This window comes from Brienomyrus brachyistius, chromosome 21 (assembly GCF_023856365.1).
Source record: "Brienomyrus brachyistius isolate T26 chromosome 21, BBRACH_0.4, whole genome shotgun sequence".
NCBI lineage: Eukaryota > Metazoa > Chordata > Actinopteri > Osteoglossiformes > Mormyridae > Brienomyrus > Brienomyrus brachyistius.
Window position 1 is genome coordinate 16,927,113 of NC_064553.1, and position 142,443 is coordinate 17,069,555.

Here is a 142,443-nt window from a genome sequence, read left to right on the forward strand (position 1 = left end):
AACAGTCCTAAGCCATCAAAGGCTGCCCTTGGCTAAGCACACAGAAATAAATAAAAGAATTCCCCGCACCTTTTGTAGTTGAGTCTATTTTATTTTCTAACTTCTTGAATCTTTAAACTTTTTCCATCTCCCTCCTCCCAAGAGACAGGCTACCAAGGGTTCTGATAGGATGAATTAAAGATCAGTCCCGCAGGTGGAATCGCATCACTTGAGGTCCAAGGTAAGGCACAGGCCTTCCTCACCCCAAAGGGCATGAGCTGCAGCTTCCTGCTGGTGTGGGGGCTCACCCCTGGCCACACCCCGAGCCCAGCCTCCATTCCTTGGGATTTAAGGGAGCTCTGGGGCAAGTCATGAGTCTACAAGCATGTGCCACTGGAAGTTAGCTGCTCAGACCAGCAGAATAACAAAAACAAGCTAAATAAGCTGGACTATGTCTGATCTGTGTTAGAAAAAAAATTAGCCCAGGTATGTGTGGAAAGATGCCCTCCAACATTTAGGGCTGCTGCTAACTTATTTGGAGGAGATCATTGATGCTATTGTTGGTGAGGCCGAAACACAGGTGTACGCTGAGAGGCTGGGATAAAATGTGCCACATTGGCACACACCGTACCATCATCCACAGGAAAATATCTAAATATGAGCTTAAAAGGTACAATACGCAGCACTGAAAGCAAACAAAATTGGTGGCATTAGAAAAGAGGATAGGGACATAAGCTGAAGGCAAAAATCTTACATTTGCAGGAAAATTAATTTGTGGAATTGTGGAACTGCTTTTCCTAACCCTGAGGAGAGGAACAACCTCCCAGGCTGATAGCTGGGAAGAGAAGCAGGGTCTTTAGGACATATTTTACTCCTCCTGGGTAGATGAAGTATGACCCAAGCAGCCATCATAAACAGCCAGGTCCAGCCAGCCAGCTGTCACTTCTGTTCAGTAAATTTTGCCCGAATGGGGCCACTGTACTTGGCGTGATATTTTAATATTTACGAAGCACATAGTGTAGCCCAGCCTTGTGCACTTATGCCTGCGATAGGTCCCCAGAGCCCACAGTGACCCTGACCGGCACAAGAGATTGATATATGGATGGATGAATGGATGGATGAACACAAACATGATCTCTGGCATCTGGAAAAAAACTCTGTCTCAGGTCTGGGGTTGGAGGCAAGACAAATAATACCGCTACCATTTCACAGTAAGTCCATGCTTCTGCTCCCAGCATCTGCATGCCAAGCAGCTGAATCATGACCCGTTTGTCAGTTGCCCGTTGAACCAGTTCCCGCCCCCAGGCCTTCTCTGCTGCTCCCTGCTGTCCCCTCACTGCACACCTGGCGCAAGCAGCCCTGGGGAGTTGTTTTTCCTGTCCTGTTTGAGATTGTCCACAAGTGCACCGATCGTTTACAGTAATTAGGCACCATCCGTCACTAAACAGCAGCGAGGAGAGGAAACTGAGGAGATGGGGGGCATCATCAGGGCAGAGCAGGATGCCCATTAGGGCTCCCTCTGCTGGCTGCACATAAAAGTAATTTCGCCAGATCACCTGAGACATTCTGCAATAGCAGCTGCTTGGAATGAAAGCAACAAAACTCGATCCACTGGGATTTGTGAATCTTTTCTGTAATTGTTTATTTATAATTTTATACCTCTGTGTTATATTTGAATTTCATCCCTGCGCAGTAACCCAAAGAGCCAGCAAAGAGAGAAACTTACAGAAAATGAGCCAATAGCACAAATGAGGTTAATCATTCTGGGCACACAAGGCAATCGGCCGCTGCAGTCACTGCAGGATATCTGAACTCCAGCCAATTTTTTCCTAGATAGTGTTCTGTTAGTACAGAAAGTGGCGATATATTTATGGAGTCTCATAGCTAAACACTTAATATTTTTTTAGCTACTAGTTACTGTAAAAATGACAAATATGAACATGGTTTACTTTTGCCTGTGTCCCATCAAAAAAGCCCTTTTTTATGAACTGACAGCTTGATATATATGTCCAGCCTCGACAGGCTGTAGATCCATCAGATGTTGACCCTTGCAATTGGGCTGCAGGCAATAAGCCAGGTAAATCACCTCATCATTAATTAGATCTGTTTCAAGTCATGTGGCATTTGCTGCAAATCCCAGCAGATAACAAAGCTGTGATGTTTAAAATACAAGCACACGATTAACGTCACCTGTCGTTTAACTGCGCCACCTTCCCACCAGAAGCAAAGGTGACAGCAATGCCTGCTCCGTTTTCCCAGCAAGTGAAAAACTCGATATGGAAAACGCATCTCAATCCTGGCTATCATGTTTAAAGCATTTAAACGGGTGGGGAGATTTATTTCAGACATGAGCCAAAGCAGTCTGGTCAGTCTTTGAACTCTGCCAGTGCATTTGGTTTTCAGGGACAGTTACATCCCAGTCTGCTTATGTAACACAATAACAGAGTTTATATATTCATTATGCCGTTTAATAAACTACGAAACAGACAATCTGTTTTTGAATAGCTTTCAAATGTATAAAATAACTGAAAAAGAGATCAGGTGTTTTGTTTTTCCTCTGATAGCCTGACTTCCAACTCAGACTCCTTTAGGCTGTGATTCCCAATTCATATCCACCAGGAAGGATGGCTTACCTTGTTAGGTCACTGGTGAGATTCCTAAAAAAACCCAGGCACCCAGGAACTCCAGGTATTCCACATCTGTTCTACCCCAACACCAGTGTGCCCAATTTAACTAACATGGAATGGATATTGTTTCATAGGAGAAGGTTGGGACTGGCCAATGTAATGTCCTCAGAATGCATCCATGAACCAATCAGAGGACAGGATTCCAGAATATTATGAAATGAAATAATGTCTGTCTCTGGCTTAACTGCTGTCTTCCCAAAGCACATTCCACACCACGTGCCGTTTTGATTTGCTCAGTGCAGGTCCGGCCCGCTGGCCTCGACTTTGCATTGCTTTGTTTTCATGGCCAGGCCCGTTAGACCCTGTGTGGTATTTTTCTCTTCACAATCTGGTCTTCTCATCTCGATCTGGGTTTCTGTTTTTGACTTTCACAGAATCCAACTGCTTCCATGAGACCTGGAGGGAGAAGATGGACCTCCCTAGGCATACTGGGAGAGGTACGGATTTACGATGCATACGTCATGGAAATCACATACCTCTCATCCTCAATAAACACGATCCTTTAAGAGGCTCTCTCCATGACTTGACAGAGTACGAACCCTTGCAGCTTTTTACATGACATCCCCTTTCTCATGTGACCTTTTCATTTGCCATAAGCATACATTTGTTTAATTTCTGTATTTTTCATTACAATAGTAAAATTGAATCAAAGTTTTCGCTTATAAAATTCTTTTTTTCAGTAGTACACATACAATCAATCCCAGAATGCATTTCACATAAAATTAGTGTACCCTGAGAGGACACAACAGGAATGGGATACCAGTCATTGGGGACCCACACTAAGGTAAATTTTGTCGGACATTTTGTGTATTTTGCTGGAGAAACCCAGAGTTCTGGAGAACACTCACAGGAAAAAGCAAACTCCACAGAGACCAAGCAAGGAAGTTTGACAGTGTCACTGGACCACAGTACTATTGAGCCAGACAGTCCCATACGCAGCTCCTCATGTTATTATGCTCGCAAGATAATCTGGCATGAATTATGGGCTGGAAAAGCAAAGCCTTTGATTCCTTAACTAATGAGGTTAACAGTAGTTGGTCCACCTGAAGTCTATGTACCATGCGGGAAAATCCTTACCTAAAATGTACAATACAAAACAAAGAAAGAAACTCTGGAAAATGCAATAATTTGAACAAACTTAACAAAACAACAAACTTTTCGCAGTATCTCAATGACCAAAAAAAACCTATGCAAGATTACAAAAAACTGCAACACTTTGATAAAGGATTCAGATGCAGCAAAGTAGCAGGACCCAGAAGGTCACCTCAAAACCAGCCACAACCAGTCAAGCAAGCTTGTCTGGAAGGAACAAGGAATATATCAGTAGGTGTAGACCAAATTTTTAAAAACATCAATTCAAATTTTGTACAAAGCTTTTTAAAAATGCTTTAAGTGAAAGGTAAAGTGTTTGAAAAATAGCCAGACGGTGGAAAATTGATGGTAAATCATCATCAAAACAAATCATGGGAGTGTTTCTCAACTGAGCCCAGGACAGTATGCAGAAGCCATTAGCGTTAGTAAGGTGGGGGTGGGAGGCTCTTTTCTTGCCTATGAATGGCTTTGTTTTCTTCTCCCCCCCAGTCCCGCCCTCCACTCCATACCAGTCTCTGAAATGTGGCCCCTGTTCGGCCAAGTGCTCCAGGGCCCCCATTAAACATGAGTCATGCACATTCAGTATAATGAGGGGGGTCCTATTATACGGCCGCTTCCTCATGGAGCACAGGACTGACGGCAGACGCACGGGTGGGGGGGGTCAGGCCAGCCTGACTTGCATTCCTAGGGCACATCAACTAACATGACCTCTGACTGAACAAGTTGATTTAAGTGACTGTTGACTTTGATGCATATGGTATCTATCCCATCAAGCCTCCAGCTTCTGCCAACCAAGCAACTGAAAAACTAGAGGAAGTTACTCAGAAAAACCCCCGAGTCAGAGAAAAACAAGGTGTGGTAGAATACAAAGATAAGATATGGTCAGTTGAGATATTGCCACCAGAGACTCTGCTCATTAATTATACCTGGGTTCCACTGTTGAGGAACTACGCATGAAAAACGAGAAGTGCCAGACCTTCGCTGGGTGGAGGAATCATCAGTATGCATCTGCTCGTTGACTGTAGAGGGTGAGAAAAAGTAGGTCCTGATAAATAACTTGATGTAAGTGCTATTCTGTTAATAGATCAAACACAAAAGACAGGAACTCAGTGTGAGACGATGTAGTGAGACAAGGAGACATGCATCATGAAAGCTTTTTGGCCGCTTGAATACCAGACACACTGCTGCGTTTTCAATCATCTGTAGGTGTTTCTCAGCACAAGCTGGTAAACTGTCAGTAAGGAGATATTGTATGCATGTTGTAAGCATGAGATCGGACGAGTGCCTGGACTAGGAGCTGAGACACGGATTCTGACAGATCAGAAGTTCTGATCCTCTGGATGTTCAATTATGTAGATAAGAGAGAAGTAAAAGTAGAGCCAAGGATAGACGTACCAACCCAAGAGTTTATATCCGGAAGAGAGACCCAAGCAGAGGGGACTGCGAGTCAGAGAAACCCCCTCCTCACAAATCAGGTAGGTTTTCTTGCATTGATTGACATCCCCTTCCTCCCAGAACCTGTAATCCACATACCCCACCCCTCCCTCAAACCCCTCCCCATAGGCAGATAGGTTTATCATGCTAAACGTCAATCACAGCCTCATTAAAATCACCCATTAATTGCACCTATCATTTCAAAATTAACAATACATTTGCTACTACTGTGCAGAGAAGCTATCACATAATATCATTACAAATAACTTGCATTACAGTAACATAAGCACCTGCAACATAGTCACACAAATATAGGTGCATAAGGAATTCAGGGACTCCATAGACAAGCACGGCACATAATTGAAACAATGTGTTTTGCTCACTTACCGTAAGTTTTTTTCCCCCTTAGTTTCAAACATGACCTGGAATGTTCCGGTCGTCACGGCAATCCCAGAACACTGCATCCCACTGGCCCCCGTGCCCCATTACACAGAAACAGTATTGCCCTTTCTCTAAACCCCCCACCCCCTTTGTGCAAGACTGTATAAATACAGAGTCCCGCAGCCTGGCCGCACTCAGAACCTCACAGGGAGCCTGCAGAGGCTGACCAGGACGGAGAAGGGAAAAGCAAACAGGAGTGTGAGGGAGACTAGAGCGGAGATCACAGAGGAGGCTGAAGCAGCAGAGTGATAAAGATCTGGACAAAAGCATCAAAGCCTGAGGTATCTCAGCATAAAACCAGGAACAAGACTCACCTGAAGCCAGACAGCAGAGATCGACACCGTGAAGGATGTGGATCCCACTGGTCGCCTGCCTGTGCTGCCTGCTCGCATCCAGCCGTGGACAGGAGAGAGCCTCCTTCCGGAGGGGCAATGACCAGAGGGGGCGCTGTCAGTACAGCTTCACCGTGGAGAGCCCCACGGAGGCCAGCTGCCCTGCCGCTGGGGGGCCTGAGTTGGAGGGGGTCAAATCACGGCTGGCCCTGCTGGAGACGCTGGTGGGCAGGCTGACGGGAGCCGGTGAGAGCGGTGGGGAGATCGCACCTCTGCGGAGGGAGAAGGAGCGACTGGAGAGGCAGGTGCAGGAGCTGCAGGGCCAGCTGGGTGGGCTGAGGCAGGAGCTTGAGAGCCTGCGGGCCAGACCGTGTCAGACGGCTTCATCTGCCAGGGCCTCCGCGCAGGACAGAAGCCAGAGACCCCTCAGTGGTGAGTACCGTACCAACCAAGGGCACTGTGACCAGCAGAGGGGGAAATTTCAGATCCAGAAAGTACAAATCCAGACCTCTGATGACTGGAAAGTACCCTGAGACAGGGACTTGGGAGCATTAACTACACATTACAAATTAGCCCATGCGTTTGTGGAATGGAAGCCTTCATTTATTACTGAAAAGAATGGAATATCTTTATTGTCACTGCACAACTGTCACTGCACAGGTACAATGAGATTTAGTTTGCAGCTTGATGCTATTACTAATACTAAATGAACTAAAAGTAAAGCACAAAGATAGAAATAGCAGCAAGTAGTAAATACAAAATAATGAAAGCAGCATCCAAACTGGTAGAGTACAATAAATAACTAAAAACCCAAAGAAAGTGATTCATTAAAAGGAACAACAGGTTTCTGAGCCTGAAGACAAAGATGGACGCTGAGCATAAATGTAGACTGTGCTAAGGCAGGTGCCATAAAGCAGGTTCCTGACCCAGAAACAATAGTTGAAGCAGGGTACCGTTTCGTAAACTGGCTACTCATCCCACACCATGCCTGCTCGGCCCTTCCTAAAGTCTCGGGAGGGGTGATTGTGTCCATCTGGACCTCTTTCACATTTTTTATGGCCTGGTAGAAGAATGGAATTCACTGGGAGGGGGGTCAACATGTGGAGTCCATTGAGGGTATCTTGAATAGGGTTGCCCTCCAGAGAAGGTCAGCTCATACTAAAAGTCATGCAGTGCCATTTAGTCACAGCTTTAACACCTTAAAGGGCTAATTTTTGCTGAAGCAGGTCAGGTACAGGTGTTCTATAGTCTATATTGGGCCTCTCCTCCACCCATCGTGTTCATGGAAACTATTGTTTATCATCGCTGATCTTTTTAGAACTCGTTAATACACTTTGACTGCAAATGGAAAACATCTGCTTACATTCGTACATGTGTGGCAGCAGCTGGTATAATAAAACATCTGAGATGCAGAGGCTTATGCTAGAGCAGTGGTTCTCAAACTTGGTCCTCGGGCCCCACTGCCCTGCTTGTTTTCCAGCTATCCCTGCCCTACACACTGCTGATTACCTGGATCAGGTGTGTTCAGTCAATCAGAAGCTGAAAGACAGCTGGGACCTGTGTGTAGGACAGGGATAGCAGGAAAACAAGCAGGGCAGTGTGTCCCGAGGACCGAGTTTAAGAACCACTGTGCTAGAGCGTGGGCTCTGCTGCTAGCATAGGTGTGAAGTCAATGCTTGTCTTTTTAGCTATTTCACTTAACGTTCAGATTATTGCTCCTGATCCATCTCAGGAATTTCTAAGTGGAGGAGCCTAAAACCCCTGCAGAGGCTGGCTGACTCAGGCATGCATTTGGATAAGTATTACTTTGGGAATGGTTTTGAGGGACGGCGCAGAGAACCCCACCCTCAGCTATGTGTGTGGCTTATTCCGGTTCTACAGGAAATCACACTGGGACTTGCAAGCCAGATACAATCTCTCTATGGAGATGTCATAGCCGAGATGATCCCCATGGAGTCGCAGTCTCTAGCTGGGTGTAGAGTGTTTCGAAGTACGAAAATGACAATTACTATTTTCACTCCAAGTCTGTAATCACAGGCTTGTTGTAATCATGTATCATGAATGAGAGCTCATGCGTTAGCCTTAGTGGACTGACATCGACGACATTTCTCTGCTCCTTGTACCTGACGCTTCTGTTCTCTGCAGGGTCCAGCATCTTCTCCCACCTGATGTCCAGGCCCGGAAATCCAAGTGAGACAGACGGAGTCAGTGGTAGGGTGTACAAACACATTGAGCATCTTCACACTGGTTCCAGAACCTCAACAGCCACCACATTCCATGATACATCTCAGTTTCAGTGCTGTACAACACTCCTGCTGCCCAATACTACCCGAGTCCTCCTTTCAATTGGTTGCAGATTCCATGATGCAGCAGGGAAGAGTTGCTTATCAAGAGCTTAAGGCAGAAGTGACAGAGGTGCCAGCATCTCGACTCAATCAGAAGCCTAATCAGGAGAGCACAGGTATGTTTGTCTGATGCTGCCCCCTAGTGGCAGAAACAACAAAAAACCCTAAAACGACAGCTGTTTCGCGCAATCAGATCCCTCATGATATTTCTCTCTCCAGGGTGCGGGGAACTGATGTCAATTAGGGAACCGGAGACTCACCGCAAGGCTGACACCATCAATGGGAAGTATGGGGTGTGGTTCCGGGACCCAGAGCCCGGCAGACATTACGGTCCTGAAATGGTATGGCGCATCGACACCGTTGGGGCTGATGTGCGGCAGCTGTTCGCCTACGAGAACATGGACCAGCTGGTTCGTGGCTTCCCCACCAAGGTGCTCCTGCTGCCGGAGCCCGTGGAAAGCACAGGAGCCACCATGTTCCGGGGTTCCCTCTACTACCAACGTCGCCGGAGCCGCACCCTGCTCCGCTATGACCTGGCCTCTGAGAGAGTGGCAGCCCGTCGTGAGCTGCCGCATGCAGGCTTCCACGGCCAGTACCCATATTCGTGGGGGGGCTACACAGACGTGGACCTGGCCGTGGACGAGAAAGGCCTTTGGGCCATCTACAGCACTAACAAAGCCAAGGGAGCCATCGTGGTGTCCCAGTTGGACCCCAACACCCTGGAGGTAAGGAAGACCTGGGAGACCACCATCCGCAAGAACACCGTGGCCAATAGCTTCATGGCGTGTGGACGCCTGTACACGTTGGCCAGCTACAGCTCGCCCAACACAACCATCAACTACACCTTTGACACGGCCACTGGGCAGCTAAAGGCCATTTCCGTGCCATTCCGCAACCTCTACCGCTACAACAGCATGGTGGACTACAACCATGCCAGTAAGAAGCTCTATGCCTGGGACAACTTTCACATGGTCTCCTATGATGTGCAGCTTGCGAAGCCAGACATCTGACAACACAAACGACCTAAGGACCTAAATCATCACAGCTCTCATAAGAAGGAGTCTTCAAAAGACAAGAGGGGATCAACTCCCATCCACCAAGCTTTGAGGCTCATACCTTCAATATCCACACCTGGGCCTATTTAAGCTTTAATAAGTGATGACTTACTAGGAGGCAAACGGATAAACCTACTAGGAAGCTGGTTTCAGAAGGCATCTTTTGGGACACCAGTGCCGTCCACACTCCACACTTTGAGACATCGTCTTCCCTGCCTGCCGTGCAGATCTTAGGTTAACAGGACCAAGTAAAGAAGCAGGTTTAACAGCGATGATTCCTGACACGAAAAGGCATCCATCACACACCCCTGCTCTTTAGGTTGGCTTTGAGTGGGATAGTAGAACTGACAGCTACTGGCTCACCAAAAATGAGATTTACATAGCTGCTTTACTGCTAGAGGTGCAGCAATACGTTTGTTTAAAAAAAATGTCAATGTTTGTATAAATATCTAATCTGACATTAAAGGGAATCTATTCCTATAATCCCTGTCTCGTTTAAACTTCATAATGAACCTCATTTTTCCAATTTCATAATACACATCATTATCACTGGTGGTCTCAGGGCTGCAGGGTTGGGGTTCAATCCCAGCCCCCAACTGTGTGTCCAACTTGTGCAATTCCCTCAGGCCCCGTGGGTTTCATCCAGCAGTCGAAAGGCTCCAGGGTTCCTGTGACCCTTTATTGGGCAAGTATTTAGAAGAGAGGCGAAGAATTCACCTGTCCATCCTCTCGAGATCAAGAAACAGCTGCATCACAAAGCAAAAATGAGACTGGAGTGCTCTGCCCCCCCCCGCAGAACCGGATGGTAACAACTCATCTGCCACAGGACTTTTTATAGCATATTATTTTATTAGTTTCTGTAACCAAACCAAGAATGTAAATAAGACCGTACATATTTCAATACAGCGATGTAACCCCTGTACAAGTGAGACAAAAAAAAAGAAAAAAAAGGAGGGGGGGGGTTGCCCCCAACCATCCAGAGCAACATCCTATCTCTACAAGGTGGCAAGCAGTACAGGCTGACCTTGTTCTGGCAGGGGTCAAAGGGACAGGGGGCTAAGAAACCGTTTTGGGGGGGGGGGGGGGCATCTAGGTGAGGCTACCGGTCATTTCACAACACAGGAGAAAAAAAAACACCCTTTTGCCTAAACATGAGAACAGCAGCTCTGGACAGGAACCTTGGCATCCCTCCACACAGGGTGCTTATTCAATTAAAATTAATCCCCTGCAAAACCGGCACCCCCTGCCCCCCCCCCCCCCTTTTACATAAAGATGATTTCACCTATAAAGGCTGCACCGTTTTCAACTGTCTACACCAGGACGACTACCTGGGCACAAGGGAGAGAGACTAATACACACACATATGTGGGGGGGTGGTGTGTATGTGTGACCCCTGCCCCCATCCCGGACCCCCACACAGGCGCACATCTGAGATCAGCCGGGAGTGGAGAGCCAGCACCCAGCAGACAGAGGGTGTTTATCATGGCATCGGGGCACAACCGAATTGTCAGCGTCAGGCTGGGATGGGGGTGACACTTGTCATGGGGGCGGCTTACAGTACAGGCCGCGACCGATAGCAGCTGCATTACAATTCCTCACGGGGGGGGGGGGGGCAGGGGGGATGTGGGCGAGAAACAGAAAAGCAGCTAGCCTCTTGATTCTGGCTCTGCGGTCAGGCTGGTTTCTGCAGGGGAGGGGCTGGCCTGCGCTCGCTAAAACACCTTTTCGTATTAGGTTTTGATTTTACTACAAAACAAAATAAAAAAAAAAACCTGCCATCCTAATTCATGTCTGATTCTATCTAAAATATGGGGGGAAAATTAATTAGATATGGATATTTAAAAAAAAAAAAAAAAAACAAACCCAGCGACTTGAGCAGCAAACAGAAACACTTCATCTTGCCGCCACTCGGCCAACATGCGGCTCTTTACGCTCCTGCCCCCCACGGGGTGAGAGGCACTCAGCTCCACACAAAAAATTGACCACGCAACTGACCCTCTGGGGCAGGGGGTGGGGTGAGGGTGGGGGGAGAGCATGAGAAGCAGGTATATGGGACTGCCCTGTCTGGACATGGCAGCCCTCACCTTACCCCCACGGCCCTGTGAGTGATGCCAGCGGGTGGATGAGTGAGGGGCTCGAGTCTCCACCCCCACCCATCAGGGAGAGCCCCCGGGACAGATGAGCTCTCTACTTGCCCTCCTCGGGCTTGATGGACTGGGGTTTGATGGGGCCGGTCCGCACAGGTTTGGCCCCAGACATAGGAGGCTTGTCGGTGTCGGGACGCTCTGCAGCACCACCCTGGTGGTTAGGGGCACAGGGGTCGCCGGGCTTGCCCACGGCCCCATCCCCCCGGCTGGGCTTGCCCATGGGCCCCTTTAACTGTTGCTGCTGCTGCTGCTGTTCTGAGAAGAACTTGTGGGTGGACTGGAGCACCTCAGCACGCTGCTTAGCCTGAAAGTCACACAAAGCAGTCCGTCAACACACACATGTAGACCAGATGAACGCCCCCCCCCCCACCCAGAGCAGAGAGCAGTTTCACTCCACACCTTCACCAGGTTCTACCGGGAATTCAGATGCTCTGGATAACCCACATTAAGCAATGTGGGGAGGGGCAGTACCCAGCTACTGTAAATGTCAGATGTCAAGGGTGAAATGTAATGACAGGAAGTGTCGTCACAGCTCACCTTCAAATCCTGCTCGGCCTTCAGAGCCGCCTGGGTTCCCCGGGGGCCCATGGGAGGCCCAGAGGGGCCACGGGAGGGATGTTGTGGTCTGGGGTGGGACATGAGGCCAGAGCCCACAGAGGGGGACATGGGCGGGCCCATGGGAGTCCTCTGCACCCCACTAGGGAACGAGCCACCGTGGGGGGGTCGGACTAGCGGAGACACCAGGCTGGGCTGGGACAGCATCTGAGGGGGGGTTAGATAATCCATGTTTGGCAGGCTCATCATTTGAATGATGTGTGGACGGTGCCAACATGTCCCCCAGTAAGGAAGTGGACTCACCTGGGGGTTGAACTGTCCCGGGAAGTGCTGGGGGATGCGGATGCTAGCTGTGGGTGACTGGAACTGTTTCTGGTACAGCATGCTGTTCATCTTACTGGACTGGCTGCTGGGACTGGTGGAGCTTGCCCTGCAGGTGGGAGAAGTGACCAATCACAGACACGGAGACAGATTATCAGGCCTACTCACTCACACCCAGAACCCACACATTTAAAATCAAAAAGAACAAGGCTCGAACCGGTGACTGTCCCAGACTCGACAGCTGGAAGCCTTGAGTTAGAAAATGAGAAAAAAAAATGGACCAATGTGGCGATGTCATACAATGTAGATGGTAATAAGCCCCTCCCTTGCTGACCCAAGGACACGTCAAACATCCAAATAGACTCGCAGTAAATAGATAAGAGGCCAAATGAATGCCACAGGCGCCTACCTGAAGGGGCTGGAGGTGGGGGTGGTGCTCCTGGCGCTGACAGGGGGCGTCCCCGGCTTCACCTCCATACCACCGCCGAACAGCTTCATATCCATCTCGCACACCTGCGTAGTTAGAGAATGATGTCACCGACAACCTCGAAGAGGCCTCTTCAGGAAGCAGGGGAACCCCACAGCGGTTTAGGAGTCTGAAAACCTTAAATCCTGAAGCACCCCCCCAACCCCTGGGAGGAGCCTCACTCGCCTTGCTGGAGGGTTGCATCATGCCGTGGGCGCTCTGGCTCACCAGGCCTCGGTAGGGCTGGCTCCCTGGGGGCTGGCGGCCAAGGCTGGGCACCGGGGCCTGGGGAGGGGTGGGTGGCAGCGACTGAGGCAGGGCCAGCAGAGGCTGGCCCCCTGACGAGCCGAAGTTGGGCACAGAGAGCTGGGAGGCAGGGAGAGGCACCGTCACCTGGGAGACAAGATGCCAGCCTGTCACTGGCCAGGAAGCTAGGTGGGCCTGTGCGCCCCAATCACCCATCGCTGAACTGCTCAATGGGATAACATCCTTGGGTGGAGTAATCCTGTTCAGACTGCCCCAAACTGGAAACCAGTCTGAGATGAAGTCCACACATTTAAAGGCAGTTCCTACACTGAGCGCTGGGGACAGTCCTGGCTCGCCTCGGCCGGCACATACCTGCTGGAGGGCGGAGCTGGGCTGTGTGGAGCTGTAGAAGCTGCTCTGGCTGGGCTGCTGACCCGAGTAGAGACTGGAGTGCTGGCTGAGGCCCTGACGTGCCTGCGAGTGAGGGGGAATAGCCACCGTCAGGAAGGGAAATCATCACTGGGATAGTTTTCACAGGTTGCCTCTACATATGGAGAAACTGCCCCAAGGACATACTGTTTGACTTCTACTCCGCTGAAATAGAGTAAGGGAAATCTCATCTGGGCTCCTTCAGTGAATCACTGTTCCAGTTTCACTAGAATTTCTGGGTTCACCGAAGGTGGGGCGACGCCGCAAAGCACCTGGATAAGATGCGTGTCGATGAGCTGCGAGCCGCCCAGCCCCGACGGCTGGTTCAGCTGCGGCTCGAACAGGATGGGGATGTGCTGCGTGCTGGAGGTCTGCTGGAAGGCCAGACTGGACTGCGGCTTGCCCAGCTCAGGAGGCTGCATGCCTGGGTAGCTGTGCAGGGCCGTGCCCGAGAGCATCATGGGAGAGGGCTGGGACAGGCTGTTCTGCATGAAAGCCTGCTGCGACCTGCCAGAGGCAGAGAACCGAGCTTTACCCTGAGCTGAATGCCAAAACAGCAGTTGAGTTAGTTCGTGGTGAGCGATCCGCAATAGACGCTGACCTGTAGGGCTGCAGTGAAGAGCTAAAGAGGTCCTGGGGCTGGGAGACGGGCGGCCCGGCGCTGAGACCCAGCTGGGGCTGGTGCTGGGGCTGGCCCTGCAGGGGCGCGTAGATGGGGATGGGGATCTGCTGCACGGCCGTGGGCTGCAACGGGAAACCACACGATGGAGATTGGGACTGGGGTTTGGGAGGGCTACGAGAGGCGTGGACAAAGAGGCGAGGAGGGGGGGCATACCTGCGAGAGTGTAGGCTGGAAGGCCTGTTGCTGGGCAAGGGAGGGCGGGGCCAGGCGGGGATGCGGCGTGTTGAACAGATGACTTGTGTCCATGTAGAAAGCTGGGATTTGGCCTGCAGACCCTGGTGAGGGAGGCAAAGGGTCTCAAAGGGCCAAGTCGCGAATGATGCCCGAGAGAGCAGCCTCCTTGTGTTGAAGGGGCTGATACAGATTCAAAACTCTACATAGCTGACCTTGCACTGCCTTTCCAAAAAATACAGATTCAAAGCTCCTTACAGATCTCGGGGAGGCACGAGGAGCCTTGCACAAGCCTGTAGGAGTGCAAGACGAGAGACCCACCTGCAGCAGACTGGGACACGAAGACCTGGGGCGTCTGCTGCTGCTGGGGGAGCAGGGGAGGCACACAGCCAAGCTGGGAGAAATGGCCACCGGAGACACCCACGCTCTGAACCTGCTGAGGCTTCACCTTGCAGATGTTGGGGGGGTCCGAGGTGGATGTGGGCTTGGTGCTCAGAGATGATGTAGTGTAGGTCCCCGAGCCTGACAGGGACAGGCTCGTCACCCGGGGGCCCGGGGGCTGAGGGTCACGTGACCGCGGCGGGAGGCAGGCCGGTCCCTCACCAGAGAGCGAGGTGCTTGGCGTGACTGAGGCCACGGGGATCTGAGGCATGGAGGCGCTGGAGAAGGAGCTGAAGGAGGCGCTGTTGCCACCCCCACCGCTGGTGATGGGGGAGGCCGAGGACGTCACAGGGGAGCTCTTCTCCCCGAGACTGGGGGAGTTCTCCCACGCCTTACGGGCTGACTCCATCTGCCAGAGAGGGGAGGGGCTTTAGACACGCCTTAGCCACAGCAAGGGCACGGCCACGAGGGTAAGATGGTGGCGGTACCTTGAGGGTGAGGTCCACAGTGGCTGGGGAGACAGTGGTGAGGCTGGAGCTCTGCTGCAGAGCCTCTCGGCGGGGCAGGGGCAGGGGGTGGGGCAGCGCCACCTACAGGGCAGAAGGAGAAGACACTCCAACACTGGGCCATGGTTCTCAGTTCCGAGGTACAGGCTAAAGAGGCACAGAACAGCATTATGCGATAAAGGACGAGGGGGCAGGCACTCACACTAGCTACCAGGGTCTCCTCAATTTTGCCACTTCCTGTGGGGACGCTGTCAGCCAGGGATGAAGATGGGGTGGTGTAATCCATGACAGACTCCTGGGGGAATCAAGGACAGGCTCACTTACCACCCTCCCTGAACTATAAAACCCGAGAGGCGAACATGAGACCCAAACAAACACACAATAATGTTAAGCTGATTTAAAACTTTTGGAATACTCATTCAAATGACTGAATGTGATGCCTGTTCTGTAACCTGAATCTCGGAGAGCATCTTAAGCTGACCGCCCTCAGGAAACAAACCCCCAGCCCTCCAGTGGTTACCTTGGAACCGCTTCCGTACTCTGACGCTGGCACGGCCATCATGCCCTCGATGTCGGCGCCCAGTTCAGGGACCTTGCCATCCTTGCTGGGGGAGCTGGGGTCGGCTCCACGGGGCCCCACAGGACCCGTCTTGTCCAAGGACTCTGCGTCAGTCTGCCTGCAGTCCTTGGCCTTGCGGTTCTTCAGCGATCGCTCCTTGCCGATGGGCCCTGGCTTGTACTCCTTTGTCTCTGGGGTGCTCAGCTCGGGCAGCTAAGGGGGGGAGGCAGTTGGACCACATCAGTCACTGTGGGGGACGGCATGCTGGAGGAGCAACAGGAGGGTGAGATGGTAGGCGGGTACCTTCTGGGCTTTGATAGGTCCAGCCCTAGGCGGCTTTGGTTGCTGCTCCTTGGGCTCAGGCAGCTTGTTCTCAGAGTTCTTCTCCAAGAGGACAGGGGTAACGTCGCTGTCCGTGCTGCCTGCCGAAGACGGTGCGCCGAACTGGATGGTGTCCATGCCAAGATCTGCAGCACCCTCCGTGCCCGGCTTTGCACCCTGTTCCCATGGCACCTGATCAGATCATGTCCTCAGGCCACAGCGGGTCACGTAGGCACAGGTGGAGAGCCACTCACCTCAGGCGGGATGCTGCCAGCGAAAGACGTGAGGGGCTTGTTCCAGGCACTGACTGAGGGGGGCTGGGGCGGGCTGATGGGTCCAACTACAGCACAGTAACAAAAGGTGGTCAGGCTTCACCATGCAGCCGTTATGACCCATGTGACTGTTTACCCCTTTCAGGACCCTTGCTCTGGGTGTCAGAGAACTACCTGATTAGCACTTATCTATACACAGGTTACATGATATTTAAAAGGGGAGATCTCAGACTCACGTTTCTTGATGTCGGAGAGCACAGCTGAGCTGCTCATCTTGTTCTCCCAGAGTTCCGTGCCCAGGGCGCTGTTAGCCTGCCCCGCCTGCAGTGTCTTGCTGGAGTTGTCAGGGGCCACGGGGAGGGCAGTGGTGCCCTCTGCTGGCTGAGGGGCAGGGACTACTGCAGAGGGGGTGCTGGGCTGAGGAGCAGGGGCGACCTGCTGTTGCTTCTTGGCAAACCTGGGGGGCAGTTTGGAGCCCCCACCTCGGCCTTTCTCACCGGAGCCCTTCTTACTCCAGTTCTGAGGGTTACATCACAAGGGACAGCAGGTCAAGGTGGGGCATCAGGACTGAGGGGATGGACTCTGAGGGGATGGACTCTGAGGGGATGGACTCTGAGGGGATGGACTCTGAGGGGATGGACTCTGAGGGGATGGACTCTGAGGGGATGGACTCTGAGGGGATGGACTCTGAGGGGATGGACTCTGAGGGGATGGACTCTGAGGGCAGGCGGCTCACCTGCACAGTCATCTCCTCTTTCTTCCTGCGCTCCTCGTCCTGCAGCCGCTTCTGTTGCTTGCGTGACACCACCTCAGTGAAGCCGTCGTCATTAGTGCTAGACTGCAAGTCCTCCAGGGTCGTGACCTCAGGGTGGTCATCGATGATCACCACGCCTGCAGAAACCAACTTCAAGGTTATGCCCGATGGAGGCCAGATGGAGCCTCCCCTGCTCTTCTCCATCACCACAGACACACTCACTGGCGTAGTTGTTCAGGTCGAACTGCGACAGTGCGTCGGGCTTCTCCTTCGGCTTCTTGGCAGACTGCTTGCCATCGTCCTTGCGGCGGCCTGCTGGGTCCTTAGACGCTCGCTGAGACGTGGCACCGTGCGCTGCATCCGGGTTCTGGGCAGCACTGCCGGTTGGATCAAGACCAGTCAGTTCCTGGGCCTGCTGCTCGAGCGGCCTGAGCACAGAGGCCCCAGGGGTCGAGGGGGTGGGGGCAGAGCAAGCGAGGCAAACGAAGGAGAGGTAGAACACAGGACAGGACAGGCACCGAGCTCCCAGGAGGTCAGGGTCAGAATTAACCAGAGCTACATGCAGAGTGCCACCTGCTGGCACAGATCTGCTGGGAACTTCATTAATGGAAAAACCTCCTTGGGATCACCACTTCAATCACAGCTGCAACCATTTTATACTACAGTAAGCCCTTCGTGAATTCACAGATCTGCGAAAATTTAATTGGATCCGAACTTCTGCGAAATCCTCAAACAGAAGTGTTTATGTTTAATTTTCGTAGTTATTTATGTTTTCATGCTTTTAAGTGTAAAATTGGTAAGAAAGATTCTACTGTGTTTTTGGGAGAAAGTTCAAGACACACAATTTAAATCAGTTTAAAAATCCCTTTAAAAACGTGGCTTTCTTATGGAAACGTGCCTTTTTTATGTACATACCGTACCATACCTTTACAAGATGCGAATCCCATTCACAAAGTTTATTCCCTTTGGAGCTGTCATGACCTGCTCATCTGATCCTCCTGTGTGCCACGCCCCCTCATCTACGTTGTGTGGAATCCCCGCATGATCAGCTGTTTCAAGTTGCTGTCATTAGTCCTGTGCATTTAAGTCTGCATTTAATTATCCCAAGTCCGGTCATTAACGTCGTTGTCCTGCTTGTCTTTACCTTTTGATTAAACCCTGTGTTCCCCGATTCCTTGCGTCCTGTCCCTGCTTCCCTGCCCCGGCAATACATAACATTTTCATATTTTCACCGTACTGCATAGCTAATTCATAATTATCATTATCCATCCATCCATTTTCCAAACCGCTTATCCTACTGGGTCGCGGGGGGTCCAGAGCCTATCCCAGAAGCAATGGGCACAAGGCAGGGAACAACCCAGGATGGGTGGCCAGCCCATCGTAGGGCACACTCTCACACCATTCACTCTCAAATGCACACCTATGGGCAATTTAGCAACTCCAATTAGCCTCAGCATGGTTTTGGACTGTGGGGGGAAACCGGAGTACCCCCACGCCGACATGGGGAGAACATGCAAACTCCACACACAGGTGACCCAGGCGGAGACTCGAACCCGGGTCCCAGAGGTGCGAGGCAACAGTGCTAACCACTGCACCACCATGCCGCCCCATCATCATCTTAAATCAATATTCATCATTGGCGAGTCAACATTCTACTGTTTTTTTAATTAAATATTAATGTTTGTATGAATTTTTGTTCTCTTTCGTGGGTAGGGCACAAATAGTATTTTAACTTATTTCTGTACGTCTTTACATAGTTTTTAATTGATTGAATTCCTGTACCCTATACGTACAGTACGTTCCCTTTACGCATTAAATTGTACCTTACGTATATATATACTTACAGTCCCGTTCCTTTCTCATTTTACCTTACTGTGAATGCAAAAGAAAACGGCAGCCAATGCCGTAGGGGTAACATTAGTATAATGTACTGTAAATGTGGTAGTGTGACTAATATACGTTACGCAATACTGTACTCTGAAAAAAAAAAACAAAATGTTTGGTGTAAAGGTAATGTATTAAGCTAACTTAAATTAAATTTAAGTGTTTCTGGAGCATATTTACGGTTTAAACTATAGAAATAAGTACATACTGCCATTTTTTGTGACTACCAAACATCCGCGAATCCTCCTTATTCGCGACGGGTTCTGGAACATAACATCGCGAGTGTCCGAGGTCTTACTGTATTCCAATAAAAAATCATTTTAACTGAAAAATACCTGTTATCACTATTTAGGAGTATGGGGTGAAACTAAAAATACAAATTTATGTACATCCATTTCAGTGGAAGTTTTGAAGCGCTACACAAGAGCAAATCAGACGCAGAAGGTGAAAACACACTGGCAGGGGAATCCTGCTGACATACAGGAAGCGGGAGGCTGTGGTGACTCAGACAGACAAAGCAGGCATGAATGAAACGAGACAGCAGTAAACAGTGGCATTCCTGTGCTGCCAGCTTCCCGGAACTCACCCTCGGCGTGCCACTTTGGCCCCGGCTCCTCCACGCCGCTCACCCTTGCCTCCCGGATAGCCGCGGCCCGCCTTTGATCCAGCATTCCCCCTCCGGTTCTGGCGGTCTCCTGGACGCTGGCTGGAGAAGCTCCTCTTAGCAGCAGCGGATACCTCGCGTTTGGGGGTCACGCCACCCTCCGCCGCAGCCTTCCCCTGGCCCGCAGAGCCCTGGACGGGTGCAGAGGAGGCTGAGGGGGTGGGGGGGGCTGCCCCCGAGTCCAGTGCTCCCTTCTTCTCGTCCCGCTCCCTGCGCTCGTTGAAGTCACTGCTCTCCGACGCCGTCTCCCACTCCTCATTGGCCTGGTCTGAGGAGTTCTGATTAGACAGGTCCGGGGACTTACTCACAGAAGCAAGGACAGAGGGCCCTGTGTCTGCTACTGGCCCCTCCGCAGCAAGAGCCGGCTCAGAGGAAGAGGCCTCCACTGCAGGCGAGGAGCCTCCTAAGGACTTGGGAGCGGATGGAGGAGCAGCAACAGGGACGGAAGTGGTGGGAGCCTCTTCCTCGGCCTTCACCGCTGCCTCACGCTCCTTCAGCCTCCGGAAGCGAGGTGGCTTGTCCTGCCTGGGGGGCCGGGCTGGCCGTGGCCTTCGGGGCCTCTCCCGAGCAGCTGCCCCTACTTCACCAAACTTCCTGCTTTCAAACTTGGGTGGCCTCCTGTCTGCAGGAGAGTTCTCCTTGCGGGAGGCTTCGGCCTCATCTGGGTGGAAAGTCTCCATTGGCTTGTTGGGCCACTGTGAGACCTCCCTGGGTCCCAGCCTTCTCAGGGGACCAGGTCTCGGGGCTCCTCGCTCCCTGGCCCCACCCCTGCGGCCATACATCCCACCACGACCGCGTCGCATGGGCTCACCCTTGGGGAGGAAGCCGGGTTTGGGTCGGCCGTCCTCCTCCCTGCAGGAGACCTTATCGGTTGCGCTGGTGGAGCCTACAGCGGAGGCTCCTCCCACCAGCCCAGACACTCCTTTAGAGCCACGCCGCGCCTCCCCAGGGTCCCTGCGGAGCCGGACGGGCTTGGCACTGGGCTCCCTGTCCGAGGGCCCCGTATCACTGGCCGAGTCACAGGCCTCGCTGTCTGAGTCCGTGTCGGAGCCTCGCCGGCGCCGCCGCTTTGGCAGAACCTCAAAGTCTGAGCTCTCGCTGCGAGTCTCGCTCTCCTCACGGCAGCGGAAGCCGACGCCCCCGGAGGTGGCCAGGGGCAGATCGGGCCGAGGGCGGGCCTCCCTGTAAGGGTATTCTCCTCGACTGCGTCCACGGCTGCCCCGGGCCCTGCCTCCATAACTGCCACGGTAACTTCGACCGCGAGAATAGTACTCACCGCGCCCGCGGCCCCTGTAGCTGGAGTCAGCAGGCCAGTCCCGCTCTCTGTCACGCTCTCTCTCCTTCTCTCGCTCTCTCTCCCGTTCCCTTTCTCTCTCCCTCTCTCTTTCCTCCCGCCGGTATGCCCGGGGAGGGAGGCTGGACTCTTTGCGTGGAGGCAACTTGGCTTCTGCCGGTTTGTCTCCCACCGGCACCCTGTCCAGCTTCTCTTCTCGAGGTCCCTGGGCTGGGGTCCCCACTGGAGGCTGGGGGACACGGGCTCTGCTTGCCCCCCCAGCCAGCGTCTCCTCCTGCTCAGTGGGTGCTGGCACATCCCTCTTGGCCTCACCAGGCTGCTTCTGGCTCTCTGGTGCGGCAGAGGCAGGGGCTTTGGCGACAGGGACCTCCTTCTTGGCACGCTCTCCCCGCTCGCTGCGCTCCTCCTTCTCCCTACGCTGCTCCCTCTCCTCTTTCATGTCTCGCAGGACGGGCTTTTTGATTGGCCCTGAGCGCCTCACGGGCCTTTCGCTTGCTGGACCCTCTCGCCGCCCTTGTCCAGACCGGGCACCCCAGCGCATCTCCGACGGCTTGGGTTTGCCGGACACTGGCAGGGGGAGCTTCTCCGGTTTGTGCTGAGCCTCCACAGGGGGTGTGGTGCGGCTGCTGCCCGAGGAGCCAGGGGCCCCATCTTTAGACGGCTTGTCCTCTGGCTGTTCCCCCGAATCTGAGAGCTCCAGTGTCTTCTGGGAAAGTGAGACGCCCTCCAAGCGAGGCTCCTCCAGCTTCAGGGAGTGACCAGAGCCCTGTGAGACGCTCCTCTTGAGGCTAGCCTGAGGCACATCTTCAGCCTCGTTGCCACACGGGATGCCGGACTCCTTCAGGTCGAAGGCGGACTCCACAGGGCTCCGGTCGGTGAGCAAGAGCCCTGCAACGTCCACTTGGGGAAAGCCGGACATGGCCTCCGATGGGAAGAAGTCGCTCTTGCTTCTGGCCTCCAGTTGACTGTGCTCCAGGCCGTAAGCAGCGGGCAGCCCTCTCTCCAGATCTACTCCCGAGTCCAGCCTGGAGGGGGAAGCAGTAAAGCGGAAACATCAGCAACATCTGGATATATCAGACATCAACAGCCTTTCATGTACAATATCACAGAGCTTATCGACACACACAAAATGCCCATCTCCGTCTCCTACAATCCGCAAGGCCAAAAGCAGAGAGGAAGGCCCTGATTCCAGCAGCTGATCAGATCTCATCGCTACCTGGATTCTTTGGTCCCATCCTGCTTTTTGGGGGGCGTGACAGAAGGCAGAGGCTCATAGGTGTCTGAGCCCCACACCACACGTGGCTCATTGGGCAGGCCATGCTCCCTCGCAGGGCGCTGGCTGTGCTCGAAGGAGTCCGACCCTGAAGTGGCGCTGTCCGCGGGCTCTCTGCGGACCACCTGTTTGGGGGGCATTCTCCCTGGGGTGGGTGGGGGGGGACAACAAGAACGTGCTGGGAACATCTCTTTAAGGTGCTCAAACACAACGTCACATGACGGACTTCTGACATCAGTTAACTGACATATGGATACTCCCCAGGGACTGATATGCGACCCGAGCTAATCAGAGTACATACGCAAGGTGGGGGAAGAACGCCGGACAACAATGCTCCACGCACCTGGCAGCATGGCCGTCATGTCCAAGGGAGGGCGACCTGACATGAGGCGGGGGTCCATGTAGGACTGCATCATGAGCCAACGCGGGTCGAAGCCCATGGAGGCTAAGTGCTGAGGGTGTGGCCCCAGGGGCTGATAAAGTGGCCGGTGATGCGGGGACGGGACCGGGGCCCCAGAGGGGGAGACGGCGCCTCCCTGCTGCTGTTGCTGTTGCTGCTGCTGCCACTGCTGCTGCTTCATCTGTTCCTGAGAGCAGTTTAATACACATATCAGTATGTTCGTCACAATGAAGGGAGAGAACTCCATAAGGGGTGTGCTGAGGGAGGTGCCATACCTGCTGTCGGAGGAAGCGAGGGGGCAACGATTTCTGAAACTGCTTGGAGTATCCAGAGGTGAGCGAGGGGCGTAGGGCAGCCCCTGATTCGCCTTCTGCCTCGGGAGCGAGTGCCGGGGTGTCCTCGTATAAGACAGGTGCTGCGGTCTCCTCACCTGGACAGGCAAAATACCACCCCATTGCTTAGCAAGATGTAGGAGGGCACCACATACTCGGGTCATGGTGTGGCGATGCTTTTTACCCCGCCTCTCCTCCAGGCTGCCCCCATCTCCTGTGGACACCGGCTCCGCTGCGCTGTCCTGCCTGTCGGGCTCTGCCCCTAGGTCGGGGCTGCAGACTGCCCCTTCCGGAGGGTCAGGCTGCTGGGGCGAAAACTGCGCCTCCTCCCCGCAGGTGGGGTCCTCCTCCAGTGGATGAATTGGGGCAGCTGGGGTCACCCCCACTGAGGGCACATCTGCTACCATCCCGCCACTATCCTCTCGCGACGAGCCAACAGGGGGCGAGGACTGACTTTCAGCAGGGCGGAGCTTCTCATTGAGTCGCTTCAGCTTCTCGGCGCAGGCGGCCAGCCGCTGCTCCTCCTCTCGACGCTCTTCCTCCTCGCGCCTCCGCCGCGCCCGCTCCACTGCCTCTGATACCTCTGACTGCTTCTTACGCCGCTGCCTCCATACCTCAGAGTCCTCTTCAGCCGCCACCTGCTGCTGTTTTCCCTGCCGGGGGGCGCCACCTGCCACGGCGCGGCCTGACTGAGCCTAGGAGGAGGTCAAACCCGGTTCAGCCCTGGGACCCCCCCTGCCCACTGTGAGGAGGCATAGCGAACCAGCATGGCCTTCCTACCTGGTACTCCTGCTGCTGCGCCATCTTGCCAGCCTGCTGTCTACCTCCAGGAGACACGGCTCGGGGATCTCCGCCATCGACCCATGATCCTTTGCCCACCGCTCGGTCCTCAGGGCACTCTGGGGCTTCGGTGCTGCGCTGACGAGCTCGCTCCACTTTACCCATCCAGTCCCTGCATGGAGTGGCGCCGGTCAGTTAACCACACAGCCACGTTGGCAGCTGCCGCAGCCATCAGCCTTCCACACACTCACCAGTCTGCCTTGTCCTTTCCTGTCTGATTCTCCTCGTCGTCACTGAAATTGAGCTTCTCCGTGTAGTCAACCTCCATCTGGGCACCTGGGGAAAAGAGGCGACTGTGAACAGGGCCCAGCGTCGCCAACATCCCGCCAGCAAGCCCTACACGTCTCCCCCACAGCCACTCGTACCAGCCCAGCCCTCGTCGGCCTCCGTGTCCAGGTTGTCAAGCTCCTTCAGCTCTGTGGCACTGATGATTGAGGGCCGGTCGGGGTCCTGAGGCCAGGCCTGGGAGGGCCGACCGGCAGCCCGCGGGCCTCTGGGGGCACAGGGGGAAGGAGGGCATCGCCATTATAGCAAACTCGCCACAGGGCAGCAGTGGCAACAAATGAGTGCCAAGCAGTTTAAAAGGCTAGTTTAATGAAATTTAACTAATCGCTTGACATGACATGAAACAAAAGGGGAACTCCGCCCTCTGAGAAGCACCCACTGCCATCAGAAACGTCAAGGAAACCCTGGGGCCTGTTTTGATTCACGAGAAACCTTAACTCGTGCAACGCACTGTAGCTAAATGTACTCACTTGGCTCCATCCTGCTGTGACATGGTGGGTCTGAGGCTGCTTGGAGGAAGGTTATATGACATCCTGGGGTAAGCGTGAAACATCTGCGAGGGGAGGGTCGAAATGAGTTCAAATGGGAACAAGTTGCCTGAAGACAGAGCACTATGCTCCAGTTGACAATACTCACATAAGGTGGCATCATGCCGCTGAAAGGGGGATGGAACTGGGAAGGAGCCCCCGCCTGGCCAGGCTGTCCCCCATTCAGCTTGGGCTGAGCGCAGGGGGGCAGCCTCTCCCGGGCCTCCTTCTTATCCTTGCGAGGCTCAGTGGTCCCTGCGGTGGGGGAAGGCGTGCTGCGACCGCCCTCCTCCTCGGACACCTTGCTATCCATCTCTGAGGGGCTTGGCGCCGTGTTCAGATTGCGGCCCCCACCCTCGCGCCAGCTGCCAACATCTGCAGAGACATGGTAGCACAGGCTGGTGAGCCATGGCTCAGCTGCAGTGCCGGCTCTGCCTCTGACCCATTGACCACTTACTCTGTGGCCTCAGGCTAGGGCCCGGTCCATAGGGCTCCTCCTCTGACTCCCCTGGTTTGTTAGACTCGCCGGCTGCCTGCAGGCTGGGAAACTCCTGCTGGAAATGGCTGTTGACTCGGGCTGGCCCTGAAAAAAACAACGGTACCGTCACATCTTTTGAACGACAGTAAAGATTGTTTCTATACAACTCAAAAGTACATAAAGTGGAATGGAAGCTTAGCAGCCACTGAAGTAGCCACTTAGCAACCCAACTGTTGCCAAAATATGCTGATAACCTGGCCAGGAGGGGGCACCAAATACAATAATGAGAGCGGAGAGGTCAAAGGTCACCTACCTTCTACTTGCCCAGGTTGTTTGTTGGCTGCCCAGGAACGGCTGGTGCTGACAGTTGCCTCTGAAGGCTGAGAAGTCCCTTGTTTGGGTTGAGGGGGTGGTGTTTCCTGTTGCCTGGTGCATGATACAGGGAATAGAGAACATTTCAAATTGACAAAACGCTCACAATGCACAAAATACTCGAAGGTGGGGGGGGGGGGGGGGTTAGTTGATAAAAATTAATCTCTAAAATAATTTTTGTCCCCTCCCCTCATAAAGCACCCCCAGAGCAGTTACACCGGTAACACTGTCGCGAGGCAGCCCATCTTTACCGCTCGTCACAGGGTTGGTCTTGCCGGGACGCCCAGCCGCTGCCGTCCCTGGGTACGATGTTCACGTTGGGGTCGTTGCCTTTGTTCTCGGCCTTCAGGCTGGGCAAGTTGGCTGGGGGGGGCATGCGCCGGCTGGCAGCAACTTTGCCCAGACTCTGGAGCCCATGTCTGGCAGCGACTGCGAAATCAGAGGCATGTTGGACAAACGTGGCACCTGGTCACACTGCATACAGACGGCATTTCCATAGCCAATCAATAGGCAGGAAAACAGTTAAAGGAGGAGATGGCTCATGTTGGTAAAGAGCCACCCAGACTTAAAAATGCAAATGAGCTTCCTGTTTGTGAGCCCAAGCTGGAGCTGGCCCCCTATTCAGCTTGCTCTCAACTGTATCAATTTTTAAACTCCTGCCTGACCCCACTTAAAAATTAAATTATTCAAAAGTTAGTGTGCTTTTACTTTCATCTAAAAAAAAACAACAGACTTCTGAATGCTTAAGAAATTAACCAAGTTGCATTTTCTAGATAAATTTACTCTAACACCCCAGATGATGACTTTGACTGGTGTGGCAGGAACCACCTACAACTACATGAAGAATCAGGGCAGACTGCATTTCCAACAGAGGCTCAGCACCTTTATAGTCTGCAGAACAACACTGCGAATTTTCTACAAGTCAGAGGTAGCCAGTGCCTCCTCCTATGCCAGGGGTGCCCAACTCCTGTCCTGGGGGGCCGGAGCCCTGTGTAGCTTAGTTGTTTCCCTGTTCCACCATGAATGATTCAGCTCAAGAGCTGTGTGGTAATTAGTACAAATAGTTTAATCAGGTGTTTTAAATGAGGGGAAACCCAAAAATGTGCAGGACTCTGGCCCTCCAGGACTGGAGTTGGGCCCCCCTGCCCTATGCTGTCATGTGCTGGGACAGCAGTGTGAAGGTAGCGGACACTAAGAGGCTGAACAAGCTTTCCAGATTTTGGTCTATCATGCATGATTCTGCTCACCCACCCCACATTTTGGTTGAAAAAAAGAGCACTTTCAGCCGGGTACAAAAAACAACAGAAAACATGAGGACATGATTCCTTCTGATGGCCATGAGACTGTACAACAGATAAACCAATTAGGACAGATGCCATAATATGTACAATGCCACTTATTTTTAATCAATAGGTATATATTTCAAATGCAATATTTACCATACTTATCACCATAATCACCCACCGATTTATTTATAATCTTTTAATTTTATACATTGGTTGTATGTGGTACTATGTACCGTCTCTAGTTAGATAGTTCTGTAATGTGCTGTCCTACGATTTCCTTCAGAGGAATAATGGCTCATTTCATTCTGGTTAAAATCTAAACCAATTCGATCTGATGACAGACAGGCCTCTGTATGTTCAGGTGAGCCTTAACAACAGACAGAAACCCTGTGCCATTATCATCCAAGTTCATTCATCAACCGTATCACTTATATAAGCTCCAAAAAGTATGTACCCATGTGACCCTCAGCAAATCGACAGTGGTTCCAGACACCCTATTCACAAGAAGCAATGGGTCCAATAGCCCATTTTCTCATTTCAACCAATGAGCACAGCGACAACTTCATAAGAACATGTCACCCTCAGATGGTCCATGAAATACAAGGGAAGAGAGTGTGACAGATTGTAACCTATGTAGATATTCAGCAATCATAGTACTGTACTGCAACATCATATAAGCTATCCGGTCTCCATGGACCCTGAATAGAAAATGTTAGCAGTCTGGCAATACATCATTGGCCAACCCATAAACAGTTTTCAGCTTGATCTCCACGGCTCACTTTTCACCCTTTTCGGAAACGAAACAGAACGAGGATGCCGAGCTTTGAGGTTCCATGCCAGAGTCGGCCCTGGCTGAAGAATAAGTGTTACATGATAATATTTACAGTCTGACTGGGGGGCAAATTGACATTTTGTTTCTCCTTACCTGCTGTTTTCTGGGTCTCCAAAGACTTGCCCTTGTAGGTGTTAAAAAGGCTAAGGGTTGCATACTTGGTCTTGCCATCCTTTGCCTTGGTGTTTTGCCCTGACTTCTCTGACATTTCGCTGGAAACTCATTGAGTCTGTTCCCTTGGCCGCAGCCCTCAGAACCAGCCTCCTGCCAGGAGATTGAAAGAAACAGAAGTCAGGCAAAGGCGTCATTTCACAAATAACTCAACAGTTCATCCACCCGAAGGAATCAGAAGAGAGTCTCCACACCACCTGGATTCACACAAGTTGTCACTTCTCTACATTCAAATCGACGTAAGCATCAGTTTAACTTTGCATAGTAATCCGCAGCTTTTGGTACTAATTAACAGTGTTAAGGGTACCAGAAGTAAGCTTGCCCTTCACTTTTGCATTCTAAAAATGTTTCAATAAACGTCAAGATACTTGAAAAGGAGACAACTACAGGTGGCTTAGGCAGTGGAGGTCTGTTTGGAAAAGCTGCAGGCCACCTGCAAAGCATCATTGTAATTGATAATGCAATGTCAAAAGGGGCACAGCCAGCATGTCAACGGACCGCAACTGCAGAGCTCTGTTTTAAAATGCGAGCTCTGCCGCACAGAACCAAGCATCCTGGTACTCATGCAATTCATCCACAGGGCACCCTCCCCCCATGTGAGCCAGGGCGTATCATCCCAAGCCTGAAGCTGGGTCGTGCTTGCCCATAATCCCATGACACACACAAAGCATAAAAGAGCAATTCATCAGTGAATCTTAGAAACACTCTCGCTGTGATCTGTAGGCTAACGTGTAGATGTCCCCCACTGCAGTTTGGAAATATGAGCACACCAGAAGCAGCCAACGGTATTGATTGAGCCGTTTGTCATGGGGGGGGGGGGCACTGCAGGTGATAAGGGGCAAAGCAAGACAACACCAGAGATGCTCCCAGATGAAATTGACCACCCAAGCAGCCAAGATCCCCAGGTGATGAGAGTGGAACAAAGGCCTGCTACCCATCTGATTGCTGGTCTATCCCCAGGGACCAGGCCTGCACTCTCCATCCTAGAAAGACCTTCATCATACTGACTGTGACCCATCAGCCATTCCAGTGTGGCAGTGCAATACCCAAGTCTGACCAACAAGAAGGCTGAGTGCCTTCAGACATTCTGACTGTGATCAGACCTGTTCTCTAGACACCCAGTCCAGTCATTTCGGTTCACTGAATTGGTCATCCTTCCAATTCTACCATGTCGACCTCTGCACCCTAAACTTATTTTGGCCCGTTAGACCTGTGCAATCCATCTTCGGACCCGAACAGTCCCATCTTTTATTCTGGAAACCATGCTAGAATTTTATGGTAAACTTAACACTGTCTGCATTATCTGCCACGATTTCACATCGAAAAAGGTTCTTGCAACCTAAACCGATAATCATATAAACTACGCAGTAGTTTCTGGCCTGCATTTGCCTTTATCGTTTTATAGCCCCGTGTTTGTACATTTTGCACTTACTTAGAATTGTAACTGGTCTGTAATGAAACTAAGCCGGAAATAAACATTTTTAGACCCTGTATTTTTCCATTAATTCAAAAAATCAAAATTCAAATTTTATTTTTGTCATATTATTATTATCTAACCTAGACATCATTGCGACTCATAAAAAAATCCCAGACCACACGAATTTACATCATCTTAAAGCCCCTTGGGTTAGTATTTTCGGAACGATCATTTAATACGTTCCGCAGCTCTCCGGGACTCAACACACAGGTTTTACTTTCGTTTACAAGCGACTGGGTCAGTATGACGAGTTCAATCGATTCCGTGTAGCGATTTCCCAACCTCCAGAACAACTCTACTCCTCCTCAACCCGCAGGAGTCCTCAAGACATCCCAAATATCCCAAAAATTAAAAACAGATTTAGAATAACCCTTTAGACTACGGAAAATGGATGGGGGTTGAATTAATTAAAACAAGCAGCCACTCGGCCGTATTTCCAGGGCCGGCTGATCACAAAAGACAAACGGCTGATAGACGGATAGAAACGTGCACTGAACCGTGACGTCCCGGACCACCCGAAACACAAGCTACCCCTAAAAAACAACTAGTTCAAAAAATAGATGTTGGCGGCATGTGAGGGGGTACGGCTAGCGTGGTACAAAGGCAGCCGATTAACTAAGAGACAGGAACCGGGATCATCACTGATGCACCAATGCTCCCGGGAGAAAGAGGGTAAAACGCGGCTAATTCCAGGTCTCACTTTAATAAATATAGGCTAGGTGGAACAGTAAACCAACGCCGACCAGGGGCAAGCAGCTAGTCGGATGATGCGACGGCGTCCCCGACGACCGCGGCCTCTTCCACCACACGGCCCGGCACGGCCCTCTATCCTCCGTGCCGTACACCTTGGAGGTGATGGTGATAACGGGCCGTGGCGTGTCCGTCGCTAGCGGTAACCAGCTAACCGGTTAGCGGCGTACCCCCCGACCCGCTAGCCCAAGCAACGGATGTTGCTTTTCTGGAACCGCCGGTCAGTCCGCAGCCGGTTCTCCCCTCATCCATTCTGCCCATGCGTCCACAGCCGAGACTCCTACCCGCCTCCGCCGGTCCGTCTCCTTTTCTCGCCGAGCAGGCGTCTGGCCCGTCCCTTTCCAGTCAGTGTAGCTCGCTCGCCTGGGCCCTGTCGGTCGGTCGGTCCGTCCGCTGTCCTCGCTTCCTTTACGGGGTCCCGTGTGAGTGTGGGACAGCGGGTACCTCTGTCGGTGCTCGATCCTCTTCCCGTTTTCTCTCGGTTCAATGCACCTCCTTTTTATTTTTCCGCTCCTTTGCCCCGTTCTTATTTATCCTTTTTATTATAATATGTATATATATATATATTTTTTTTTTTTCTCAAACACGCTCTCCCGAGAGACGGGAGCGGTTGGAGTCGAATGAGGCCCCGCTCGCGCCGCGGCCTGTCGCGCGATCAAAGATGGCAGCCGGCCAATCCGATACGGCCTGACGTCATCGCGTAAGGACGGCAGCTGCGGCGTCTGTTACCAGCGCCGACTGACCAATCTGCCTGAGCTCGGCGGCGATCGTGCGCTGATTTCGGGTCCCGGCTAGACAGACTAGACAATGAATCAGCTCTCATCGGAAACGGCGAAGCCTGAAACCAAGCTTGTTAACAAAGACAATAGATAACGGAGCACACTTATCCGTATACGGGACGTGATAGTGAACGGTTATAATTTCATTATTAATAAATAACAGCACATAACGTTTATGTTAAAGGAAAAATTGTACAATATTTTTGTGATAATATTTCGGCTCGTGTATTATTTTTAGAATTATTTTCAAGGAAGGGAACCAGTAAAATGGGGGGTGGCATGCGAAAACGAAAAATTCTTTCTACAAGTTCACAAAATAGAGAACACAACATTTTCTTAAAATACACAGTAATTACGGCTATGCCAAACATTTTGGTAATACTTAATATTAGAATTGTGTTACATATGCTGCTTGCGTTTGGGAAAACTGCCGAACTGCAAACTGGAAGGGGACGATCTGATATCCGCTACTGTTGGAAGGAACAGTAGGGCTATTAAAAAAGCATTTCGGTATTCTGGGCGTGCAGACCTCGCACTGTACGACTGTTGTACTGGTGGTCTTTCGTCTGTACTGTGAAGCACATTTTTTCCAAGTAATTTATGGATGACATCCCTGAAACTGTATGTGTCACGATGACGAGCGCTACCCACTGAGGGTGAAAATTTATTTCCGCTCAGAAAAAAACAGGACATCAAAATAACTGCGTTCGGATGTGCAGTATCCCCACCCCTGGAATAACACCACATTCCCTCTCAATGGGGAGCCTATGGCGTAAAGTCCTTCACTGGAACGTGAGATTGCTTATCAGATTTGACCGTTTTCCTTGTAAGTTTTTTTTAATGTACATTGTTTCCGAAATCTGTTGTACCGGTGTCAACTGATTGTAAAGCAACCAGAACGTGAACGCATAGAAAATGCTAAATTAAACAGAGCAGGGAAGGCACAGAAAAAAAATCAATAATCACAAGAATTGCATTTTTCGGGGGGAATGTAGCAAAGACACGTGAGCCCCCAACCCAGATAAATCCAAATTTTTAGGGTCCCTCTCACTCAGGGGCCCGTGGAATTGTCCTAACCTTCTCCCCCTTTATGATCATTGAAATGATAGTGAAATGTATGTTGTTTGCAGTTTTGGTGACAGTTTTCTGGATAGACAAATTTATCCCTGTCCCAGCTGGAATAGAATATTCTACTTTGAGAATATTTAGCGCTATCTAGCTTTCTTATAACACTGGAGTCTTCAGATTGTTCCCTGCCAAGCAAAATGACACAAAAATATAAGACTAACATTACATTTCCTTTGTCTCATTAGAGTGGTAGACAATTTGTGAACAGACATGGAGAGAACACAATTAAACGAATGTATGCAAAAATTCAAGACCAATCTTAGCAAAAGATGGGATTATTAAACTTAACTTAAATTTGGCAGATCAATCCTCCAGCACGATACCTACCTCTCACCACCAGCAAATTTTACCGACAGCATTCCCATCCCCACCCTGAAGTTGAAGTGTTACTGCTGGTATGCACTTTCATTAGAATAGTATTGATGTTCCATCGTTTATAATTCTTTCTCTTTTTGGCTTCAAAAATATTTCCAATGGCCCACTTAGGGGGGCCCTACTCATGTCAGTCTTTGGTCCCCAGGAGAAGTTAGTCTTCCTCTGCATATATAGCACATATAAGTCTGTAAGAATCATGCGTTTTTACCTCCAATCCTGAATCTAGCATACTGGGGTACTGTGTTATCCCCATTTTTACCTGGGTTCCTTCCACAGTCCTAACTGAAGCCAAGCTGGTTCATAATTTCCGAATAATATTTATTTTCCTTTTTTGCTTATTCTAGCTATGTCCGCTTGAGGGCACTGTAAAATAAGTAAATAACGGATAAATCCAGAATAGAGTAGTTTTATAATGCGGTATAATTCTGCATTTATTCGGTTTGTAGAAGCACCGACTTACTTTGGGCCTTACACTGCGATGAAGTAAGCCATCGACAGCAAGATCGACAACAGTATAGAAATAAATGGAATGTTTTTGGCGAAAGAGAAGTTTTCATATGGATCGAAAATACAAAACAATTCGTGGAATAGGTTATACAGGGGTTGTCGGAGCAGCTTCACGGATGTCATTATTATCAGCAAAGGAGCAGGGAACGATGAGACGGAAAACAGTGAACAGAAGGTTATCTGAAGGCAGTAGTTTTCAAACGCACGGCACAGACTGTGTAGCGCTTCGGACGATAGGGATAATACGAAACCCCAACCTTTTGAGATCCATGCATGTTTTCTCTCACGCTCGTAGTGTGGGAATCCGCACCAACCGTGACCGACTACAACCCCTCACGGGTAAATTAGACTCTAATTATGTAACGGGTGGTATTTAATTTCGCCTTAATTGATATCAGTCTGAGCGTAGCTGTTCCGAGTAGAAAGCTTCTTGGAAACATTTCGGGCTTAGATCCTGAAAAACACGGCTACAGTTTCACGGCATATGTCCTTACACGTCGATTTTTTTTTCTCCAGTCCATATTTAGAATAAGCATTGGGAATCCCCCAAAGTTACTTTGTTTTGATGGGCTCAGGATAGATCAGGAAAGTAAAAAAGAAAGCTGGCAAGTTGTGTTTTGAATGATGTATGCAAGAATAAATATAAAACATGCACAACTTTATATAGGCCTACAGAGCACTTTTATTTCGTATCACATATAACACATAAAAGACAGAAAAAGTTACTAGCAAAGCATTTTTTCACAGATTTCAAACACCTTGTAGTAAGGGCTCATTTCATTTTAATCCAAGAAATTTTCAAAAAACTTTTTGCGTCACCATTCTGATGAAATTTGGCATCTGAATTACACATGCCTTCCAGATCGCAGGAACGTTTTTTGTTTGTTTAAAAACAATCCTTTGCTTTTTCTACACTCTGGGTAGCAAAATAAAAAAAATTAAAAATCACATGTTATCTTCTGAGCTGTAACATTTTTACAATTACAGTTACATGGCTCAACTATAGCTCATTGGAAAGCTCAAAAATACATAGTTACCATAAACACTACCTTTTTTCTTATTCTGTTGACTAAAAATCATATATTTTTTTCTTTTATTCCTCTGTAGCAGAAGTGAAAATACAGCAAATATAATCTTCCAACTTTGGCTGAGTGCAAAGTGTAGTTTGTCTATTGTCCACAGATTGATCATCTCTAGTAAGCTGGGAAATCCTGACTTTCGAAGAGACAGATCTGCCTGGCCTGCATGGCTAAGATATGGAGCCTCTGGGTTTGAGGAACTGGGTGTGCCACCTGCAATCTGTTTTTTTCTGAGTCTTTTGTCTTTGTGATTTTCTCAGGAGAGCATAAAACATGTTATTCCATGTATGTGATCAGTAGGAGTAAAGTTCTGGTGTAACGTTGCCTGCAAACCTAACCAGTGATGTGCCTGGACTTCATCTTACAAGACAAAGGAGAAATTCAGTTTAAAGTCCTCCAACACACTTTATACACTTGAGGCTACACTTAGGTTCACCTTAGCTACATTTTAGGCTGTTTGTCTGAAAGAAGCATATTTAAAAAAAGAAAGATTAATGTGTAGTTTCATTGACTCTTGTAACTCCTACCCACTATCGAATAACAACACAATAGTTTTTCACTTCAAGGTAGGTACTTTCTTCCCAATTAAATTAATTAAATGAACAATTTTACTCCACCCCATCATGCCTTTTTGAGGCTCAAAAAAGCTGTTTTAACTCATTTTTTTCGATTGCTTGTCTCACGAAGGGGGCCAAGTATCAGGTCTGTGTTTGATATAAAGTTATATAATATGCTGAGGCTAATTGCAGTTGCTAAATTGCATAGGTGTGCATGTGTGAGTGGATGGTGTGTGAGTGTGCCCTGCGATGAGCTGGCCCCTCATCCTGGGTTGTTCCCTGCCTCGTGCCCATTGCTTCTGGGATAGGGTCCGGACCCCCCGTGACCTAGTAGGATAAGCGGTTTGGAAAATGGATGGATGGATTAAGTGTAATGTTTAGTAAAAAAATAAAAACTCACCTGTGCAGCACTGTCAATGTAATTTTGGTGTAATTATTTCTTTACTTAATGTTATAAACCCTTGGGTAAATATAGGTTTTACCATGAAGCTTGTTTTCTTTATGTAGTGAGAAAAGTGAGAATTTCCATATGCTATTATCAGCACCTAAGAAAAATAGTGCTGGTACAAGTTGGATGGACTGAAGAAGTCCTGAATCATTCATTGAATTGCCTAAATAAATGTATGTAAACCGTCTGTGCTGTTGCATCCATGGTTTCAGAATAGGTACACAGGGATGCACAGGGAATGAGATGCCAGTCAGCTTGTTTTTGAAAGGATCCACAGCGCCTCCTCTAGGTTATATTGGCATTAGCCCTTGCCAAAGGTGAAAAGCATACTGGTGACGTTGTGGTGGCTAGGAAATACATGGGAGAGGGCCACTGCCACGGGTCACAGGGGCAGCAGCGCATGCGGGGGGCTCTCACCACCGGGTGGCAGTCCGGAGGCACCCAGCGCAGCGCACATGGCCGGCCGTGTGACGCACCCACATGGGAAGGAGGAGTGTCCTGCATCATCGCCTTCATGAGTTTGACCAGAACCAAATCCAGGATGAAGGCTAAAGGAGGAGGATGCACGGACACAAAAGCACTCAAGCCCATGCGAGTAGAGGTATGATCTTATTAATTGCCAATCACTACAAAAAAATACACATTTCACACTAAAGAATGATATATCCAGAGTAAAATGTTTGCGAACCCCTTGGAATTTTCTATATTTATGTCTAATTACCATATAAAACATGATCTTATCTTCAAGTAGGTCACAATAAAGAAAAAACACAGAATCCTATAACTAAAGATACACAGAGTTGCAGAGAATTTTTGACCACATCGAATAAATCGTTCAAAATGCAAAACTGAAGGTTGGAAACAGTAAGTGAACCCTAAGCTAACGACTTTTTAAAAAGCTCATTGCAGTCAGAATTTAGCATACTTTTAGAATAAACATTAACATTTGTTCAAATCACATCAGAGTCAGTATGGTAATTAATTACTTCCCTCCCATGGCTTTAATTTTGGACTTGAGTTTCAGGCAAATAAATGCATTGCATGAAACGGCATAAGTTACTTTAAGGAAGCTTTAGTGGCTTAGTGACTGAGTGGGGGCGGGATGCGGTACGACTTGATTTTTCTGGGTCGGGGAAGATGTGGGCCATCAGATGACAAAAGCACAAAAATCTCAAAGCTGTAAGTAGGCTGTTTGGTACAAGGGACTCTAGCCTGGGGCTGCTAACAAAGTGTAGGCTTATCTGGTTTAGCTAGAAGGTGGGACCTCGAGGCACAATGGTAGCATGTCTAACTCCACATCAGAAGGCTGTGTGTTCAAATTATGTCGAGGTCAAAAGGGTGAATATGTGACCTCGCCTACACCCTGGGCTATGGTCTCATTTATAACCGTTGCGTAGGCAAAACAGGGGGCCTGAAAGAAGCGTACGCACCTTCCCACATAAACGTTGTGATCTATTGAAATAGAAGGTAAAATGTGCATATGGACCTGGCCTCCCAGGTGGAGATGGTGAATTGAAGCCAGATTGTAGGAAAAATGTGAGTAGCATCATTGCGCATACATACATTGTGGTTGTGAGTCATAACTTGTACGTTTAATTTCACCTCATAGCGCTCGTCACATATACATCTACTTTATCATAGAAAATTGGTTTTATTTGTGATAATAAGTCATAATTATTCCATAAGGACTTTTCAATAGTAATATATATATATAAGCAAACGCAAATCTTAAATTAAACTACACCGCACCGCAGTTGTTGAAATGTAAATATATTAGTGGTGGACATAACTAGATTATCACGATCATCCGGAGACACTGTGAAGCAATCAGTTTGATTTCTGGAAACAGAAATATTGAGGTCACACAGGTGTGTAATGCTGTGTAATGGATTGTTTTGAACTCATGCACTCTCAGCAATAACAGGATCTGCAATGTGTTGCCACTCGCTGATTTTTCTTCTGTCACCCCACTGCTGTGACCATCAGACAAAATGTTTTTTCTACTTTATATCTCACCCACAAGCACCTCGATTTCCGTTTCAAAAAAGCTGCTTTTCTTGCACCCGTTGCTGTAAGTCCCGGGGGGGCAGTCATATCTGCAACGGGACATTTTGTATGCAGGTTTGTTAGGTCAGCTGCTCAAACCCAGGTGCGAGGACTTTTACCGATGCAATGCGATATCAAAGAGCTATTATATCGCGCATGCGCAATAATCACCAGGGCTTCGGATGACGAGCGAAACATTTGGCTTTTCGGTACGGACGTTTATTTACACCCATAATTTCGTAAACAGATTAGCAGTGCAGTCAAAATATGGATGAGATGCGTTTTGTGATGCCCAAAAGTTAGTACTCTTTGTAAACTCGCCTTTCTTTATTAAATTCTTTAGCAGAGCACATCACATCGTACTGTTCTGGTATATTATGGGTTAGTATACTGGCGGTGAAGAAAGCAATAGCTCAGCAGCCACGACTTTTTCCATTTTCCCTTAGGCAGAGCGATTAAGATAAATGCTTAGAAGTGCCTCATCAGTTTTTGCAGTTTAAAGTCCGACACGTTTATTAAACACAAGGAAAAGCCGAATTTATGCTAATTGCAAACTTTTTTGTGCATTAACAAACCAGGCTATGCGCCAATCATCCCTACGAATTTTTAATCCAGTGTGTTAGAGAAATGTATTTAGACTAGCCTAAAAACCGGTGTCGGTTTAATCGAATGATTTAAATGTAAATTTAATGATTTACATATTAGTTTATTTTAAATATTTATTTAAAGTGCACAATGACATAGTTTACAAAACATTACGTTTTCAATAATGCAGACACACAGGCTCGAAAACAGTAAAGATGACCTCTTGTTCGGCCGCACTGTCACTCCTGTAGCCTACAGGCAACAGACCATTGATCACGACCAGATATCGCTACCAGCGTCATCAACGGCCGCGGTCTACCTCACGATAATCCGCGCAGACTCACGCCCCAGCAGCCTCGAAAGCCGTAGGTCTACCGCTAGCAGCTAGATCAGCGCGATATCGGCGAGAGGCGGGCCGAGTCATCTGCATCTACAGAAGGACCTCCTGAAAGTGCCGGAGCCCCGATGGTCTTACAAAACCTCAAACCGCCCAATGCTGGCATCATCGGCACCGGAACAACTTCGCCCCTCGTTGCTCTTTCTTTTCGATCAAGGCATGTTTATTGACTTTAACAGTCCGCGGCAAAGTAATAGGCTAAATGCGCAGAATACAGTAAACTCAGCTATGTCAAGTTCACCATCGCTTCTTCACATGTGTCAGACCACTATTTTTCTATCACTATGTTTCTTCATAGTTAGACCTAAAAAAACCCGTCATCCTCACTGCGGGTACACTGATGGGAAACTTCCAAAAAACTGCCTACTGCCTCAACGGAAACGGTCCATATTTATATGAGAATAACTGGTTTAACCTTAGGTTTGCTAAACATGCCGTGTTTTACCTGAAAAAGAATCCGTCCTGAAAAACAATAATATAATCAGATGGTATTGGTTTTCATTTACCAATTTGCATGAATTAATTTAAAGTTGGCTACTTTGTAATGGCTTGAAACGGCAGTGTTTCGTGCGATTGTTGGGAATACATTTCCGATATGAAGTATTTCACATTTAAACCACAGGTTAAACAGATTACTTAACCACAAGTCGTTGGACCAGCGAGGTCCCGCCCCTTGAGCATTATGCCTATATTGTCCTTTCTGTTCTGGGCTTTTTGAAACGGCTGGCCACGATGCCCGGAATACTGCTGGGGGACGTGTTCCCTGATTTTGAAGCTGAAACCACCATCGGCCACATAAAACTGCATGATTATTTGGGAGACTCGTAAGTAGGCTACACGCAATGACTTTCATTTTCCCCACCAAACTGGAATTTTCAGTAGCAGACTATAGTTGAATGTGATTGCCTCATGACATTTTTTCCAGCGTTTATTCCCTCATATGTGGAGACTGTATATAGATAAGTACAAATATCTTGCTGTCGATCCAAACTGGCTATATATATATATATATTTATATATATATAAATTTTCGCCGGGACAATGGTGGACACAGTACTCCACGACGCGCGAGCATTTTGGGGCATGAGCAAATTGTTAATGTAAATGTTAATTTACACTTCATTATGGGGATGGGGCAAAATGAATCTATTTTTTCACCGTATTTTTTAAAGAAATATCCACAACCATAATTGCAAATGTGGAAAAAAAGGAGGTATGTATGACCGCTAAAGTAACAGTACATGACTGAAGTAGGTCATTGAAACAGGAAGACCACTCGAAAACAGACATCTGTTGTATTTGTCAGCTTTTTTTTCAAAGCTGTCCAAATCAGTAAATAGCCTATAAGCATTCGCTCGTAGGTGGAACTTAAAAAAATTACTGTCACTAACAGAAAGATCAAATATGTAAAAATTGACTTCCACATGCCGTTAGATGTAACCATTTTTCTTAAGAACAAGCTGTAATGTCAGTTTTTATCTGCAAGCACAATTGAATGAACCCGCTTTTAAAATTATTTTGGTGTTACTAGAGACGCTTCAGATACACAGGGAAGGCGACTTATTATATTTGGAAAATGAATCAGAAATAAGACATTAAGAGGACTGTTGTAACCCAATACGAAACAGTTGTGGTAGAAAACGGAATTAAGAATGTTTGTATGAAAGGAAAACTTCCGCCTACGCTGATAGATTTACAATGTATACGTCGATTGTACTGATTAGTTTTTGTTCTGCGCCGCGGTGTTTTGCGATCATACAAACAGATTTTATAAGTAGTAAGTAGGCGCTGTTTCCGTCATCTCTTCTCCTCGCATGCTTTGTAGTAACAGCAAGATATTACTTCTCCATTAGCGCTCATGCAGACCTCGCTGTTCCACTGAGTGAGGTTTAAACACCTACTAGCTGGTGGCCAGTCGCTTGTTTTTTTTTCTTTTTTGATATTGCTACCTTAATATAATATAACCCGGAGTCCTAACTACAGAGCATCCTGATTCTCAAATCCTGAAGCCCAACCAATTCTAATGTCAACTTGAGTTTTCTCCGATTAACGCTGAGTATGAAAGAACCTATACAGGCCTATCCATGCATCTTCAGTCCTGTTCTCCAAGTGAGGGCAGCTGAACGAAAATACTTCAACGGGTTCATTGCTGCCTGCTGCTCATTTTACAGGACAAATAGTAACTTTGCTTTTCCCAGTGGAGCCTTTGAAATCTATGTGATTTCGGAGAAATGTAATGCTGGTCCAGTGGTAATCTGATTTAATCGGTTTTGTGTCCAGTGCACAGTGGCATGACTGGCTCCCTCCTCCCCAGGTGGGGCATCTTCTTCTCGCACCCCCGGGACTACACCCCAGTGTGTACCACCGAGCTCGGCCGCGCCTCCAAACTCAGCGGGGAATTCTCCAAGCGCAACGTGAAGATGATCGCGCTGTCCGTTGACAGCGTGGAGGACCACCACGGCTGGAGCAAAGTAGCCATCATTCATTTTTGCGCTGAAAAGAGTGGCCATCATAATATTAAATTTATAATCACGTTGGCTATTTATTGTAAGCGATATCATCGTGGTTACATTACTTGGTTTAGTGAAGGTCAAATAACTTCCTTTTCGAGATGCCTTCGACTATATATTCCATTTAACACCCAACCACAGGCGGATTAATATGTAAGCTACCGCATAGAATCTTTCTTGTAATTATTTCAGGAAATGAGGTGTCTCTGCGAGGTCTGTTATACTCTCTGTCTGAAACAGTAATTTGCATAAAAAAATACCAGTACAACTACAGTCAAACAACACATAGTGCCAGGCAAAAAATGGGTGTCAGTTGGGCCGAGTTAGAGTTGTAAACATAGTCCTGTGGCTGGAACAGTCACTGTAACAGAAATCGCATTTACACCATCCCTTTAAGCGCTTTGGAGAATGGTGTCTATCCGCAATACAATCACTCACGGTTATGGGAATGTGTGCGTTTACGAAACCACCGCATATCATTATACAAGAGATGGAGAAATTCCATCCCCCGAAACGTTATTATGTAAAGCTGAATACAGTAATGTTACAGCAAGCGTAGCATGGCTAATTTCCGTACCTGATTATCCTGGTTAGAGATTGGAAATCTACGTCAGCACAGGGCACCAGGCTATGGTACACCATGAAAAAGATGCTAAATCGGGATAACACGGATACCACACGTACAAGGTGGAGGTGGGACTCAAACCCACAAACTTTGAAGCGTGAGGCCACAATGCCACTCATCTTTGCAGTGTGATTTTAATTTAACTGTTTGTTAAGATTATTTTCCTTTATAATGATGTGCTCAGGACATCATGGCATACAACGATGAGGCTCCTGCCTGCAAGCTTCCATTTCCCATCATAGCAGACGCAAAACGGGACCTGGCAGTGAAGTTGGGTATGCTGGACCCTGATGAGAGGGACAAAGATGGGATACCACTCACTGCACGCTGTGTGAGTATCGCCCCCTACAGCCCGGAGGGTACAGGCACAACATACTGTCACCACTGACGTTTTATGTTATGGTTTTGTTCATTTATACAGTGACCAGGTTTTGATTGTTTGAGTACCTTTCAACTCTACTGCTGCATTTTAAACCCACATTCATGGAAGTTTGTCTCCCAACTGCTTCATATGTCCCAGGTGTTTGTGATTGGCCCCGACAAGAAACTTAAGCTATCCATCCTTTACCCTGCGACGACGGGACGCAACTTCGATGAACTCCTGCGTGTCATAGACTCCCTACAGCTGACAGCACAGAATAGAGTTGCCACCCCGGTGGGCTGGAAGGTGGGATCCGACCCCATACCCATCCCCTTGTTGAGCTGAACTATATATTCGTCTTTAATCTTGTAGCTTGATTCTATATAAAAAAATAACACTTTGTCCATTAATTATGAAAATCTCTGTTTACTGGCTGGTTAAACATCAATAAGGTGCTTTCACATCAAGGTTCTGGTACCTAGTCCAGGTTTACAACTCCCTGGGCTCTCGAACTGTAACTTTTGTAGCTCTTGGTTACTTTCGCGTGTCACTATCACACCACACAACAGGAACTGGGACCTTTACACTAAATAATGAAAAATATGAAAAAAGGTTGTAGGTTAAACTTCACACTTGATTTAATAAGAAACTACACCACCACCCCAAAACAACAGCAGATGAACAAGTTGTTTTGGCATTAATTTGTTAAATATTGTGGGGATTGACTGATAAACACAGGACAAAGTCTTCTATATTTTTTTTATATGACCCATGACATGTTTATGATTCTTGTTAAATCTGGCCAGCATATCGATCTTTCTTTTCCACAGAATTAAAAAAAAAAAACATACATAGTTATCCTGCTAAAAAGTGCTGGCAAGCTTCCCTGCCAGCACCAGTGATATCACACAAAAGTATATTAGTTATAACTCAAATTTTCTGATGCAGAAATATGGAGCCGCAAGCGAAAAATTTATGCATTAAATGTAGTGTATGCATTAAATGAAGTACAAAAATAATTCCATCTGCTCAATTTTTGCTCCTCTCTTTTTTCCTTGCACTTCTACTTGACTTCCAAGTTAACTCCAGTGCTTGTGGTCAACTAGTCTGCAAGTTATTGCTGTACCTCCCTAGTTTTTTGTGTTCAAACAAGAAGTACCTAGTCTGGAGTAGGGACTAAAAAAGGATTCCGCAACTGCCTCTAAGGAACTACAATCAGGCCAAGTTTCTGCAGTATGTTTCCCCCAGCGTGAACAGGCGGGTCTGTGACCAGGCGGGTCTGTGAACAGGCGGGTCTGTGACCAGGCGGGTCTGTGAACAGGCGGGTCTGTGACCAGCGCCTCCATGGCGGCAGGACCGGATGGCTGTCTGTCTATGCTGGACTACCTCCACCTCCCCATTTCCCCCACCCGTTGCAAGTCGTGTCATTTTTATGTTGTAAGGTGTAGTGACCATGTGCTTATGTTGCTGAGGTGTTTTTTTCGGTTCCTACAATGTCCTCCCCACTGGAGTACAGTCTAGGGGCTGTTTTTTTATTCTCCTCCTCTCTCCTCATGTTATTCTGTTTCTTTTCTTCTCTCTTCCCCTGTCTCCCGACCGGTCTACCCCCTACTGTGATGTTTGTGTATATGTATGGTCGGTTGATGGCCAGTTTTTCGCTGGTACTTGTGACTAATGACATGGTGTATTGCAATAGCAATAAAGGGTTTTCATCATCATCATCAGTATGAATGCAACAAAAGTTACTGGTTCCGAAGAAAGGTTCTGGTTCCTGAAAAAAGTTCCCTTTGTGTGTGAAAGCCCCCATATTTCCTAATCTGTCCTTGATAAATTCTTTTGTTCTGCTTTCATCTTTTAGCCTGGTGATCGGGTCATGGTTCCACCCAACATTCCTGAAGACGAGGCCGCAGCTCTGTATCCGGCTGGAGTTTTCACAAAAGATCTGCCTTCTGGGAAGAAGTACCTGCGTTACACCCCCCAACCATAAGGGGGTGATATAGAGCACAGCCCTATGGCCTCTAAGATCAAGACATGCTTGGCATGTCCTTGGAGCCAAGCTGTCCATCGTCATTATGTTCTTCAGTGAGAATCATATCCTATGCTGGAAGATGTGTAGGTCTCACAAGTTTGAAGCCAGCAGCAGAAACTCCTGTAAATTCCTGTGACAGTCACAGTTGTACTCCGAATGTTATGTGACATATATAGTGCCTTATTTTAAAGAAGTAAAAAAAAAGAAACTTATTAATGATAACTTTTAATTTTCCTCCATAATGATATTTTAGATGAGATCAGGTTATGATGGTTTGGATTTTCACATGTCCACAGAATGTCTGTAAAATTTTACTCTGGATTTTAAAAAATCCAGTGGAAGGAGCCTCACCGAAAGATGGGACAGCCACAGTGAAATCAGAATATTCACTGGCCTTATGCCAGGATGCAGTGCCCGACCAGATTGTCCCAGTTTCAGACCACCGATTACGCCATTAGCTAATTAGGCAGCTGGGACTGGACCATCCATAGTGGACAGACCCACTCCTCACCTTGTGTTTGTATGCAGTGCTGTGGGGGGCTAGGAGAATGGTGTGGTTTCCAGCTGATCAGAAGGATCTGATTCGGAGAGGGGGGGGGGGAGAAAACACACGGAGAGCAACGATGGAAGAACTTCTTGAGAAGTTTATGTTTTACACATAAGGATCTTAGCAGGTAAAATAAGTTCCATCTGCACTTCGTCATGTGGTCACTGCTGTCGGCTTCATTTAAAAACACGTATAGAAAGGATGAAAGGTACATGGTCGGTCAGTTATCAGGGAACCACCATCAAAACACAGTTTATGCCTATTTCATCAAGACATTTTCACTTTGACTTTGCATTAAGACATACAACTTGTATATTTCACACTGATTCCATAACAAAGTTTGAGATTTTAATTTTTAAGGCTCAGTGACTCAGCATTTTCACATGTTCCACAGTGTATGAATGCATACAGGGCTGATTTGCTGGAATCCCTTTTTTGAGATGCTTGTGGACGATGGCAATGAGGTCACCAGCGTTGGGAAGGCTTTAAGTACCAGTGCAGTTTTTGTCATGCACACGATGCGCTGTTGCGTGGGTGGGTCTGCCTTCTCCCAGAGGGGCCTCTGTGGGATCAGTTCCTCATCAGAGAGGCATACGCCCTCTGATGGTCTGCGAGCTGCAGGAACACCTTATATTTCCGTCTGTAGAAGCTGTACGGGGGACACTGCTTTTTAGATTTATTCCCACCCGCGGAAAGTTGTGAGAAATTCACGCTATCCCAATGCCCTATTAAATGAACATAACTGATGCCCCCTGGTGGACAAACATTTATATTTCTGAAAGGTACCCTTTAACAACTGGAATGTAGCACTTAAAGACTGACCAACAGAATCTTTAAAACATCACATAAATAAAGTATTCTAAATACGTGGATGATTAGTAACAAAATCTCTGTACTGGATGAGTAGTATGAATGGATGAAAGTTTAGATACCAGCCACCGTGTTTCTGTGAATCTGGCTCCCCCTGCTGGAAATACACTAGGTTGTAAATACATGAAGTAATGTAGCTGGCTGTGAAGAACCCCTCACCTCTTAAGTTCGGGGTTAGGCCAGATGACTTTCCCCACCTTGGCCATTTTCTCCATCGCGTCCTAAAAAAGACTTTGTTAATTGAATGAAAAATCTGTTATGGCCGTTTTCACAGGTGTACTGCGGACACTGTCCGAAGAATCAGGTCCGAATATTTCCCAGAATTGGCCTTTTTTCGATTTTCCGTGTCAGACGCGTTCACACCTACTAGAAATAATCCAGCTAGTTTTAGAGGGGTGGCATTTGGTTACAGCATGCATGGTGCAGGGCATGACGCAAAAAATACGCTGCGGAATTTATTGACAGCACATCGAAGGTGTTTGCTGTTCACCTACGCCTTAGTTCGCATTACAGCGCGGTCACGGAGTTTGTAATCTGATCATACACAACTGAGTCTCTTGTCATTTCTTGAATCTGGCGGACTATCTGCCCTTACTCACGGAAATTTTTGCCTATTTGTATTCTTCAATTGTGGCGCCAGTCGCATGACAAGAGCGTCATCAACACGGCCGCTTGCTCGCGGTAAACTCTCCGAAAAAAAATCCTGCTCCATTCATACGTTGGGGTCAGAAGCAAACTTTCCGGACTCCGTACTAGGAAGCTAGCAGTTCCTTAAAAGTGCGATACGACTGATACGGAGATTTGCGTTTTTTGCGTAATGTCTAGAAAAGATCAGGGTGGGAGCACATGTCTGAATGGTGCTTATGACAAACGGAAGATTATCAGCAGGCATAACTGAGCCAGTGGCAGTGACAGCACTCGATCTGTCCCCTTTAAGAACGCACACGGTGCGCCACCACTGCTCTGACTCACCTTTACTCATGGGGCGTGAGCAGACGCCATGAGAGGACCTCTCATCAGTTCGTGGGCAGGGACCAGCTGCTTCCCTCTTTCTGGCATTTTAATTATTTTAACAACATTTTCTTCTAATGCAATTTAAGTACATCACAAGCAGCCAAAATGTACTGATATTTTTCATACACTCATGTTAATGTCTGATACTTAACATACTAATTCACAGTGACGTGTAGGTTGTTGTGGGAAAAAATATCGTCCGCTACATTAATTAGCATAAAAGTCTGACCCCCGTTTCAAAATAGTTCAACACACTGGGACCCCCGCATTCGCAGTTTGCTATCGGCGGTTTACCATGGTACGAAAAAAACTTTTAAAAATCCAAAAACGGGGGAATAAGAAGCATGTTTTTCATTGCTCCGTCACCCCTTCATCCAATGTATTTTTGTTGCTATATTGTTTCTTACGCTAATACGTAAGAATTCTATTCATGTAATGTACTGCACTTTATCATCATTGTGTTTAATGTTGATAATGTGTTAACCTGCGTACATTTTCAATTGCACTTTATCACATGTATATATACGACAATCACGTTATATATCATTATATGGGGTCCGCAGATGGTTCACTATCACCCGCGGATACGGGAGGAATACTGTACTGTATTTATGTTCGCATTCGTTATACAACCACATGGCCACTAGATGGCAGCGTGCTACCAGAGCGCACTCAGAGTCCCGCTCCTCAGCTCACACAAGCGAAGGAAATCGCAATAAGGTCTTATGCAAACTTCAGACCGCAATGTAAAGGTGAACAGCGAATGTGAACAGCAATGTAAACGCGAAAGAAAACCTCTCAAGGAAATACAAAGTGGGTCTAAGGGTGACGGTGCGGTGACAAATGTCAGCTGGCACGGCTATTGATTTCACTCTGAGAGAGGGCGCTCATTGCGACTTTGATGTGGCCCGGCCTGCAAAGGTCTGTGCCGGGGACTTTCTACGCGATTCAACAGCAAGAAAAATGCCTCTGATCTTTATAAATGTGCATGTTACTACAGAACCTTCTGGAACGGAAATGCGTATTTCAGCGACTCTCAAGCCCAAGTCACCTCTGCCCCCCCCACCCCTCCCCCACCACGCTATGGTTCCACCACCTACTCACCTGAGCCTACTAGTCAATTAGTTATTAAGCCCCTACCTACCCAGCTCAGGATCATACATTCGGACTGGTCTCCATACAGTACTATCTAATCCTCTGTTTGGCATTCCGCACAAGCTGCACTGTATGTATCCGGACAGCAGCTGGTGTAATCACTGAAGTTGCTCCCTGAAGAAGCTCCTACCGTTGCCTGTCCTTACCTTACTGTACCCTATCCTATCCACACCTTATCCTTGCCTGTCCTTACCTTACTGTACCCTATCCTATCCACACCTTATCCTTGCCTGTCCTTACCTTACTGTACCCTATCCTATCCACACCTTATCCTTGCCTGTCCTTACCTTACTGTACCCTATCCTATCCACACCTTATCCTTGCCTGTCCTTACCTTACTGTACCCTATCCTATCCACACCTTATCCTTGCCTGTCCTTACCTTACTGTACCCTATCCTATCCACACCTTATCCTTGCCTGTCCTTACCTTACTGTACCCTATCCTATCCACACCTTATCCTTGCCTGTCCTTACCTTACTGTACCCTATCCTATCCACACCTTATCCTTGCCTGACCTTATCTTACTGTACCCTATCCTATCCACACCTTATCCTTGCCTGTCCTTACCTTACTGTACCCTATCCTATCCACACCTTATCCTTGCCTGTCCTTACCTTACTGTACCCTATCCTATCCACACCTTATCCTTGCCTGTCCTTACCTTACTGTACCCTATCCTATCCACACCTTATCCTTGCCTGACCTTATCTTACTGTACCCTATCCTATCCACACCTTATGGAAATTCTCTGCTGATTTTCCATCCTTCGTTCACCCATGAACCAGGTGTGAAGCCTGTGGCCAATCAGAATCAGTAATTATTACCCCAACTTCGAGGGCCAGATTTGAAGAGCCCCACCTTGAAGAGCCCCAGCCCTACCCTATCCTAATGCAAGATAAATAGAGTAGAAGCCCAGAGGTTTCGCTGGATTCTGCTCAGCACTGGCACTCTAGCAGGAGGGCAGAGTCGCTCAGCTGTGTACCTGGATGGAGGCGTAGTCGTGGGAGGCGTAGGCACCAAGGATGGCTGCCCCAACCAGCACGGCCTCCTTCTGGCAAGGCAACACGATGGGCAGACCTAGAGAGGGGCATGGGACAGGGTCAGGAGGGGCGGGGTCGGGGTTTAGGAGGCAGCCTCCTCCCCTGTGAGTGTGATCCTTTTCCAGCGTTCCCATGCACTCCTGATTTTTGTACATTTATAAACCACACACGCATGTTGTACACATCAGCTTGAATGTGACCATCGTCTTTTCTTAATTGTATATGTGTGAGAGCCACTGAGAACTGGACCGAACGCCGTATGTATGAACGTAAAAGACCTGATTCCGATTCTGATCTTCTCATCCCCACTTCTCCACCCCATGGAGACTCAGAAAATCAAACCCGCCTTCGCAGTGATGAAAGAAGAGAGACCGAAAGCGGGTGATGAAGGAGAAGTACCTTTCCTTACACTGAGAAACCCCCAAGGTCAAAGGTCATCCTCTCCACGTTAACTACCTCCCCTGGACATTTTTCTTATCCTGACCCAGGCTACAGTGTGTTTGATTTTCAGTCAAAATAAGCCTGAAATCGACATCGTTTACAATGATCCGTCTGCTCCAGACTTTGGGCCTGCACACTGTGGCCTCTTCAGCTTTCGCACGGCTTCCTCGCCGGTCGGATGTTGAGAAACATTTTGGGGTAATAGCGGACCAGGGAACCGCACAGTGAAGATGGGGAATCACGCCACGCTGACCTTCAGCCCAAACACACACACTCAGGTGCTCTCTTCAGAGACTCTGTGGCATTTCTTTTCTGGTCACAGTTTTTTTCTTAGTGGAAATGGTCTGTCTTTCTGCACCCCCACCCTCCCCACGCCTTAGAGCTCACCTGTGACGTCCGCATGGGTCTGTACAAAGAGGGTGTTTTTACTCAACCCACCACACAGGAAGAGGGTGCTGATGTCATATCCTGCCTCTTCCATGGTCTGTAGGATGTGTCTAGTACCCAGCTGGTATAAAAATCACTAGTTAATTACATTTACTCACATAAATCATATCATTCCAGATATGACCCAAAATATTAGGCATTATTTTGTACATGTGTAAGATACTTTTTTGAGCTACAGAAATGTATAATTGTTAAGCAGTGACTCAGATGAACAGCCTCATTTCTGAAACTTCAGAAAACCCCACCCACCTGCGTCCATGAGACACGAAGCAGTATGCAGACAGGTCACAAGTTATATGCTCTGACAGTTTTGTCTTCACCTGCCCTTTCATTAGATACATGAAACTGCAAACACCAGAGGGCCTTGTGACGGATCTACTCACAGCTATGGCCTGCAAAGTGGCCAGGTACAGCAGAGCCAGGTCATCCAGAGTGCGGGATAGGGTTAGCCCGACGACCTGTGCACAGAACACACTTCCTGAGGTGTAGTCAGGTTATGATTGGCTGCATATCTGCCTGCAACTTGGCACTGCCTACACATTATGCACATTATGCAATTGGCTGAGCCTACACATTATGCACCTGTGCTGATTGGCTACTGATTTTTCTGTAGGCCCTGTACTGATTAGTTGAGAATATACAATATTTCCCTGTGCTGATGGGCTACAAAAATGCCTGCAGTCCCTACACTGATTGGTGTAAAAAACACGCGTATGACCCCGCAGCCGGGCCTGTTCTTTTGGAAAGTCGTGCCCTTCTTCAAAAGATATCAGCAAGTAATTACAGTAGAATTACCTCCAAGATGACTGTACTATAATGGCAGCCTGTAATTACGATCTACTTATACCTGTCAGATCTGGAGACGAGAGTCTCACCAGAGGACTGCCTTAACAAGAGAATCCAACAATGTTGTGAGTCGTTCTATCAATTTGGGTGTGTGTGTGGGGGGGGGGGGGGGGGCTATGAAAGCATCATCTACTCTGCATTTCCTGTATTTGAGAAAGACCCCAAAGTACCCCTGGCCTTCCAGCTATGACCAGGAGTCTCAGAGTGAGTTTTTCTCCTTTCAGATCTAATCTGGAGTGATGTCAGCTTCAGGACTGTGGACCGGGGGGGCCGGGGGCTTTGCTAACTGTGACTCAGCACAGGCACGGCGCAGACGGCCGCAGGGTCCGCTGACTGCCTGAGGCTCACCGTGCGCTGACAGGCCTTGTGGACTGTCAGATAACGAGCGGGGCGCTCCATCAGAGCAGGGCCCAGGGCCAGGCGCCCAGTGACGATGGCAAGCTCAGAGACCGTCGCCCTCTGGAGTGAGCGGGAGCATGGAACCAAAGCAGCTACTGAAGCTACTGAAGACTCATTCCTGTCAACGTTCCCATTTCCCCTCATCGGATTAGTACTGACGAGAAAACAGACACAAGCGTTTGAGGGACGTGCCCAGTGTTTGGCGACCGATGTGACAGCCACTGGCTGGAAATACGAGGTTTTCTATCCAATGGGTTCTCCTGGGCTTTCACTGTATCTGGGCGGGATCACAGATCAAAGGGCCGGTCAAAGGCTTTGACTGGATTGCTGTCTGCCAATCAAGAGCCATGCTGGTGAATATTCATGAGCGAAATGAGACACCCTAGGGAAAGACAGGCATAAAAGCCTCTGAGTCCTTACAGCAGTCAGATTAAAATGCCCAGTTGGGACTCGAACAGCAATATGCTGATAAATGAATGGGGAGCACAGAGGCCGGGGGGGGGGGTGGGCGTGGCAGGCACTCCAGACACTTACCATCCCCCTGAGGGTGGGGTCTGCCAGAGGAGACCGGTTGCCATGGAAGTCAGGCCAGATGTGCAGGTTGGTGCTGAGCTGAGCCAGGCAACCCGAACCCCCTGCCATGGTCTCCAGATGCTTGTTGAGGTACGAGTAGACACCCTCGCCACTGGGCAGAGACAAAGGGGGCAGGTCAATGAGACATACACCGCCGGACAGCCGTCTAACTTATAAATCATAACAACATACTACATGTATAGATGAAAAGATACTGCATCATGTGGTGCTTTAAGCAGATACTAGTCACTTCAGCTGCTCCAATCATAAAATGTGGTAGCGACAAGACACAGACTGTAGGTGGCGTAGTGGTTAAAGACATTCATTTCAGTGCCATAAAGGGTTCTGCTGTGTTTCAGCCACACCAGGAAAATGTCAGGGCCTGCACACAGGGACACAGCTCATGTAGAAGCACTGGGGGGTCCTCTAAGGGGCGGCCCGGATTGAGGCCCGCTCCGAAAGCGAACAACTGGGCCGGGAGCTCAAAGGCAGTGGCATGGCGCCAATGAGCCCTGGACAGTCTCAAAGTTAGTGGGGGGGTGGTGGTGCCCCCTAGGGATGAAGGGGGAAAAATGTATTTAAACGTCAGATTATGTGAAGCGTGCGCTAAGTAAGAAACCCCTCAGCCCAAAACCAAAAGATGAATCACAGTAATGAGCCGGACAAAATGGGCACATGAATTCAGGTTCTGCATACGGGCAAGGTCCATACCACGGGTGGGGGTGAAATGGCTCGGCTATGACGAGAACCGGACGGGGGGAGGGGGCAGGACTTACAAAAGGATCTGAGCACCACCAGGCATCATTTAGGGGGGGGGGGATGGTGAGAGACCAAGAAGGGAGTCTGGTGTTGATTTGCTGGGGTGAGCGGGGGGGGGGGGGGGGTTTCCTTACCGCTGCCCCATGACCACGTGTAGAAGAACAGACCCACAGAAGAAAGGCACTTAGAAAAACAGAGTGGGTCCCCTGTGCTGGGGGGGGGGTCAGGATTGGGACAGGGCACCAGCTGCCAGCCTGACTCTGAGGGGGGTGGGGCACTTTCAACGAGATGTTTATTTTTCTGTCTGACGCCGGAGCTAAACGCAAAGCGGTCAGCAACGAGAATACGGCTCCTTAAGGTTCACTCCCAAAGTGTAAATACTAAGAGCGAAAACCAGCGAATGCCGACACTGCAGCATTCGCACACAGCTACGATAAGTATCTAACATTTAAATCACACCTAGTAATATTTCAGGGAAGCTCTTCTGACCCTGTTTGGGAAACGGGGTGGGGGGCACTGGGCCCTTAACAAGCGGAAACCTGAGCAGGCCGCTGACAAGGCTGCTGGGAACGACCAATGAGCAGGCAGCACCTGCGCCCTGGGCCAGCACCGCTTAAACGGCCTCGTTATCGCCGCGGCCCAGAGAGCGTCCCGCCCGCCGGGTGCTAATGAGCTCCCTAAGGTCCATGTCCCGCTTCACTCAGCCCTGTTAACCCCTAGCGCCGCCCCCCCCACGGCGTGTTTATTTGGCTAGCAGTGTCTGGGAGGGCGGGGGTGGGGCTGTGAGCTTGACCTGACCACCCCAACCCCCCCCCCCCCAGAGTAAGGTCTGGCCCGTCAGCCGCGTAAACATCACTAACAATTTCCCTCCGTCTTTCAAAACCCTGCTAAGAAATTATTTGTGTTTTGTCGTTTGCAAATGTTGGGCTTTTGCTCCGGCACATTCTGTAGTCGTTTCATCACGCTGTGACTGCGGAAACAAGCTCTTCGCATTTATTCTGTACATTGACGCGTGCTTCATAAACTGCACCGTGTGGGGGGGGAAAACAGAAAATGTCTGTTTTGGTAATAAACCACTTCCGGGGGGCAAATAAGAGGCCGTGTTTTTCGGCAGACCGTGATAGTGATGCCACCTGAGAGGAAACCGCAAATGGGTAAATAAAAGCTAAAAACACAAACGAACAACAAACCTTTCATCTGCCAGGGCCTGTAGCTGAGCAAAGGCTGTGTGCCCCTCCACCATGTGGTCAATCTGTAAAGGGAAGTCAGGCATGGTCACACTGGCATCACACACCTTAACATGAAGAAAACCTCTTATGGTGTAAAATGATGCAGTCTCTGTTATTCAACTTGGTGGAATTCCAGGGGGGGGTGATCATCTCCATGACAACAGAAATGTTTGTGGTACCAACCAGCTTCCCCGTGGCGCTCTGCCCCCCCTCGTTGAGCCAGAGGCCTGGCACCATGGCGGAAAAGTAGGGCCCCCACACTCCAGGGACGTAGAGCGGCTTCTGGCTGATCTGGATGCGGGGGGAGGACAGTGTTGGCAGTAAGCGCCATGGCGACCAGACGGTGTTTTCACATTCTCACCCAGATATTTCACGCCGTCAGAGAGACATTGGACGGTTTATTTGTGTGACACCCCCCAGCCCCATCAAGAGAATTTGGGGGGAGGGGGGTTGGTTTTCAGACATGGGTCAGGATATGACCTTTATGGGGGCTTTGACAGGTCAACACGTGGTAAGTAAGGGAGTTCTACATAAGAATAAATAAATTACATTCCCTAAAGTTTACACACGCCACAAGTAGCTGATTTTAAAAAAGAAAAACAGGTTTATAAGCAGGAAGACAGACAGTGACTCTTCATCATAAGTGCCCCAGGAGAGTGACTGGCAGAGCTCGGCGGCTGGATTGCGAGGCGTGTGTGAGAGGCAGGGGAACCCGTGTCCATGCAAAGGAATCGCGTACGGGGCCCCCCACCAGTCAAATGGTGTGTGTGTGGGGGGGGGGGCCTGAAAGGCGCCATACGTGCTGTAGGAGCCCGCTGAGGCTCGCTGTCTCCCATACCAGCCGAGGGCCAGACCTGTCTTATCGCCGTCTGTCTGCGTCCCAGCAAAGGTCAAAGGCTCAGAGGCTCTTACCAGCGTCAGTCTGACTGCTGCCCGACACAATCACCACACCACAGAGGGAGTTACAAAGGAAGGAGCAACGACAGCAGACACAGGCGAGATCCTGAGCCTGGCTCTCCCCAGGCTAATCTCGGGGCTCTCTGCAGCTCCCACAAGTCCCAGGGCTCACTTCTGACACGGTCGTGACCTCTGATGCACCAAATCAAAGGTGTCATAAAAGCAGCGATCCTGCCGTGTCTAAGGCACAAGGTCCCGTGGTGATCAGAGGGGTGGGCTCTGAGGAGGGGGTGTTCCCCAAGCAACCACACTCAGAATCTCCATCTGGCTCTTTCAATATGATCCAAAAATCCCCCAAATCTAATAAGGCAAGTCCCCCACTCCTCTAGGCACACGGAGGCGCTCCAGCCCGACTGTGAGAGGGATAATACCACCCCCCCGTCCTGAACTTGTGGGAGGTAATCCCAGGAGTTGGGCCGTCTGACACGTCAAACTGTGCATGGAGTGTCTCAAGCCCCACAGGGCGTCTCACACATACACACACCCAGCAGCCTGAAGAGGACTTGGCTCCCATCCAGCCCAGCTCACATTCCCACTGCAGCCGGCACGGTTTAGACGGCCCCGCAGCTGGGGTCCATCCAGGGCACACCGTGCGACAGGGTGTCAGATGACCTCAGCCCCAGAGGAATCCAACTTCAAAATAAGAGCCTAGGGGATTCCGCAGGGATTCCCCATGTCCCCCACCCCCAATCAGCAGCTGTGTCTTGCTGTCGAAGTCCATCCCCCAATGGTCAGTTCAAAGTCAAGGGCATGTTCCCACTGTTCCCACTACCTCCACAAGTGCACTGTGGAATAACATCATTCATTCTTAACCAGCTTGCATTTCAGCTGTGAAATCATATTAAGCCTTGTTGGTATTACAGTCACGTCGTACTGGGATCACCCCACCTGCTGGGTGACTGGGGACCTGACGCCAGAGGAGAGTTTATAGTCACTCCAAAAACAATAGGTCCCTTTTCACCCCCGTGCTGGGTCACCAAAGACGCGGCAGGGGCTGTTCCTGAATCAGATTCTGAAGCATTGGACTGTGACATGTGCTCTGCAAGAAGGGAATAACTCCAGGGACCCTCTGATGTCATGTGGCAGTAACACCGAGTACGGCGAACGGCCAGGGAATCAAAAACCACAGCTATCCCATAGTGAGCCATTTCCCCCTCACAGAGATCTTCTGCCCTAACCATAGACGCCAATTCCAGGCCTCTGATTCCCATTATGGAACTGGGCGGATCCAGACAACTCTGCAAAACTACACCTGGGGTCATGAGGGTGAGTGACTGACCGGGTCAAAGACGCGCCTGCGCTGAAGCGGCAGCATCTCAGAGAATAGCAGAGCGGTCTTTAACAGAGCAGAGTGCCCCCCCCGTGCCTTTCCAATGAGGCGGGCAGAATGGGAAACAGGATCATGGAGACTGTCTGCATGACAATTTACCGCAGAAGGAAAACGCTGAATCCCACCAAAAAAATCACACCTGAAATCAGGCAGCAATCTAAATGGAGTCTGGATCGCTGCTACATGGTGCTGCACCGGATTCCAGAGGTAATCAGCCCACACTTCCCCCACCCTGTAGCCCCTCCCTCACTAATACCCCCAAGTGGCATTTGCGTGCGGAGTCAGGGCCGCTCTCAGCGCTACGTCAGGCGGAGAAGCGGCAGTTAGAAAAAGCCAGTCTGCAGCGGTTTACACTTACGAAGGAATGGGAGCCGCATGACTTCGCAAACGGGTCTGACCGGTACCACGCGGGCCCAAAGCAGTGGGGGAGGGAAATTATGTAAACAACCAAGGGCAACAAGCTCTTTGCTCCTCCAGAGAGTGGAAAAACAAGTGAAAGCAGAGTTTAAGCCTGGTTATGGAGCAATTCTGCACAAGTGGTTGGCAGGGATGGAAGGACCGGAAGGTAAGTTCAAATCCCACAGTTGATATTACATCATTAGGGCTCCTCACTGGGAATCCCACAGCATACATGGTCAACATGTTTATTGGAAAACTAAAACGATATGAAAATGAAGAAAGGCAGCGGTGGCCAGGCTGCCCCACGCCCAGGGTGGCGATGTCCCAATGACCCGACGGCCCAAAGAGCCCCCCCCCGGTGGGAGTGGCTAGCCCAAAACCACAAAATAAGGCCGAATCCGTTTCTCAGCGGACATTTTGATCTCTTGGAATCTCCTTTCAAAAGCGTCTTTTCTGGCCGACGTCCATCGGTAGGTATATCTGAAGCAGATCAAAGGAAGTAGGCTTGGGGCGAGGGTGCCGACGAGTGACAGCCTGGACCATCTGGACCGGTGTTCCCAAGGCAACTCCGCCCCCTGCCAAGACCCTTGGCAGGCATCTCCGTGACGACGAAACAGTTACCCAAAGCTAACAAAACACCTGGACTCCCCCTTCAGCTCCAGGTGCCAGTGTTCCTGCGCAGCCCCCATGTCCACGCGCATTCAGTTCTACCTGACATCTTCTCTTTAGCCCTTTTAGCAAACTCACACCTGCTGAAAGGAGTCAGCAGACAAGAAAAACAGCAGTATCTGCTTACAGCGCTGAGAGCTCTCCACAGCAGCCAGAGAAGATTTTAAAAGATGTTTATAAAGGAAGGCTAATATCACATGTCCATTCATTACTCAATAGCACTTTGACAGCCTCTAAATGCCTTAAATATTTCAGAAGATAAACCACAAGCAGATTCCAGTGATTCGCATCATTTGAGTGTCATTTAGGGTGTCATGTGAGTCAGGTGTTGAGGGTTCACGTCCAGCTCTATGTGCAGAGTTTGATTATTTTACATTTATATTTATTTAGCAAATGTTTTATCCAAAGGAAAGAACAGAGAGCAGGGTCAGAAGAATCCCTAAAGCAGTTGAAGGTTAGACCCTTGCCCAGGGCCCAGTAGTGATATGATGGGATTCAAGCCCACAACCTTCTGGACACAAGCTCAGATTCCTAAGCGACTGAGCTACAGCTTGGAGAATTTTGCTTTTTTGCTGGTTTCCAACAAGTGCTCCCATTTTTCCGCTACAGTCCAAACACACGTGGTCCAGGAGAATCAGACATAGTAAATTATCATGCTCTGGGAGCTTCTAAATAATGTATGAGTCTGACTGGCCTGTGATGGATGGGAATTAGCCTAGCTTTACCCTGGCTAATGTTTGAAGCTTCCTGGGATAGGCTGTGAATCACAGGATTACCAGAAGTTTAAGCAGTTAGAAGCAGTGGTTTCTGCTTTAAAATGGCCATTAAAAATATTCTTCATCGCTCTCAAAGCAAGAATTTATCAATAATTCACGGCCGTGGCTGGACGGATGAGTTCACACTTCCTACATACTGGAACAAACTCAGATGAGGTCAGAGGCAGCTGGCAAAATGTAGAATTAAGAAGGGCTCACCCCCATGTGGCAAGATGAAGTCCCACATATCAGGGCCATGCGAGACGTCATTGGACGGTCCTCACAAGGTAGGCGGAACCCCTTGACATCTGCACCAATCACGCCTGAAAAGACAAATCTGCTGCTAAAACGAAAAATAAACAAAACCCAAAAATAAGACGTTCATATGCACTGAACAAAGACAGATTCTGGGCACAAAGCACAAATAAAACCTGTTTCATTTCAATCAGAAAGGCGACATTTTTGAGAGACTCCATCATTTCAACACATTCCTACATGCAAACTTAAAACCCAAAAATGGGGAGGAGCAAATTCTCAGAAGGAGCTCGGAGCAGCATCTCGAATGAGGTGGAGCTCACTGATGGAGAGCAAGGGAGTTAAGGTGTGTCTCCTATGCCTTCAAACCCGAACCACGGCTCACGGCCTGGGCCTCCGGCTGAGACAATAACACCCAGGTCCCTGACTCTGACCAGTATCCAGAGAAAAACATGCAATTTCACCTTGAAAGTAGCAAGACAAGAATCACGCAGAGAATCGGCTATGAGCGAAGGTACACCGTGGTCACTGATCTCTGCATTCCAGCATGATACGTCTCTGTGTCCAGAAATTGAGAATTGCGGGAGATTGGGGGGGGGGGGGGGGGCACCTTTTATCCTCTTGACAGGCGGGAAGAAAGAAAGAAGCAAAGTGGAGAAACGGAGACCAGAGTCAGGGACAGAAACACAGCTGAAAAAACCCAGTGTGATGCACAATTACCTTTCACCCCCCCACCCACCACACAAAGACTTTGCATTAAAAGGTCCAGGAATAACTTCATGATGCCTCTCAGCCAGCTGAAGGCATCTGGCGAAGCAGAATCCCACACAGACACCCGCAGCCGCTGGAGAGCGACCCCCTAATCCCGCGTTTAAAGGCACAGCGCATGATTAATAGCCGAGTCCGTTACCCATCGCCCCTCCCAGACCTCACAGCCCCTGCGGCGGGCTGGGGGGGGGGTGCACCGGGAGGCCGAGAGTGCCGACACTGCCATGTGTCTGGAGCCAAAGAGGGCAGAGCGAATCAGCGCCTGGCGACCGTGATACCTTACAGCGAAAAAATGGCAACACAAAACAGGGGCAGGAATTCGCGTGGGAGTTGGAAAATGGGACCGAATATGGGCATGATTCAGTATCTCGGCACGTGTGTGTGTGCGTTTGTCTGTGCGTGTGCATGTGTGTGTGTGTGTGTGTGTGTGTGTGTGTGCGCACTTCAACGAGGGCCATCAAGACCGACGGTGGATTGGACTCACTCCTTGCCCAGCTATCAGAGTCTGCCCTTTTACCACACTGAGCTCCTAATTGCCATCACTCGTGCAGAAACAGCAGCCTATCATAGTCTGCTGACCCACAGGCCTGAAATGCTGTGAGCCAATGACAAGCCACAGAGCACAATGAGAGTCACGGCGACGCTCGTCAGTCTGACCGGGCAGGAAACCTGCTTTGGATGCATCACATTCTTAACTGGCTAGAAAACCACACTAATTACCTGCAGGACCCGAGTCTGGCTGATTCTGTGAGTCATTATTCGATTTGAAGAATTTTTGCTGTATTTCTCAAACAGCTAAGAAACGCCCCCCCCCCCCCTCCCCAGGACCCTGCTAAGGATGCAAAAGGAAAGTAAACAACAGCAGGCCAGACCATCCCCCCCTTACAAGAGTGGGTGTGTCATGGGGGGGGGGGCTCTAGCAATGTTGTGGCTTTGTCTGAGCCCCTGCTTGAGATTGGAGCTGGTGTTCAGATGGGGGCATATAGACCCCCCTCCCCCCCAAGGCAGGAAACAGAGATGGTTTTGAGGCAGCGGAGTGATACTGTAAACATCTGCCAAGGATAAAGGGGATTGTGGGTAATTTAGTCATTAGACTTCAGCTGGGTTCATCATGCAGTGATGGCCAAAAAAGCCGCTGGAGTAAACCATAATTTTAAACTTCAGTAATGACACAGTGACTCTGGGGGGCGATGGGGGAGGTCTGTGGCCTCCATTAACCATGCTGCTCCCCCCCCCATCTCCCAGTCCCGCGCATTGCCACATCAAAGACGCGCAGAATGCAAGGACCGCGAGGGCGAAACCGGCAGCATCACATGACCTTGCGGCATCTGTAGTGTGATTAAAGGGGGTCCGCTTTCCCTGGGGGAGGGGGGCGGTCGAAACCCAGGGTGATTAAGATCCAGCTGATTGGCAGTGCTGCTTTCTATGTTTCACCTGAAGTTTCCTCCTCTCAGAAATTAGGTCTCGGCCCCAACTGCACCCCCCCTCCCCCCCACAGCTGAACCCGCTGAAGCCAGGTACCCCCCAGGCAGCCTGTCTGCACTCTTCCGTAGGTCCTCCCTGCAGGGGAATGAAGGACGCCCCCCCCCGACACCCTGGGCTGTGACTCTTGCACCCCTCCCAAATACGCTGCCCGGGCTTTGATCCCAAGCACAAACAGAAGGATATTCAGCCATTAGAATTCCTCTCATTCCCATTCCTCTCCCAATGACATTCCTGCTGCTGTTCCCCAAAGGCTCCCATTTTAGTCCCTCGGAGAGTGTCGCCATTTCGGGAGGACCCCTGGGCCACGGCTGACCCTTCTCAGCGAGGGGCATACCAGCTCTCCAGAACATTCCTCTGGAAGTATAAAAATGCGATTGTTGACTGACCGTGCAGAGCAGAGCAGAGCCGGGTGGGGGGCAGGCGAGGGGAGTGTTGCTCTTGAAAAAAATTCAGTCACTTTGGGAACCCCAGCTCTAAAGGACAGGCAGAAGGTTCTAGATGGCCGCATACTTTGACCAAGACGACGGATGAGGCCAACTCGATTTTTGTTGTTGCTGGTTTTGAGTTTAAATTTGACACCCCTAATGAGTCATGGCAGAGTGGGAGGTGGACGGTGGCGGGTGCCAGTCTGACTCAGCACGAGACCACAACCCCCCCATCAGACATGTCAGATACTACGGCCTGAGAGTACTCCGCGTAGACAGATGATGACCCTGAGGAACATCAGTGATGACGGCATCGTGTGCCCAGGACGGGACGAATAGGCTGGGAGATCTCACCTAGCCCCCCGGCGTGGGCGTCGACGAGGGACGCAGCCACCGCTGTACCCGCCTCCAGATGGGTGTCGGCGGCGGCTTGCAGTGTGAGCCCAGCCCCTAGGGGTGTGCCCGGGCAGCAGGTCAGCTGACCTAACAGAAACAGAACAGGGTGGCAGCGTTACAAGCATGCTCCTCACGACACAGTCCCAAAAATATCAGGACCTGGACCATAAATCAGTCGCCAGGGTAACGTGGCGGCGTCCTGGATCCTCCCTAAATAGTGATGCTAAACCAGCTCCATCCTAGGCTCTGGGGAGTCACTGAGGGGACGTCAGGACATGGGCCAGGACCTCAGGGGGCTGCCTCTGAGTACCTGTTTCACACCTTATTTCAGGACACGGGGGGGACCAAAATAATCAGAAAACCCTAGAGGACGCTCAGCACGCCCGATTCCCACTCATGCTGAAACACTGATGGATTGTTACGGTAATGAGCAAGCTGGGGAAAGCAGCGGATCGATCGATCGCTCGCCTCAGTGCTCTTCAGTTTGAGAGCCACTCGTGTTTCAACTTCTGGGACGATGCCAATCGATTGGTGGGGCAGTTTGGATTCCTCCCCCAAAGTGTCCCTTGTGTACCCCGCCCCCCAAGATCCTTTTGTATCCAGAACAGGCTGTTCCCAACCCTGGCTGTACTGCCAGGATGTTAAAATTGTCGTCGAGGTGACAGGCCCAGTCTGGATGGCTCAGGTCATGTGAGCCCTGAGGCAGAAAACCTCACCGATGTTATCAGCAACGGATTTTTATCCACCCATAATCCTCTCTGTCAGAATCACAGCCCGATCCCAGGCAGCAAAAGGAACAGAGAACAAGGCTGCACCCCGGACAGGTCCATCGCAGGTCACACCTACTCTATCTCTCTCACACACACACACACACACAAAATCACAGGCCACAGATAATTCAGAAAAACAGATTAGCTTAACCTATTAGTTTAACTGTGCATCTTTGGACAGAAACCTGCGTGATACGTGAAGAACACGCCAATTTCACACACATAGGGCAGCGATGCGAGGCGACAGCACTAGCCACTGAGCCACCATGTCAGCCATAACCGGCATTCAGAAACGCTACATCCCCTGAGTTATTAATTGGAAGCACCTGGCTTCCTCATTTAGCGACGATACGTCGCTCCCAACGAGCTAAACACGGCGGCGGCCTTTTCCCGCCGTCCGCTGCTCTACCTCAGCCCCCCCCTTTCAGTGAGAATAATGCCATGATCCTGCCACAACCACAAGCCCATTTGGCTAAAACAGAAACACATTCACTCCCCTCAGGTCCACTTCCACTAGCCAGATGTTATACTAGGAGGGCTTTGTGGGGGGGGGGGGGGGGGGCTGTAACTCCAAAATCAAAAGGAAGGAAGGATTAGATGTCTGCAAACTCCCAACACGTGAAACGAATTAAACACGTGAGCAGGGCGAGCCTCAGTGATGTGGTTCTGGTTATGAAAACCCTAGTAAAAAACCTTCCATGGTTCAATCTAGAATGAGGAAAACCAGAACCGAACTCCAGGCCAGCTGGTACCACCGATAAAAGTAATGTTTACTCCAGTTTACCTGCCCATTTTTCAGAAATCACTGACAGACCCCAAACAAAGATCTCGAGGTTTAAACCTCAGATACAAAGAGTCTTAAACTGATAATGATGAATAATGACTTTGTTTCTTTTAATGAACAACCGGAGCCTGACTGAATGGTGCCAGCTCCCCTAGATGTGGGCTGGGGGGGGGAGTTGTGGACCTATTTGTCCCAAAGGCCCAGAAACATCCCTCAAACACCTTCAAATGCGCCACCCCTTGACCTGCCATGGCTCCACATCACCTGCAGGCCTCGCCCACACAAACATTAGTCATTAGTCACATCAGTCTTATCCCTTTTATGTCTGAAATATGTCTGAAAGACTCCTAACAACATGCCAAGGGACTTCACACCCTAAGAGGGGGCCAGGAACAGCATGAACCTTCAGCCAAGAACATCCACACCTGCAAAAAATCTGAGTCAGCATTTCCACAAAGCACAACAACCACCCGCTCTGTTCCGTTTTTGGACGGTTTAACACAGGGGCTGCAAGGAAAACTACAATCACAATAACAAACATGAATTACACTTTACACTTTCTTTCTTAAGTGTGTCCAATAATGATGTTGTGTAAAACAGCTGATATATGTAAAATGTACTGTTCATAAGCTAGTACTAAGCATTATTAGCAGTTTAGAAATTGTTTTGTCTTTCTTGCCACTCAGAAATGCAGTGCTATCATACGATTGGTTGAAGAAATCACACGACATCAATGCGGTGCAGCGATTGGGGAGCCATGAATTTCTCTACCCTGAGTTGTCCTATCTGTGCCTAATGCTGGGAGAGCAGGGAGGTCTTAGCTTTCATTTCCATTTGCAGTTCCCGTGCTGTGACGCATCTGTGGGTGGGACGCTACGGCAGCATCTGACGAGGGGGCCAGGGCCGAGGGCGCCTCCTCAGTGTTACCACAGTGGGGGGAGGTGTCAGCGACTGTGAGTGAACCAAGCATCTGGGAAACCCTGACCCCCCGCATCCCCTCCGAGACGAGAGTGAAACCGCGCGTCTGGGAAACCCTGAGGCCCCCCGAGACGAGCATGAAACCGCGCGTCTGGGAAATCCTAAGCTCTCCCTGAGTAGTGCTGAACAGGGAGGGCAACCCTCAGGAGGAAGCCACCATTGCAAGCCAGGGAGAGGTGGGGGGGGGGGTCACACTCATACCTAAAGGGCAAACCATGTAATTCCCATATGTGTAGGACTCACCTGTAGAAGGGGGACCTACAAAGTGACTCAAAAACAAACCAAAATTTCAAGCGACTGCTCTCAAATTAGGGGAGGGCAGTACACCGGTGTCATAGTCATTACTGGTGTGATTGTCCGCCACGCTATGGATTTACACTGTACCATTACCACCCTGAGAATTCAGCATTTTAATTATACAACAGCATATTTATAAAAATAAAGCATTTTATTTTCTTCAAAGCTTCATTTTTAAAACTCTTACTCCACCAAGCCGTAATTCGCCTTTTGCAGCCCTTTTGTTTGCACTAATGTGTCATTAGTGTTAATAACAGCAGCGAATCTAACAAAAAGCTGTAATGTTCATAACGGAGCGGCTGCTCTGTCCTGAAATCCTACAGCTGAAAAGTTTTCAAACGCAGTATTTTATAAAATGCTGGATAAATTTGATTTCATGTTCGTAAAAGATGACCTTTTAAAACAACTGTATAAATTAAAGTCAAAATCACCTAATGAGAAACAAAAAACATGTTTTCAGGGTTGCTCATTCACATGCATCTGGTGTGACACTTAGGCTTTATAACTTACGCTCACGCTAGAAATCTTACAGCAAATATATATTAATCCATTACAAACCTAAAATTGGCAACATCAAAAGCGTTGGGGTAGTTTGCGAACTCTACAGACTTAGAAGATAATAAAATGGTTACATACATGTAAGTGCGTTTGCATGTGTGTGCAGAATTGAAAATCTCATTCCAGCCAGCTGACCGAAGTTGGCAACCCTGCATTTTATTTGAAATAAACTGTAAAAATGCATTGAAGCAGCTTGAACTCGAAGACTCGAACCCGGAGGTGTGAGGCAACAGTGCTAACCATTGCACCACCATGCCGTCCCCCACCCCTATTTCAAATCATTAAATCATTTGCTGTGGGAAACGCTAGCAGCAGAGGTGGTCGTACCTATTTTGGCGTAATTATCAGCCAGCAGGTCCTCCAGGCCGATGGCCGTCCAGAAGCTGCTGTCCCAGCCGTCCTGAGGGCAGTAGGTCCATTTGCAAACCAGGGTGCACAGCGACCTGCAGGGGGGCAGAGACTAAGGGTGAGTCGGAAATTGCATACTTACATAGGACCGTGTAAGTACACAGTACATACTGCATTATGTTAGACGTTTACTGCTTCAATGCAGTATGTACTGTATGTATGCAGGAGCAAAGTATGCATGCAATTGGATACAGCGTGGTCGCCATCGCACACATTACCTGTCCTGGATGCTTACCAATGACATAGCTTCACCCCAACGAAAGCTATCATCATATAAAAAATATCTTGTCCTATTCAGGGTCACAGGGGGTCATGAGCCTATCCAGGAAGCTATGGGCACAAGGTAGGGAATAACCCAGGATGGGGCACCGACCCATCACAGGGCACACTCACACACCATTCACTCACACACGCACACCTATGGACAACTCCATAGTTGTACTTTAGTAACTCCAATTAGCCTCATCATGTTTTTGACTGTGGGGGGAAACCGGAGTACCCAGAGGAAACCCCATGACAACACGAGGAGAACATGCAAATTCCACACTGTGGCAATGTGCCACCCCATAAAAAATATATTCATGTGAACTTATGTAATTGGGTTGCGTTTTCTACATAAATTTGTACAGAAACGGCACTTCCTTCACCATCTTGACAAAAATTTCTGTGCAAGCAATGTTCTTCAAGTCTGGGTGGCTCTCTAGTTTCCTGGCACAGAGTCCACCAGTTGCATCCTTTGGAATTTCGTAGAATGTCATCCACGTACATACTGAGGATTCAAACATGCTAACATCACATACAACATCTCGCCTACTAGCTACCAAACAAGTACGTGATTTCGGATGCAGCCCATCTCCGTAAGGTTCATTCCTGCCATCTAGACTTCTGATCCTTTTCCAAGTTTTAGTTCCCTAAGTTCCCTTCCTGCATAGAACCACGCCCTAAAGAGAATGGTACCGGTCCGTAATCAAAACCAGGACCCGATTATATACCCCTGCCGTAACGTTGGTAAACTGCTCTCCACTTGTCAAGTATAATCTCCTACAGTCAAGAGCAACTGGAGACCACAAGCGGTGGGATTTCCTCTCAGGTTATGTGGTCACATTTTTTCTCAGGGGGCTTCCCGCAAATCGCCTGCGTTCTTCTGCAGCCGCAGGTGGGGAAAATCACCCCCCTAGGCTTGGAGAGGCCCACCTGAATCCCAAGATGGTCTTAAGTGCCAAAAAGATGAACTGAGTGGGGGCCACCACTACACCTTTAACTTTTGTCACCGATGAAAAAAACCACACGGTTCCAGGAAAAGGTCACACCTCCCAAAAGATGATGTGACGTGCTACGTTTACGTGGCAATATACAGAGCAGAGAGCTTTTATTTTTGCCACAGAAAAAGGTGCAATGCCATCAATTTCGTTACTATGAACGGGAAGATTTTTTCATTATACTATAAAGACAAATTCTGTTCTGCACTTCAGAGTAATTTCAGCGATTGCCAGTAGGAGGCGGTAGCAGGTGTATGCCACTCCGGTTTCTTGGGGGGTGGGGGAGGGGGTCAGGGATTGGTTTGACTGGACACTCGCTTATGAGGTGAAGAAGTCATCAGTCGTAATCCTGCGGAAGCGGGGTGTGGGTATGTGCCCAGAGGGTCTGAAACCGCCCCCCTACTCTGGATTACATTGCGACTCACACCACCTACATACCAGCCACAGGGACTGTGACCGGGACTCAGAACCAGAGAGGACAAGCCAAACAAAGAGCTTTCAAGTGTCGTTGTTTTAGCCCGTGCTGCCTTGTCACTGGTCTTCACAACCACCCCCCACCCCATCAACAAAAAATATCAGTTTTCAGTATTGCTAAGGTGCATGACTACACCTAAGGAGGCTCCGCCTTCTTTTGCTGATCACTCTTTTCACCAAATTGCTTTTATTACCCATCTCACTGTTCTGTGCAGCTAAGTTGACATGTATGTCAAACCCAGCAAAATAACTGAGCTGAAACAACCTTCCATGTGTTATTATGGTCTGTAATTACTGCTAAACCAATAAGAGACGGGGCGCCCCGGCACACCGAACACCAAAGCCCTTTTAAACAACATTAACATGAACACACGCTCTGTTTACAGACTTTAGTGTCTCCTGGACAGACGGGCAGCCTCACTGTTCTCATTGGGAGCCTTGAAGCTGGAAACCTCAGATCTAAACATCTACAGCAGTCAGGAGTCAGAGTTCATAGAGCAGCAGATGCAGGATTTAATCCAGAACCACCCCCCCCCCTCTGAATACCCTACAGGGAGCAGAAAGCTACAGCCGTGCTCTGCTTGTCAAAGCTCAGTCCAGGCATCGGCAGTCAAGACCCCACTCCTAAATACATCAAGACCCCACTGCTGAACACATCAATCAAGACCTCACTCCTGAACACATGAGTCAAGACCCCATTCCTGCATGCATCAATCAAGACCCCACTCCTGAACAACAGTCAAGGCCCCAGTTCAGCTCCTACTGTAATTCCTGGGGGAGGTGAGAGGCATGTGGAAACCTTACTCCGATGTGGAGGACCATGAAGACCCCCCCACCCCCAAAGCTTGAGGAGAGCTTGTTTCCCACACTGTGGACGTTAAGCTGACAGCGGAGGGAGCAGAGAAAGCACACAGGCCACATGCTGAATGGGGTGCACCGTCTGACAGGCATCTCTTCTGGCAGGACAAGCAGGCAGACGTTTGCTCTAGGGGGGACTCTGATGAAGGCACAGGTTTGGCACAGATCTTAAGTTAAAAATTAAAAAAAGTAGCTACAATCTTTCTAACAGAACTGATTTTTGCAATGAACACACCCACACACACACACACACACATACACACCCCCCACACACAGACACACACATACACAGACACACACAGGCTGCACGCTGCCTGCTTTCAATTATCCGCACATGGATCACCGGCCGCTGGGGGAGAGAGCAGCAAGAAAAGGCTGAAGGCTGAGCGGAAACCCAGATAGCTACAAAAACAGAGACCCCCCCCACTCATCCCCCGGGGGGGGGGGCGCCATCCCAGGGAGCACAAATAAACTCGATTCAAATGAAACGTGCTGCACACCTGCACTATACGTGGGAAAAACACTCCGTCGCTAATCGCCATTAATCAGGGAAGGAGCGGCAAGCGTCGCCTGGGAAACCGCTTATTCCCGCACAAAACGCCGAAACAAAGTTAAGCAAGCTGACAGGCGACTCGGCCACTCTACTATAAACTGCGGCCTTGTGCGTCTTGCCTGAATTTTCTACTTTTTTTTAAAAATTACAATGGCGGATGAGGGAGAGCCTCACACACGTGCGTGCAGAGGGACGCACGCTCAGGGGGTGTGTGGCGGGTAGCAGGAGAGTCCTGCCAGTCAAGACGGATTAAACTATCAGCAGGAAATAGTGTAGAAACTGCGAGTCGATTTGCGTAAAAGTGTCAGCAGCCGGGGAATGTTAAAAAAAACATAAATGCTATCACTGCATTCCTGGGCATCCACCTTCACGTTAATGGACGGACCCCCCCCGAGCTGACTCTCTGAGACGGGTAGAGATGAGTTGGAGCTCGCGAGCGGCCTGTGGTTTCCCTGCACAAACTTCCCAATGCGACTGCGGCTGCAGCTGGGAGCGGCACCATCCCACAGGAGATCGCAAGAAAAGGAAGAAAAAATAGAAATAAAGCAGCTTCAGGGGGCAATCTGATTGGAGCAGCTCCGGGCCAGCAACGGCCGTGTGTTTCCACTTAGTGTGTGTGTGTGTGTGTGCACGCGCATGTTTATGGCAGATAGATGGGCCTGTAAGCACGTTTAACCCTTAAGCAAAGGGTCCCAGTGCTGCAACACCTGTGCTCCCAGCACATTCACACAGAACTTATAAAAAGACAAGCTAATTCCTTTAAAAATAATAAATGCACATTTACTCAACTATCAAAACTACCACGCAAACTGTACTACTGTTATTACCCATTTATGCTAGATTTTCTCAGCAAATTTTAAATGACAAGTTTGTGACTTTAACTGCTGTGCCCCCCAACCAGCTGCATTATTCTCCTGATTGAATTCATTTATATCAAAGGGACAGTGTGAGCCAGCAGATCAGGCTGCCCCTCATATCCAGCTGCAGTCACGCTCTTATGTTGGGACGTCGCTTCCCTGCTGCGCTGAATAGAGCCGGCACGCTGTATTTTAAGGCCCTTTCTGTGCAAATAAAACACACAAGGCCACAGTGTGTGTTTCCTGTGTTTGGAGTTTGTCAACACTGTGATGACTGAGAGATACGATGCACATTTAGCAAATGCACAGTAAAACAAAAAAAACAGCAGCAGGCTCATTGAAAAGATCTATCAAAGTCAATTAGCTGATTTGAATATTTTAAAAGAGTAACTTTCTGGGGTGTTCAGGAGGGTAATATGGGTGCTTGACCACTGCACCAGGTACTGAATTCAAAAAATTACTGTAGAATATTATAAGGCTGGACAATGTGCAAGGTTAATACCAACATAGCATGTTATGTCCACAAATCCATCCATCCATCCATTTTCCAAACCGCTTATCCTACTGGGTCGCGGGGGGTCCGGAGCCTATCCCGGAAGCAATGGGCACGAGGCAGGGAACAACCCAGGATGGGGGGCCAGCCCATCGCAGGGCACACTCACACACCATTCACTCACACATGCACACCTATGGGCAATTTAGCAACTCCAATTAGCCTCAGCATGTTTTTGGACTGTGGGGGGAAACCGGAGTACCCGGAGGAAACCCCACGACGACATGGGGAGAACATGCAAACTCCGCACACATGTAACCCAGGCGGAGACTCGAACCCAGGCCGCAGAGGTGTGAGGCAACAATGCTAACCACTGCACCACCATGCCGCCCCGTGTCCACAAATCCATTGCTATTAATTTTATTTTTTTTTACTTAGTTTATCGTCGTTGTCTGAGGACTGTTTGGTGTTTCAGAAGCAAGCTATTTGCATAACCAATCGATAAAGAAAGCATTTCAAGTCCCACCCCAAAGTACCAAAAAAGCATCTCAATTGGTTTGGTACTTTAGGTACTGGAACTTGTGGTATTGGTACTCGACCGAAAGTCAATGGAAAAGAGAGAGTATCAAAAGTACCATAGCAGGATATCTGGTGCGGTGGGAAAGTGTCTTATCACAATAGGAACATGACAGAGACCTTAAGGTCTCTCCCGGAGAAGTGAGCAGCTGTTTCTCACCTCGAGCCGCATGGAAGCACAGCTAGAGAGCAGAGGGTGACCCTAGGGGGCTAGTGCAACGCACACAGCTCCTGCAGCCGCATTTCTCAAACAGAAAACAGTACCAGTCTCTCACCCTGAGTCATACCTGACATCCACAGACCGGGGGTGGGGAGTGAGAGATTTAGGAGGTGAAGGGGGGGAGATGTCAGAGAGGTGGGGGGCAAACAAGGAGAATTTATTTTTCTCTCTGAACTTTTTACTCCACAACAGGCACACGGGACAGTCCACTGGGATGGGATCACCCACGGGCAAACGAATGTGCCTGGGTTCCACTCTGATGATGGAAAACAGACGCCTTCAATCCCCCAAGTGTTACTAGGGGGTCAGGTTTGGTCCTACTCTTCATATCAACAGCATTCTGTAAAGAAAAAGCTTCAAACTATCAGACAGCCCCTACGCTGCCCAGCTCGAAAAGCATTTCACTTATTTTACCTTACTTTAGTATTTTACCTTGCTGTTTTGTTGTCAGACGGCCCCTAATCTACCTTGGTGTAAAATTGGTTTGTTCTCAGAGAGTCCCTACTCTACCTCAGTATAAAAATGGTCAGACAGTCCCTATTCTACCTTGGTAACTCATTTGTTGTCAAGTAGGCCCCTACTCCGCCTCGATGTAAAAACTGTTTTGCTGTCAGAGAGCCCCTACTCTACCTTGGTGAAAAAACTAGCTTGCTCTCAAACAGTCCCTACTCTAGCCTCAGTGTAAAAAGTGTGCTGTTGTCAAACGGCCACTAACCTACCTTTGTGTAAAAACAGTTTTGCTGTCAGATGGCTCCTACTTTACCTTGGTGTAAAACTGGCTTCTTTTCAGACAGTCCCTATTCTACTGACAAGTCTTTTGTTGTCAGATGGTTCCGACTCAAAAAAAATGGTGTAAAAATCGTTTCTTTCTCAGACGGTCATTAACCTACCTTGGTATAATAACTGTCTTGCTGTCAGACAGCCCCTACTCTACCTTTTTATAATAACTGTCTTGCTGTCACACAGCCCCTACCCTACCGTGGTATAACTGTCTCGCTGTCAGACAGCCCCTACTCTACCTTGTTATAACAACTGTCTTACTGTCAGACAGCCCCTACTCTACCTTGGTATAATAACTGTCTCGCTGACAGACAGCCCCTACTCTACCTTGGTATAACAACTGTCGTTCTGTCAGACAGCCCCTACTCTACCTTGGTATAATAACTGTCTCGCTGTCAGACAGCCCCTACTCTACCTTGGTATAATAACTGTCTCGCTGTCAGACAACCCCTACTCTACCTTGGTATAATAACTGTCGTTCTGTCAGACAGCCCCTACTCTACCTTGGTATAATAACTGTCTCGCTGTCAGACAGCCCCTACTGTACCTTGGTATAATAACTGTCTTTCTGTCAGACAGCCCCTACTCTACCTTGGTATAATAACTGTCTTGCTGTCAGACAGCCCCTACTCTACCTTGGTATAATTACTGTTTGTGTCAGGTTCCTACTCTACCTTGATGTAAAACTTGGTTTGTTCTCAGACAGCCCCTACTCAACATTGGTATAATAACTGTCTTTCTGTCAGACAGCCCCTATTCAACCTTGGTATAACTGTCTTGCTGTCAGACAGCCCCTACTCTACCTTGGTATAATAACTGTCTTGCTGTCAGACAGCCCCTTCTCTACCTTGGTATAACTGTCATGCTGTCAGACAGCCCCTACTCTACTTTGGTAAAATAACTGTCTTGCTGTCAGACAGCCCCTACTCTACATTGGTATAATAACTGTCTTTGTCAGGTTCCTACTCTACCTTGATGTAAAACTTGGTTTGTTCTCAGACAGTCCTAACTCTACTTGAGTGTAAAAACTGTTTTATTGTCAGATGGATCCTAATCTTCCATGACATAAAAACTGCTTTGTTGTCAGATGGTCCCTTTCCAAATAAAAGTCCCTATAATTTCATATATTATATGTACTGTCCTAAAGATGAAAGGCTAAATGAGGCAGTAAGGGAATCTCCAATATTATACAAAGCCTGCAGCACTTATTATAGTTTCTATGGGAACCCTGGGCTTGTACCAGTCTTCTGAATAAGCCTATAAACTGTGGACAGGAATGTTCAATGCGAGTGAAAAAAACAAAACTTTGGGTTATCATGTGATAATATAAACAGCACCAGCTCAGACTGCAGTGAGAAATCTGTGGACTGTGGTGACACTATTCCTGAGGACAGAGTGTGGGTTCTCTGCACGACCCCGGCCATCCCACAACCCGGCATGACACTGGACAGCAGTGAGCTATCTGTCTCATGCAGGTTAAAGGAAAGTAGCCACCAAGTGACTGGGAGCCAATGAACGAAATGACACTTTGTCGGTCTGTGGGAAATCCACTCATACATATACAAATATCATGAGGACATTTACACACAAATGCATTCCTCCAGACACTACTCAGGGACACCATGACCCCCCCCCCCTCCTTCCCAGCACCCCCATCCAGGGCTCTGTGCTTCGTCAGCTTGAGACGGCGTGCTTGAGAGGATTAATAAGTCTCCTTAAGTCACAGATGACATCATGCTTGGTGAAAAACACCCAAGTTCCAGTGGACGGGAGCCAGGTCTACATCTGAAGAGGAGGGGGCACCCACTCCCCCCCCCCCCCCCCCCCCACAGAAATCGCCACGGTCACCTGACTGGCAATGTGGTGGGATGGCCTACCTCACCAGCGAGCCCGTTGCCTTCCAGGACAGGAAATCTGGGAGGTCCATAAAATGAGCTGCTCGATCCCAGCATGTCTCCCTCAGGTTCTGAAGGACAGAAGAGAACCTGTTCACGACCTATACACCCCGTCCCCTCCCACCACAGCCTGCCAAACACACACTGGATCACATAAACTGTGCCACCTGTGAACTCACACCCTGCTGCTTTTATACAATCTGCTATGTACAGTTCCTAAGCCTGGATCCTTAAGTACTATGCCACCTGCTGGCCAGCAGTAGAACATCCAAAGAGGGAAATAGCGATGGTGCGGAAGGCCTTTGGCAAGGTGCCCTCACCTCTTTTAGCCACAGCAGCTTGGGGGGCTGCATCTCTAAGAACATGGTCCCCCCCATGCGGCGCAGCACGCTATGGCCTGTGGCAGTGATCCGGGCGGCCTGCTCCGAAGCGCGGTGGTCCATCCACATCACTATGTTGTGGTCCTGTATGCCTGCAGACACACACAGGACACTACTGCTACAGCTGTACAGACTGCCACATTAACTAGTAACTGGAGGTGTGATACAACCTGATGAATGAAGTCTGGTGCTTTGCATGTGGGTGCAAATAGTCCTCCAGCTACTATCGTCCTTCAAGTCTTGAAGCATGGATTAATGAATTATGGGTATTAACAGAAAAATCTACTCTAAGATGCCGATTCTGGCGTCTTAAAGAGAACAACTCCCAAAGTAAAAAGTAGTTTCAGTTGACTACAAGCAACAAGGCATTCGACACAGACACTGACTATCAGACATTAGAAGGCTGGACAGCAAAGCCATTATACTGTCTGTTTCCGGGCTCCGGTTCTGTTGGACCTTCTGAAGGCCTATAGTGTTCTATAAAACTGTCCATACACCCTTTTTTTAGGAAACAAGAATGTCTTGAAGTTTCAAACTGTGTGTCCCTGAAACCCAAATCCAAAATGTCCGTTCACTCATTACATATAACACTCTTCCTGGTGTATCAGGCACCCAGATAGCACACCAGTCTATCAGTAGACATGTGACCGCACAATCCTCAAATACGCCTTCAGGACCTGTGTAACTAGTCCAGGCCCTGACCAATGGTCTAGATCACAAAAGGAGAGGGAGACATACGAGTACTTCATCATGACAGCCTCACTCCTCTGCTATTTCTCAGAGTCTAACTGCTGCCCCCCTCTCTGTTCACCCAGACTTCGACACACTTCCAGCACCATGTCATCCACCCACCAGCCTCCCCAGGAAAGCTCGAGGCCATGACTCAGAGCTCTGCTCTGCAGATGATCCTCAACCTCGCCTGCCAGATCCCCAGCAAGAGACTCAGGCACCTGGTCAGGAGCTACCTCTTATACCTTATAGTCAGGAGAGGAGGCGGCCTAGAAGGCATCTATCAGGACTCCACCTTGACCTAGACAACAGAGGTGTGCAGCTGCCCTGGTTTTAGAGCAATGTTGGGTTTGCACTCTACCAGTGAAGCATCACCAGGCCTGTGGTGGGCGGCGGGGCAACTGGTCACTTACCGTCGCGGTTGACAGCTACTGGCTCAAAGTGGGCATCCAGAGCCACGAGGGAGCAGGTGGCGTCGAAACCGATCCCTCGGATTTGGCCCTTCTCAACGGCCTGAGTCACCTTCTGTAACCCCCCCCCACCCCAAAAGCCATTAACAAAATTAGCTTCTCTAATTATAGAGGAACCATAAATGAAAGACTATGGTAGAACATTGACATCGTCACCTAATCCGATATCCCTCATTATCAGAGGGTGCAGGAGAAATAGTCCTCGAAACATAGTAAACAATGACATGATTGATAGCACTCATGAAGGGAAGGCTGTAGTCAAGACTCCCCAAGGCTCCAATTGCATGCTCAGTACATCACTAAGGTCTAGTGCCACCACATAAGCCTTTGCCAAGTTTGTTTTACACCTGAGTAAAACCCTGTAAGCAAGCCTTAAGCAAGTTATATAGGAGCCAGGGCAAGGTCTAAGTGACATGAAACCCAATGCGACCATGTGAGGATCAAAAAAGATGATGATTGACCTTTAGATGATATTGAGAAAACTTCAGTTCATGATCACATCAATAAGATGATCATAAAATCCATAAATATCTCAAAATAGGTGGCTCTTTGTGGTTAATTGGCATCCAAAATCGGCACACAGTGGAGATCAGGGTACACAGTTAAAGCAACAGTGAATTTGCTGTCCAACCAGTTGGCCCAGTATGGCTAATGCAGGGAATGTATCTGTTATAAGGGGTTACATTTATTACTACAGTCTATGTTGATAGTTGACAGTCATATAAAGAATGCAGGCTGTGCTGAACAGGTCTTTGTCAGGTTGTTAGATCCGACCCAATGACCCCAGATCATACCTACAGATGCTTCGGGAATTTTGCCTCTTCTGTTTCACTGTATTATAACTGCCCAGAATTTTTATTTGTCTTTAGGGATAGGGTTAGGGATATTAGGGATAAGGATAGCATTAGGGATATTATGGATAGGGATAGCATTAGACTGCAGTGAACTGTCACTAATCCACCCTAACATACCCCAAGAGATCAACTGTCTGATTTAGCATCTCTCATATAAAAAAAGTCTTAAAGTATAAAATTCGTATAAAAAATAAAAAAAGGAGACTTACTAGACTTATTATGTTAGAATGTCAGAAGCCTGTCTACTTTTTAATGCATTTTTTTATTTACCTTTTTGGGCAAAAGCCTTTGCCAAACGCATAAATGACTAAGTAAACAAATTGCAATGGGGTAGCATGCAGAAAAATCAGGCCCGGCTCCTGCTATGAAATGTAGGGTGGGCCATAGGACTGTTTAATGAGGCCAGGGAGGCGGGGGGGGTCAGACCCTAGAGTTTACACGTGGACCAAACAATATTGTTTAATGATTGGTAGGTGGACAAACCATCTCACTCACGTGCAGCTCACCGGCCAGCAGCAGCAGCCACTGCTAACGCACAGATCGCGTAGAAGTCAGCCTTCATACGACTCAAACTCAAAAAATTCCATGCAGAAAGCTTAGTCGCTAGGCTTCTTGTTTTCTTTTTTAAAGTTACCAAAAAGGTGGGCCAAGTTTATGATTAGGTGGATCAGGCTTATGACTGGGTGGGCCAAGTTTATGATTGGGTGGACCAGGCTTATGACTGGGTGGGCCAAGTTTATGATTGGGTGGATCAGGCTTATGACAGGGTGGGCCAAGTTTAATGAGATGCAGTAAAGAGATGCACCAACCCTACGATGCAGCAAGATGTGCCTACCCTGAGGCGCAGTAAAAAGAGGCACCCACCCAGAGACAAAGCAACAGAACATGCCCACCGAGACCCAGTAACGAGACACACCCACTTAGAGACCCAGTAACGAGACACACCCACCCAGAGACCTGGTAACAAGACATGCTCATCCAAAAACACGGTAATGAGGGGCACCCTCCTAGAGAAGCAACAATGAGACACGGTAACGAAATGCACCCACCCTGAGACACCACAGCAGGACACGATATGACACACCCACGCAGAGACGCGGTAACAAGATGCATCCACCTAGAGACATGGTAATGGGACGCATCCACTTAGAGACGTGGTAATGAGACACATCCACCTAGAGACATGGTAACGAGACACATCCACCTAGAGACATGGTAACGAGACACATCCACCGAGAGACGTGGTAATGAGACACATCCACCTAGAGACATGGTAACGAGACACATCCACCTAGAGACGTGGTAATGAGACACATCCACTGAGAGACGTGGTAATGAGACACATCCACCTAGAGACATGGTAACGAGACACATCCACCTAGAGACGTGGTAATGAGACACATCCACCGAGAGACGTGGTAATGAGACACATCCACCTAGAGACATGGTAACGAGACACATCCACCTAGAGACATGGTAACGAGACACATCCACCGAGAGACGTGGTAATGAGACACATCCACCTAGAGACATGGTAACGAGACACATCCACCTAGAGACGTGGTAATGAGACACATCCACCGAGAGACGTGGTAACGAGACACATCCACCTAGAGACGTGGTAATGAGACACATCCACCGAGAGACGTGGTAATGACACACATCCACCTGGAGACGTGGTAACGAGACACATCCACCTAGAGACGTGGTAACGAGACGTACACATCTTGAGATGCAATACTGAGACGCACACACACAGACACAGTACTGAGACGTACACACCCAGATGGCGCAGCACGGTAACGAGACACACCCACGCAGAGATGCAGTAACGAGATGCACCGACCCTGAGACGTGGTAATGAGGTGTACACATCTTGAGATGCAATAATGAGATGCACCCACCGAGACACCAAACCAGGACACGATAACAAGACACACCCACGCAGAGATGTGGCGATGAGACGCATCCACCTGGAGACGTGGTAACGAGAAACATCCACCCAGAGATGTGGTAACGAGACACATCCACCCAGAGACGTGGGAACGAGACACACCCACCCAGAGACATGGTAATGAGACACACCCACCCAGAGACATGGTAATAAGACGTATACACCCTGAGATGCAATAATGAGACGCACCCATACTGAGATGCACTAATGAGACGCACCCACCCTGATGGCACGGCAGCACTGCTCCCAGATGTCGTCAGATGACTGGACGTAGTGGCCTGGACTCGGCTCCCATATGCGAATGGGCTCCTCAGCCGTGGCCCTGACCAGCCCAGTCCGGGTGACGAGGGCCACACGCACGCTGGCTGTGCCGACATCCACGCCCAGGTAGTATTGTTCCACTGAGCAAGGGGGCTGAGCCATCGCCACTGACCTGCGAGGGAAGGATGCTAAAGATTCACTTTACTGGTCTACATACAGCATTTGCCAATCTGCTCTACAGGGGCCACAGACATGCTTTTACAAGGTTTCAACTTGTTTACTCAGGGATTGGTTATTTAAACTTGGAGGGGAGTATTTCATGGATAGAAAAACTAACAAAAGAAGCTTAGGATCACACAGGACAAACGTCAGAGAATAGGCAACCTAGGAACACCTTTTAGACATGCTGTTTACCCACTATAACTATGTGAGATAAACTGGTTGGACCATAATCTTGCTTGTGTGGTACAATGTCTTTACTCATCACAATGATAGAAGGTGTAAAAGAGAACAATGTATATACTGACAAAAAAGGTATTCCACATAAACCATTTTAAGTTGTAATACCCATGAACTCATTATAGAGGCATGAACTACATACCAGTGCAAGACCGTTAGCATGTGAACAGAGTACAAACGTGGACTAGAACGTTTAAGAAATTTCAGGAAAGTTCGTGCTGTAGCCAAAATAATCCGCAGGATTCACTCGGTCGATATCCAGATGTCTGCATGGCAATGTGTCAATTACATATGAAAGAGTCACTGTATGTGTAGGTACTACTGCGTCATAAGTCAGGATGTTAATAGGGCAAATGGTAAATTATAATGTTCACACAGGACAAACCAGGTACGATCCATGCAAAATATTAATCAATCGCAAGAGAAAATCAGAACAACTATTCTACTGTGGTGTGCTCTGTATACTAAATGCGTAATAATGTGCGTGCATTTAAAGCAATTTCAACATAAATCCTTTATATATTAATGTATATAGCACATGTATAATAGTACATAACCATAACACTATATATGGATCTACTGCAAATGTACCGTGAACATCACACAAATGAAACAGTGAAGATGCTAGGAAATGCAGAGGATCAGCTTAATAAACGGAAGTAGACTACGTCGTTTTCCTCATTGAACTTGGTGATATGTATACAGCGATCAGGGTAACCGTTGTACAAGTAGACTACACTGTTAATACTTGGAACTTTGTAAATGTTTTGGTGACTTATTCATAGGTAGCCAGCCAGACTTCCGCTGATAATCGACAGGCAAGAGAATATGCCCCTGACTTTAACAGATAATAATAATGATCTGTACTGATTCGGCAGGTGAACTTCTATAACTGACCGTAATGCCTTACCATATAACGAGTGAAAAAACGAATCAGTGCGTTTCCCAGAATCCCTTTCAATGCAAACTCAGGTGAACGGCGAATGGGAAGCACCGAAGGACAAAAAGGACGAAAAGTACCGCGGACATCCTATTTCACGTTTGAAGACTTTAAAGGTCTTTATTTCATTTAAACAAAATACATAAAAAAATAAACATAAAAAAACATATATCACAGTTAGTACGTTTATTTTCTTATTGTCTGAACTGAAACCAAATCAGTTATGACTGTCTATGTCGGATACAATAATTAGTGTTCCCCCGTCTAATAAACTAGAACATAATTTAAGCACCTTAAAATCAGTTTAAATAGTCGATTTCCGGTTGTACAGTCTAAGACCACGGCGTGTATAATTTGCAATATGTTTTGTTTAATAAAATTTGTGTTTTTCTTGGGCCGGATCAGTGGAGAAAATTACATTTCAATCAAATCGCGAGCTGATTCAGCCAAGGCCAGGCTAGATTAACACTTCGGTGTTTTCCTGATATTATGAAATCTGCGCCGCATGGCAGGCCTCCAATTTTAAATTACTCATGCAAGTATTAATCTACTGCTGCTTTTCATTAAGGAAAAAGCAAGGCGCTTACCATCTCTCATTACGGTAATGTCATCCATTTCATTCAGGTCTGCAGCTGTTTGCATCAGCATCGAATGTACGTTTATAGATAAACAAATATATATTATAATATATATTATGTATTATAAATATATAATTTTTGTAACACCCTTTAAAAAGCACCGAAAGTGCATTAAGTATTTGACTAGTAACTACATTCAAGTCAGTTTAACAAAATAACAGTATTACAATATATATGTTTGTCTTGCTTTCTACTGGATGTAGTTAACTGCTTATACTGTATATACTATATATATATATATATATATATATCCAGTCCTCCATCTTCTAACCACTTATCCTGGTCAGAATCACCAGGGGGTCTGCAGACGTCACAAAGTGGTTGAACACCCTGCATGGGATACCAATCACCTGGCACACACACACACACACACACACACACACACACAGGTTTGTAATTATATCTTTGTGGGCACTCTCCATTTGTTTCTATGGGAAAAACTCTAATCACAACATGACGACCTTAACCCCTACCCAGCCCTAACCTTAACCATAAATAACCAAACTAAAGATAATGGAGACTTTTACCATTTTTTGATTTTTGAATGCATTCACAGATCTTTTTGGGGACCTGACAAATGGTCCCCACGATGTCAAAATAACAGGATTTTATTACATTTTGGAGAACATAATCCACACACACACACACACACACACACCCTATAGGCCATTTAGAGCCTCCTGTTCACCTAATATTTGGAAGAATTCGTTGAGGAAAACCACTACAGACAGAGAGCCTGTAAACTTCAAAGGTGGGATTCAAACCTACACCCTTCCAAGTGTGAGGCAAAAGTCACCATGGCTTTTAATGTATTTTAATTAGCTAAATGAGATGAAAAAGAAATATCTGACCCTGGTGTTTAAAGGAAACATATTTGACTGCAAAAAAACAAGTTAATACTAAGTACAAAATATAGCAGTCCAATTTTTTTTTTAAATCAAACTTTTATCCATTCATCCATTTTCCAAACTGCTTATCCTACTGGGTTGTGGGGGGGTCTAGAGCCTATCATGGAAGCAATGGGCACGATGCAGGGAACAACCCAGGATTGGGGGCCAGCCCATCGCAGTGCACACTCACATACCATTCACTCATGCATGCACACCTACGGGCAATTTAGCAACTCCAATTAGCCTCAGCATGTTTTTGGACTGTGGGAGAAAACCCCACGACGACATGGGGAGAACATGCAAACTCCGCACACATGTAACCCAGGCGGAGACTTGAACCCGGGTCACAGAGGCGTGAGGCAACAGTGCTAACCACTGCACCACCATGCCACCCCCTATCAGTATATTTTATTATTATTATTTTACTGTCTCGCTGCTGAACAAAGCAAAAATGGTGAGATAAATTTAAATGATAAAGTTACAAAGTTGCAGAAATTGAGAAATGAGATAAACATTAAGACGTTCATCAAAGCAAGTAAATATATTATCATACAGATTCAAATATGAATATATCTGTTCCTCACAATGTCAGGAACCTCTTTCAGGCACTTAAAAATGATGGATGGCAACCTTAACATCAGAAGTACCTTCAGGTACAACATTAAATCTTGTTAGGTAAGCCAGTTGATGGAGACAAGAAGGACAATGTGTGCACTATGCAGTTAATATTCCAAAGGCATTCCTCTGTACAGTAATGAATCAACTGCTTAATGTTACTGTCATTTATACCAATACAGGACAATGAGAGTGGAAGTGCTGGTCCAGAGTACTGGCTGGTTTACTTGTCAGTGGAAGACTCACGTTTCAAGAAGGACCGGTTACTGGCTTTTTTTTTTACTCCAGGAAAAATGTAATAATCGCACAATTATGAGAGATAAATATTGCAGCAAGAACATTCTGTTCCCAGAACCTCCCTGGTAACCCACGAGAGTCAGCTTTCACAAAGGTGTGCCCTGTGGTAACATCCAAGCCTTAAGTGCCAGTCCTGCCCAGGCAGACAGCGTGGCCAGGTATGCGGGTGGGGCTGCATCTTAGGGAGCAGGAGCCCCCCAGCAAGGAGCTCAGTCTTACTGGGCTTTCATACGCACTTCTCCATCCCTTTCTTTCGTAGCGTTGAAGTGTACGATGGGGGTCCAGACAGAGCTACAGGCACCCCCTCCCCAACTGACATTTAGCTAGTGCCCCTTCCCTCTCCCCTTACATATCACTGAGGAGTCCATTCACACTTGGTGATGTGTATCTTTAAAAAGCAGATTCATCTTTCCCATGGCAAGTGAGTTTCTAGGGTGTCCACCTTGGCCTGTGAAGCCCAGCAGTGCATGTTGTGCTTCCTGATCATTTTTTTGGTGTTTGCTCTCTAAACACTTTTCTCATAAATCACTCGAGTTCCTACTGAACTCCTTCCAACTTTACCCAAATCTCACAGCATTATTGGATAGCAAACGATGGCAGCTCTTCACCTACATGGATCCTGCACTAAACTAAACAAACGGTTGGTTTCTCTCTTTCTCCTGCTACTGTGGCGAGGGGTGTCTGGTCGCCTGTGTCTTTTGCACAGTTGTGCAGTTTGATTGCATTTGTTGAGGGATTCTGGAGTGCAGTCAAAAAAGAAAAAAAGAAGTTCTGGATTTAGGTTTCCGAGCACGTAAAAGGTGCACCTGACCCCTCCGGTAGTATTTCCAGCCTCCCCCCACCCGTCCTTGGTTCGCTTCACCAATCGAGGAGATGGCCCAGCTGGCCACCGCCGCCGGCTCCATTAGTTTAATGCGTCGTGCCCAAAATGATCCAAGCAGTGAAATTAAAGAGCAGATCCGTCTGACCCTCTGACAGCTCAGACGAACAAGGTCTTAATTGCGCCGTCCGGATGGCTGGCTGGCAGGCTTTTCTTTTTTCTAACGTTCTGCCCCAGACATGATGGCAGGGCCCGGGGGCCAGTCCAGGACAGGTGCCCCCCGCTTCTCCCCCCCTCCCCACCACGCCCTCAGAGCTTAATGTCCTCTCTGTTCCAGAAAACACACGTAGCTGTTGCGTTCGGCAGTTTATTTGCATAGCCTGTGATCCATTTACAGAGCCTGTGTTCTACACGAGCAGTTCAGGAAAATCACAAGTACAGTCAGGAATTTTTTGATTTAGGTACCTGGAACCTACCATTAACACCTCAAAGTCCAAGACTCTTCCACAATGACTGATTCCCCAACAGCACCCAGGTTTCCGTGGAGTCCAGTCAAGCTCCTGCCTCATCGCCCAAGGTCAGAACCATCCGTCTGAAAGGTATACCGGGCACTGAAACGGGACTGGGCTTTCATTTTGCCTGACTTCTTTCTCCTCTGCATTTCCAGGGAGAAGGAGCCTGAGCAGTGAAAATGGCAAGCGTGGACAGGTTTACCGTACTAATGACAGGGCTCCCGCTAAACGCCTCCGGTTTCTGACTATCTGCCCCATTGCAGAAAACGGAAACCACAGCTGAACTTCATGGAGAGAGTTTTTAGGACACAGCATGGCCACACAAATCACCTGTGATTATTCGTCATTGAGATTCTGAGGTCAGCGTTCAGCCACACGCTAATATTGCACAATCCGGAAAGTCTTCCTGTTTCAAATGTGTGAGTACATGTGACCACCTCTAAAGGTAGAGTAAGGTGACAGTGATTATCTGGGTCAGCGCCCCCCCACCTGCTCCTTGTTTACAGTGCATGTATAAATCGGCGTGCTCTGTTTTGTTTAGTCCCCCCGGTAACTTGGACCGAATTGTTGGCGCCTGTCCCAAGACCTGGAGCCTCAACGTGTTCACCCCACCCCCGCGCCCCCCCCCCCCCCCCCCCCAGCTAACGGCAACACATTTTTTCCATTTATATCTTTCCTGTCAAACCAGCAACATTATTTTGACCACCCCCACCTTTCGTTACTCGGTTGCTATCGTGCCACCCCCTACCCTGATCTGGTAAATTCCCTCAGCAATCCTTGGGTTTGTGGTCAAGCCACCGAGTCACATGGTTCTGTTCGCACTTGCACAAACACGGGCCACCGCCACCGCATGCACCGTTGACGCACCTGTGCGTGCCAAAGCAACGAATCGCATGACGGCTTCAACGGGAAACATCGCATCCCGCTGAATGTCCCCCGGCCATGCTTTCATATGGGTGTATTTCCTGCTGCTTCAGGTTCCTGGTCGTCTCCATCAGAGGCAAATGCCCAGCTAATACAAAGAGGGTTTGTCACCTGACTTTTCAGTTTTTAGACGCGGAAACAGGGAAAAAAAATGGGTCGGTGAGGAAAGACACCACAGGGTTCAACGTGTTTAATACCATCACAAGCAGATCTTCTCGTGCTTCTTTCATGTCACATTAATATAAATGAGGGTAAATAGATCACAGATCAGAACACTCCCCTGAGGGCTCCAGAATGGTCCACTGGCTCTGGACCCAACCTCAACAAGAGGTCACATTAGCTTCTGAGAGCTGCACCCTTGGCCTGGAGGGGACTCACTCACTGAGTGTGAATTCCCAGTGCCAAAGAGGCCAGTGAATTATTCATAAGGGGAACGGTGTGGCTTTCTGGAGGCAGCTTCTACAGACCACTACCCCCTCCCAAGGTAAACATCACTGCAGGCCTTGGGCACTGCTAGGCCCCTTCAACTGCCTCGATGCCATGGACGACTTTCTTCTGAAGTCGAATATAGCCAAACACGGTTGACAAACACACCCCTTTACCTCTTAGAAGGACACAGCTTCCCCATTCTCTGTCCCAACGACAGATGGCTTCACATACTGAGACTTTTGGGTCTGGACAAACTGCCAAACTAGCCTTATAATAACACGATGTTATAATGGCTAACTTGTTAGCATGCCACTAGCTCATCACTCTGACGTGCCAGCTGTGGCTATGAGTACATTACGTTAAAACCTTTCAAAGAGCAGCGAGTAATTTTGGATTCATGGAAGATAAAACAAGAAGTGAGTAACTGAAGGGGAGCAGACGGCCGACATGGAGGAAAACACCAAGCCTTCCTTACTGCCCTAAAAAGCGACCAACACCAGTGCCTGCTTTCAAGAAAATAGTCAACGCTCAAAACGACGGACTTGTGCTCATCGATGTGCTGGTTATACACTATGGGAAACAGGTTTGGTAATTTGGTTCTGTAAGAAACACTTTAAACAAGAAGTGAACTGTAGAAGCTCGTTTTCGTTTTAGTGATAGGCTGTAAAAACAGACCCTGCTCTACAGGCTACCGGTAAAGGGGCGCACTTCTCATGAGTCATGTGACCCCAGTCCAGTCCCCCAGGATCTCAGTCCAGTCCCCCCAGGGCCATGCAACCTTGCATTGATTCAGGGCCCTTGAAGGGACTGCGTGTGTGTGTGGTGTGAGGACGGGGGGCGGTGGGGTCTTTTTTCCCCACAGCTGTTCATTTGTCAACCCCCCCCAAGGGTGCTATTTCCCTTGCTGGTACCCATTAATTGCAAGTAGAGTCAATAGCCCAGGGTGCCTCATTTGGGAGGTGGTAATCTCAATTGCTTGAGTTGAGTAGCTACAACAAGTCAAAGAAGTGCTGATCTTTGACCTCACTGCTTTTGATCGTCAGAGGGCAATTCCAGTAAAAGCCCTTTCTTATCATTGTGAGTGTTGTTTCAGAGCAGGCCTGTCCGTGCCCCCCCTCCCCCATCTCGCCCAGACCCCTCCATTACCGTGTTGCTCGCTCACGGCTGAAGGCTTGTTCTTATGCCAACTTGCAACAAGTTTCTCTCTGTGCTTGAGGGCATTTTGCCAAGCAGTTAAGGAGGCAATTCTAGTTTATGGATCAAATAAAATGAGTGTAGATTTTTCAGCTGCATGACTCCTAGTATATTAATCTGCAGCCAGTCATTAGAGAAGGTGATGCCCGTAGAGTCTACACTCTGTTTCAGTTGGGAGGCAGCACTGCTGCAAAAAGAGCTTCCAAGCAGGGTGTCTGACTTCTGTCCTGGTTCTTTATAGAGGCTTCATGCTGTGCCGGTTTCTGGAAGCTTCTTCCCACAGACCAAAAACATGTGTTTAGGTGTTTCCGAAATGGCCTTAGCTAATGACCATGAACAGGTCTGCTCTTCGACCGACCACCATCCCAGCCAAGGAGTCTCGGGCTCCTGGATCACGGTGACCCTATACTAGGTGGACAAAGGTTGTGACCAGTGGGGTGCTGCGGATGCATTTCTGAGATTGTCTGTTAAAGCAGTACCTACCCGCTACGTCACATCCTTCCCGCCAGTGCTGACATCTGAGCCGGAGATGAATTTTAATTCACTGGTCCAGGTTTTTGCTCCCTCCCACCTCCCAGTAGGAGAGCAAAATGCGTGGACCCTCTGGGGTCCCTGAGGACCGGATTGGGAAACACTGTTTTACTTGACTCAAGCAAGCCGCTGAGAAACAACCTTAGGGGCTCACAGGGATGCCACCAATGGCTGGGCTGGGCATCGCCACGTCCCTCAGCCATACACGAACAGCTATTTCTGTCAGCATGCCGAACAGATGCTAGCTGGGGGGTGGGGCGGCCCATTTTGCTGCCTCTCCTCCTTTACCTCTTAGCTTGTCCCTCCCGGACATTTTTGTTTAATAGTACTGGCTAACATATCAATGCCACTTACCACTAAATGCTTCATGGTGCTGGAAGGACTCTCTGGTCGGTGGTATGAGAGTGCATGGCCCATGCAGCCTCGCCCCGCATTGGCAGCGAGCGGCAGGAGCAGCGAGAGGCTCACGTGTCCCGCTCAGGACGTCACGCGAGGCCTGGGAGCAGGGGAAAAACCAACATGCTTTCTGAAAATGCTGAATGAGTAAGCAGCCCTGCTGGGAGTCAGCAACCGAAACTTAAACAAAAAAAAAAAAAACTTTATTAAAACAGCATATGAGTTTATGAATACAGTATATGACTTGTCAATAACTATTCATCTTCCTCCTTAGAGCTCAGAAGGTTACTAAAGAATGATGCAGCGGTATTAAATTCAATTAGTTTTGAAATTATTACCTGTAACTGCTATAACACAGTATCCTCCGTTAAGGTGTGTCCCTGCGGTCATTTTAACTATTAGCCATTACTATGGAATCCTGAGCAATACTTTGTGACATTCTCTGCATTGTTACTGTTTATTATTGTCTAAATGAATTGTGGTGCGATTTCCTTCAGGACTAATAAAGTCAATCTGTCTGTCTATTTGTATGTCTGATCAGTCAAACATCTTAATAGACCTTGGACTGTCATTTGCTGTGTGTTTCTTTACAGTGACAATTACGGATTTGAAAAAAGGTGACAGATAAGAAAGGAAATGAAACACAAAAGCTTAACAAAAACAAGTTAACTAATCTAGAGGCCATAGATGGCAGGATGATGGCTAAACTAAAATAAAAGAGAAAGTGGGGCCTTGGAAGGAGAGGAAAAAGCTTTTGCAGACAGGCCATGCAGGCTGCTGCCTGAAACGCTCCAATAGCGTGACGGGGTCACAGAAGGCTCCCGCAGGCCGGCCTCAGCCGTAAGGATATTTGCTCTCAGGATAAGACAAATTGTTCTCAGTGAAAATCTGAAAAGGTTTAACTCCGTCTAGGGTGTCCCTGGGACTGGCTCCAGGCTCACCATGATCCTACACTTAGGAAAGATGGATGAATAGAGGAGCGCAGCCCAGCATGTCTTGTGGCAGTGAACAGTTCTTTATTGGACTTATAGCTGGCATCAGATATTACTGTACAGCAGCTCTATAGACACTTATCTAATACTGAACACATTCTTCATGTGTTTGCTGAAAGATGCTGTCAAACAGTGGTTATAGGTACGCCCTTGGGCTCTGGTGAGGGGAGATTCCAGTTCACATCGGCGAAACCCTGAAAAAGATGCCTGGCCCACCACTTTCAGTCCGCTCCAGGTTAACAAACAAGAAAGGAAGGATCAGCCACATTCCCACACGTCGATTGACACAGTCAATTCCTCTCCCTAGTACCACTCTTAAGATGAATACTTCCAGCAGATTTACAGCATCGTGGAAGTTTTGGGGTTCTCTTATGCTTAGGAAAATTGTCTTTAAAGATGGTTTACTACTTTTAACATCAACTGACCTCTGGTCCAGGGTGTGCATGCATTGTGTCCTGTGATTCCTGAGTTAGGCTCAAGAGGTGCTTTCACACTGAAGTTCTGGAACCTGGTCCCTGGGCTCTCGACCTGGATCTTTTGTAGCTCCTGGCCACTTTCATGTGTCGCTTTCATACCACACTGGGACCTTCATGCTAAATAAGCATGGGAGGCACAAAAAGTTCGTAGGTTAAACTTCACACGTAATTTCATGGCACCGTCAATGTTAGACAAAAGAATATTAGTTAGTGATCAAATTTTTTGATGCAGAAATATGAAGACACAAGCAAAATATGTATTAATTAATGCATTAAACGTAATTGGGGTACAATTATTTGTTTAATTTTCGCTGTCTTTTCCTGCACTTCTGCTTGCAAGTTAGCACTGGTGTTTGTAGTCAACCAGTTAGCAAGCTATCACTGTGAGTGCCTCCCCAGTAGTTTGTGTTTGAACAAGAAGTACCTAGTCTGGCGTAGGGACTAAAAAAGGGTTCTGGAACTGTCTCTGAGGAACTACAATTGGACTGAGTTCCTACAATGTGAACACGACAAGTCCCTGGTTCCGAAAAAATTTTCTGGTTCCTGAAATAAGTTCCGACAGAGTAAAAGCACCTAAGATTCGCCATAACCCTGTACTGGATAAGCACTTTGAAAATGGGTCCATTATTGTGGAACAGTGAATCAGTAGTGAGCGCTGCAGGGCCCTGGGTTCAACTCTTGGCTTCGGTTCTGTGAACGTGGAGTTTATATCATCTCTCTATGTCCACGTGGGTTTCCTCCTATAGTGAAAAGACATATGGTTTAGATGAACTGTAGATGCGCACGTGTGCATTATGGTGGAGTGGTTCTCTGTTCAGAGTGTCCCCCAACTTCTCCAAAATTGCTACAATATAGAAACTGCTGCCCTGAAAATCACATTTGTCTCATTCTGAGCAGGAAATTCAATTATAACTTATTTATTTAGCAGATGCTTTTCACCAATGTTGATGGTCTCTGGAGCAATTGGGATTATGGGCCTTGCTCAAGGGACAAAATAGTGAAATTAACTAATACTTTGAACTGGTGACCTTCTGATCACAGGCACTGTGTCCTGACCTGCTGAGCCAGACGTGGCCCCCTTCAACTTTACTTGAACTAACCCGACTTGTTTGATCTTAGCTCCTCCCCAAGTGCCTAACAGAGACACCAGATTTATACTCATGTGCTGTTTGTATATACACAATTCTGGGATGTCAGCTTTCTAACAGCTGACTGAAGGAAAGCCCGGGGAAAAATTCTGAAACCTTCTGTCACAACGTGGCGTTGACTCTGGTTTGATCTTTAAGAGACCTGCATCAGGATCCATGGTCTGGAGGGGCTCTACAAAGCGGAAAGAGACAGCCAACAGTGCAACTGCGGACTCAGAATCGGGAGTGGAAGTGAGCAGTTGGGCTGGAATTAATGCTAACATTCTTCAATGCATCAACATATCCAGCTGGGCCCCCATGATTCTGTGGGGGCCTCACATCTGTGACGCCCACTGAGCAAGCATCCTGTAACAAAAGAAATGAGCCACTTAAACACCCCCTTTTCACCAGAAATTGTTTATAATGTGGATTTTGTCACACCCTTACTATAAAAACATCTATACAGTCGTTTTCAATAATCAGATATAATCCACGGTCCCCTCAAAGCACTGGGCGTAGAGTAGGACACGCCCTGGACTGGGCACGAGGCCATCACACCACCACAACATCAATGACAGGAATTTAAGTATGCATTACACAGATTAAAATTAATTTCGAGGCAGAATGAAAGCGGTAACAGTCCATACAGGTGTCATCACAATAGTGCTGCTGTAGGCTCTGTGCATAATTTACCGTGTGACTGTAATTATGTGCCATGATGTGAAATTCCGGTCCTCGCGGACGTGCCTGAGAACCCGTCTCTGAACGGGTCGGGGCAGCACCACCCTATTGCTCGGGGGGGGGGGGGGGGGGGGCCGGCACCCTGATGGGTGTGGAACCAGCTTCTCGATCAGAGCGTTGGGTTGCGGGGTGGCCCCTGGGGGCAGCGGACGTGCGGATGCACTCCCCGTCAGCACCTCCACCTAGTCCAAAGCTAAGCTGTTTCACCCCCCCATTGGGCCCTGGAAGCAAACCAACCCCCAAGAAAGTTACAAGGAGATCTGCAGCTTAGGGAGGCTTTGCCATCATCTTCTCCCTTCCAGGGATCAATCGTCAGACGTTGGGCACCTCTGCCGGCACAAGGCTCACGTCTGGATGACTTACAAAGCACTTATTAGTTTTTGACTAATTTCATAAGCGCTGACAGCTCCCTCATTTGTCCTTCCGCACACAGACGTACCACGGAGGGGGGTGGAGGGTGAGGGGGAGAAATTCCGACATCCCGAAATGCGTCGGCTTCCCCCCAGCCGTATCCCAGCTCCCCAGCGGCGAGATAAACAGAGGCATGGTGGAGGCTGATTCTGCGTATAAATAACACGACGTGGCTGAGAGGAGCCCCTCACACCTGGCATCCCCGTTATGTCAGGGTGCCATGGGCAGGGGGGTGATAACCGCTGGAAAAAGGGGGGACATGGAAACCTCATGTATACCGTTTGTGTGAGGCCACAGTTAATCACCTCCGCGAGTACGGTGAGATTGCCATGTCGTCTGGCACTGGGCCAGCAATGCAAACTGCCACTTTATTGTTAAGGGAGGGAGCTGGGGGTTAATTACAAAGGTCATGGATTCACAGGGGGCGTGATTCTGTTTGTTTTGACTGGGAGACAAAGCCAGACTCAATGTACGACTGTGAAAGTCTCAGACGGAGGCCTGCTTACTTAATCAAAGTCATAGTTTGCTACCTGCATTGGAATAAACTATCAGACCTTACAATCAGCGGCCCACCAGGTCAATCTGGGGGTCCAAAAGTTGCATTTATTTTAAAGCCGAGCATGTAAATTATTAATCTGTGGGACGGGAATCTGGCCCAGGCCTTCGATTTGGCGCCCGATGGCCGAATGCCGAGAGACTGTTCAACTCCCAAGTGCTGCAGACGTGGGTGCGGCCCTCGGGACCGGAGACGACCGGACTTGTTTTCAAACCCGTTCCAGGCAGCCCGAGCACTCAGAGGCCGACACGGACGCCGGCTGTTTCCAGTTTAACAGAAACCGACTCCGTTTGCCCGCTGGTGATTTATAAGCCTCGTGTTATGATTTTTGGAAATCATTTACCTCTTTATCTGCTCCACTTTATCTTGCCTTGCAAAAAAAGAAAAATATATTGACTCATGTCAGAAAGGAGACCGTCTCGGTCAGCCCAGATGTGCTTGCCGCAGCGAGCTTGAAGCGGCCGTAATTCATGCACAGCTAATTGCGTTGATTATATCTTTAAGGATTTTGCTTTTTTTTCTCCCCCATCTCTTTCTCATCAGACATCGAGAGGCAGAATGTTTTCGCACACAGATGAACTTCTGTCTTATAATGCTACACGTTCCCCGTATCTTGGATGAAAGGCTCACACATTCAATGGGTCCATTATCGATCGCAATTGCAAATCCGCATACAGCCAAACAGAAACATGCACTTCATCTCCTTGCTACAGCGACACCAGAAAGTTAATGCCAATGACAAAGACTGCAGAGCTCATTCCATAGTTAGCAGGATTTAGAACATTTGAAATAAAGTCTCCATTGCCAATATCTATGCAGTGTGGCAGATCAGTAGGTAACCACTGACATTATGCATTGGCATAACTTTGGGTTTGTCTGTAGATCGATGCAAAGGAGATATATAACTAATATAACTAATGTATAAAAAACTAATGTATTAAATGTATAACTAATTTAGTAAAAATATCATTATTTAGGATGTGGCAGCCTGCATTTCCCTCCAAACATGGAGAAGCTCGTGGAGCTCCTTCTATGTGTGAATGACTCCTGGGACAGGCAGGGGCCAGTACAGTGTTTGGTCTGACCTCTCTGTAAGCACTGAACCCGGAGCGTTCCTGGAGCCGGGCGTGCCCGCAGGTCCCAACAGGTTCGTGTGTTGGATCGATCAAGCCACAATTTCCATTCGGAGGAATTTCAAAATTGCAATCTGGGATTAAACAAAACTTTTTCTCAACCCGATGTTGTTTCCCTTGGTTGTTTACTAGGGAAAAAAAATCCTTCAGTCAGTTAGCCCATAGTTTCTTTTGTTATTGCGTTGCTAAGCAACAGGGCTGTTTCTGCTTACCCCCCTGCCTCCCACCCCCACCCGCTCCACAGCCACCCTCAGGCAGTTTCAACACTTTTGTGTTCCTCAGTGGGTTACCCTCACACATCTGCTACAGATTGTGGAGAGCAAGCGCAAGCCCTGTCTCCCTCGCAAGGTGCGGGGGGGGGGGGGGGGGGGGGGTGGAGGGGCAATGGAAAGAAAACAAAACGCCACAGAAGCGTTTTTTCAGCACGGCGGAGCCACGCTAAGAGCGCCGTGCGTGTGGCAGACATGTGCTTGCCGTTTTTTTTTACACTGAAATGAAGAAAAGACACACATTCTGCCGTTTTACGGCTCAAAAACAAACGCCCTTGCAACTTTTCTCGTTTTTAATGGTGCAGGTTCCTCAGCTGCTCCAGGCCCCCGTCCAGCGAAGACCCCGCAGGACTGAACAGGATCTAGCCCTTCCCAGAGTTCAGCGGGTTTGTCAGGCCTGCTCTGCAGCTGTAGGGTGACGGCTCTTTAATACCCATTTTAATGCTCCCTCCACAGTGCTCATTACAAACGTTTGTTTTCAGTTACCATCTCACTGGAAACCCTTTCATTTCCACTTTTTCATTCAAAGCACATTCTGTCTTTCCCTAATGGATGAAAATGATTGAGAGTGCTGGTTCAAAATGATTCACCAGTTGTTTATGTTTGGTTTTACAGTTATTAGTTTTATCTATCTATTTACAAACCACAACTCCTTAAGCACGATAGCTTAGGTATAATAATGATCTCATTGTGTGTATAGCCAGGCGTGTAGAGAAATGTTATGTGGATAAATGAATAAATAATGCTGTTTTTATTTCCAATAGTACAGCTACCCGAGAAAGTGATGATCATTTAACTAAAAATGAGGTTTGTTGTGGTGCTTAATTCTTTGAAAAATCAAGGCCTGGTGTAGAAAAGATTGCAGGCAATGAATTTTTTTTTAGCTCCTGCTAGTTTTTAAAAGCCTTCATTCTCCCATAGCCATGATTTTAGGGAGACTGGCAGAGATTCCTGAGTGGAGACCCAGGGTGTGGAACTGGTGCAGCAGGAGTTAAACAGGACACTTCCTAAGGCCCACACCGCACACAGTCAGATGAAGGTGTACTGTCCAAAACTGGAGCGTCTGAAGTGGTTTCAGTGTTTGCGGATGGCTATGCCTGTACCTGCAGTCGAGCGTGCCCCGTGCATTTGCAGACAGCCATGCCTGTACCCGCTGTGGAGCGTGCCCCTTGGAATTGCAGACAGCCGTGCCTGTACCTGCAGTCGAGCGTGCCCCGTGCATTTGCAGACAGCCATGCCTGTACCCGCTGTGGAGCGTGCCCCTTGGAATTGCAGACAGCCGTGCCTGTACCTGCAGTCGAGCGTGCCCCGTGCATTTGCAGACAGCCATGCCTGTACCCGCTGTGGAGCGTGCCCCTTGGAATTGCAGACAGCCGTGCCTGTACCTGCAGTCGAGCGTGCCCCGTGCATTTGCAGACAGCCATGCCTGTACCCGCTGTGGAGCGTGCCCCTTGGAATTGCAGACAGCCATGCCTGTACCCGCTGTCGAGCGTGCCCCTTGGAATTGCAGACAGTCGTGCCTGTACCCGCTGTCGAGCGTGCCCCTTGGAATTGCAGACAGTCGTGCCTGTACCCGCTGTCGAGCGTGCCCCTTGGAATTGCAGACAGTCTTGCCTGTACCCGCTGTCGAGCGTGCCCCTTGGAATTGCAGACAGTCGTGCCTGTACCCGCTGTCGAGCGTGCCCCTTGGAATTGCAGACAGCCGTGTCTGTATCTGCAGTCGAGCGTGCCCTGTGCATTTGCAGACAGCCATGCCTGTACCCGCTGTCGAGCGTGCCCCTTGGAATTGCAGACAGTCGTGCCTGTACCCGCTGTCGAGCGTGCCCCTTGGAATTGCAGACAGTCGTGCCTGTACCCGCTGTCGAGCGTGCCCCTTGGAATTGCAGACAGCTGTGCCTGTACCTGAAGTCGAGCGTGCCCCTTGGAATTGCAGACAGCCGTGTCTGTACCCACTATGGAGCGTACCCTTTGCATCTGCAGGTGACCGTGCCTCTACCCACTGTCAAATATGCCCTGGATGTTTGCAGATGGTTGTGCTTCTACCCATCTACCCCATCTGTGTGTGGATAGAGATGATGACACCTTCATAAAAACAAGAGTTGGCCCATAGGGGCCGACTGTGCCAGAAACGCACCTTGCCAATCATCTCATGCTCCAAAGGTCATGGAAGGGGCATGGGCTAAAAATGGCACTTCATTCAGGTGTCAAACAAAGAAATGCCTGCCAGTTGTATATTTATCTCTCACACACACAAACCAAATGTAGAGACATGTATATATTTAAACTGTACAGAGTTTCCATGGTCAGTAAGAAAAAAGAATCAGAATGTTGGCTGAATGTTTGTATGGGAATGCTTTGTGGTGTCGTCGCCCACCCCCCGCCTGTTAGCTCAGCTGATAATTGTTCTGTCAATATCGCTCTACATTGCCATGTCTTAACTATATAAACATCCCATGCTACAGAAACACTTACAGCTCAAGCTACTGTTACCTATTAACCCAGAGCGGCACCTCTCAGCTCGGACAGACAGGGGGGTTAATATGGGCTCCAGACAGTCATCTCCATCCAGCCCACCTACTGCAATCCACTATCACTCACACAGGCCATCGTGCTTTAAATCAGGCCATGTTACCAAAGACGTTTCAGGAAACAGTGCAGTTGGGAGTAGGAGAGATCCGGGCTGGAGACTGCTGGCTCTGCGTCTCTGTGGGGATTAAACTGGAGCCCTGTGCGAATTTCACTGGATCGACGATGCCTATATGGCTCCATTTAAGTGAAAGGAGCTTTTTAAAAGCACGGGAGACCCATCCATCACAGCGCACACACATGCATGCCAGAGTCATTATCATTCATGAAAATTAACGAAACAACGAAAACTATGTGTGGAAAAAACATTTTTGTCAACTGAAATAAAAATAAAATGATGAAACTGTATTGTATGTTTACAAAACAAAGTAAAACTAAAACTACAGAGATAATGTCTTAATTTTTCATTTCTGTCAATTTATTTTATATGTAACTCGAGGTGGATGATTTCTTGCATTTAGCTGTGCTAGTTTTACATGTGCCAATCACAGGCGCGTGACGTCACGTGTGTCTCCACAATTTGTCAATTTGTCTATCTAACATGGCAGCCACAGAGGGCAAAGTCAGGAGAACGTGCCAGAGTCCCATTTGGGATTACTTACAACATGACTGTGTATTGACTATTGCATACACGCATGGATATACAAATACACTGACTGACACATCCTTTATAGTTGTTTTTTGTGGATGGTTGTCCATTTGTCCTAAGTAAATACACTTTTACTTGGCTGAGTTTTTATTACACAATACTTCTTTTGACCTATTTGAATCGTGTCTGACAAAAATTTTACATTACGAAAAACTAACACTAAAACTAATAAAAACTAAAGTTTAAAACAAAAAAATGAATATGAAATAAAAATATAAATTAATGAAAAATGTAAAACTATTATAACCTTGAAGCATAAATCCCCAACAACTAGGGGTGTAACGATATACTAAGCTCATGAGACGAGCCGAAACACGGTACTGGGTTCACGAAAACGAGACGATATTTTAACAATAATTAAAACTTCAAAGAGGAAATATATTACTGGAAAGCAGCCTTTTATTTGATTCATTTGAAATACAAAATGCTTACAGATGGTTCGTGTTTTGTCTGTCACCCTTTCGCCGTTTATATTTTCCGCCGGGTACCCAAAATGCTGCCACACAAAATATTTAAAAGCGTCTGGGGCATCTACTATGGTAATTTCGTCAGACGCCGACATGCTTGCAGCACCTGATTTGCAGCACCTTCGCGAGACTACTTTTCACTCCAACGAGAAATCTCATGTTGTAATATCGCGAGATCTCGTGACGCGCTTTTGTTACACCCCTACTAGCAACACATATTTAGACAATGTGAACTCATGTGACACTAGGTATTACATTTGGGTTTTTTACTAAATACATTTATGATGCAACAAAAAAAAATATTTTTCACATACTTGGAAATTTAATTAATCAGTGACCCAAGTCCCATGATCTACTACAATTTGTAGGTCCTACCTTTGCTATCCAGTGTCCTTATTCTGTAATTCCTGGCTGCTCCAACTTGCAAACAGGTTCTGTCAAAATAAAAGTCTGAGCAACCGTCACCCTATACCTTGTTTTCCAACACCACCACAACAACACCGCTTAAGAGCCAAAACAAATACTTTTGTTCCTGCGTTACATCCTGTGTGCACCTCACAACCTCCACCTGTTGAGGCTGCGAGATTCAGTCACCTTTGCATTATTCGCTCATCCTTCATGTGAACACAGCTAGTTAATAATAGTGTCTGCCTCTTCCTGGGTCTGGGTGACCATACAGGACGATGCTGACATCATGCTCCCAAAGTCCTGTGACTCCCACCTGATCTGCTCCTCCTGAACAGCCATGTTCATCTTGTGCCCAAGACTGCCAGTCATCATGGCCGGACCTGAAAGGAGCACATAGCTGCACTCGCAGCAACCGGCCAACACATCATGAAAGGCCGGGATCAGAGAAACCAGTTGCCAAGTGCTGGGTATGTTATTTATTGGGGGCTGTCCGGGTCATGAGAGGACAGAGATACTGGCGAGGCGTCAGGCCGGGCAGGGGATGGGGTGCAGGGGACACGAGCAGCATTTAAACACGTCCCCCCCAAAGTTCTGTGGCCGGCAGGCACATAATCCTCACTTGACGACCGCGTAAACATTGGCTCCCAATGGAGCCGGTCACCATGGTGACGGGGCCCGAGCATTGCAGACAGGAGCCAATACAGGGGATATTGTCACAGAGAGTCGCAGAAAACGAAGGCATCCTTGGACTGCTAGGCCGTGCCTCCGGGGTAAGGGGGGGGGGGCAGCTTACTGGAATCTGGCTCTTTCACAGCTCGCCGCTACATACTGGTGTCTAGACCCGGGCATCACCCAGGTTACCATCCCTAACTGCCTGCCTTCTTTTCCGGCATATTTGCTGAGTTCTCCCAAGCTCTGGTGTCCATGATCAGTCCACGCATGAGTACAAACAGCCATTTGTGTGAGCGTGCCTTGGTGGCATGGGCACAAAGCCAACAGTACAATCAAAACAGACCGGAGGAGTTGCCTGATTCCACGATTACACTTCTTACAGTAACATCACTTGTGATTCATGCCCACTGTTACCACTGATTTTCTCCCCTCGGCTATTTGATCTCGATAAACTGAAGCAGCAGCGCCGTTCTTAAAACCCGGGCCGGGTAATTCCTGGAACAAAGACAGACACAGACCAAACCTCCCCCGTCAGCACATTGCAGTCCCAGCTCAGGATCTCCTACCTACATAGGAGACAGCAGAAAGTACAAACGACTGTTCTCACCCAAAAACACTGGTGCTTTCAGTTAATGCCATTCTTAGGTTTATTTTCTCTAACTTATCCCCCATTTTCTGAGTAACAAAAAGTAGGTTATGGAAGTGAAAGATCACCATGATCACCATTGTTATGAGTATTAGTATACATACATACCAGGAGTTTTCAAACTTTCTGATTAAAGGTCAACATCAGAGTCAGAGGTCCATGAACATTAATGAATTAAGAGTAACTTATAGACATCAATATATAACAAAAATGGGACATTTTTAACGCTTACTGATCGGTTTGACTCTCTGTCATTCATTGATTCGTAAGGTGCGTGATCGGTTGGGTCCGGATTAATTTGCGGTTTGGACGAGATTTTCAGAACCCCTGATATAGACCCTATGATGCGGTCTGGGAAAAGCAGCTTATTACAATAGTTAAAGAAATACTTTTAAAATCAAAGGGAAGGACGACTTTGACCTGACTTAGACCTTTTGACGGCACTATGTCCCATCCCGGGCTTTAATTTACTGCAGGTAAGTGGTCCATGAGCGCAGCTCAGACCCAGGTCAGGCTAGGGCAGGGACCAAAGGCTCCTCCGTTCCAGCACTACAGGTTCTGCTGCTTTTTACTCCACCTTAATCCTTAATTACAATGACCAAAGTTAACACATCTGGTCATTCAGGTAGTTATTAAAGTATTTAAGTCAGGAAGTAATTAAAATACAATCCGAAACTCATTGTACTACAGAGCATTTTTACTGATACTCAAATATTGTACTGTAGTTTTGTTTTGAATAAGCTTATTTTTTGCACCTCTGGACGTCTCGTGGAGGCTGCCCGACTCCCACTCCCGACCCCAGAAGCAGATGAGGGCAACTCTGGCTTTCAGGAGGGGAACCCCCCCCCCCTGTTGAAAAACCTGCTAATGTACACTGCAGTGAACTGGTACCCAGTACCCCACTATGCACACTGGCTAAGGTAAGGGCAGAATCCCAGCACATCTACAGACGCAGACATAGCATTGGGCATCCACATGGCCGACATTTTGTTAAAATCCTAATGCCCGGATTTCTTCTCTCCAGCTGTGTGTTGACTAAAGATGGAAGCGTCTTCTTTCCATAAGTAAAAGGCTGTTTTCTAGTACGCTGTCTGTCAGAAAAAAGGGTACAGCCTGACACAGCTTTGTTCCCCAAGGTACAATAATGTTCCTCAGAGTCGAATTCTGTACCTTAAAAGGTACATTTACCTGCAGCTAGGGTACAATCGAGAGACCCTTGGGGATACAGCCCCAGTGATAAGTAACTGGTACTTTTTCCTGACAGTGTATTGACTACTGTCATCCATGGTCTCAGTGACACACATCTCTGGCCACCATGAAATCACAGGTGAAACCAATATCTGGACCCACGTCTCTTTCAAGGTCGGGGAGGATCATCGGAACGTCACTTTACAATGCACACCCCACCCCCTCCGCCCATGCTGACGTCTGAACGTGGGGTAGAGGCCGCATTGCGGAGAGAAGACCATGCGTCAGAACCGCAATCCCTAACCCAACATGAGCACATTGCAACCTTTACAAAGTGTCTTCAATTAAGACTAACAAAATGACAGCTAACAGCAAAGCACTTTCATTTGGAGATGTAACAGAATGTCCACATTCCTGGCACCAGAACAGTTGGGCGGTTAGCTTAAATCTAACTGACAGCATTGCTACACTCTCCAACTGGGGCGTGTGCCCCAAATTTATGATTATAATTGTTCACTACAAATTCCGTGTGATTTACTGCGGGGATTTCAAAACCATGGGATCCTCCCAGCAAGAAGGACCAGCCCGTGTTAGATTCCCTCAGAGGAGAAGCCAAGCCTCGGGAATTCCACTTCGAATGACCCGTCTTCAGAAGGAACCGGTGTCTCCCAATAAACTTCACATGCTGCGATCAGGATTAACAGCAGCAGATCCTACACTGCTGGCCTGGCTAGGCGGGAACGAGTACTAACGCCTCACTGACATCATTGGAGGGGTGGGGGGGGGGGGGGGTTGTTTGGGAATCACTTTACCAAATCTCCCACATTACAAGAAAAAAAAACTATGAAGTTGGAATGAGGCTGTAAATGAACATTCAGTGCATCAGGAGCGGTTGCCAGGTTATCGCATTAAATGCCCCACTGGCGTGACAGATTTCCCAGCAGCAGCATAGTGTGTAAAAGCGTTTGCAAAGACCAAAGCATAAACCATATCTATGTTAAACATCTCCAAACCATAATCCCATGTGCTCCCGTTTCTGGTATCTCAGGTGCCCCACTTCAGGAGGACAGGGGAGTTACTGCCATGTTACAGCCCACTGTCGGCCAGTCAGGGTTGCAAACACAAAGGGGACCTTCACAGCACCGCTCCACCGTGAGCCGCGCCCCCAGCCGAAAGCCAAAGATCACGCAGGGTGTTTCGCCTTCCCACCACCAGAGACCATCCTTCCTGTACTCAGAAACGTCGAGAACATGGTGACTGGCATCTCGCCTCCACAGGGAGATTCGCGGAAAGGTGCAGAGATTTTGGGTTGTGGCTGGTGACACGTGCGAGAGAAAGCCGCCTGGAGTGCGATGCTTTACAGAGGACGGGCCATGAGGTGACGAATGCCAGTGCTTCTGGGCTCTGGTAGAGATGCGGCTCTGGGTGCCCCAGACGCAGCCCGTGAGCTCTCTAGGAGACCACGCTGGTTTCACTTCTCCCCACGGCTGAGCAAAGGCCCCGCCCCCTCCATGAGAGCGTTGGTGTTCTGACGGCTGCATGCCGGAATGCCTGGCCCCTGTGACGCGATTGATGACGGGCTGCATGTCCGTGGGCCACATTGCCCTGTCTCTGACGTCTACCTCCCTGCTCCGAAAGGCAATCGCCTCCGCGCTCACCCTGAGGAACAGCCTGAAGATGTCTCCCCCACACTCAAAGAGCAACCCAACAGAGCTGATCGCCAAGAGAATGGGGGTCAGCCGGCGGAGGAGGTTGATTTCCTCGACATCAACCTCCAGGCTGCTTGTGTCAGCCTGAAATTTCCCTCCTAAGTGAAATTTGCTCAGCCCTTACAGCCAATCTGTGCTTGGAACAGCTTGAAAATGCCTCTGTTTACCATAATCGCCTCCACAGAAACATCGCTGACAGACAGCCCATCATCTCTCAGTGTCCCTAGTGTCACACGGTAATTCATCACCTCAAACCAATTCCTACAGGACCTATACAAACATACCTATGCGTTTTAATCATACAGATTAAATCTCACAGTGGCCCCATTGACTCATAACCCATAATTATAAAAAATTTATAAAAAATAGAATCCACAGTGGGGGGTGGCATGGTGGTGCAGTGGTTAGCACTGTTGCCTCACACCTCTGGGACCCGGGTTCGAGTCTCCGCCAGGTTACATGTGTGTGGAGTTTGCATGTTCTCCCCATGTCGTCGTAGGGTTTCCTTCAGGTACTCAGTTTCCCCCCACAGTCCAAAAACATGCTGAGGCTGATTGGAGTTGCTAAATTGCCCATAGGTGTGCATGTGTGAGTTAATGGTGTACCCTAAGCTGGCCCCCCATCCTGGGTTGTTCCCTGCCTCGTGCCCATTGCTTCTGAGATAGGCTCCGGACCCCCCACGACCCAGTAGGATAAGCGGTTTGGAAAATGGATGGATAGCTGGATGGATGGATGGATGGAATCCACAGTGGAACCCACTTATAGTGATCACATTATAGTGATTAACCACCTATATGGATAAAACCAGGGGCAGAATCATTCCTATACAAATACTGTTTAATTTGCTTATAGTAATCAAGTCATTCGCTTACAGTGTTCATTTAAGGTCTTTTTATACATAACAACATACAGAAAATTTTTAACTACTGTCATGGACTCGGGTGGTTAGGGATTTAGGACGAGGCATCATGCAGGCAGAACAGAAAATGTGGACGATCCACTTGTGGCTCACCGAACAAACAGGGTTTATTAACTGAACTAAAAAAAACACAAAAATACACCAGAAAAACAAAGGAACCCCACAGGGTCAAAAGTAAATGTGGGAAAAAAAGACTAATTATAACAAGTTGCAGGTAAGCAGGCAGGTAATAAAGAACACAGCATAAGATATAAAACCAACATCAATGACTTCAGGAAGAACAGAACAGGATCAGGAACTTAAAAACTGGGTAATGACACAACAGGAGTGAGAGACAACCAATCCAGGAAGGGGTAGGGTAATGAGCAATCAGGTAAACACGGAAGGGCAGGCACAAGAACAGGCAACAGCTGAAACAAATAATTAAACTCAGGGAACTCAAACTAACAAAGAAACTAAGAAACAGAATCTACAGATAGGAAAAAACACAAGCACAGGGCACAAAACATGAAACCAAAACCAAATACAAATCACAAGACACAGGAACAAGAAAACTCATACAATGAGACACTAGGGAACAAAATACAAAAACAGAGGAGGTGGGATTCAAATACAAGACAGAAGGGTTCATAGACAACCGCATGCTCAACGAGGTGAGCTATGCAGTCCGCAAGGAGCAGGAGGAAACACAAAGATTGACAACACGAGGGACAGGATGACCAGCAGCGCCTGCTGGCCAAACGGGGAAGGAGCAGAGTGGGACAACAGGGCCTGACCCTGACAACTACGCTACTTCTTTTTTTTTATTTAATTTTACTTTGATCGCCCTACTTTTCCTTGCGATAATTTGTCTACTTCTCGCTACGTAGACTAAAAATACAAACAGAGGCTATAAACAAGATGGGGCTATATACACAGACCTATATACACGTGCTCGCAAGGCATGCTGGGACATGCAGAAGCTGCCGGGGCTACAGTATTATAGTGTATTTGAGTTATACATAGTTCAGCATTTTAATTTGTACAGTACTGTAATTTGAAAATCGTTTTAAACAGCTATACCATATTTTAGACACTGTCAGTTCTATTACCTTATATTCATGTAATGAAATATACAAAATGTCAATTATATGGTAATGTTATCGGTTATAATAATCATTCGCTTATAGTGATAAATTTCACCCAGACAGACATGATCACTATAATCGGATTCCACTGTACCTGCAAATAAGGTGGCAGCCACGTTTGTCTTCTGGTGTTTTAAAGCAGCACACTGTTACATTTACATATGTAAAATATTAAGTCCAGAAACTTCCCAAAAGACAAGTTGTAAATTACAGTGGAATATGGTCCCAAGATAGAATACAATTTTCCCCGTTATCTCTCACAGGTCCAAATAGCTGAAAACTGACATCAATGTCCGCACTCTAAATCCATCAGTTTGCACACTTCACATGTAAAGCATTGCAAGCATTCTGAATTTATTTATTTAATTTCATCCATGACCAGAGAAATTCCAGGTTCCTTTTTGTTAGTTTTAACCTGCTTGACGTTTGACTTTTACAGAGGTGCTGATTTTCGTTTTTTTTTTTTTTTTTTTAAGGAAATAAGGTCAACTTGGATCGACAGCGGAGCTTTAGCAAGTCTCCCGATAAGCAGAAATATGATACGGAGTTGGGGTCAGCAAACGGTGAAACGATTTGGCTGAGCCAGACTATCGGATCATCCTGCGACTATCTCTGCATCTGCATGGACTTAATGAAAATGACGCTTTCATCAAGATTGACTTTTTTTGTTTAGGACCTGTGGGTATTTCCCCGCATGGGGCTTACAGTAATATAGTTTGGAGGTGGAGTGACAACCACAAAAGACAAATACCGGTCGTGAATCCCCCCCCCCGATACACGTAGTGTTGTCAAGCAGTCAAAAACCCAGTATTCCCACACACCCAGGAAACCAAAACCGAAAGGCCAGGTGTCAAGCAGCGTGTCTGTCCCCAGTGCATCGTGGGTAAGTTTCAAAGACATTCGTTCTTTTTGTTCTAACCTTAGAAACACATGTGTGAAGAAATTTAGAATAAATATAAGTAATTTTCATACTGGCATTCGGGGATAAAGGCAACCATTAAACTCTATCAGATACTAAACATACCACATTTACAAAATTGCCGTACTTTAGCCCCACAATCAATTTTGAGTGACTTCTCGACAGAGGAAGAATGCTTATTAATCATGTTGCCACCAAAATATTTTGAAATTGTTTGACTGATCGCCTTCCCTAATATACACATCAAATCAAATCGTCAGCTTCAATAAATTCGTTACACTCCCAGGGTGGAATTTTGCCACAATTAACTAGAAAATATTTTTCTTGTAACCAAGAGGAGGCTGGTTTCCAAGGCAACGTCCTGCCTTTCAGCAAAGATTTATAGTCTGAACCACTTACGTTAAAAAGTGTTCTGGTCACATGACAAGACAATGAGTAGAGGAGCAGGCTGCTCTGGTCACTGAGCCTGTTTGCCAAGGTGTTATATTAAGGACAATTAAGAAAGGCAGGTATTCTTCTGAACTGTGAGAGGAAACCAGACCACTGCCTTTTAGTTCTGCCTGCAGGAAAAAAGCTCCTCATTAAGTATGGCATGTAACTAATCTCAGCAGACTGAATCCAGAGGTGCTTCGAGTTAGCAGAATACACACGACACAAACAGCACACCTGCAAAATACGACACAAGCATAGAACGCTACTACATGCCGCCCTCCTCAAACTGGGAATGGTCACAACCCTGCCTATTCTGTGACATCACATTTACATTGCTCTCTCTGATTGGTCAATTACATACACTCCCTCACCTTGTATTCAAATGAGTTTTTGTCCATTGTAAGACAAAGAAGTATTGCCTATTTGTAAATAACATATTTATTGCATAATTTAAATAGTAGAAATACTTTCAGACCCAAACTGAACCTGTATGAAATCTTCCACATGAAAAGAGGTATATACTGTAAATATGTACCTCTGTGCTCAAAAAAAAATCTGAAAACAGTTCTAATGAATAGAATGAAACACATTTGCTCTGCATTTCCAGATGGCATCAACAGCAAAAAGATACGAGAAGTATGGAAAGGAATAATTAATAGGTTTTTAAATAATAATAATAATAACAATAACAATAACAATAATAATAATAACAGGGGGTGGCATGGTGGTGCAGTGGTTAGCACTGTTGCCTCACACCTCTGGGACCCGGGTTCAAGTCTCCGCCTGGGTCACATGTGTGTGGAGTTTCCATGTTCTCCCCATGTTGTCGTGGGGTTTCCTCCGGGTACTCCAGTTTCCCCCCACTGTCCAAAGACATGCTGAGGCTAATTGGAGTTGCTAAATTGCCTGTAGGTGTGCATGTGTGAGTGAATGGCGTGTGAGTGTGCCCTGCGATGGGTTGGCCCCCCATCCTGGGTTGTTCCCTGCCTCATGCCCATTGCTTCCAGGATAGGCTCCGGACCCCCCGCGACCCAGTAGGATAAGCGGTTTGGAAAATGGATGGATAATTAATAATAAAAGTATTGTTGGTTATGGGAAGAGTTCAGTTAATGAGTTTTTGCAAAGTGACTGAGAAGAAATTTGAAACAACAAAAGTAAATAGATCAGGAAAGGCAACCATTTAGCTGAGCAGCCAACCACAGCTAACATTAGGTGGGCTAAAGCTGGTGGTGCTTCCTTCCGCCAGACCACACACACAGAAGATGTACAATGAAGCTGAAAAACACATTCGGGAGTCATTTGCTTAGTTGTGAACCTCCCAGCTTGTGAGATCAATTCCCATACCATGAATCAGTGTTTTTTTCTTTTCTTTTCTTTTTCCTTTCGGGGGGGTTCCTCCCATATTCCAATGACGATTGGTTCTCGTGGACTGGTGTCTATCCAGATCATGCCCCGAACTCTGGATAAGCAATTATGAAAAGAGGAACTGATGGAGCAGCTGAAGGGGCTCTTTGTGAGTGCATAAAACCCCACAATTCCCAGCAAAGGGATTTAGGCTTTAGTGTAGGCTAATCTCTTACACCTACGGTACAGTCCAGGGCTTGTTTACACAAATAAGTCTCTAGCATCTTGTACTGGAACAGCACTTGTTTAAAATAAAAACATAAAGGTTTCACTTATATAATTACCCAGACCCTACCCTGCTGGTCACTAGCTATCAAAATAGTATTGTGGAATACTTCAAAGGTTTAATGGGACCCTGAACCAGCATGCGTGAACGCAGCCAGGGAACATATAACAGTACAGCCAACTGGTCTACTTTCCAACAGCCTGTTCTTTCACCCTAAGGCCACAAATTAGGGTTACTTTTCCAGTAACAATATTTAATTAACAGATTACCCTAGAAATATCAGTGCAGTTTTCTACTGAATATGAGGTGCATGACTACAACTGCCAGCTCCTGACAGACACGTTTATTGCCATTATAAACTGTCAGGACACATTCATTTATCAACGACCAGACTGGCGACCATCAGCTTATTCACCTGGGGTGAATCGTGCAGCGGAATGGCTCAGTCCCACTGGGCTTCCTCATAAACGGACATAAACATTGCCTGCAGGCACGAATGGCGTGTGCCCTTGCAGTGACCTGAGGCCGCCACTCACAGATGTGCGCACAGACACACACACAGAGCACAGGAAGTGGTCTCTCTCTATTTCTGTCTTTTTCCCTTCGTTGTGTGTTTGTAAGCATGAGGGGGGAGGGAGGGAACTGCAGCATAATGTCTGAAATTTTTCACCATACCGTCAAGTTGTCTTAGGAAACCTGGAATGACCTTAATAATACTGTCTACTGAATAACTCAGATTACCAGAATATGTGAGAGTGGAATGCAATATTTTATTGATAAGGGGAAACCCCTTGTGCAATCTCTTTTCTGGGGGGTGTTGTAAAGCATTTTTAAAAGCAAATAAGGCATAAACAAGCACCGGATAAAAAAATCTGCATAAGCAAATGTCACCCGTGTACAGTAAATAATACAGCACCGAGAAGTTTATCATGCTGCTTACAACCCAATTCTCATTGGCTGTTCTCACTGTTCAATAGCCTGGATACTGTTTCAGGAGCCATATTTATTTTGCAACAGCATACAAACAGAGGTCACGGGGACAATTACCTTAAACAAAATACCAGGAAAAAGTTTGACGGCCAGTGTGAGCAACAGAGCACTCCATCCATCCATACCACTCTGGAAATGTCTCTGCGAGTTTCAGGACTAAACAGCAAAGCCGCAACTTACCTGTGGGAGGCGCAGTGGCCCCTCTTGCCTCCGAAACAGGAGCTGTAAACAAGCGACACAAATCTCCCCCGGGTAGAAATACAAGGCGCTGACCTGGAAAGCAGGGAACAGGCCACCGGCACTCAATTATTTACCACCCTTACGGTGCCTGCCTTACTCAACCCACATGGGCTGTGCAAAACACACTGGGGAGGGACGTGTAGCGATTTTATGGGGCCAAAAGGCCTAAAAACAAGAGAGAGAAAATGTGAACAACATGACCGTCCGATCTGGAGGTAAGGGAGTCTAAGGATGCTGATCAGCTCCAAATGACAATGTAGGAGACGCAAGAACCACATGGAGGTTCTGTTAGAACATTTCGCCCATCAAAAGGAGCCTACTTAATATGAGCTGCCAAATGTTTCATGGAACTACATTTTTTCACCAAACAGAGTTTTTTTTAAATTGCTGGCTATTGATCCTTGGCTAAATTGAATTGGGCAGGATGTGTAATACGTTAATGTGCTGGGAACTCGGCACATGAGTTATTGTCCATTAATCAGGAGGTTATTTCAAGATTAAGCAGCTGGTCAGTGCAGGAACAGCAATGGATGGAGTGGAGGCCAGCCTTTCAGATAAAATGTTACAGCGATCAAGTCTAAAAGTTTCACTGATCTATCAACGGAGACTGGAGGCAGAACCTTCACCAACCCGAATGATCATTTTAGTGAACTCATATGGGGGGGGGGGGTGGATTAAGGGAGCGGCTCAAGGTTCGGAGTGGGACTCTGGGGTGCAACCCGATCGCAAATCAATGTGCGGCACTTCGGGACAGCCAAGTCCTGGCGCTGAAAGCTGATTCACTCAAGAGTCTCTGAGCAAGGATTGGCTGACACCCGAGCGCAGTCTGGCTGAGGATAGAAGCCAAGCGTTTGCTGCTTACTGTGCTCCATCATGGTGTGTCATTCTCCGAAATTTCCTCACAGACACAATTTACCAGGCAAACACACACACACACACATACATACATGCGCATTTGTGTGTTTATGTGTGTATATATATAGATATATAGATACGTGCATACATACACACACACACGTTCACCAAGTTGTGATATTTTATTTTTACAACCACAAGTACATGGGTGTTTGTTGATTTTCACATATCCCATCATGCCTTTCCATGAGACACAGAGAGTCCAGAGTCAGTGTTATATCCCCTTGAGCAGAATCCAGGGGTTCGGTGTCTTAATAAATGACCCCATACTGATGTGATCATGGCCACGGGATTCGAACCGGCTAAAAGAGATTTGCCAGACACACGTTAATTGTATGTGTTGGAACATGAATGATGCGTATGGTCAGTGCCCATCCGGGAATGACACATAAAGTCAGTGTCTGTCCGGGAATGACACGTAAGGTCAGTGCCAATCTGGGAATGACACGTAAAGTCAGTGTCTATCCGGGAATGACGCGCAATGTCAGTGCCTGTCCGGGAATGACACGTAGGGTCAGTGTCTATCCGGGAACGACACATAAGGTCAGTGTCTATCCGGGAATGATGCGCAAGGTCAGTGCCTGTCCGGGAATGACGCATAGGGTCAGTGTCTATCCGGGAACGACACGTAAGGTCAGTGCCTGTCCAGAAATAACACATAAGGTCAGTGTCTATCCAAGAATCACACGGAAGGTCAGTGTCTATCCGGGAATGACGCGCAATGTCAGTGCCTGTCCGGGAATGACGCGTAGGGTCAGTGCCTGTCCGGGAATGACGCGTAGGGTCAGTGTTTATCCAAGAATCACATGTAAGGTCAGTGTCTATCCGAGAATCACATGTAAGGTCAGTGTCTATCCGGGAATGAGGCGCAAGGTCAGTGCCTGTCCGGGAATGACACATAGAGTCAGTGTCTATCCGGGAATGACACGTAAGGTCAATGCCTGTCCAGAAATAACGCATAAGGTCAGTGCCTGTCCGGGAATGATGCACAAGGTCAGTGTCTATCCAAGAATCACACGTAAGGTCAGTGTCTATCCGGGAATGATGCACAAGGTCAGTGCCTGTCCGGGAATGATGCGTAAGGACAGTGTCTATCTGGGAATGATGCGCAAGGTCAGTGCCTGTCCGGGAATGATGCGTAAGGTCAGTGTCTATCCAAGAATCACAGGTAAGGTCAGTGTCTATCTGGGAGTGACACGTAAGGACATTTTACTGCCTCTCTGGGAGAGCCTTTCAAGATCATGCCTGTGCCAGCCAACCCTACGTAGCAGCTGGGTCCCAGGTGAAGTCACTTGATATTGGTAGTGTGAAATGGTAGCAAAGTCAGGGCGATGCACTAAAGACCTCCCACTTCCAATCCGCCCACCCACACACACATATAAACAGCACAGTCTCACCTGTAGAGCTAATGGCTAGTGAACGCTAACATTCAGGTCGGCGTCCCCAACTGAACCTGAGAGACACACACTAACGTGTCTCACTGCCACCGAGAAAGCCTGCGGCCTAACCACTGAAACTTAAACCGAAAAGGCGGCAGCCACAGGGCTTTCGGGGGGTGGGTGCCCTGGGACCGCCAGCAGCACGCTAGGGCTGCAAACACTGTGCAGCCAAGCACCTGCGCAAACAGGGGGGCGCACCGAGGGCCCAGAGACAAAGCGAAGAGTACCCCCCCACACGCACACAGAGCCTGGGGGAGATTGAAACCAGTTCCAAAGCAAGAGCCAGATTCAGTCTTTATAACAGTCTGGGAGCCTTGGGGGTGGGGGGCTCAAGCTTTTCCAAGCTCGAGCACCTCCTCCACATTGGAAAGGCATGCCTTGCTGGTGGGGGAGGTGCTAAAGGGGAGTTTCCAGGTTAGAATCTTGCATAGAATCTTCTTCAGCCTAACCCACTTGCCGCTGCAAGCCCACCCTTGTCTGAACGGCTCTTACTTTCACTCTTAGAGTAAATCATTGGGATGCTTTTCCACGCTTCACCCAAAGCAGACCCGGCCTTAATCTGCAACAAAAGTGACTCAAAGTGCTGCTGTTGCATGCTTGATAAGTGTAGTTTCTGTACATCAGGACAGCACCCTAGCTTGGCAACGGGTGAAAACACAAACAAAGATGAAAACTATTTAGTTTCCTTTTCTTACTTTCCCATGAACTGAGTCATTTCAGAACCAGAATTATCATATACTGAGTAGCTACAATAAAAATTAAAATGTTACCGGCGAAAGGATGCCGATACTCCATAAGCAATCTTTAAACCTGCGAGGCCACTGGGGCATCTATACATCTCAAGATTTCCCACTCCAGAATTACCAAAACACAGAGCTGGGGCATATTAGTTAAATATACACTCAGTGACAAAAAAAGTTAAGCACCTACATGTAATGGTCCGATTTGGATGTAATTTGTTACACGTGCAGACCAGGAATGGGTATGTAAATGATTCAATCCTCAAGGTGCTGCCACATCTAGTCACCAAACACAGAGGAAGCTTCATAGATGCATTAGACAGCATTACCAGCACTTGCCTGAGTTTGATAGGGGTTGCATTATGGGTTTGCATGAGGCCGGGTGGTCATATCATACAACTGCCCAGCATGTGAGACAGCCCACCCTGGTACACTCTTTCAACAAGACAACCGCTGTCCACACGGCACGTGTGTCTATGGACTGCCCGCATCATGTTGAGGTCCTCCCGTGGCCAGCCAGGTTTCCCAATCTTTCCCCAATCGAACGTGTATGGAATCGGCGCGGACGTCAGACATTTAACATCGACAACCCGCCCCCAGTTAACAGCTTTCATCGTCACCACACCCACCCCCTCCCCCGATCAACAACTTTCACGGTTATTACCGCCACCTCCTCCAGGATGGGATGCCTGTAATATGAACGAATTTATTCAGAAAAATTTTTTTTATGGTAGTTTAAAGCCCCATATACCTCCAGCTATTCTCAAGTGATTCAAAATTTTCTAATGTAAGCCAGACCTGTGAGCCATGCAGGACAATGCGTGAATCCCCAAAAAAATTACAGACACGGTCTCTGTATATTAATGCATGTCGTGGGCAAAAGCCACCATCATAACTTGAGGCACGGTCTGACCAGCGACAAGCCAGGCGGCGATATTGATCCGTCCAAAGGTTTCCAGCGTGATGTCATGCTGCTCGTTTTAAAGTAAATTAGGGTGCACAGGAGGTCAGAGTCAAACACAAGGTTTTTTTAATCTTTGCGGAATAAATTTCAAACAAATAAATCTCGGTCGTCAGTAATAATGGCAGTCAACGGCACAAATAAAGGCAGAGAAGACGACATCAGCTGTGAGAAATTACACTGCATTTAATGGTTAAATTCATTATAAGGGCTTTTTAAGAACCAACATATCACAGTGTAGAGATGGGTGTCAGATGAGAGCACCTCAGGGGTGAGGTCCATTTCATAACTATGGCAACATTAAGCTTTCAGACAACGGAAGTAGATTTTAAATTAACTGTCTGTCTGTAAAATAAAAAGTTTCTTGAAAGGTTAGATGCTCGTTGTCGTTAAATCAAGAACTTGGCCAGTGACTCATAGATAAATGAATCTTTTTCTTTTTTTTTTACTTTTGTCCTGTCCGGCAGCTTTAGCAAGCAGAGTCATGGTCTGAATGCCCTGCTGTGCCAAACATGTTTGCTTTACCATGAGGGGCTCTATAAACTCTGTACAGGCCCCTCATGTTGATCGATTTCTTTTTATTTTATTGATTTATTTCATTTTTAGCACATGTAAAATATTGCAGTGGATTAGCTGGCCGAAGAGGATGGACAGATTAGGAGGGGGGAAAAAGAAATAAAAGAAAAGAACAAAAGAAATAAAAATGAGTGATATGAGTAGAGTAGAAAACACGATCTCCAATTGCTGCATCTATAAAGGAGAAGGAAGGAGAAAAAAAGGCAAAAGATCAACAGCATCTGAGAGAAGTGCAGAGATGGATAAATTCAGGAACACAAACAAAAATAAAGAGTGAAGAAAGTAACACAACTATACAAGCATATAAAATCTTTGTGTGTGATTGGATGGGTGCGTGCAAGTCTATGTACGTGTGCTCAATTGTGTAGGCGAGATGCGGGCTACTGTGCGTGTGCTGTGTGCGTGTGTTGTGTGTGTGTGTTTTCAACATGGAATGTACTAAATAGCAAGGGTGGGAGGCCGCAACCATACCCCACAAGAGCCAGAGGTCGGCGGAGACAGGCCCGGGAGGACCAGGATGTCCGCAGCCCCCAAAAGCACGGAAGATCCGGGGCCCCATGTCCCAATGACAGCCGCGCCCCCACTCCAGCTGAGGGAGGAGGGAGGTCCCAGACGCCAGTCCCGCAGTCAAAAGGGAATAAGCCCCAGAGAACCAGAGGCAACAGGCAGCCGACCCCGCGAGGGCGTGGCCGCTCCCATACGAGCCAAGGCCAGGGCCCCTAGAGAGCCCCACCCACACCAGGGAGGCCCGAGCCTCCCCCCGGCCACCACCCCAAGGAAAGGGGCCAACAACCATTCCCAGAAGACCAACCGCATCCAGGACGGAGCAGCAAGCCCCAGACCCAGGCCCCCACCATCCACACAGACACCCCGCAAACACACCCCTCAGCCATGCACATACACCATACACACATCCCCACAACATACACAGACACCCATACACAGAGACAAAAAGTCATAAGCCCACCCAGCGACCTCAGAGCACCGCCAGCCGAGCACCCCCCCCCCCCCCCCCATGTCTGGCAGGGAGCAAGGGTGTAGGAAGACACGCCCACTCTCCTCCCCCATGCACCTGTGTGAGAGGTAGAGTGTTGGATGCGTGTGGTGATGTATGTGACTGTATGTGGTGTAGGGGATGAGTATGACTGTTGAGAAACTAAAATTAATTTAAAATTGACGGGGGAAGCGTAGAGGAGCGCCGCTTATGAACAGCTCTCCTCCACGTCACACCCCCCATCAAGACCCTCAATGTATATGGTGTGAGTAAAACTGAGGGGTGGCAACAGCGCAGAGGCAAGTGAGACCACCAGCCTCTGAGTAGTGCCCCCACCCCCCAAGGTCCTGTGTGTATACTGGCATGTAATGACTAAAGATAAAGATAAATGAATCTGACGAATCACTGTAGATTACCAATTACGGAGCAGCGTGCTAATTTGCGCGTCGATGCCGTGACTCACGTTTAGAGCAGGTACCTAGCAAACGCTGCACCGGGGCGTGCTGATGAAGATTATCGGGGATGTGAGAGGACGCTTTGGCTCACTCAAGGTTTCCGACGTGCGCTGGCAGAAAGCTCAGCCAGAAAACAATATATAAAAAGAGCTCTTTTCCCTCCCGCAACCCTTGCCCCCTCCCCCAAACAGCTGAAACAACAAGTCGCCCGAGGGGAGAGGGCGTTTGTGTAACTGGTGAGATTTCTGACACCAAGCCAAAGAAAAGACCCAGGGCTGTGCGTCATGAGCTCACAGCTTTTCAAACACACATGATGGCTGCTTTTCTTTATCGTTTATCTCCCCACGACACCTCTCCTGTTCAGCAGACTGCATATAATGTCACAACCTTTGGGCACGGGGGTCATTAGAAGGGCCCTGTATAGGGGTCCAGAAGCTCAAGAAAATGCCACATTTCTTGACTACAGAACCGTGATGAAATGTCAGAGGTCAGGGAGGCACAGTGCGAATGCCATGTGTGAGCCCCCCCCCCCATCACTGGCATGGCCACCTGCGGCTGTATGCCCTTCTGGGTGCAAAGTCGGCTTTAGATGGAGTTTTGGGGGGTAAGGAAAACTAATGCAGGACACCAGACCTCCGTTTTTCTGTTAGGTGGTCGGGAAGGGTGGGGGGCAGGTGGGCCCCTGTGGCCAATGATCCTTTGTTCCTTTGGCAGTCTGAGACAAGAAACACCCACAACATGGCATAAATGTGAGCGTGGTTGGCACCTGAAGTAAGGTGAGACGCCAGGGGAATTGGGGCACAGGATAGAGGCATCAGATACTCAGATCCCCACTCCGACCAACATGAGGCGCTGCACAGCGAACAGGAAAGAAGGCAGGGGCTGGGGGAGTAGGGTGGGAACATCCCCACTGCAAAATAAGCCCCGTGTCTGTTCACCAGGCTGCAGGCCACTATGTGGGTGATATCCACGTGTTACACGCTGCAGCCTTCCTGACAGCGCCACAGTGGAAGCATGGGCGGATTGGACGCCATCCAGAGAGGTACTGAAGCCTCATGCACCTGGCTCTACATGAAATGAAGCAGGAACATCAGCAGCTTCCTGTATCAGTGCTGATATAACAGGCAGGAGCCCCGTTCAGCGGGCACAGGTACACTAATTAGTCTGAATGTTGAGAAATGGAGACTTGAACCTAAAACACTGGTGTTTCTACATGACAAGAGAGCGGACCTGCATTCCTATGCGGTCTGAAAATGTGGTAAAACAAATAAAGATCATAAAGCATTCTGTCAAGTTCCCAGGAGATACCTGACATTTTTTTTTAGTCATTGCTGATTTTTGGCACAATTGCACTAGGAGCTTAATTTAAACATATTACATCACCTGAATGGCACAGTTAAATACCCAGCTGCATGCATAAACATACAAGAGACGAGGAAGATGAGCAGGAAGAAGAGGAGCTATGTGACCAATTAGGTCTTTTGCATGGTAGTGCTGCAGGCTTTTGTTTTCCAATGAGGGAAAAGCACTGGTCACATACTGGCCAGGATTGTGCCAGCCGTGAGAAACACAACGGTGGCCATATGAAATGCTCCCAGAATCCTTAGAGACACCTCCTCCCTGTGGCTCTGCTCAGACCCCCAAACACAGGGGCAGGGGATCGACCTTGTGGCCCCTGCAACCAGCGCGTTTCTCGCTTGTGGGAGTTTTACTTACACAAAAATGCTCTGAGGACAGATTGAAAAATGACTGGTTCAGAGAGATAACCAATCCAGTGAATCAGGAGGATTCAAGCAACTAGAGGAAGCGGGACAAAGACATCTGATTGGTTGGACCCACCTCTTCTACACTACGATTGGTTATCTGTCTGAACCAATCATTTTTTGTTCTGCCCTCTGAACATTTTTGTGTGAGTAAGACTTCCATGAGCGCCATTCTCATGGCTGTGTTTATGACAAGATGCGTTCATTTCTCTCCATGTGATCCGGGAGAAAACGAAAGTGTCTCACATCAAGTTAGGCCATGAAAAATCCAGCCATCCATTTTGCCCTAACTGCTCATCCAATGAAACATTATGGAGAACCTGGAGGAAGTGCAGGACAGTGAAGCCATTGAAACTGTATATGGAATTCCAGTTCATCACAGAGCATCCCTATGAAATACGATTAATATCTTTAGCATTAGCATACATTGTGGGTCAAAACAAACTCACAGAAGGCCTACCTGAACACATCCTTCAACCTGAAGAATGGTGGCTCAAATCTCAGGTGGGAATCTGCTTCAGCAATTACTCCAGTACAAAATCCACCTGAATAAACCACACAGAAGTACAAGCAAAGAATCCAGTAACAAAAATTATTTGCTTTAATAATTCAGTGCGCTGGGTTGCTTTGAAATAGCAGATCAAACAATACAAACAGCACATGCAAAAGCACAAGAACGCGTCATAGTGAAAACATAAAATTGCCTTCTTAAATGTTTATCGGCCCAAAGGGCCTTTGGAGGACCTAAGTTTTAAGTCTCTTACACCACAACAAAACCAAAATGCTAACAGTAAACAGAAGCAGATTTAAATACTGCCAGCAGGGTTAGAGAAAGTGAGCATCGTAAGCGCACAAAGCATCTGGCAAAGGTTATACACTTATTCAGGAGTTTAATCAGATTTATCATGAAACTTAAAGAAAAAAGAAAAATCTGTCATTTTCTTATGAGCACACATCTGTATTTTAAATGCAGGTCACTCGCCCCAAGTTGAGCTCAGGGACAGATTTACACATCAGGGGCCAAGGATGGTTATAAACATGTGCAAAGCTTTTCGAACCCCAGCAGTATGGTGAAACATAACCATAAGTCAGGAGATTATTCCCCACCCCTACCGCCAGATTCCTAGTGAGATGCTGGACATCAATGGACCACACTGTTAATCACAAACACTCAGAGCACAATGTTACCAAACTGGGTATTTAGATTCCACAGTACTCTGACTTGGACAGAGAAACACAAACACCTCAGCAACCTGTCAGATACTGAAAAACCGACATCAATCATTTGAGAAGTATTAAATCTGTTGTTTCATGCTCAAACCAATTTCTGTGGCCTTTGTATCTGCTACATATCTACTTAGCTAAATATGTTAAAAATGAGTATAATTATCTGCACTAAAAACAAAATGTCTATGTACAATTATTGCAGAAAACATCTGATATGCATTAAAACTGAGAGCACAAACAACACAAACTGTTGTGCTCTCAGGGTCCAAAAACCATAAAGTATACAAAAGTCTACTTAGGAGTTAATAAGAAAACAACACTGCTTGCATAAAATCGCATTAGGACATCCTGTTTTTACCATTTTAGACCCATAGTGATGGGACGATGGCCTCAATAAATGGTGTTATTGGAAAGATTTTCCAACAGACCCACCGCAGTCGGAGATTATCAAGGGTACAATTCCTGCTCTTTTGAGTCATCTTGAAAGAGGCAGGCTAAACAGCCCACAGAAAGATGCTTTGGAGACTCGGGAAGAGGATATCCTGACAGCAGTACCATAAACAGGCCGCCCCAGTCACACCGCCCTACGAGCCTCACCTTTCCATTCAATCCACATGAGGTCTGAGACTATCAGACAGCTTTCTATATGCATTCAGCGTGTACTGCAAGAATCAAAGGACCCACAAGAGGAAATTAAATCAGCCTAGACACCAACCTTACATATATCTCAAAATAAAACAATTTTTTTTCTTAAATCAAGAAATTCAGAAATCCACAGAGATGTCACTATTTTAGCTAAGGCTCAGCATTTTTTCAGACCCATTCTTGAATGTGAACCCTTCCCCAACCAGCCGTCTTATAAGATCATAACACATCTGACGATTTAATGCTAACCTGAGGGACAAGATCGCTAGGATGTCAATCTTACCTACAGACTGACACCTGTTGATCTGCCAGCTCTCCAAGGCACGAAGGCAAGTTTCCTATAATTGTTCTTTTTTTTCCACTGGTGGGAAAAACCCATTTGTAGGGTGATCAGGAGGGAAGGAATCCAGGCAGCTCATCCTGTTTAATTTTCCCTTTCAGACACAGGCTGGTCCAAGTTAACTTGTGCCAATTCAAGCATTATAAAGGTATATAACATTCTAATGAGATTTAAAATCTATTACTTCTTCCGGTAATTCTGTACACAGTTTACCAACAATAACAATAAGAGCCGCTTTGTAAAAGGCTAGACCTCGGTTTTTGAGATTAAGATTTTTGTCATCAATGAGAATGCTACAGACCTTCAGTAAATGTGAACAATACATCCTTTTAAATGCCATTAATTACTGTATGATCTGAGCCCTGTTCTAAAGAGTTATTATTAAACAAATTGTTTTAACTATAGAAAACCCGAGTTTTATTTCATAGGTAACTAATAAATTCTCTTAAACGTGTAATTCATGCATTGAATTCGTCATGATTGTCCTTGACAATACGGTGGCGGGAGGCCGGCTCGTTTCCCAGCGATCCTGTCACATTAGTGTCCTTCTATTAGCGGACGGCGCTTGGTGTCCCGCTCGGGTTTCATGTGGCTTTGCGCAGCCCCTCTCGTCTCCCCCTTCCCCATAAATGGACAACAAGCCGGCCCGCCGGCTTTCTGACACACAGTCACCCACCCACCCCAGTGACAGTTGCTCTTGCTGGGTATTACACGAGCCCCTAGTCTGTTAACACGCACACGGTGGCATATGTGGGGAACTTTCCAGTAAAGGAGAGAAATTAATAATAAAAAATCGAACAGTAATAATCAATCTAATACGCACATCGAAAGATCTAAGCACTTTTTTCAAGCACAGCATTACATTAGTTTCAAATACTGTAGTAGGGAAACGAACCTTAATTGTGTGACGTTTGGTTTGTGCACCAGCTGACCTCATGCCTGAATACGGATGAAGTCTCCCCCCCCCCCCCCCCCCAAGTTTTCGGGGAGTTTGCAGTAACAGTATCTCACATAGCCCCCCTGAACTGATCTAACATACCGAACGGTGGATGTGTAGTGTTAGGGCAATCCTACTAACTTATACAACCCGAAAAAAATTATAAGTACCATTCCACTACAATACTATCCCGACTGTACGCTTAAATAATATTTTGCATACGACTGTACGTAATATTTGATCCATGTCGATTATCGCAAAACAAATATGTCTGGTCTATTTAGGACCAGGGATCAGTTTATCAGCCAGTTATAATAAATCCAGATATGACGACTGAACGACATTATCGACCAAACTACTTATGGACGCCAGGAAGGTTTTCATTCGATTTTTTTACGCAGGAACGTAACATGAAACAAAACACAGTAGAGATTTCTATTTTAATAGCCGTTTCGCGTCTATACTATGTCATCCTGCCATCGACTTCAACTGAAATAAAACAAATATCCTCCAACTAGCATATATACACCAGTCGACGAGCTAAGCGGGTAACCAGATATTCAAAAACAATACGTAATCCCACAAGCCACCGCTCTTCAATTTATAGCATTACCTCATCCCATGAGCCACTGCGAGAAGAAGAATCTTCTGGTTGGTCGTCCGGGCAACGCAGGCGTAATCGAACGTAATGAAACGCCCAGCACATCGTTTTTAGCCAATAAGCGACTTCGAATATGACATCATCGCTATTTTTGGGGCGGCAGCAGCAGATAAGGTTTGCTTCCACGGTGTAAGACTTCACAGTATACCGATCATAGCAAAGTAAAAGGTTTATGAGAGTAGTGGGGAGAACAAGACATTTAGCACTTACCGAGTATCTTAAGAAGATTGGTCGAAAGCCCTATCTGACACTGGTGTTTTACGTCTTCCTGAAGAAGTAACTGAGACAGCCAACTTCTGTTAACATTGCCGATGACAACTTTGTTGCTGGACTTTTCTAGAGTTGAATCAGCGTCCTGAAGTTTGAAGATCCTCGTGACGGAAGGATACGCACAGGTATCCCAATAAAACAAATGATTAAATAAATTAAGGTTGATGTCTGGACAAAACTTCTTTCTGTTGTTGATGTGTGTTTTAACTTAGTCCGAACTTTTTTTCCCCAGAATCTGTCGACCAGACTAGAGACTGAAAGCGCAATAGGGGGAAACCACCCCATCCACGTACAACAGACATTTTAAAATATTTTTGGTTGCTGTTCTATGTCTACTAAAATGGAAACAACTTTCTACGACGACTCGATGAATGCTGCCTTTTCTCAGCATGACACTGTCGGCTACGGATACAACCGCAAAACCTTGAAGCAGAACATGACTCTCAACCTCACCGACCCCACTGGGAGTCTAAAGCCTCACCTGCGGGCGAAGGCAAACGAAATCCTCACATCACCGGACGTGGGGCTTCTCAAGCTGGCCTCTCCCGAACTAGAGAGGCTCATCATCCAGTCCAGCAATGGACTAATCACCACAACGCCGACCCCCACTCAGTTCCTCTGCCCTAAGAACGTCACAGATGAACAGGAGGGTTTCGCCGAGGGTTTTGTCAGGGCACTTGCGGAGCTGCATCATCAGCACATGCCGAATGGAGTCAGTGCCACTTCTGCCCCGCAAACAAGCGTGCCCAGCGATATGGCAGCAATCTCATCAATGGCGGGGAGCACGCCGTACAGTTGCCCCATTCGCGCCGATCCGCCGGAGTACACAGACCTCAGTACATTCAATCAGGGCATCACTGCCGCGACGGCAGCCACCTACAGTAACGGGAACCCGACCCTGGGCAGCTACGCCGCTGCTCAGCCCCAGCACCAGCACCATATGAACACACTATCCATTCAGCACCCACGATTACAAGCACTTAAAGAAGAGCCGCAGACTGTCCCAGAAATGCCGGGCGAGACCCCTCCTCTGTCCCCTATCGATATGGAGAGCCAGGAGCGGATCAAAGCCGAGAGGAAGCGCATGAGGAACAGGGTGGCCGCCTCCAAGTGCCGCAAGAGGAAACTGGAGAGGATTTCCAGACTGGAAGATAAAGTGAAAACTCTGAAGTCGCAGAACTCCGAACTGGCATCTACCGCGAATATGCTGCGGGAGCAGGTCGCCCAGCTCAAGCAGAAGGTCATGAATCACGTCAATAGCGGCTGCCAGCTCATGCTGACACAACAGCTGCAGACTTTCTGAAAAGCGAGGCAAATGCAGATTATTAGCCGGGAAAAAGACTAAAAGTAAACTGAAAGTGGGCTGCCAGAAATGCAGTACATGAGTGGCGTGAGCGACCACCTAAAGGCCTGTCTGCCCCTCCCGTGTTCACGGGAGTTTCCGTCTTGCCTGAAGGGGGCGGAGGACATTTAAGGCTAGGGTGCGCCGGTGTCAAAAGGAACGAAAAAAAAACTTTAGGTCTTGTTTCGCGTTTTTACGATAAGACTTTTGAACATAAGTTTTGCATGGACCTTATTAACTTTGATCTTTCAGTATTACACGAAATACGTGCACCGTTGTTGCACCATGAAATGGTCTATGAGGACAGAATATACTGGTGGGAGGAACTTGCTCGATATCCTCATTTTTTTTTGTAAAAATGTATATACACTCTAGTTGTATTGCATTTGTTGTATACATTACAAAGCTATGCCTTTTTCTAATTTTTCAATGAGGTTTAACTCATTTGTAAATAAGGACCCTGGAGTACTTATGTCTACCGTTTGTAATAAAATATTTTTTATGTTTGTTTTCTGAGCACTTCAGAAGTTAATTATATTTAAATTGCAAATAAAACGTCAACAAGCAAAATCGCACAAGGTTTATTTTCATTTTTGCTCTCTGGGTAGTCCTATGCTAAGGTCTGCATCAGTATATGAAACTGAGCTTTATTTATAGCTTTAGCGATATTATTCAGAGACCTACACCGTGTCCCTTGGAAGTATTTCTGTGGTGTGTAAGCCAAGAGCAGTCAATCCCTTTATGTTTCTAGGTTATTATATATAGCTAATTAAATGTGTCGAATTAAATAAAACACAACATTAGTTAGGCTCTTGAATTTCAGCAACACGATGCACGCTACGGAATTCAACGTCCAATAAATAAATAAAGATGTTTGTAGACATCCAGTCGAATCCTGCGACGGCTGTGATTTTAGAGCGTTAAAGCTTAGTAGCCAAGCATTCGTAAACTAGTATACAACATCGTTTATTGAGATGTACAGAAAAGTTCAGATGAACGCTATTCAAGCGGGACGTAGCTTATTTTTCACCAGAAGAGGGCATAATCTCTCATGTTACCTAACTCGAAAGCCACGGTTAAAAACACAAGCTGCAATACAGACGAGGTCTCACTTAAAATACGTAGGCTATGAGTATAAAATTAAGAAACAAAAAAGATGAAATTTCAAATTTGGGTATAATAATAACCGAGTCGGGCATGTATTTCTAACTTTATTTCGGGCCTGATTTGGAGTTAAATATTTACACCTGAATAGAAATTGAAGTGTCCAAATACATCCATAAATAATTCCATAATAAAGTATACAATTAATGTATACAGGCCACTCGCACGCTTGCACAAATATTTTAAAAATGCATATTTGTATATTTCAATATACATCCAATTTTTGTTAATTCAATCATAATATTCGGTTATTAACTTGGACGCAGCGATTTAATTACTTAATACACTATTGCCACAAAGAAGAATTACATCATACCGGAAAATGAGCACCTAGCCATATATGGTAACTGTCGGAAATGTCTTGTCATGCCGCCAGAAAATGGGCGTGTAGAGCGGGAAATAGGATCATGCACTTAGGATACACGGAAAGTTACAACCCCGTTTTCAAGAAAGTTGGGACGCTGTGTAAAATGTATATAAAACAGAATGCAGTGATTTGCAAACCATATAAACCCATAATTCACTGAAACAGAGGAGAGACAACATATCAAATGCTGAAACTGAAATATATACGCAAATATATACGCAATCCCCGCGACCCAGTAGGATAAGCGGTTTGGAAAATGGATGGATGGATATATACGCAATTTGAATTTGATTCCAGTAACACGTTTTAAAAAGGTTGGGACAAGGGCAACAAAAGACTGGAAAAGTCGTGTAATGCTAAAACACCTGATTACGTATCTCACAACTAATTAGGTTAATTGGTAACAGGTCAGTAAGATGACTGGGTATAAAAAGTGCCTCTGAGAGAGGTTGTAGTCTCTGTGCAGTGAAGATGAGGAGAGGTTCACCACTCTGTGGAAGACTGCATGGGCAAATGGTGTGATGATTTAAGAATAATGTTCCTCAATCTAATATTGCAAAGAATATGGGAATTTCATCTACAGTTCATAATATTATTAGAAGATTCATTGAATCTGAAGAAATCTCTACGCAAGGGACAAGGCTGAAGACCAAAATTGGATAGTCATGATCACTGCATCCGCAATGCAGGATGAAACTCTGCGTGCAAAGAAGAAACATTATCTAAACTTTATTCAGAAATGGCTCCAACTTCTCTGGGCCCGAGCTCATTTAAGATGGACTGATGGAAAACAAAATGGAAACTGTCCTGTGGTCTGACGAATCCATCCATCCATCCATTTTCCAAACCGCTTATCCTACTGGGTCGCCCGGAGCCTATCCCGGAAGCAATGGGCACGAGGCAGGGAACAACCCTGGATGGGGGGCCAGCCCATCGCAGGGCACACTCACACACCATGCACTCACACACGCACACCTACGGGCAATTTAGCAACTCCAATTAGCCTCAGCATGTTTTTGGACTGTGGGGGGAAACCGGAGTACCCGGAGGAAACCCCACGACGACATGGGGAGAACATGCAAACTCCACACACATGTGACCCAGGTGGAGACTCGAACCCGGGTCCCAGAGGTGCGAGGCAACAGTGCTAACCACTGCACCACCATGCCGCCCCTGGTCTGACGAATCAAAACTGGAAATCTTGGATGCCACATCCTTCAGTCTAAAGAGCAGAGGAACCATCCAACTTATCAGCGGACAGTTCAAATCCAGCATCCGTGATGGTATGAGAGTGCATTAGTGCCCATGACTTGGGTAGCTTGCACATCTGGGAAGGCACCATTAATGCTGAACGATATATACAGGTTTTGAAGCAACATATGCTGTCATCCAGACAACGTCTTTTTCAGGTAAAGCCTTGTATATTTTGGCAAGGCAACAGCAAACCACATTCAACGCATATTAGAACAGCACGGCTCCATAGGGGAAGAGTCCAGGTGCCAGATTAGCCTGTTTGCAGTGCAGACCTGCCACCCACTGGAAACATTTGGTGCATCATGAAATGTAAAATACAATAAAGGAGACCCTGAACTGCTGAGCAGCTGAAATCCTGTATCAGGCAAAAAATGTTTCACTTTTAAAACTCTAGCAACTGGTCTCCTCAGTTCCCAAAAGTTTACAGAGTGTTGTTATAAGAGACACAGTGGTAAAAATGCCCCCTTCCAAACTTTTTAGAAAGGTGTTGCTGGTATCAAGTTAGAATTGAGCATATGGTCCAGGGTTGCAGGGGGTCCTGAGCCCTTCCTGGAATCTACAGGCATAAGGTAGGAAAAAAACCCAGAATGGGTGCCAGCCCATTGCAGGGCACAGGCACACCAAACTGGGCGTATATTTGTCATAAAATAACATTTCTGCTTCCACGTTTCATATGTCATCAATGTTCTAGTGTTAATTAAACATAGGTTTATATGATTTGTAAATAATTGCATTCTGTTCCCAACTTTTTTGGAAATGGGGATCTAAATATGGTAACTGGACATAAAATACTATTTAGACTGAGTATAAATCAGCAATATTTTCAAAAAACATCTAAAAAAGTCAATATCTGTGGTATCAAACATATAATAATGAATGATAAATATGTTTCTCTATGCTATATATATTTATATGTTTAAGAATAATAAAAATGTATGTATAGGCCTATATCTGTGAACACAGTTCATTTGTATACGAAATATAGACTAGAAGTATATGATTAAAAATAAAACGCGCAAATCAAAACCTTTTAAAAAAACTTTTAATACAATGTACCCAGTCATTTGTGGGAACCACAGACCAGGGGCGCCGCTAAGGGGGGGAAAGTTGGGACAATTCTAAGGGCCCACGCCCTTTAGGGGCCCCCAGAGATCTGAATGGGTGTAGTAGGGGGGCCCAACCTCATATTTTGTCATAGGGCCCAAAATTGCTAGCGGCGCCCCTGCCACAGACGTCGTTAGGTCCGATCATTCGGGGCTATAGGCCAATATATTTCAAGCTTATAGCCCCAAGTATTTTAGCCCCGATGCCAAAAAAAGGACGAGTAAAGCCCCAGGTAAACTTGGCTTTGCCTCTGATGTTTTCAAAGATAGAAACGCCCCTGGTAGGAACACAGTGATAATAATGCTGTCACATTGTTTATAAATATATTTAGCATATTACAAACCAAAAAACATCCATCACTGTGTTCAGAACACAAATACAGCAATAACGTTGCTATGTTTGTAAACATACTCACTTAAAATATTTTCGCAAAATGCAATGACATTATGGTTTGGAAAAGCAGCACAGAGAGGGGGGAGGTATGTTGATAATGTAATAAAAGTACATATTTGCCTGTTTCTGTTATGAAGGAAGGAAAGAGCTGCATATCAAATATCGGTGTTTCATTACCCGACAGAAGATATACTCCACTGTCAAGACACACATTCACAGGTGTAGTATTTCTCACGAAAACGCCCCCCGAAAAATATTAGATTCTTTTGCACTCGTTAGCTTATTAATCTTTGCTGCGCTTTATACGCTTTTGAAGGACATCAATTTCTTCATAAATATATATTACTAGTCCCTTAAAAATTACACAAACATGTTCTTTCACGACACTTTGTATTAAATCAGCCCAAGTTCTACATTTATTTATATTAATGTAATGTATAGATGAAAATATCAAACTGCTTCTCTAAAAGATATATTAATAGACCTATACTTAAAGCAAGAAAGACAATATGAATACCGCAGACTGCAACTTTCAAAGACGTTAAAGATTTCATGTCAATGCTCATTTAACACAATAAAGTTTAAATGCCCATCATTCATAAAGTTTCATTAATTGCTGGTAGCATAGTTTCATGTTCCGTTTGAAATGTTTCCTAACGATCTTTAATAATTGTTTAAAAAGAGGTATTGTGGGTAATTTTGAAAGAGTCCTTCAAAATATACGTTATAACATTACAGTAGCTCACTAGCCTACTAAGCCATGTAGATTTTTTTTTAAACTTGGTGTATGGCTCCATGTCGTGGCCACTGAGCAGAATTAGTCCTTTGTTTCAGACGTCACGATCTTACAATCGCGTGCGCCTTCCCCGGGACTGGCATCCAGTCAGTTGCTTATACTTTATGCTGCCTGTGATAGCTGTATAGAAGATAAATGGATGAATATGGTTTCAGTTGTTTGCATAAATTCTAGTAGGAGAGGACCATGGTGGAAGGGGTTTGTGATGTATCGAGATACTCAACTAGGCATACTGATAAGGGTGATCCGCTATACAGGGGTGGTTCTAGGGTTTGACCATTAGGACGGTTCAATCCCCTCAATAAGTACGAGACCCCCCGCCCTCAGTTTGCAGCTTGGAAGGGAGATGCCCAAGGTTTGCCTAGCCGGGGGTACAAAATGATTACAAAAATCCAAGCCAGATTGCTAAATGGCTTTAGAAAAACAAATTTTTTTAGCAGAGCTGACACAAAACATATGGTCTAGAACAATGGTTCTTGACCTTCTTTTGCACTGGGACCCAATTTTTACCATGCCAGCTCACTCGTGACCCTATATTAAGCCTAGGTTTAAATTAACACTATGATGAAGCACACAGTGCACTCTGCAAGTTACACCAATCAATGCCTATCTTACAATTCTGATTGGATGTGCCAGTGAATTTTAAATTAAGCATCTGTGGTTTAGCTTCTTAGATTGGTTGGGTGTTCGATAGTTTTGCTCTAAGACCCATTTATGCAGGTTAATTCTAGGAGTGGGGCTGGGAGACAACAAGTAACAAATAATTAACTTGGAGGGAGCAGTGAGTAGCATATCGCTTCAACCAGGCCTCTTAATACAAATACAAATCTAACTTTAAATTTAAACCAGTCATAAATTCAAATGTAAGTGTGTTCACAGCTCTCATCTCGTTATGTAATGTCTGGGAGGAACTTGAGCTCGAGTGGGGTCTTGAGTGTCCAAGGAAGTTCTGGTGAAGTTTGGGGATGGTCAGTGGATGGACTCAAGTCTCATCATGCATCCAGTGTTGAAACTGATTAGTAACTGCAGACACTTGACTTAAATGGGTTAAGGCTGCAGGTCTGCTGCCCATAAGCAGATGTGCTGATTATAGACTAACTGACTCGAATGGCGTAGTACAATAGTGCAGTAGTGCAAAATAATTGTCAAAAGCTTTGCACCAGAGTCTGCACTGTTCACTTGGCTTCACCATTGGAATATGGTTATTATGGTTTGTGTGCAAAACCATAACTCTTGCAGAAGTCTTGTAATTCTTCAGATGAAAATTGTGAACTAATGTCTGTCCGTAAAGTGGCAGGCCTCCCATGTCTACCGAAATGAGCCTTGACAGTGTTATTTTTGTACAGATCTTTGAGTTCATTTGCTTCAATAAATTTGGAGTAATAATCTACTATCAGGACATTGTTTGTCTTCATACTCTTAACGGTCTGACGCCACCTCTTCAAATAGTTACTCTGGTGTCTCAGACTGGTGAATTAGGCCAAACATGTACTGACCCATAAAGGGAGGTAAAACTATGTATAGCCCTTTGTAGCTGATCTCAGGAGGGGTAAGACATGCGGACACAGGATGGCACTGACTTAGCGCTGTGCCCTCAGGGTCCCCCGAATCACTACCAGAGATGGCCTGAAGTCATACCCTATGGCTCCCCACAGCATGATGTCATACCCTATGGCTCCCCACAGCATGATGTCATATCCTATGGCTCCCCACACCATGATGTCATACCCTATGGCTCCCCACACCATGATGTCATACCCTATGGCTCCCCACAACATGATGTCATACCCTATGGCTCCCCACACCATGATGTCATACCCTATGGCTCCCCACAACATGATGCCAGGAGTAATGTCTCTCCCCAACATTAGCAGGACTGGTCCTCTCCCCTTGGTGTTGCCATAAGTGTGCACGATGGTCATCCATGGTAATACAGAACCGAGATTCATCGCTGAACATGGTACGACGCCACTTGTCGTCAGTCCATGCCTCCCAGTTACGGCGTCACTCTAAGCGCAGCCGTCTCTTCACTGGTGTTAACGGCAGCCTATGCGTGGGATGGTGAACCCGTAGTCCAGCTGATGCCAGTCCTCGAGACACGGTGCAAGAAGACACAGGCTGTTATGGAGAGTCCAATACCTGTGTCTGGATGGCAGGCGCAGATGTCATGGGGTTCTGTAATGCTAGGTGCACAATATGACGATCCTCCCTTGGTGTGGTTTGTATTGGGCGGCTGGAACCTTCACAACCTGTGTGGGTGCCCTCATGTGCCCATTGGTTCCAACATTGGGCGACTGTGACATCCGCATGCCCCACATGCCGGGCAGTTAAACGATACGACCATCCGGCCTCATACAAACCCATAATACAACCCCTATCAAACCCAGGCAAGTGCTGGTAATGCTGTCTGATGCGTTTCTGAGGCATCCTCTGTGACTGGTGCCACAGACATGCCAGCTCCTTGTAGATCGAATCATTTACACACCCACTGCTGGTCTGCACATGTACCAGATTACATCCAAATCGGACCATTACTTCTGGGTGCTTAACTTTTTTTGTCACTGAGTGTAGCTGAAGAAGTGTGGGTACTTCCTGCCTGTGCTCTGACAAGCCTTGCTAAATTATCTACAGGAGCATGCCCATCTCTTCATTAGTGCAGTCCTTTCCTTACTTCTGCTTGCTACCTGCGATAAAGTTTAGCATTAAAACACACTCTAGCATGGAGACACACTCACGACCTATGCAACTTACGACTGATCGACTGTTCCGAGATCGTATGACTGACCTGCTTCTGGCAGGACGGGAGTTACCCAGTGAGTGTATGACAGTTTCTACCCCAACTGCCAGCAGCAATGACCTAAGAAAATGGTGATAAAAATGTTAAAATAAAGCATCAAACAATATGACTTAAAGGTGGCATCATTTTATTATACATACACTATACATATGATGAGTTTTTGCACATACAAGCAAAGCATGTTTCAGGCCAAACACTCTGCCTCCTTTGCCTATGCCTCCTACTGCGCCCGTCAGTGAGAACAGGTGGAAGTATAAGTAACATGATTGGTTCTTGGCGATATTGGCTCTTGGCGATATTGACACTATTTCAGATTAAAAGAATTTAAGGTACCACCTTACAATACCCTTTGTCACTTATAAATGGTAGTATCTCATTAATAAGAAGAAAACTGTGGTATAACTTGTTTATAATGGTCTAGTAATGATTTATAAAGTGTTACAATCTAATTAAGTACCTGCTTATAAACCATCTATAATCCCTTTATAAGGGTAGCCTTATTGTAAGTTTGTCCATTTAACCCACCTTACATGAAGGCTGGATCTCAAATCACATATTGAAGAACTAAATACCATTTTAAAATAGTACTATTAGTAATTTGAAAGTGTAAAATTTTAAATATCGGCTTTCCCCATCAGTGTTGTTTAAGCTTATCTTAGTTTTGCATTTTTGAAGACTATAGTAAATATATAGCCAGATGTTCTCAGTCTATAATTGTATGTCCTTCCTTTTTAAAGCAGTTTTTTTAGTTTTGGTTTGTTTTGCAGGTTAAACATGCTGCAATGAATGACAATGTTCAATCTAAAAGGCAAACGTAGGAAATCAGCAGATTAGGAGACATTGCACCTGTACTGAAACAGCAGGAACTTTCCAGCCCTGCTATAACATGGATGTATGGCTACAGTCTTTATTTTTTTTCCAAATATTCAACTTTTATTAATAATACATGTTTCGATGGACAGTAAAACAGAGATTCTGTTCCAAGTCAGATTTAAACTGTATTTTCAGTTCACCATGTAATTTATTTATTTTACTTATGTTGTTTTTATGAACTAGGCTATATCCCGATCAGCCATAACATTAAAACCACCTGCCTAATATTGTGTGGGTCTCCCTCATGCTGCCAAAACAGCTCTGACCCGTGAAGACCTCTGAAGGTGCGCTGTGGTATCTGGCACCAAGACATCAGCAACAGATCCTTCAAGTCCTGTAAATTACGAGATGGAGTCTCCAAGGATTGGGATTATTCGTCCAGCACATCCACCAGATGCTTGATTGGATTGAGACCTGGGGAATTTGGAGGTCAAGTCAACACCTTGAACTGTTTTTCATGCTCCTTAAGCCATTCATGAACAATTTTGCAGTGTGGCAGGGCACAAGATCCTGCTGAAAGAGGCCACTGCCATTGGGGAAACCAGGGACGGATTACGGACCGGGCCAGCGGGGCCGCTGCCCAGGGGCCCTTGGGGTGCAGGGGGCCCATGGGGCCCCTAGCCCAAAACAATTTGCAACGCTTATCAACAATGTATTTTCATTTGTCTATTTTAGAGGGCCTACATTCTTTGATCCTCTGCCTACAAGGGCCCCTGACCCTATAGGGAGGGCGTTTGGCTGCCAAGGGCCCTTGAATTGTGGTTGTGGTGGTGGTGCTGGTGGTGGTGGGGGGCAGGGGGGCCCTCGCGAACGTTTTGCCCAGGGGCCCACACAACCCATAATCCGTCCCTGTCTGCAACAATGTTTATGTAGGTGGTACGTGTCAAAAGAACATCCACATGAATGCCAGGACCCAAAACCTCCCAGCAGAACATTACCTAGAGCATCACACTGCCTCTGTTGGCTTGCCTTCTTCCCATAGTGCATTCTGCTGACATCTCTTTCTCAGGTAAATAACACACACGCACCCAGCCGTCCACGTGATGTAACAGAAAACGTGATTAATCAGACCTGGCTATCTTCTTCCATTGCTCCGTGGTCCTGTTCTGATGCTGACAATCCCCTTCTACAGTAGGTGCTTTCAGCAATGAATAGGGGTCAGCATGAGCACTCAGATCAATCTGTGGCTATGAAGCCGCATGCACATCAAACTGTAATGCAACGTGTTTTCTGACACCTTTCTATCATAACCAGCATTAACTTTTTCAGCAATTTATGCTAGAGTAGCTTCCCTGCGGGATTGGACCAGACGGGCAAGCCTGAGATTCGCTCTGAGTTACTGAAACCACTTGATGTTGTTGGGCTGTCTTGGCTGACCCGCCTCTTCAACACTGCGTGGAGTTTGGGGACAGTGCCTGTGGATGGGCAGACTGGGGTGGTGGTCCCAGTCTTTAAGAATGGGGTTTGTAGGATGTGTTCCAACTTCAGGGTGATCACACTCCTCAGCCTCCCTGGAAAGGTCTATGATGGGGCACTGGAGAGGAGGGTCTGTCCGTGGGGTGAAACCTCGGATTCAGGACAAACAATACAGACTGGACCAGCTCTTCACCCTCACAAGGACACTGGAGGGTTCATGGGAGTTTGTCAAACCAGCCTACATGTGATTTGTGGACTTGGAAAAGGCATATGATAGGGGGTCCTGTGGGGGTGCTTTGGGAGTACAGGTTCATATCCTATATGGACAGAATTTCTAGGCGTAGCCAAGGGGTAGAGGAGGTCTGGTTTGGGAGCCTCGGGATGGTTCTGGGCATCTATCTAGGGTGCCTCCTGGACGGTTGCCTGGGGAGGTGCTTTGGGCATGTCCAACTGGGAGGTGGCCTCAGGGCAGACCCAGGACACACCAGAGAGATCATATCTCGCAGCTGGCCTGGGAATTCCCCCGGTGGATATGGAGGGAGGTCTGGGCATCCCTTCTTAGACTGCTGCCCCTAACCTGGCCTCAAATAAATGGAAGACAATGGATGGAATTATATATTATTATATTGTAATATCTTAAAAAGTAATAATTATTTTTAAACAACTATTAAAATATTAATTATTTAAATTTCAATTATTTTAACAGTAATTTAAATATATTTTACATGATAAAATATTATTGAAATTTTAATTATATAGTATTATACAACTGTAGAACTGTAGAAAATACAATAATACTTTGATCAAACTTATTAGCGCTTAAATGCACTTCAGATCACCAATGAATACCAGAATCTTTGTGAACACTGCGCAAGTGGGTTTTAAAAACAAACTTCCTAATAAAAACGGTTTATGAAAGAAGCCCCCTGCCCTTCAAGCCCAGTGAGCTATCCCTGCATTCCAATGGATGCTGAACCTTTTTCAGCAATCCAAGAAGCTGGATAGAGGGGTTCAGTGAATGAGGTGATGAATCTGTACAGAAGGGTCAGTCCATCAGAGGAGACTCTGTAGAAGGGCACAGCACTGGTCGCCAAGTTCTACTCTGTGGGAACCTGAGGGCTGTATGGTAGAGACAGTCCGTTTATGATTACGCTGGATGTAGTAACCATGTGGAGAAAAAGCACAGTAGCCATGCCTTGTCACTGACTCCAAGCTTACAATCATGACTTCCTCCTTTCCTGCCAGTTTCTTTATAAGTCTCTCCTATCAGGGCTCCATGTCCATCCACTGAGTCTCCCAGTAACAGCGACCAGTGAGATTCTGTTCGCACAGAACTTGGTGTCATAAGTCAAATCTCTCTGGACGGTATATGGCTGCCACTCTTCTCCACGTCACCTTCCTGTTCCAGGTGTCTGTGTGCTGTGTTAGGGTCCGGTGTCAGCTGATATGAGTCTTTAAACAAGAGGAAGAGCAATTAATACCACCATTATAATAAGGCCAGCATCTTCATTATTTTCATCACTGTATGAATTTCCTTCAAATCACTTAGGACATTTACCTCCCCCAGCAGCGGTCAGAAGGTTAGATGAGAATTCTACCAACAAATGTGTTTATGTTTTTAAAAGCAAAATCCTGGAAAATATTGGGTAGGAGAAACACCACTATTCTGAATATTTGTTGGGATATGTCCCACATGCCACCCCCCCCCCCATGAGTAACACCTATTGGGGAGGGGGGGGTCCCTCTGTACATGCACAAGAATTATCCATTAATCATCTCGCAATTCACATGGCGACATGCCATGATGGGCTGATCAACAGGATGGGTAGCTCCAGATTTAGTTTTTATTTTTTGGTGATGGCGGGGGCAGCTATTTAGTAGGAGGGGTCATGGCCACCCTTTAGTTCCTTCCCTGGTTATCTTTAAACCAAAACCTATTTTGGATGTTGTGTAAAATCACAGACACAGAAATTCCCCAGAGCACAAACATGCAAATCCATATACATTCAGCACAGACAGAGACAGACAGACAGAGACAGGTATACAGACACACCCACACACATTCGGAGAAACATATCTTTATGGGGACCGCTCATTCATTTCTATGGGAAAAATGCTAACGCTAACTATGACAACTTTAACCCCTACCCAGCCCTAACGATAAGTTGAAGTCACAGATTTTTATTAACAGGTATTCATTACGTTGTGGGGACATTGTTTCCCCATAAGATAGGGTCCCACACACACACACACACACACACACACACATAGAGGTTAGGTATCTGTATCTTTGTGAGGACTCTCCATTTATGTCTATAGGCAAAACCCTAATCTTATGACAACTATGACAACCTTAACTCCCACCCAGCCCAAACTTCAAGTGAATAGCCAAATAAAATACAAAACGTTTGGCATTTTTAATCTTTTCTTAATACATTCACCCCCATGACCCTGAATAGGACATGCAGTTACAGAATATGGATGGATAACTGAATGATGAGATAGATAGATAGATAGATAGATAGATAGATAGGTAGATAGATAGAAAGATAGATAGATAGATAGATAGATAGATAGATAGATAGATAGATAGATAGATCGATCGATCGATCTGTGAGGGCCACCCGAACAGGAAGACACGGATCCAGAGATGCAAGCTGTTGCCTGGTTTATTTGCGTGCTCACAATAAAGGTAATCGTAGGGGCAAGCAAGGGTAGTGGCCGATTAAGGAGCGCTGGGGAATCCCCAGGGAATCCGTCCTATGAGCAGGCACGAGACAGGAGCACACAGTGGAGAGGGAACGGGACGTGCCGGTATCGGCGGGGAAGGCAGGTCAGGAGCGGGAGCGGATCTGGGGAAGGAAAGGGAAGCAGGTAAGGAGAACACACTAGGCAAACGGAGTGGGAGTGGGAAATCGGGAAGACAAGAGACAAAGAAACACATATGGCACGTAAACATTCGGCTCAATACTTCACGGCGTGCTGAGGTAGGTTGGTCTCCTTTGTATATATATATATATTATATATATATAATGGAGGTTTATATTATAAGGACCTGAAAAATGACCCCACAGGAGGGTTCATCTCATAGCGACTGTGTTCAGTCCCCACAATGTAGTTCAAACCAACACAGTAGTAGCAGTGATGGGGGTGAGGCCTGGGCAGCACGTGTGACGAATCTGGGGGTCGTCGTGGGTATGAGGCAAGCTTCACACCCGGTGCCTGGAAGCTGGAGCACGCGTCCGGGTACGCTGTGGCCGGCTTGGAGGGTTCCCAGCACCGGTGCAACTGTGCAAGCTTCGTCCTGAGGGGAAAGCTTAGTGCTGCAAATCCAGAGGTCATCAGAACCGTCAGGCTCACTCTCACTTGAGAAATCTTCACCCTTCCCTCTGATAAGAAAAATCTGGGGGAAAAAAAGACCTGTGAGATGAGGAGGAAAAATGCATACAAAGGACAGTGGATCACATAGCAGGACACCTCCCCCCCCCACACACACACACACACACACACACATACAGTGTTGGTATATGACCAGAAAGATGACAGAGGCATTTTTATACTTCACTTACATTTAGCCCAGACTCTTAAATACGACAAGTTGGAAATCAGTTTAGTAATAGCTTTAAAAAGATTTCTTGCTTAGCTGGATAACTTGACTTTGATTTAAGGCTAGTTTAAATAGCCTTTATCTCTGTTCACTTACATTGATTTAGCCCAGACAGCCTTAAATACAACAAGTTGTCTGGCTAAGCAAGAAATCCTGCTTTCTGAAACAGACCGAGCTCTAGCCAGGTTCATGGTTAGCCATTGTTACCAGTATCAGTTGATAAAAATATATTAGACGGTATTTGTGTCACGCCCAGCTCGTACGATCCTCGTGTGTGCCACGCCCCCTGAATATCCACGTGTGCTTCCCTGATCTTGTCTAGTTATTTTGCTCCGTCTTGTGTATTTCAGTCCGCGTCTTGCCATGGTTCCTTGTCCGTCATTGATGTTATCGTCCGATGTTTCCTGCTCCCCGTATTATTATTAAATCTCCGTTTCCCCCGTACCTTGCCTGTCTTGCCTGCTTCCTTGCCTGCCTGCCTGTCCGTGCGCCTTACTCGCAATCCACGATCGTGATAATTTGGCACACACAAACACCGTAGTAACAAATCCACAGATAGTGTTTGGACAGTACTGTGTGTACAGCCAATTTAAGCAAACACAAATAATACATAAGTGTTGATAAACAGTATAAAACTACAACTTTCAGTTCTGTTGGGTGCAGTCACCTTGAATTCTGGGGTCAGGATTACAGAGGTTCTTCCAACTTTCTGAGTCAGAATTCCAATTTCAGAGGGGAAGGAATAGTAACTCGGAAATTCCGACTTCTCAGTTTAAAAGGAATAAAGCATATGATAGGGCTACACGATTTGGGGAAAATATCTAATCGCGATTTTTTCTGACAGACATTGCGATTACGATTTGATTTGCGATTTAATTTTTCATGTCAAGCTACAGTTCAATATTCAGTGTGTAGTAATTATAAAAATATATGACGCAGCATGAGTCACCATCAATATTAACTGGTCTATATTCTAATGCAAGGATGAGAATTTAAGGATGTGGTGTGTCAAGTTAAATAAAGTAATAATGAAAACAACTGCAGCAAAAAGAAAAATAGCGATCTTGCAGGTAACGTCGATTACCCCCTATTAATAAGAGCAGGTAACAACACTCAAAAAGCCGTAATGTTTATAACAAAGTGGCTGTTCTGTCCGTAAAGCCGGAATTTTTTAAGCGTAGTATGAATTTTATAAAATGTTGAATAAATAGAAATCGTTTATTGGCGATTTCATGTTGGTCGAAGTTTCTGCTTTTTAACAACTCTATGCTGTTGTTTTCTATATAAATCAATTCAGGTTAAACAAAAAATGTACGCGTTCAAAATGTACTCTTTCAGACTCTCACGCAAGAAATCTTAAGGCAAATCTATATTCCATTCTGAACTTAAAATTAGCTGCATCAAAAACGTTACGGCAGTTTGTAAACCCTACAGACTATTTACAAGGTAATAAAACTTACATGCATGTAAATGTATGTGTAGAACAAAGAACAGAAAATCTCACTCCATGCAGCTGACCAAAGTTGCCAACCATGCATTTTATTTGAAATGAGAAGTAAAATGCAGTTTTCGACTGAAGCCGCTAATCATTCCTTTGCTTTGTTACAAATACAAAACGAATGAATAAACATTATATGCGTCTCTCTCTGTAGCTTTTCTAAATAAGACCGCGTGCCCATACCCAACTGTAATAGCGATTAAAGCGATCTATTTTTTTTTATATTTATGTTAAAGCAAGGCTTTTATTTTATCACTGTTTTGGGATTACGGTTAACCTTTGGAAATACTTAAATTAATAAGCACAAAAACATATGACAATGCTCCCAACATTACATCTCACTTTGTCACAATTTAAGGTTGCCGCTCATACAGTCTATGCTCTCGTTCGCCCCCTGGTGGTTGGCTGACTTTTGGTTGAGAAAGTGCTTGATTTGATATGCAGCAGAGCCCGCTATAAAAATGTTAATATCGCCGACGATCATCTTAATTTAATCGTGGTAGCCAAAATCGTGATCGTAATTAAAATTCAATTAATTGTGCAGCCCTAGCATATGCTATGGGCTGTTGGAGACTGGATTACCCACATTAGTCTTCCATCCAAGACGGCGTCTTCCTCTTCAGATATCAGTCTGATATGGTCTTCCATAGGGAAGCCTCCTCCTCAGGTTGCAAAACAACGACAAACAAGAAATGAGACCACTGAAAACATCATATTGGGGAAGAGTTTAAGAACTACAGTGGAAATGATTATGGTTTAGCTTAGTCTTCTCTTCCTTTACCTCATGCGAGCGATGATTCTGCCCTCCTGCTTCTGCTCCGCATTCTCCTCTCGGGTCGTTCTGTAACTCCTTTGAACAATTTCATAAAAGAACTTCCAGAATGATAGAGAGAGATAGAAAAAAAATGTTTTGATAATTACTATATGCAGCCTATACAATTTCATACTAAATTTTATATTATTCTCAGTTTAGGACCTTAAACATCGAGGACAGCCTTAACAATCTAGACATCGTGACTCACCTTTTATAACTTTAGGATCCACATCTGGGAAACCCATGGTGATTAGATTCAACATATGTGTTGTTACCTCCAGGTTGTGTAGGGAACATAGACCGTGGAGATTAAAGTATAGATTGACTTTATGACGAAGTGATAAAACAGATTAAATAAATGGGAACCTGCAGCAGTCATACAAAAACCGACAAGCTACAGAAATAAATTTACCGAAACAGTTATTTCTCACTCATTTTATCTTTTTTGTCAAAACGTCTGTTAGACAGCTCAGTTCCACGTGATACGTCAACTATGACACTTACAATATTCGGAGGTTGAAGGTATGTTAGAGGTTTTTTTTTTTAGATATGCATTATGTCTGCTCAGGGGCGCCGCTAAGGGGGGGAAAGTTGGGACAATTCTAAGGGCCCACGCCCTTTAGGGGCCCCCAGAGATCTGAATGGGTGTGGTAGGGGGGCCCAACCTCATATTTTGTCATAGGGCCCAAAATTGCTAGCGGCGCCCCTGTGTCTGCTTGCCGTATAAAACTCAAAGTTCAGAGGACAGCATTTTCGAAATGCAGACCATGCATTGTTTTTCAATGGGTTTTAATAGAAAAAGTACCAGTTTTAGAGAGCATTATTTTAAAATCGATGGAGTAAAATGTCTTCAAACTCGGGATGTAATAGTCAGTGTAATAGTCAGTATATCAGATGATACTGAACTTTCAAACAGACATATTGACACTGATAAGGTAAACTGCTGTTAATATGGCAGCTAGGATATGCATTGTGCAAGAGTACCAACTTCAGAGATAATTATTTTAGAAACCCTGCAATACAGTATTTTCAAACTCAACGTATTGTAAGTGACATAGTTGATGTATCACATGGTACTGAGATTTTTAACATAAGTATGACACTGGCAAAATAGATAGCTGTCAGCATGGCAGAACATGCATTATGACGACTGCGAAGAAAAATCTACCGAATAAGAAACTAACGTCAGCCTTGTTCGATAAGCACTGTTATACAGAAATAGCTCAAGTCAAGCACATTTATGGAAAATAATATATAGGATTTTAATACCCATCCATCCATTTTCCAAACCGCTTATCCTACTGGGTCGCGGGGGGTCCGGAGCCTATCCCGGAAGCAATGGGCACGAGGCAGGGAGGATTTTAATATTATTTTTATTATTATTTTTACTATTACAGTCGTCCTTCGCCACCATGTGGTCATATAAATTAGTACTACTGGGCGATGTTTTTCAAAATTTACATTTCCAGTTTTGTTTTCTTTGACTATGTCTTCATCCTAAGACTTGATCTTCTTTTCAACTATTCGGTTGTGTGAGAGTTTGAGGTAAAATCGATTTACCACTAACTGCTTTGATATTAATGTGGAAATGTGTTTTCCGTCCGGATTATTGTGTTTAGTACTTATTTGCATATGATTCCATTAATATGATCCAGCCTGAACTCTGTGACCATTTGGTTACGCCTTATTACGATGGTAAGGCTTGCGGTAGATACACGAGGAAATCGATTGGCAGGGGGATGGATTCTACATCCTGGTATCCCGGTTGTTTGATAAAAGCTGGGCTAGTGATGCGGGTTAGTGTTTTTTTTTATTTGTTAAATCATGTAAAATACAAACTATTTAGTACGATATATGGCAAAAAATTTTAAGTCCAGGGACATTTATCGAGATTAGGTGACAAGTCTGTACAACATATCGGGAATGATGTGGCGTGACGGTCAGTGGTACCTGTATTCATTTTAACTTTACTGATATTTGAAAATGCCGCAGGATAGTTTAAATAGGTTTGAACATACCTACTTTTATAGGTATTTAAGCATGTAATTGTGAATAATCTGCGCATAAACAGCAAAGCGGTCGAACAGAATAACGGTAACCATATAGTAAGTGCAAAACTAGGTAGTGAATTCTGATCGATGTGTAATGGTGGCGTTCAGTATGCGACGCACCCCCTCTGTGTCCCAGGTTTTCACCATGACTGATGACCGGCCTGGCTGTTGCTGAGCCGGTATGGCGTCGGCGGGACAATCCAAATCCGCCCCGATCACCGGCGTGGCAGCCGCGAGTCCGTCCACCGAGCAGACGCACTACACGTCCGACCGATATGCACGACTTATCCTCGCCCAGATTAACAAGATGCGCCTCCGGGCGGATTTCTGCGATGTGCAGTTGCAAGTCGGGGGCCGCCTGTTCAGCGTCCACAGGCTGGTGCTTGCGGCCAGCAGCCCCTACTTCGCGGCGCTCTTCGCCGGGGGCATGAGCGAGGTCGACAAGAAGGAAGTGCGCATCCTGGGAGTAGAAGCGGACGTCTTCGAAATACTGCTTGATTTCATATATACGGGTAAACCCAACAGAGACAGTGAAATTGGCTCTTCATACATGCTTTTGACTACAATGTGCATAAAGCATGCTGCAGGTATAGGCGTCTTAAGGTTGCTTTGGACCTCCCGCAGGTATGATCGACTTAAACGTGGACAGTGTACAGGAGCTGATTGTGGCTGCGGACATGCTGCAGCTCAGTGAGGTGGTGTCCATCTGCTGCGAGTTCCTCAAGTCCCAAATGGACCCTTCCAACTGCATAGGAATATATCAGTTCCTGGAGCAGATCGCATGTCTGGACATGCTGGAATTCACAGAGAACTACATCTGTGTGCACTTCCTGGAGGTGAGGGCCTACTGCAGAGGAGAGTCCACTCTCCTTACATTTTCTCTATATTTCCTTGGCTGATGCTTTCCACCAGCTGTATGATGATTTAAGCAATACTATTCAGGACATGCAGCGAAAAATCTCGTTATCATAAAGTCACCGAGGGCAGTCAGAGATATTCTCGTCATTTTAGACCTAGTTCCCCCAGATCATACTTAATATGGCTTGCAGATATAGTGAGGCTGTATCTCATCAGAACATCTGACGATCAGATGACCCCCCCCCCCCCCAACAGGTCTGCGTGTTGGAGGAGTTTCTGGGTCTGACAAAGGACCAGCTGGTGAAGTTGCTCCGCAGCGAAGAGCTCCGCATCGAGGACGAGTACCAGGTGTTCACGGCCGCCATGGACTGGGTGCTGCATGACGTGGCCAAAAGGAAGAAACACGTGGTTGAGGTTCTGGACCCTGTGCGTTTCCCGCTCCTGTCCCCACAGCGTCTCTTCAAGTACATAGAGGGTATGAGGCAGTCCGTCCGTTTCAGTCACACGTGCAGAACTTCCTGTGACTAACAGTTGCTGACTCCCAGAATTTGGCTTCAGTGCTGAACAAAGCTCGGTGTGAATATTATGAGTAGATTAGAAGTCAGATCTAATAACATCAATACTGGACAGTTTTAAAATTCAGAAGACAACAGGCAGGGCAACAGACATCCTAAGATGTAAGAAGTTTTCCCCGCAGCGTTCAAGCACGGCTGGCTGTCTGGCATCTCTTGACCATGCTTTGTATATAACAATCACAAAGCTTGAAAGTTTTTGTTATTCAAAGTTATTAGAATAAGTTCTGTGTGTAATTACTACTCGGATATTTGATGTGAGGCAGCATGATGACCCAACAGGAGACTTTCTGTTAGGATTTTTCTCCAGGGTCTCCGCTTGCTTCTCAAGCGCTTGGATGCCATGGTATCCATGTTATATAGTTACGTATCTGAGTGATTTGCCCTGTGATGGACAGGCTTCCCATCTAGGCTGTCACCCTGCCTTGTGCCCTGAGCTTCTGGGATGGGCTCCAGGCTTACCTTTTCTCTGTACTGGATAAGCTGTTGTAAGATCGATGGATGATTATAGAAACATCCGCATCTGTTTAACAGATAAAAATAATAATAGGCTTCTTAGACACAGTACCAACAAAACCTTGTATAAATAACATTTCAGAGAATATTTATTTATCAAAAAAATATCTTTTGAAGACGTTTCTTGTTTATAATTTTACAAAAGGCATTTCCGACTTCAGTCTGCGGGTGGCGCTGCAGACACTGCTCAAAGAGTTCACTGAAGTCAGCAAGTCGGTCAAGGAGAGCAAGCTGATTGGCTTGCTGCAGCCTGTCAAAACCCGGCCCAGGAGGAAGGCGAGGAAGTATCTCTACGCTATAGGTAACGGCCTCTGATTGGCTCCCAGGTTCAGGAAACTGACCTCTTATGTAGAATTTTCACCTTCAATGTTTGTCATTATTTTAGCAGGCTCTGGTATATGTTTTTTGTAGTCATCTTCTTCTTAATCCTCTTTTGTTTTATATTTTGTTCAGTGTGTTTCGTCATGGTGTATGTTGAAGTGATCTGTAGGCTTCCTTGTGAGATCCTTCCATGTCCTCCCTCCTCTTTCTTTTTTCAAAGGGGGCTACACCCGGCTGCAGGGGGGGCGCTGGAGCGACAGTCGGGCCCTGAGCTGCGTGGAGCGCTTTGACTCTTTTAGCCAGTACTGGACCACTGTGTCGTCCCTGCACCAGGCTCGCAGCGGACTGGGGGTGGCCGTGCTGGAGGGCATGATCTACGTGGTGGGAGGTCCGTCCATCTCTGTGTCCTCAGGTCCCGGAAAACAGATGCCACAGAGATGCCATAGCAGAACTAATAGCTGTTTGCCCAAAAGTACTAAATAGAACATTGCTTATCAGATAGAACTTTTTGTTAGTAATCATTGAAGTGTTTTGATGTGAGAGTCACTGGATTCTTCAAGAAAGCCGCAGCCATGTCAGTCATCGTGAAGGGCGGCGTGTTGCTCTGTAGAGGAGCACCTGTATGTAATGTCCTCATGCTTTTTCCCAGGTGAGAAAGACTCCATGATTTTCGACTGCACAGAGCGCTACGACCCGGTGACCAAGCAGTGGGCCGCTGTGGCCTCTCTGAATTTCCCGCGTTGCGGGGTGGGCGTGTGTTCCTGCCATGGGGCGCTCTACGCCCTGGGTACGCTCTCACCAGGGTGCATCTCGTTGTGTTTTGCTCAAGAGCGGGCAGAATACTCTGTGACCTTCATGTTTCTGGGTTTTTTTCATGCTTTGGAATTGTGTTGGCAGGAGGTTGGATTGGCTCTGAGATTGGGAAGACCATGGAGCGGTACGACCCAGCCGAAAACAAGTGGGAGATCATCGGAAGCATGTCCGTTCCTCGCTACTACTTTGGATGCTGCGAGCTGCAAGGTGCAGTCTGAAGTTTTGGTGGTAGGAGCGCTATGCTAATGTTAGCGATAATGTTAGCATTAGCTTTAGCATCGTCCTTCTTGTATGCTCGCTCCCAATAGGGTTTATCTATGTCATCGGGGGAATCAGCGACGAGGGCATGGAGCTGCGCTCGGCAGAGGTATACGATCCCATCTCCCGCCGCTGGAGAGCCCTGCCTGTCATGGTGACGCGTCGAGCCTATGTGGGCGTGGCCAGCCTCAACAACTGCATCTATGCTGTTGGGGGCTGGAATGAGGCTCTGGGCTCCTTGGAAACAGTGGAGAAGTACTGTCCAGAAGAGGTGAGGCATCTTTGACTGCACTCCACATCTGCCTTCATATTCCAGGTTCCTTCTGCAGCTGTGAAACCTACCATACAGCAGAATCCACAGCATAAAAAATTGAGACCACAGCACAATATTTTGTTTCACTCATATCTTAATTTATGGGTCTGTGTCTGTGAATAATATATATTTTTTTAAACAGTAGCCTGGTTCTTCTGTTTCTCATTAATGAAGGACTTCTTCCTTGTTTTTGGGGTTTTCAGTCTTACTTCTAGGATCCTGATACGAACTGTCCTAGCAGTGCAATTCACACCTGAACTTAATGTTTCCCATTCTATTTGAAGGTCACTTAATGTCATCCTCTGATTCATGAGAAATTTTCGAAGTTAACAGTCATCTCTGGCATTAGAAGGTCGATTCTGGCCTCTACCTGGCTGGCTTTTGCTTACTGCCAGTGTCTCCTGCTTCACCTTGTTCTTGTGTAATGCTGTCTGAGCAAGGAAGCAGCCTGCTGCTCAGCATAGCCTTCTGTCGGCAGAACCAGGATTTAAAAATGCAGATTTGTTTTAAAATATAGTGGTCTCATTTTTTTCTAGAGCTGTGTATTAGGCCATAATTGTAACCTTAGTTTTTATTACACATAAATTTTTAAAAAGGAGAAAAAACTTCAAATATTGAGGAAAACTGAAAGAAATGGCTGAAAGGTTTGATTTTAGGGTCAACTCCATTACTGCCCTTTACCGAATTTGGCCTGAGACAGAAGTGTATAATGTTCTGTTTGGACTGATGTACCACTATCTTACTTCGGCTTCCTGGCCTAGACTCAGGATCAGCTGGAGACCAGCTTAACTTAAGTTAGTGTGGGTGTCAACTTGACACCCAGACACTCTCTGACCACCTCATACACCTCCCTCTCTACACAGGAGAAGTGGGTGGAGGTGGCCCCCATGACCGTGGCACGGGCTGGGGTGTCCGTGTCTGCCGTTAACGGCCTGCTTTACGCAGTGGGGGGGCGGGCCTCCAGCAGAGACTTCAGCGCCCCTGTGACTGTGGATTCTGTGGAGATCTATGACCCCGATTTGGACACCTGGACTGAAATCGGCAACATGATCACCAGCCGCTGTGATGGGGGTGTGGCTGTGCTGTGAGAGCTGATGGCCCCCCCCTGAAGAGGCTGAGATGTGAACCCCCCCCCCCAAGGCAGTCACACTCCCATTCACCCACTAGTTAGCTGAGTGCTCAGTCATTACAGACCTTCAGAGACCATATCCACATCTGCACCCAGCATTCTCGGCCGCTTGTGGAACACAATACAGATACAACATGGGGGAATGTATCCCGATGCAGAGGATTACATTCTGTCGGCCCTGAACAACTCAATCAGACATTGATACCAATGGGAAATGTATTGGGTGTGGAAACCGCTATTGCAATGTAATTGATGTATGGCTTGATTTTGAACAAGGAAGCTAATGATTTTGTTAGATCCCTTGTTTACTTGATACTTTGTATTTTTAAACATTGTTTAAATTTCCCCAGCTTGCCGCTGAAAAGGGGAAGTGCTTGTGATGTGACTTGCCTTCAACTGGATCCCTAAGTCTGTTTGCGCCTTAGTTGTGGAGGGTCTGTTTTGTTTTTTTAATATCTTTCGCTTTTGAAAGAGTGGTTTTAGTTGGATATGTGATACTGGATGATGATTGACCACAGTCAGAGGGATGGGTTGGGTCCGGCTGGTGTTTGGTCCAGTTATTCTTGTTAATCGCACTCTGTGTTTTTGGTTTGTTGAAAAAGAAATCTCTTTACGCTAATATTTTATGTGAAGTCCGATATGGATGCAGGATGCTTTATGATTGATTTTTCTGGTCTGCTGTTTAGACGGTATGATA

The 142,443-nt window shown here is 47.1% G+C and overlaps 7 protein-coding genes and 1 long non-coding RNA gene across 23 annotated transcripts in view; 4 read left to right on the top strand and 4 right to left on the bottom strand.

The window, feature by feature from the left end:
- The first annotated feature begins 5,619 nt into the window (after nt 1-5,619).
- Nucleotides 5,620-9,848, top strand: LOC125716963 (myocilin-like). Its single transcript, XM_048989849.1, has 4 exons — nt 5,620-6,397; nt 8,111-8,176; nt 8,322-8,426; nt 8,530-9,848. The coding sequence occupies exons 1-4, from the start codon at nt 5,983-5,985 to the stop codon at nt 9,318-9,320; spliced, it is 1,377 nt and encodes a 458-aa protein (XP_048845806.1). The 5' UTR covers nt 5,620-5,982; the 3' UTR covers nt 9,321-9,848.
- A 449-nt stretch (nt 9,849-10,297) lies between these two features.
- prrc2c (proline-rich coiled-coil 2C) lies at nt 10,298-30,700 on the bottom strand. Of its 3 annotated transcripts, XM_048989811.1 has the most exons (34): nt 30,325-30,700; nt 27,736-27,906; nt 25,776-25,953; nt 25,466-25,578; nt 25,132-25,257; nt 24,784-25,049; nt 24,618-24,700; nt 24,228-24,355; nt 24,054-24,138; nt 23,803-23,974; nt 23,207-23,717; nt 22,966-23,120; nt 22,634-22,877; nt 22,234-22,435; nt 19,646-22,042; nt 17,398-17,552; nt 17,158-17,312; nt 16,658-16,940; nt 16,404-16,489; nt 16,132-16,326; nt 15,790-16,041; nt 15,472-15,564; nt 15,252-15,353; nt 14,986-15,172; nt 14,704-14,904; nt 14,365-14,486; nt 14,131-14,273; nt 13,802-14,036; nt 13,473-13,574; nt 13,041-13,247; nt 12,798-12,901; nt 12,371-12,497; nt 12,050-12,274; nt 10,298-11,816 (listed from the first exon to the last, which is right to left on the bottom strand). In XM_048989811.1, the coding sequence occupies exons 2-34, from the start codon at nt 27,848-27,850 to the stop codon at nt 11,553-11,555; spliced, it is 8,013 nt and encodes a 2,670-aa protein (XP_048845768.1). In that variant the 5' UTR covers nt 27,851-27,906; nt 30,325-30,700; the 3' UTR covers nt 10,298-11,552. The 3 variants fall into 3 exon arrangements, with proteins under 3 accessions (XP_048845768.1, XP_048845767.1, XP_048845766.1); XM_048989810.1 differs by having other exon boundaries at nt 13,041-13,220; nt 14,704-15,172; XM_048989809.1 differs by having other exon boundaries at nt 14,704-15,172.
- A 7,907-nt stretch (nt 30,701-38,607) lies between these two features.
- Nucleotides 38,608-43,678, top strand: LOC125716974 (peroxiredoxin-6-like). The gene is made up of 5 exons (XM_048989869.1): nt 38,608-38,765; nt 40,256-40,412; nt 41,261-41,407; nt 41,597-41,743; nt 43,296-43,678. The coding sequence occupies exons 1-5, from the start codon at nt 38,674-38,676 to the stop codon at nt 43,422-43,424; spliced, it is 672 nt and encodes a 223-aa protein (XP_048845826.1). The 5' UTR covers nt 38,608-38,673; the 3' UTR covers nt 43,425-43,678.
- Nucleotides 43,679-44,092: 414 nt separating this feature from the next.
- Nucleotides 44,093-85,380, bottom strand: fggy (FGGY carbohydrate kinase domain containing). 8 transcript variants are annotated; one of them, XM_048989823.1, is made up of 16 exons: nt 85,239-85,380; nt 76,597-76,807; nt 73,510-73,621; nt 72,308-72,459; nt 71,970-72,058; nt 63,942-64,057; nt 60,186-60,314; nt 57,118-57,221; nt 52,972-53,079; nt 52,750-52,811; nt 50,762-50,912; nt 49,366-49,440; nt 48,923-49,043; nt 48,037-48,131; nt 45,043-45,104; nt 44,093-44,662 (listed from the first exon to the last, which is right to left on the bottom strand). In XM_048989823.1, exons 2-16 carry the CDS (start codon nt 76,795-76,797, stop codon nt 44,584-44,586), a joined length of 1,656 nt encoding a protein of 551 aa, XP_048845780.1. In that variant the 5' UTR covers nt 76,798-76,807; nt 85,239-85,380; the 3' UTR covers nt 44,093-44,583. The 8 variants fall into 8 exon arrangements, with proteins under 8 accessions (XP_048845780.1, XP_048845782.1, XP_048845779.1 ...); XM_048989825.1 differs by lacking the exon at nt 85,239-85,380 and adding an exon at nt 81,771-81,862; XM_048989822.1 differs by lacking the exon at nt 85,239-85,380 and adding an exon at nt 78,005-78,085.
- A 1,627-nt stretch (nt 85,381-87,007) lies between these two features.
- LOC125716975 (uncharacterized) lies at nt 87,008-92,738 on the bottom strand. The gene is made up of 2 exons (XM_048989870.1): nt 92,089-92,738; nt 87,008-87,488 (listed from the first exon to the last, which is right to left on the bottom strand). The coding sequence occupies exons 1-2, from the start codon at nt 92,736-92,738 to the stop codon at nt 87,467-87,469; spliced, it is 672 nt and encodes a 223-aa protein (XP_048845827.1). The 3' UTR covers nt 87,008-87,466.
- Nucleotides 92,739-117,335: 24,597 nt separating this feature from the next.
- On the top strand, nt 117,336-119,410 carry LOC125716964 (transcription factor Jun-like). Its single transcript, XM_048989850.1, has 2 exons — nt 117,336-117,615; nt 117,723-119,410. Exon 2 carries the CDS (start codon nt 117,819-117,821, stop codon nt 118,791-118,793), a length of 975 nt encoding a protein of 324 aa, XP_048845807.1. The 5' UTR covers nt 117,336-117,615; nt 117,723-117,818; the 3' UTR covers nt 118,794-119,410.
- Nucleotides 119,411-129,858: 10,448 nt separating this feature from the next.
- LOC125716987 (uncharacterized) lies at nt 129,859-137,214 on the bottom strand. Of its 5 annotated transcripts, none has more exons than XR_007384450.1 (5): nt 136,185-136,644; nt 135,124-135,190; nt 134,883-134,974; nt 131,682-134,763; nt 129,859-130,448 (listed from the first exon to the last, which is right to left on the bottom strand). It is a non-coding gene; the product is annotated as an uncharacterized LOC125716987 (long non-coding RNA). The 5 variants fall into 5 exon arrangements; XR_007384452.1 differs by having other exon boundaries at nt 129,862-130,448; nt 131,682-132,399; nt 134,688-134,760; nt 135,124-136,644; XR_007384449.1 differs by having other exon boundaries at nt 129,863-130,448; nt 131,682-132,399; nt 134,688-134,763; nt 135,124-136,644.
- The window catches only part of LOC125716955 (intracisternal A particle-promoted polypeptide), a 5,904-nt gene continuing 608 nt past the window's right edge, over nt 137,148-142,443 (top strand). The window contains exons 1-9 of one of the 3 annotated variants that reach the window (XM_048989835.1): nt 137,148-137,478; nt 137,591-137,802; nt 138,080-138,299; nt 139,058-139,213; nt 139,454-139,621; nt 139,883-140,020; nt 140,131-140,253; nt 140,355-140,575; nt 141,481-142,443. The exon at nt 141,481-142,443 is cut by the window's right edge and continues 608 nt beyond it. In XM_048989835.1, the coding sequence (XP_048845792.1) occupies nt 137,148-137,478; nt 137,591-137,802; nt 138,080-138,299; nt 139,058-139,213; nt 139,454-139,621; nt 139,883-140,020; nt 140,131-140,253; nt 140,355-140,575; nt 141,481-141,705 (1,794 nt within the window). In that variant the 3' untranslated portion in view covers nt 141,706-142,443. The remainder of the gene's footprint in view (nt 137,479-137,590; nt 137,803-138,079; nt 138,300-139,057; nt 139,214-139,453; nt 139,622-139,882; nt 140,021-140,130; nt 140,254-140,354; nt 140,576-141,480) is intronic. The other 2 variants (XM_048989836.1, XM_048989837.1) reach the window with 2 other exon arrangements.

Excerpts from the sequence above, each read along its gene's own strand:
- LOC125716963 (XM_048989849.1), top strand. The coding sequence starts at position 5,983 with ATGTGGATCCCACTGGTCGCCTGCCTGTGCTGCCTGCTCGCATCCAGC. Across the intron at positions 8,177-8,321 it reads TGAGACAGACGGAGTCAGTG|ATTCCATGATGCAGCAGGGA; the intron begins GTAGGGTGTACA and ends AATTGGTTGCAG. Across the intron at positions 8,427-8,529 it reads GCCTAATCAGGAGAGCACAG|GGTGCGGGGAACTGATGTCA; the intron begins GTATGTTTGTCT and ends TTCTCTCTCCAG.
- prrc2c (XM_048989809.1), bottom strand. The coding sequence starts at position 27,850 with ATGTCAGAGAAGTCAGGGCAAAACACCAAGGCAAAGGATGGCAAGACC. Across the intron at positions 14,037-14,130 it reads TCTTCACTGCAGCCCTACAG|GTCGCAGCAGGCTTTCATGC; the intron begins GTCAGCGTCTAT and ends TGCCTCTGGCAG. Across the intron at positions 13,575-13,801 it reads TCGACACGCATCTTATCCAG|GCACGTCAGGGCCTCAGCCA; the intron begins GTGCTTTGCGGC and ends CCTCACTCGCAG.
- LOC125716974 (XM_048989869.1), top strand. The coding sequence starts at position 38,674 with ATGCCCGGAATACTGCTGGGGGACGTGTTCCCTGATTTTGAAGCTGAA. Across the intron at positions 41,408-41,596 it reads TACCACTCACTGCACGCTGT|GTGTTTGTGATTGGCCCCGA; the intron begins GTGAGTATCGCC and ends CATATGTCCCAG. Across the intron at positions 41,744-43,295 it reads CCACCCCGGTGGGCTGGAAG|CCTGGTGATCGGGTCATGGT; the intron begins GTGGGATCCGAC and ends TTCATCTTTTAG.
- fggy (XM_048989821.1), bottom strand. The coding sequence starts at position 77,256 with ATGCTAACGGTCTTGCACTG. Across the intron at positions 76,808-77,236 it reads ATGCTAACGGTCTTGCACTG|GTCAGTGGCGATGGCTCAGC; the intron begins GTATGTAGTTCA and ends CTTCCCTCGCAG. Across the intron at positions 64,058-71,969 it reads GCAACGGGCTCGCTGGTGAG|GTCGCTGTGCACCCTGGTTT; the intron begins GTAGGCCATCCC and ends GCCCCCCTGCAG.
- LOC125716975 (XM_048989870.1), bottom strand. The coding sequence starts at position 92,738 with ATGGCTGTCTGCAAATGCACAGGGCACGCTCGACTGCAGATACAGACA. Across the intron at positions 87,489-92,088 it reads CGGGGCACGCTCGACTGCAG|GAGGAAACCCACGTGGACAT; the intron begins GTACAGGCATAG and ends TTTTCACTATAG.
- LOC125716964 (XM_048989850.1), top strand. The coding sequence starts at position 117,819 with ATGTCTACTAAAATGGAAACAACTTTCTACGACGACTCGATGAATGCT.